Here is a 122440-nt window from a genome sequence, read left to right as displayed (position 1 = left end):
GTAAGAAAGATATTAACACCTACAGCACCCACTCGAGAACAATACCTTTAACTAAATATGCAAAGTTGATGTGATTTTCAAAATGTTAATTTTTCAAAAAATAATGAAACAATAATATTAAAAAGAAACAAAAATATTATTTTAATTTTTTGGGTCCGACAATGATTGACCTTGGTCCTTGGTCCTACGTATTCTCATTCAAATGAGAAATCAGGGTTACGAAGTTGGATATTTAAAAAAAAAACTATTTGGGGAATGATTTAATTTAATGAAAAATTATTTTTGGTATTTTTCATTTTATGTGATTTTTTATAATTTTCAAACCTTTTTGATTTTTTTTTGAAATATTAAAAAGGTGGAAAGAAAGGGTAAAAGTTAAAAACACAAATAAGAGGGTGTAAAAGTGTGAGTAGGGATGGCAATTAGGGCCTGGCCCGCGGGCCAGGCTAGGGTAGTGAGCCCGCATTCTCGCGACCCGCGCGAGCTGGCCCGCAAGCCCGCATAAAATTAAAAAAAAAACTTGTACTTGTGTATATCAATTACTTCTTTTATGGACTCTTGCATTAACATTTCAAATTCTTGTATAACTGGAAAAGACAAGTATTATGTAATTTTTAATGTGCTAAAATTTAAAAAATACATTGTGTATGTCATAATATGAATATGATGAAAATGTTGAATTATCAATTTATCATCTAATTCCCCAAAGTCTTTACTTAATGTTGTGAACTTCTTAAAGTTTCCCAATCTTTAAACATTGAAACTTTTATCATAAAAATTAAAAAAAAAATTAAAAAATTAAAAAAAAAGCGGGCTGGCCCACGGGCCAAGGAGTATGCGGGACGGGCCAGTGTTTTCAGCCCGCATAAAGTATGCGGGACGGGACAGGCCAGCCCGTGTTGTACGGGCCTTATGCGGGCCGGACCTAAACGGGCCAACCCGGCCCGCATTGCCAACCCTACGTGTGAGGTGCATGAAGCAAGTCAGGTGTGTACGGTAAAAATGGGAGTACAACAAATAAAATATAAAACAAATCCAAAAGTAACAATAAAACATGCAGGGGAGTGGAGTCAGTAAACATGGGTGTGCAGGAAGTAATCAAGGAAGAGCAGTGACGTTTGTAAGTGATAAAGTCCAAAACAAGACGTTGGGTGTATGTAGCAACTTGAGGAGTGCGACCAAAAAATATAAAACAAAATCAACAACAATAAGACATGGAGGTGTGCATAAGTAACATGGGGAGTGTACGAAGAAACAGGTGCGCCATGCCCTAAACCCTAACTGCTCAAAGAAACAATAGCAAGCCTTCTCTCTCTCGACACCATCCGTCTGCTTCACACGCCACCACGCAGCTAGCTCGCCGGCGACGTCAACACCCTCCTCGGTGGCTCGACCGCTTCGTTCTCACGCACATATCGAACCAGTCCGCTTCGTTCCCCTCGCGTGGACCTTGTCTCCGCAAGACCAGTTCCCGCTATGCCCTCCGCTGCACCGCCACAGCCAACCAAGACTTGCCGCCATCGCGACCCAGATCGCCTCCGCTGCGCGCCAAGCCTCTCATTCTTCTTCTCGCGCGTATAACCAAGTTTGGGAGCCATGACACCGAGCCCTACCGTTGCGCGACCATCCATGATCGAAGCCGCCGATGATTCTCTTTCTTCTCTGTTTCTGATTTGTGCTTGGGTGTGAATGATTTGGAAACAGATTCATATTTGGGTGTGAATGCAGGGGTTGAAGTTGAAGGTTGATGATAGTGAAAAATGACAGTTGGGAGTGTGTACCGTGATCGAAACGGAGGATATGGATAGTTTTATTAATGGAGAGGGAAGATTGAGAGATGATAAGGTTGTAGAGGATGGAGGTGAGGGCGTGATGCTGATGATGGCAAGAGAGATTGAGGGTGAGGTGGTGGAATGGTGCGTGATTGGGTGATGAAGGTTGCAGTGTCTGGACTCTATTTCTCTGTATTTCCTTTTTTTTTTTCAGGTGCAAGGTACAGGTAGTTATAAACTTTAGTGGCAGAGGTGCTAGGGAGCTGATTCTTGGACGGTTTTATCAGAGAAGAAGAAGGGAGAATGTGAAGCTGGATTTGTAAACTCGTGGTTGGCATTTGAGGTTGAATAATTGGGGTTGAGCGATGGAATGTATAACAAATCCAGCATAACACAACATCTTATTCATTTAAGTAAGAGATAATTTCACGTTCACTTTCATCCAAACATTCATGAATTGGAAGGTTGTGCTTACCTCTTGGAGTCTCTCTATGTTTGGTGGAGGTGTGATTAATGGGCTCTCTTCCCGTTCCAGTTCTTCCTTTCAGTTGGTCCGAGGGTGCTGGGAGCCAAGAAAATTGAGAGTTAATAAGATTTCCCCCTTCCTTTTTGTTCGTGTTTAATGTATGCCCCTTATCTGGGAAGTGGCGGTTGCTTCTCCATTGTTGTGTCTGCCACAGAGTCCATTTTTCCTCTTCAATCAATTCATGCATATTCATGCATATGCAGCCATTTTCCCTCTTCGATCAATTCATGCATATGCAGCTATACTGATTTAATTATCTTTTTTGTGTGATGAGTAGCAGCATGTTCCAGGAGGGAAGGGCTAGCCTAACGTGCGCAGGAAATTGAATGTTCCACAATTTTTTTTTTTTTTACTTCTTTTTTTCAAATCTGTTTTTTTTTTCTTTTCTTTCCCCTTTTTTAATCCATTTTTTCTTCTTTTATCTTATTTTTTTAAATAAATGATAAATAATAAAAGACAAAAAATAAAATAAAATAAAATAAATATAAATAAAATAGAAAACAAAGAAATAAAGAAATAAAAAAAGAAAGATAAAAAGACAAAATAAAATCGAAGTAAAATAAAATAATAATAATAATAATAATAAAGTAACAATAAAATAAATAAGTAAAAAAAATATCAGAGTGTTGATACTTTCAATAACTTGATCTAAAACCTTTTATAATTCAATTATACATCCCTTTTAAAAAAATAAAGTCATAATTTATTTAGTAATCACTTGAAATTAACCCACTAAAATTAGCCTTACGGTGAATAGGCAATAAAGCACTACTTGGAAGTCACTACGTACTGTTGATAGTTACATGTTCAATCACCACCATCTTCAATTGCAATGGCTTTCTAAACAATTGCGCAACACTAATTAATAATTTCTTAAGTTAAAGACAAATTAATTTAAGACACGTTTCGATAATCTTCTCCAAAAAAAAAAAATAGAAAACAATAAATTTAATTTTTTTACAAGTTAAAACCAACACCGTTAACTTAAATATAGTTTTATAAATAAGCCTAAGATGATGTTGTCCACCAAAAACTATGATGATTATCGTCTAATAATTTCAGAGTATCTAATAATTTCTTATTTGCAATGGTTAACGATGTAATGTAGCATTGTCCCACTTGAGTCTCAAAGTGGAAGCCTCAATGTTTCAAAACATACTCCAGTGCATGTCGGCCATATAACTCCTATGTGCTACATATATGTAGCACTACCATTGTTGTCTATTGAGCAAGATATCTGACCACCATAGAAGAGAAGTGAAGAGAGACCAAAATGCTTTCCAAATTGGTAGAGGAGCATCCTTACCTTTGCTGCCACGTTGGTCTCTTGTGTTTTCTTTTATTCTGTCAAAAAGCATGGGCACTTTGGTGCACAAACAACCCCTCTCAGCCCAACATTCCTCCGGGGAATCGAGGATTACCCTTTCTCGGAGAGACACTTCAGTTCATGGCTGCCATCAACAACACCAAAGGAGTCTATGAATTTGTCCAAGCTCGCCGACACCGGTAACAAAAATATCCCATTCTATCTCTTCTTTTTCCGACTTTTCTTATTTCTTAGAATTATTATGTATATATTGTTTGGTTTTTACAGGTACGGAAAATGCTTCAAGACGAAGTTATTCCGGGAAACGCACGTTTTCATATCGGGAACGGAGTCGGCAAAAGTGATTCTGAACAACGAGGAGAAATTCTCGAAGAAGTATATGAAGTCAATCGCTGAGCTTGTTGGACGCGATAGCTTGCTCTGTGCTGCACACCAACATCACAAACTTATTCGCGGTTCTCTGTTTTCTCTGTTCTCGACGCAATCTTTGTCTTCCTTCGTTGAACTCTTCGATTCACTTCTTCTTGAAGCTACAAGTAGCTGGAAATGTGGATCTGTTATCGTTATTCAAGATGAAACAATCAAGGTATTTCAATTGAACGAAAATAGATTAAGCATATTCTTTATGTAAATTATGTAAATAGCTCTTATAACACTATAATTTATATTTCAAGATCACTAATGTTTTAAACTAAAAATAATTATCAAAATAACTAAGTATTTAAATATAACTTCAAGTATCATACCGAATGAAAAAACAAAAAATAAAGTTGAGTGCCGAATAGAAAAAAAAAATATTACCACTAAATTTTAGTAATTTTGTATTGAAAATAATGTCGTAATTTTATAAATAACTCATACTTTAAAAATGATTAATCTCTTTCGTTTATCTCATACAAATTTTATAAGATGCAAAATTAACAAAATTTCTCTCTCTCTATATATATATATAATTAATTAAAAAATGGTTTTATTTTTGGCAAAACCTTTTGAAATAATTTCCTGACTAAAATAATTTAAACATCTTCAAAAAAAAATAGACTCAGCCAACTTGTTGACTTGAAAAATTAGTATATTGATGTGGTATTTGATTCATTCAAACTACAAAACGACTTTCTAAAAATTCGTGAACTGAATGAAATGGAAAAATTGGTCAATAAAAAATATTTTGTGAGAAACAATTTTTTTTTTTATGAAAACGTCTTACTATAATGTCTTTCTTATTTAAACTTTTCATACTTGAAAAATATTATTTTGTATTCTTCAAATTTATTCCTTATTAAATATTTGATTTGATATTCTAAATGTACCTTTAATACTATTTTTCTAAAATACGTATTAATTCCTTTCTAGTATTACTAAGTCATGATACTACATTTTTTAGGAAAAATGTTATAATTTTATTGTTCTATTATTCATTAATTTCGGTTGAATCATTAAATCATTGACATATAATCCAGTCTTAGAACTTTTATTTTAAAGAGATGTTTATTTTTTGGGCAGTTACTTTGATATTATCAATTTTCTCTTACTACCATTTAACACTTCAAAAAAATATTATTTTATTATAATATTTTATATATATTTATTTGTATAATGTTAATAGAATATTTTATTATTAAATTTGGTATCAAATAAGTCAAAACTAAAAACGATGTCAAAATAAAACAAATTTAAATTTAAAGACAAGATAAAACCATATATATACATAACAATTCATGGATTATAATCATGGTAGCTAAGGAAAAGTATTTTTTCATGAAGGTAAAAAAACTTCTCTCAAGTCATGTATAACTTCCCTTTTTTTTCTTTATTCTCGTCTTCATCCGTTTTATTAATTTGTTCTTTGTTTCTTTCTTCTGTCTGAAAAAAATGTTAGTTAGTGAACGAAATGAGGTTGAGGGTATTGTTTTTAATGCAGCTGGCTTGTAAGGCGATGTGCAAGATGCTAATAAGCATCGAAAATGGGTACGAATTAGAGAGCATGCAAAATCAGGTTTCTCGTTTGGGTGAAGCAATGTTAGCCTTACCCGTGAGGTTACCCTGGACCACATTCTACAAAGGCCTTCAGGTAAACATACAAATCCTATTACCTCATCTAATTCAACTCCCGACCCAAAACTACCATAAACATATCTTTATTAATTTTTGGTTTAATTAGTCGGATGATACACACTTTTATTTAGATGTGTCAGTTTGATACCCGCTTTTAAAATGATGTCAATTGACTCCCAACTTTTGAAAATATGTCTCAATTAGATCTTTTTCAGCAAAAAATTATTAACACCGTTAACGGTATTGATATTTAAAATGACTTACAAAAATAAATATTTATATTTATATTAAAATTTAGTGGTAAAAGTCATGAATTAAGTTAAGTGAACCGTTTTAATAATTTTTGTCTGAAAGGAATCTGATTAAGACACTCTTTCAAAAGTTGAAACTAGATTAAAACATTTTTAAAAGCGGGTATCAAACTGAGACAAAAGAAGATACCATCCAACTAATTAAACCTTAATTTTTTTTTAATATTAAGAAGTCAAATTTAAATCTAATTCAAATCTACCAAATCAACCTCTAAAATAAAGTTTATACTCACTTATATACTACAAATTCGTTTTATCTTTAATGGACTTAAAATTTCCGATCACTGAACTGAAAAAAACTGAAGTTCAGACCCAACCTCTTTTAATAACTCAGCACAAGTTCTTTCACATCATATTTTCATTACTAATTATCAAGAAACAAACTTTGAAATGTGAATTTAAGCTTTCGAGTGAAAATGCAGGCTCGAAAAAGGATAATGGACATATTGGAGAAGACTATAAGTGAAAGAAGAAGTGGAATTGCGAGTAACCATGTAGATTTCCTTCAACAACTTTTGGATGATAAATTACACGACGATGGAATCCCAAGGCTAACAGACAGAGAGATCAAAGACAATATCTTAACTATGATAATTGCAGGTAAGGTTTAGTACGAACCATCCAACCCCAATACAGAGAAATTAGTATATAGTTCATGATAATTACATTTTTAATTTACCAATCAAGTTAATAACACGTTATAATGAAATTAAACAGAATGACATAATCTTAAAACTATCGAAATCGCAGGACAGGACACGATAGCAAATGCAATGACATGGATGATAAAATTTGTGGATGAGAATCCGCTAGTTTTTAATACCCTTATGGTGGGTGAATCTTTTCAACTTGGTTTATGTTTACATTATCCAATGTTCTTTCAACACTTTCTTCCTTTTGGGTTAGTAAAAAGTCGTAATTTTTGATAACTAAACAGAAGGAGCAACTTGAGATCGAGAAGAATGGTTCGAGAAATTCATATCTTACAGTAGAGGCCCTCAATGAGATGCCATATGCTTCTAAGGTGTGTGTATGTTTGTACTTTTCTGCAGTGCTGCATCAAATTTACTATTAATTATAGTTTCTGATACAATAATTTATTTTCTCTTCCTTTTTATTTATCTCAATTTTTGTTTTTTTTAAAAAAAGTTGATATTGATGCACTCAAACAGGTTGTAAAGGAAGCATTAAGAAAAGCATCTGTGGTACAGTGGTTGCCCAGAGTAGCACTGGAGGACTGTGTTATTGAAGGTAATTAACACTAAATTTCTCATGCATGCGTATGATGAACTTTGTGTAAACTTAAACGAGAAAAAAAATGAAAGTGGTGAAATGTTATAGGATATAAAATCAAGAAGGGGTGGAACATTAACGTGGATGCTAGATCGATACACCATGATCCAACGGTGCACAATGATCCGGATGTGTTCAATCCTTCAAGATTCCCTGTAAGTCCAAACTACAAGAAAAATGAAAATCTAAATTTGAGAGTTAGAAATGAATTTGGATTCTCCGTTGATTTTTTGTATGTTGTTTCTCTACTGTATTTTCATAATTCAGTATACTACTAATTTTAATATTTTAAAATATATTAAAAATATATTTAAAATAACAGTACAGTATATTTTTAATACCTAATAAAGAACGGCACACAAAAATTAGTAAAAAATTTGGACTCGGAAAAAATAAGAAGATAAAATGTTGGAATACAAAAATATTGCAGGAAGAGTCAAAAGCATACAGTTTCTTAGCTTTTGGGATGGGAGGAAGGGCGTGCCTAGGGAAGAACATGGCCAAAGCCATGATGTTGGTGTTTCTCCACCGTTTCATCACCAATTGCGAGTGGGTATTTTCTATCATTAATTAGCTTAATGCTGGTAATTAACATGGTAGTTATATTCAAGTAATTAAATTGTTTGTATTATTAAGGTGGAAGGTGATTGATTCTGACTCAAGTATTCAGAAAGGTGCACTTTTTACGAAACTTAAGAGTGGATATCCTGTGCGTTTGATCTCGACGAGGAATGACCAAAACATAACCATGTGATGTGACAACATAAACATTTACACTTGCAAGCAATTCGAACGTGGGTTTCAAGATTTTACCCATGGATTCAGGGTTGGCTTTTGAGTAACCAGTATTTAACTCGTACAGTTATCTATTTTCAACGTTAGTTACTCTACTCATGTGATCAACAAATTACTTTTGTTGTCGAATTGTTAAGAATATATGATGTAAATATAAATGTTAAATGGATATGAATGTGTTATTTCATAGGAAATGGTTAGGAATCAAGTGTAAATATAAATTTTATATTGGTTAGAAATAAAAAATTAGAATATTATATAAGAATAAAAGCTCATAAATTCAGTATTTTAAAGTGTTGAGTTGAGAATGGTGTCAACAATATCTTATTTCATTAAAAAGAACGGTCATACATAAAAGACGGAAAAAGAATACTCGTGCTCACATAAAGATATAATCGAAATTGATGCATCAAATATCAGTTGATCAAAATTTTATCACACTCCCACAGTCAATATAGGAGATGAGTAATAATTCCATATATGAAAGTTACAAACAATTCCAGAACATCTAAAACCAAACAAAAAATATGCAGTTCACAGTTGTTTTCTGTCGGTAATGAATTCTCAGGTTTAGTTTTGGAAAAATGAGATTTTATGTATTTACTGCTAAAATTATGTTCTCAAGATATTCAAAATTTAAATAATTGTCATTCACAATCATCTCCTCTCATACTACTTATGGGTTTTTTCAAGAGAATCAAGATCAAACACAAAACCAATGAAAATCTTAGTCCACTTCATTAATGGATTGATATTAATTTTAATCCAAAATTTTAAAATAATAGATTTATGAATATTTTTCTCTTGTAGATATTAATTAACATATTCACACTTAAATTTCTAAGTTTTAGACAAAGATCACATTGTTTCAAAGTTAAAAACTAAATTTAATTTTAACATTTTTTTTATGATGAGCAAGAGTTATGTTTTTATACGAAAAAAAATTGAAAAAAAGCTATTTAATCAAAATGATATAATGTATGAAGGTTTAGAATTTCTAAAATAAATTAGAATTAGGTACGACTAAGATTACTTTAATTTAGAAAATATATTTAATTTGATGATTTCAATGATCAAATTATTAAAATAAAAGAATGATAAAATTGGAGAGAGTGTTTGAAAGGAAGAGAAATATAAATAATTGTTAATCCAAAATTTAATATATTTTTTTCAATATAGTCATTCTAATTCTAATTCTATTACATTAAATTAAATTAAATTAAATTGTGTTAACGTATTTAATATTTTATAGATGGACATTTAAACAATTTATAATATTTTACACATTTCAACTTAAAATGTCATTTGAAATGTCGTTTAACCAATAAAAAAATTATTGTTGTTAGATTAAAAATACTATATTTATTTATTTATAAATTTTAAATATTAAAATATATTAAAGTTTGAAACAAAGATAAATTTCAAATTCATATATATATATATATATATATATATATATATATATATAAAAGTTTTTATGACAAAAAAAATTAACCTTTGAAAAATAAAAATATATTTTAATGATGAAGAACAATGTACTCTTAAAAGCACTTTACTAAAATAATAAAAACAACTAGATTCCCAAATTAAGTCACTTATTAATAATCCGATATTTTTTTTTTTACAACTAAATTACTACCCATATGATATTCAAGTGGAGGGGGAAAGAGTTTCAATAGGTATGCAGAGTAGTATTTTTGGTGATTTTGGTTGTGGTTTTATTATAGTTTTTCCTTCAAGTTGAAGTGGTGTGAGAAAAAAAAAAAATTAAGAAGGTGTCTCCGTCGAGCCAATTGGCAGAGTAATCCAAAGGAATAAGACCATTTATAGACGAATGCTGCACTTATCGTCACTAACCAAACGTTAATCATGTCTCTTTCATTCATTTCTCGCTGCTTTTTCTTATTTTATTTTCACTTTTTAATTCATTTTACTTGGAATAATTAAAATGCTCCTTCTCATATATTTTTTCCTCTTCAACAATGTCTTCCTAACTAGGGACATCATCATAGTCAGCATATAAGTAATTATATTTATACACAGAACTTTGTAGAGGTGAAATGTCTGTATGTTTATTATATATGATATTTTAGTAAATGTATTTTGTATATTTTATTTTATCTTTTCTAGTGTTATTGTGAACTTTTTTCACAGTTCTATTATTTTTCATTTAGTCTTTTTTTCTTATTACTTTACTTGTTTGCTAATTACGTAAAAAATAATTGTTACAAACGGACAACATAAATCATATGAGCAAATAGATACTTGAAAAACATGAAGCATCAACAATCGGGACAAACCTTGTCTTAGTGAACAATTTTGCTGTAATTTAAATGTAGGTTTTGTTTATTAGAAGTCTTAGATATATTACTCAAGGAGTAAATAATAAAGAGATTATACATTAATGATGGTTTAAAAATTCTCATAAATCGGTAATTCAATGACATGATCTCAAGTTTAAAAGCTGAATATGCTATTTGTGTTGTATTCTCAAGTTCAAAATGACATCTATTATATTCTAATTTAACACGAGGTTTCAAGTTTTAATATTGGGTAAGCAACTAAATTAAATATTTTATCTAAGTAGTCTTATTTTACTCAAACTAGTGAAAGATATTTGTGTTCTTTAAGAGAATGTAGATAGTCTATAAAAGAAAAAGTATGATAGAATAGTCAAAAAGAAAATAAGTTTCTTCAATTCTTATCCAAATGGCGTTTAGATATAATATTTTTTCTGAAACAGTGTAACAAGAATACAAATCAATTCATTGTTATGGCGTTGGAAGCGTAACAAGAGAAGAAAGAACATAAATAAAGAGTGAAAAATGTTAGGTTTACACATAAGGCACACCATTCTCAATCCAAAACCTTAAGACAGTGAATTTATGGGTCTTTAATCTTATATTTATTTTTTCAATTCTAACCAACGTAGAACTTAGACTCACATTTGAATTTTTTTTTTTAAAACATCTGAAATTTGATGATGGAGCAGTTGCCTATGATTTGCTGAAGAAAACTTCAAAGTTCAAAGGGTGTTTCAGCAACTATAAAATAGGTTGTGACCCACTTGGAGAAAACAAAACAAAAAAAAATGGTGTACAAGTTGGATATATAATGAGTATATCACAATTATAATGCAGTAGAAGGAGACAACAACACAAAATCAATGTACTGAGCAATGATTTATCACTACAACACAAAGACAACAAGAATAGTTGTCATTATAAATTTTAAAAAAGGAAAACTAATGCTTTCATAATTATATACTTTTTCATTAGTTTGATTTTGCTTTCCCCACATAATATATAAAATTGAAAATTCATAAACTTGTTTTTTCTTCACATACTGCGATTAATAATATGCAATTGGAATGAGTGAGGTCACAAGATTCTGCTCCATCTGAAATTTGAGATGAAAAAGCATCCACAACTTAAAACTCAAGTAATCGCATAAACAAACAAAACTCCTCTGATAACAAAAAAAGTTCTGAGGAAGTTCATTATAAAATATACGTATAATTAATAACTCTGAAACTAAGTCACGGGAATATCAAAAAGCTGCATGCAGTAGTAACATGAATGGTTTTGGATGGTTTAAGAAACAAGAATGAATAGTATAGGAAAAAGAAATTAACTTGTTTGAGACAGAAAATATGTATGGAATTTGATTTTCGATTTCTGTGCCGAAGTTTTGGAATATGGTGTTGTAGGGTTGGGAGGGGCTAAGCAACGAAAATAATGGATAAAGAATGTTTATTTTACGAGGTATTTTACAAGCTTAGAAGGTTGGTTCCCTTGCGACAGACAGCACCAAAGAAAATATGTTGGTTGCTGATAAACAATAACATATTTTTTCACTTCTTTAGGATAATTCTGATCTACTTCGTTATAAACAATCTCGTTTATTCAGCACTCTATTATTTTGTTATTTTGTTGTTCCAATTCCAACCACTATGCCATAAACTTCTCTATTTTTTTTTTTTTTTTTTTCTTTAAATGGGTCCATTCCAGCACTGACCAAAATATCTAAATAAATTGAAACAACTGAGAGAAGACACTTTAATACTCTGTTATCAAGTGGAGTGTGTAAGAAACTTTTCTCACATAGCAACAACATAGTTTTCACCACGAGTCCCCACTTTTTTTTTTTTATTAAATAAATGTTGCTTTTCTCTATTAAACACTCACTAAATTAAGTGAATAAAGCAGAAGTAAACCAACAATAGCTACACAACACACTAGTATTATAGTATGTTTGGCATAAATAAATAAAGAGGGAGGAATAATCTATAAAAAAAAGAAGGAAAAGTATTATAGTATGTTTGGCAAATTTAAAATTCCTTCACTAGTAAAGTATGACAATTAGCAAAGCATTCTATCATTGAAAATTTTGAAGTAAAAACTTCAGGGAAATATAAATATCATTGCATCAATCAAATAAAATTAGTGCATAAAAAGAATTAGAATGATTCATTCCCTATGGTTTTTCAGAAACCCGTGCGCATTTTATTTCAACTTTGTTTGTTTTCACAACTGCCAATACAAAATATTTCCAAATTTATAGGAATTTCTGTGTTGAGGAAACGTATTAATTGAGCTATGATCCATGATCATTGGTGGTATATGCATGGAACCTTCCCATTAATCTTGGTCATAATTTAATCTGCAAAAAGTTAGTTTTTCAAGTTACAAATGACCACTAAACTACAAAGGAATCTCCTGCCATGTTTTGAAGCATCTAGTGCTTCAAAATGAAGTTTTCTAACATAAAAAAAAATGTAGTGACACCAGATTTACTAAATCTTCTACTATTGAAAATTTCAGATTTTTAAGAAAAATAATCCACAGATATAATCCGTAATCATGCATCGTTTTTATAGACAAATTTAGCATTTATAAACCGTTCTGATATTTGAACATAAAAATCTGTGTATTATATGTAATAAATAGAACATTTCCTACAAAAAAAAATTATTGTATTTAAATTATTAATGTAAAAAATATGACTTGTTAAGTAATCACATGATCATCAACCTGTAATCATAATCATCTGTGCATAATTATATCCAAATGAAAACAACCATGTGACATCTTTATTTTTTTTAATACACACAGTTTCATGTTTTGAAATTGAAAGAGAAAACTTTTTTTAGCTCTCTAGAACTACGATTACTATTCACTGAAAAAAATCGTTCTTAAATAAAAGTGTAAAATGAATTGTTCTGAAAATATTATGAAAGGCAATTACATTTGCGAATGATATAGTAATTACATTGTTTTAATTTAACTTGCATCTGGCGCCAAACCATGGTAAAACCGACACTACAAAGTGATTGGATAAGATAAAATATAATATATTAAAATAGAAACAAATCCCTCAGAAATTGGATAAATTACTGTACAACAGTGGATGAAAAAGGAAAAATAAATTACATCCTTCTCTTAATTTTTTTAATTTGATGGAGAGCATGCCAAATTCTGTGTTAGTTGTTCCTCCCACTGCATTCTCTTATGCAAAGCGATGAATTCCTCAACCGCACGATTGAATTCCTCTTCACTCAACTCTTCCACGCACCGCAATTCACTCTCAAACGGCCTCCTCAATCGCACCGTCTCCCATCTCTTCAACTCTCCCCGGGCAGCCGCCACCACCATCCGCCGCTCGTAACTCTCCGACTGAACTCTCCGGTAGGGCTTCTTCTCCGACACCGAAACCGCCTCCGTCACCGTCGCCACTGTTGTGCAACTGCTCGCCGCCGTGGTCTCGGTAACCGCCGTGACAGTTTCCACGAATTCTTTCTCTGCGGTACGAGGTTGTTCCTGTTGCGCTGTTACGACGAGGCGAGACTCGCTGTGGTTGAGGATTTCGTCGTAGTCGTCGGTGCAGACACCAACGTTGTTGTCGTTGTTGTTATTTTCTTTGTTTTTGTTATTGGAGAGTGCGAAGAGGAAGAGGATAATGGCGTTTAGGAAAAGAAAAGCGTAGAAAGAATTATGGAAGAGTGAAATGAACGTGTGGTGGAGATGAGAAAGTGTTTGGAGGGTGATGGGGAAGGAAAAGGAGTGTGAGAAGAACAAAATTGCGGCACCAACGTTGAACAAGTGAAAGATGTTTTCGAGGTTTAGTTTTCTTTGGATTCTTCTCATGGCATTGGCTTTGTCGTTTAGCAAGGAAGCCATTGAAAGAGGATTTAGAGTTAACAATGTTGAAGGAAACGAAAGGACCAGGTTGCTGCGACATTAAAATTCTAAGTCCTTTATATAGACAACGACACAGCACACGGTGATATATAGTTGTGAACTTCCCCTTTTTTTTTAAACTAGAAATTAGAAAGAGATCACTCCCACTATGAGCACGTAAAAAAAAGGTTTGTATAAATAGAGAACGATAATTAAATTTTTTTTTTTTTTTAACTTTAGCTTTGTTATTACAACAAGTTCTTTCTATTTTTGTGTTTAACATTTCTTTTGTCAGCTTGTGCTGAACAATTTATAGAAGTGTTTCATACTTATAATTATTTCAATCATTTATAAAAAATTAATGGTAGATAGTAATGTTGTGGATAAGTACATCATTCGACTTCTTGATTTTTGTTGTCCAAGTAATGTTACGTATATTATTATCTTCGAAAGTAAAGTGAGTGCACTTTAGTTAAACGAAACTTTATTTATTTATATGATAAATATTTTTATTTATTTATTTTTTAACAATAAGTTATGATTCTGTCAAGTGAAAATAAATTTCTAACTGTCTGAAAGAAAAATATAATTCTGACTAAGATTGTATTAGATTCGAGTTGTGTTGTGAATGAAGAAAAAAATTAATTGAAAGTAAAAAACATTCTACGAAACATGTCAGATAATTTTCTTGAGAGATTAATGGTTGATCAACATATTAAACTAATATTTTACTTTTAATCAATTAGTGGATATATATTTGAATTGAATTTGATCAATCTTTTTTAATCATTATTAAAGATTTTTTTTTCTTCAATAACTTATTTCATTGTGGTATATTATAAAAATTATTTTATATAGTATTATTGATAAGTAATCATATATTTTTAAAAGAAGATAAATATACACTATTCATAAAAAATAATAAATATGTTAGTTAATTGACTTATATACTTAAAATAACTCAATTATATTAATGATTTTATTATTATTTTTATTGATTTTTTGTTATTTAAAAGCTAATTTTTTATAATTCAGCATATAAACTAAAAAATATTGTTTGAATCTTGTATTGTTATTTAAGATGGAAGAACAAGTTTGTTTTTTATGATTTATGCATGTTCATATTTCCAAGGTTGTGAGGAAAGAGGTATCTAGTCCAAGCGAAGAGATTCGGCTAGAAACACAAGTCATTACAGTGTAAATTACTTATTTAGCCTTTGATTTTAACAAGACACGATGATTACATGTTTTGGTCTCAAAAATATGAAAGGAAATAATTGATTCTCCTCTCTTTAATAATTGATTCTTCCATTTTTGGTAATATAACTTTAATAATGTAAGTAAGAAATCGATTATCCATATATATATATATATATATGATTTTCATTTTGTTATTTTATGTTTTTGATATAACCATTATAAAAAAATAAATAATGATAATATATTTATAAAACACGTTACATCACCCACAAAAAACTTTCCTAAAATTTCATTTCAAATTCTTTTATTTCACATCATTTTTTTTCTTAGTTTAAACAATTTCATTTTTACTTATTTTTTTATCAAATTTACTTTTTTTAAATTGATATTCAAATGCAAATAAGTTTCAAATCTGGCACCGTACTAAAATCATTTATTACTATTTGTAGTGATAAAAATGCTTTTAAATTCTGTGGTAAATATTTACTCAATATTCAATTAAAATATTTAATAAATCCTAATAATTAAAGCCCGTCCTTTTATATATCTTCGTTGATGTTTTTGATTATAACGGTAAAAAACTGTAAAATATATTTTTTAAAAAGCCTCTAACCAAACTCTGATATTATGTTAAAAATAGACTTTAAGTTTAACTCAATCTCACAAAATCGGCTAGTAAAGTGAGGTTTGCATCTCACTTATATACTATAAAATTGTCTTATCTCTAATCGAGGTGGGACTTCCAATAATAAAGGACAACACCCAAAAATTCAGTAAAAAATATGGACTCTGGGCACAGACTAGATAAGATGCATACGTGCAATGACTTAAAATAATGTGATTATGTATATGGATATTTTGAATTGTATCATGACATATTAGATTGTAGTATTAAATACAAAATTCATTAGAGAAATAATATATTTATGTATGTTGAGAAGTTAAAGTTTCAAATTGTACATAAAAACATTATATCTAAATTTCATAAACATACATAATTTTTTAAGCCTACACTTACGCTACCAATACATTTATCGTGATTATTTTTTTTGTGTTTGCTTTATTGTGATTTCTTTGTGCCGTGCCCTGTGTAGGAAGCAAATGCATTGATATCGAATAAACTGTTGAGAGAAAAAAAGAAAGATTCCTGAGAAGGAAGAAACAAAGTCTCAACCAAATCCAATGGAAGCATATAGAAAGAGAGTGATTAATTATTAAAGTCATGAAAAGAAGAAGCCAAAAGGCTAAAAGTAAAAGGAATATGTGAAATTATGTACATTGAAGGGCTGGGATTGGTTTGCACGAGAAAGATGAAAGGGAAAGTGTGAAAGAAGGATCGTTGATGAAGAACGTAACTAACCACTCACGGAACCAGGAAGAAAACATTCATGCATGAAACCCATGAACAATTCATTCACCAAATTAATTTCAGAAAAGAGAAAAAAAGCATCACTTTCCCATGCAATGCAACACTGGTAACCATGTATTATTATATTTAATATTAAATACATTTTTATCCCTTTATCATAAAATTAAAATTCATTCGTGTTTCACATTTTAATATATATTTTTTTCAAATTTTAAAAATAAATGAATATAATCTTTTTAAATTAATAATATTAATTTTGTTAGACTTGTTAAACGATGTTTTAATTTGATATTTGAAATGAAACTTGTTAAAACGATGTAAAATAATCTAATTGTCATTCTAAAACACATGTTAAAACTCAACTGGATTAGGAGAACTATATTTAAACAATAATCTTTTTATATTTATTGCAAATTTTGATAAGTTCACATCTTATTAATACATATATGCTATTATCGGAGAACTTGTTACAATTGTAAATTTCTCTAACTCGTTTTAAACCGTCTGATCTTATGATATTGTATATTACATATTAGTATATATTTTATGTAAGGTTTCTACTTATGCATATATTTACCTTGTCGTTTTATTGTGTTTGTTTCATAAAGTCACTTTATTTTTCCAGTACTCCATCATTCTGGATTTTATTTTTAAATACACTAAATCAATTTTGGGAATTATTTTTTGGAAGATAATCACTACTCACTCTTATTATAGAAATTTTTTTCGAAAGCTTTGAAAGGGTGCAGGGAGAAATTCGATAGGTGCAAAAAGCCCAATATGAACTTTTAACTTATTCCAATCCGCTAAGGACCACCTCTCATTTGTTCTAGAAAGGGTTTAGAGGGTGGATATCTTTTTTCCTACACCTCCATATTTTTCTTCTATAGTTGCATTAATATGAAAATTTTCACATTGTCTTTCACAGATTATAAAGTAAAAATTTATTTTAAAAAATTTATTTTTAGATTACACAATTTCAAAGTTACTTTTTTACTTGAAAAAATAAATAAATTTTAGATTATATAAATCAGAAGTTGAAAATAACTTTTTTGATTGTAAAATCAATAAACCACGTGGTCTTGTTTTTCTCCAACTTCTCTCTCTTGACTCCTTCAAAGAAAATTACATGACTTTCGAATTGTATAATTTAAAAATAAAAAATAACTTTCATATTGTCTAATTTGAAAACTTCTTTTAAATACAATAGAATTTTCTTATTCTATACTTTTAAATTATACGATCTAAAATATATATTTGACTTTCATATTTATGGGAGTGAAGAAAAAGAGTACCGAGAAGCAGGAAAAAAGAATACCCTTTTAGAAATAATATTTTACATTTCAAAAAGCCCATTACAAAATAGATAATAAGAGGTGGACAAAAAATTAAAGAAGTGCGAAAAGAAAATTCTCTGAAGATGCTGGACCTACACTAGTCTTGCTTAGCTACGAAGCCCATTAACTGACTGTCCAAACCTTAAACTATATGGACCCTCCCAAAAAGAAAAAACACGAGAACAGCAACGTACAATAAAACAAACAATATGATTATGAATCGTGATTAATAAATAATTTGATTAAAATGAATAAATTTATATATTTTAAAAAATTAAAGTTTAAATTAGTTCAAAATTTTAAAATGAACTAATTTTAAAATTTACTAAAAATTAAGAAGCAAGTACATAACCAAAAGTAATTGTTCCGTAACTCTATTTACTTGTTACATGTTTATTTTGGACCTTAAAGAAAACAAAAGACGTGATCACTTTTGTTTTTGAAACTGGACAGTGCCTTTAATAGTCTCCCTATGTTATGATAGTTATAATAATGTACCTGTACCCCATTGGCTATCTAATATATACATATCAATCAAATAATAACTCTTTATCATCTTAAATGTATAAGTATAATTGACGTTTGAAGGTTAATTATGATTTGACATGGTGATTTATTATTCACAAAAATAGTATATTATGCATATGATTGAATATTTTTATTTTGCATTAAATATGTAAATTTTGATATGAATTTTAAATTTGGTTCTTGTTTAAATTTTAATATATTTTGATTTTTAAATTTTAAAAGTTATTTTTTTTATTATTAGTTGTGTCTGAAAGTGATATATGAATTATTTATACAATTTAATATATTTATGTTTTATTAATTAGAAAAGTCGTCCAAAAAAAGTAATAATATTAACATCATTATATTAAAACTAGTGTAAACATATGTAGTATCGCGTATATATACGCATTTTTTAAATATGCATGATATTATATTAGTAGATGATAATATTATAATGTTATAAAATTAATATATAAAATAAAATTATATTTATTAAAAATAAAGTAAAATATATCAGAACTTATGAAAGAATAATCATTGATAAATAAAAAGAAGAAAAGAAATAAAGATAGACGATTTTATAAAAAGCTTGTAAAAGTAATGGTCAATTTTAAAAAAATTTAATAAATTATTATATTTAAAGGGTAAAATTGGTATATTGAAATGTGAACACACAAAAAAAAATCATTTTATATATTATCATAATAGATAATTACATCGTTATTTTAAAATTTGAAAATCAAAATATATTAAAATTTAAAAAATAACTTTCGTCATCCAAGTTTTGGGTTCAATCCTTTAATTTTTCTTTAATGGGTTTTACGCCAAATAGTTTCATTTTGAATTGGGTGATCTTAACATTTATCGAATATAGAATTTAGATGAGGAACACATAAAACAATGATTTAGTTTGATAGGTTTTATTTAGTTGCAAAAATATAATGCAAGAAAATGACATTGAATTGTGGACGAGGAATGAAGATACTAGACAAACAAAACCAAAGTGGGTCTTAGGTTGACACATTATGCAGAACAACTGTGACATGTTTTACTCACCTCACTCTGCACTTCACACATTCAAATTTCACAGTACCACTGAGTGTGATAACCCTCCCACATGCTTGTGCTGCTTTTTTATTTTCATCACTCATTATTTTCTTGACCTTTTAAAAAGTAGCAACCATTTCATTCTCACTAACATTTGAGTAAATATTTTTGTATAAAGTTTTTTTATACTAAGATTTTTATAGGAATTGTCAATGTATAATAATAAATTATATTTTTTAGGTTGTTTAAACTATTTCATTATTGTTATTTCCCCGAGAGTCGTTGAATAGTGAGGTGCGTGGTTATCGCAATCAAACTCGGAGGAAAGTGTTTTGATTTATTGCAATAAATAAAAGGTCATCACCACCTCTTTAAAGATCTCCACGTTATGCATTTTTTATTTATTTTATTTCACAATAATTAAAATTAACACCAATTCTGGTTGTTCTGATTCAATCCATTATAAACTTAGCTTTATTCAGGGAAATCCATTTTTTAATTCATGATTAAAACATTTTTTATCCGTGAATAATGCGACGAATATTTAATTAGAGTAACATTTTTCTGTTATTAATATATTTAAACTTGTTTAATAATGTATAAATATACATATGAAGAAATTCAGTACCAGAAAAGTATCAAAGGTAAATTTTGTAAGTAAGCAACAATAAGTTTTGCAGAAGAGAATAATATTGTGTTTACTTGAAAAAAAAAATCATCGGAATAATCATACTTCACATTTATCTGTTGCTTAGTACAGCTATATTATTCTCGTTGAAAAATACAGCAATATTATTCTACGTTGAAAAATACAGCAACATTAGTCTTAATTTTGAAATATATTATTAATGCGAATACTAAATATTAAAAAGTAAAACTAAAACAGTGATAATCGCAACATACCATGCATACAAATAATTATTTAAATATTTAAAAAATAATAATTCGTGTTAACAATTACTTGTCAATTAATATAACATTTTAACGTTTCCAATTGACGAGTGGTTTTATTATAGATAATTAATAATACACCAATAAAAAACAATGGCTTAAAATTATTTTTGACTGCTATTATTTCATATAATATGTGACTTTAATTCTTATAAAATTTTAATCATAGTTTTACTTTAAAAATTTTATAAAGTTAAATAATTTTGGTTAAATATCGAAGTATAAATAATCGTTAAAAGCCATTACCATATTAATCCGACTCTGGTTATTCAAAATACTGGACAATAGAGAGAAGATAAAGAAAGAAACAACATTGAGAATTAAGAAGCAGGAGTTAATTTAATAACTAAATAAGTCAGGGTTTACGTTTTCGATTTTGATGCAAGTTAAATAAAGTTTAAAAAAGAAACACGTAACAATGGTGGGAACTAGGAAGTGTCAGTGTTAGGGAGCAAGTCAGAAAAACTAGCAAGGAAGTGCTGAGTCATTGACAGAAGGACTTCGCAGGTTTCTCGTGAGTCCTCACAGTAGAATCTGCCCCTTAGTTGCCGATTAAAGTCACTGTGTTCAACTTCATCGCTTTCTTCTCCATTGCCACATTTCTCTCTAACTTCTATTTTCTGCCCTCCCAGGCCCCACCTTCGTTTTCCTTCAACCAACTCTCTCAATTGGAAAAGTGGGTTCTCTAAAAAATCTGATTTTTTTGGGGCCCTTTTTCACTTGAATCTCCGCAGTTTTTGATTCCTCAACTTATGGTGCAAATTGTCTGAAAAGTTTGGTGCTTTATCAAAGTGATTTAGCTCCTCTGTTCCTTCCCTCGCACAAACAGTGTAGTCCAATTTTCATTGAGCAGAAAGGTACTACCAATCACCAAATCCAGAAAGGTTTCTGTTTCCGTCGTTCAATGGAGTCAAGTCGTGCAACCCTGGGTGGCATTCTGGCTAAAGTTAGTGAGGGAACTGGAAGAAACAGGAGAAGTGGGTTCTGGGGTGAGAGTACAAGGGGAAGTGGGAACACAAGGTTTTTGAGTGTTCAATCATGCAAAACTTCACGAACCAGTAAGAATCTTAGAAACTCCAAGCCTCGTGGAGTTGCACGTGCTGTTCTCACATCAGACATCAACGAAGATTCCGTGGTAAATCAACAAATGCACACACATCATGTATTGAAAGAAAAATTTTATTCACTTTGGTGTGTCTCTGATTGTTTTAATAAGCATTCAGTTTCAACGCTTAACCGCAGTTCTTCCTTTTAGGCATATCAGAGGGTGCCCACTTTTGAGACCCCCGAAGTGAACCCAAAAAGCGTGGCTTCTATAATTTTGGGTGGAGGTGCAGGAACTCGTCTCTTTCCTCTTACTGGCAGAAGAGCCAAACCAGCGGTATAATGTGATTTTCAGTTGGAATTTTGTTGGTAACGGTTGCTTTGCTATGATTGCAAATCCTTTATGCAAAGTTTCTTGGTTTGAATGAGATTCTCAGGTTCCAATTGGTGGGTGTTATAGACTCATAGATATCCCCATGAGCAACTGCATCAATAGTGGCATCAGAAAAATATTCATTTTGACGCAGTTTAACTCTTTTTCTCTCAACCGCCACCTGTCCCGGACATACAGCTTTGGAAATGGCATGAATTTTGGAGACGGTTTTGTGGAGGTAGGTTGCTGTTATGTTTGAAAAGAAGTTTTGATTTCAGAACTTAGTAGATGTTGTATGAGAAACTGATTGCTGGGTGGTATGAAATTGTTTGAGAAAATGGTTTTTAGAACCAGAAAGTGGTAACAGAACCAAACAAGATCCTTATTTTTCTTCTGGAAAGTGTTTTTTTTTTTTTTTTTTTGCGATAAGTTTTGTTAAGAATTGATTTGTAATTATATGTGAACAGGTCTTGGCTGCTACTCAGACGCCTGGAGAGGCAGGGAAGAAATGGTTCCAGGGAACAGCTGATGCTGTTAGGCAATTTATTTGGGTTTTTGAGGTAAAAACATATGATATGATGTTGTGTATTTTCTAAAAATCCTATTTTGATATATGGAGTAGTGAATATGGTTCTGCATGATTTTGCAGGATGCCAAGAACAAGAATGTGGAGCATATATTGATACTTTCTGGGGATCATCTTTACCGGATGGACTATATGGACTTTGTACAGGTATAAATGGTATAAAGTTTGATCTAACATTACAAATGATAACATTTATAGTTTTCTGAAACTAATAATGATTTTGATGGGACTATGATTGCAGAGACACGTTGACACGAATGCTGATATCACAGTTTCATGTGTTCCCATGGATGACAGGTATCTCTACGTGAAAATCTGCATGATTTGATTTCTTACAATAAAGGAACTTCACCTTATTCACAAGAACTAAACATTCACTGAAAAAAATGATATCAGTTTTTTTATCTTGAGTTGAGTTTGAAGTTGATCAGCGTTAATTCTCTTGTAGCCGGGCATCAGATTATGGACTGATGAAAATTGATAAAACCGGACGAATTGTACAGTTTGCAGAAAAGCCAAAGGGATCAGATCTAAAGGCTATGGTACACCGATAGTATCTTGATTCCAAAGTCTTAAACACATACCTTTTATTTGAGTAATTGAGATTTTGATTTAGTTATTAATAAATTGTCAATAACTGCAGCGTGTTGACACTACTCTTCTAGGGTTATCGCCACAAGAAGCAGAAAAACATCCTTATATTGCATCCATGGGTGTCTACGTGTTTAGAACTGAAACTCTGCTGCAACTATTAAGATGGAAATGTTCTTCATTCAATGACTTTGGATCTGAAATTATCCCATCTGCTGTGAGCGAGCACAATGTCCAGGTGAGAGGGAATTTCTCGTTGTTGTTCTTTTTTTAAAATCTTTGAATGCTAACAAAGTAATCTCTTCTGGTTTAGCAGTAACCAGCCAATTTTCTCTTTCTTTTTTGCATCTCAGGCATATTTGTTCAATGACTACTGGGAAGATATTGGAACTATAAAGTCCTTCTTTGATGCAAACCTTGCCCTAACAGAACAGGTTACTTCAAATAGCCCATAATTTTTTTAATGGCTATACACTTTTGGTAACTTTTCACAATTTAGAAGCATTAATTGTTTATTCTTTAGAATCTTGCTGATATAATAGAAGACTTGATTATAGTTTTGATAAAATGTGATTTTTACTATTGAATAAGTTTTCATTGAAAAGGGAAAGTGTAGTAATCCAATAATTAGTTATTTATGGTATTACTTGCAGCCTCCTAAATTTGAGTTTTATGATCCAAAGACACCTTTCTTCACTTCCCCAAGATTCCTCCCCCCCACTAAAGTAGAAAAATGCAAGGTATGACAGTCAACTATTACTAAGTTGCTTTGTGAGATTGGACTCTGCTGAACATGACTCTGTTGATTTAATGGGTTGGTTTCATAGATTGTGGATGCAATTATTTCTCACGGTTGCTTCTTGAGGGAGTGTAGCGTTCAGCACTCTATTGTGGGAGTGCGCTCACGTTTAGAATCTGGTGTGGAGCTTCAGGTAAACAATAATCTGTACTGCATTTTCACTCTAAGTCGTAGGAATCAATTTTTAACATCCCTAACACAATTCCACCTTTTTATCTTCTGTTTTGGATCATCAGTGATAAATGCTTTATACCTTGGATTTTGTTGTCCAGGATACCATGATGATGGGTGCTGATTACTATCAGACCGAGTCAGAAATTGCATCTTTGCTGGCAGAAGGAAAGGTTCCAATCGGTGTTGGGGAAAATACAAAAATCAGGTGCGTTTGATTGAGTCTCGTGAAGAGTTTCCTCTTATCTGTATTCTACAACATTCAAACCATAATAGTGTTTCTTTTTAAGGAATTGCATAATCGACAAGAATGCCAAGATAGGAAGAAATGTGATCATTGCAAATGCAGATGTGAGTAGTGTTTGAACACGTTGCTTTCAGAAATTTCTGCAATAGACTTACGTACTGATATAAATCCATTGATTTCTCAGGGTGTTGAAGAAGCTGATAGGGCCAAGGAAGGATTCTACATAAGGTCTGGCATCACGATTACACTGAAAAATGCAACCATTAAAGATGGAACAGTTATATGAAGCATTCAACAGGCCTCTTTGTAATAGTAGTCTAGAAATAAATACATTCACTCGAGGACATACCCCTTGATGAAACGCATGCTTGTACATTACTAAGTTTCTTTCCATATATCTCAATAAATGATAGTCATGCCCATAACACTTGTAGGACACATCTCTTGTAATACTTTAACGAAAATTACTAGCCACTCTGCACTCTACAATTATTAGGACACTCCATCCTCACACAATTAAGTTACAAAGTTGCTAACTTTCTCTCTTTCTCTATATTATATATAGATTTTTGTGGTTAAGACATATAACTTAGTTTCCACCGTTAGCACCAACATGCCATTGGGAGCCTCTGATTTCCTTAGCTCTGTTCCACTTCTCAATGTTTCTGAGTCTGGCGTACATCTTGCGAATGTGGTTTAGTTTTTGAGACTGTTGAGCGATCAAAGTAGCCGTTGAGGGGCTTTCATCTAAGACAACCTCGTAACCATCTCGAAAAGAATCCATTCCTTGAGCTAGAAGCTGCCAAAACAAGCCACCAACAGCAGCACCACCACTACTCGCGGATGAGTATATTGCTGAATAAACCGTGTTGAATAACCGATCCCTTGGCGCTGAGTTGCCACCGAAGCTCTTTGTGGAAATGCCGAACTCCGCAAAGATAACTGGCTTGTGAAGAGTGTTCTGCGCATCTTGGATGTGCTCATCCACCCACCGCTCTAAGAATGAGATTTGCTCTTCATAACCTGAACTCGATAGCCTGCAAAGTAAACACAACCCATTCAACTTCATCATCGACAAATGTTAATCGTTAGAACTTTTTCACTGTATTCCTTGAGCCTCGTAACCTGAGTTCATAATCCCTATCACCATCTGTTCCGAACTTTTTCACTGTGCTAACCTTATTTTAGAATTTGTCATATAACAATTTTGTTGATCGAAATGTTCTCAAAAGTGAGGAATTGAAGTAAAAAGTCTAACCATTGGTCTGGGTAGGAGTGCACTGTTGCGAAATCAATGCCGGGGATTTGGTTGTTTGCAATGAAATCGGTTCCAACATTGAAGTTTGGATTGGACTGAGTCTTTGACTGGCCGTAGAAACCCTCCAAACCAGCTTCCAGCAAGTGGTTTCCATCAATGGATTTCAGGTAAGATGCCATCTCAGAAATCCAACCCTGTCAAAATGAATAGTTCTTAAAAATTAAAATTACGTAAAAGATGATTTAACATATATTCCATTTCTCCAAGTAAATGATATGTAAATTTATAAATTTTGAAGCAATACACTACACATGTGCTAAAATAAACAAGAATATTAACATGCAATCCATGTTCAAGAACTTCACTAGATGGAATTATGCATTTACCTGAACTGTTTTTCCTGATTGATCAGAAGGGCACCTAATCTCATTCATAAGTTCCCAAGCCATTATAGTTGGGTCGTCTTTGTATGCAATTCCAGTGATGCTATTACGTCTTGTAAGTACAGCCTGTAAAACACTCACATAAAATAAACTCTAATGTTACATCTCTTTTTTCACTAGTGTAACCAATTCTATACACAAGTCATTCATTCTACACGTTAAGCGCAATTTTAGGAATGAAGAATATTAAAAATAACCCTCACTTTCCAACACAAATAAGAAAACTTTAATGCTTTTATTTATAAACATTTTTTTTAAATTATAAAAAGGTAAATAATGGAAGACTTTTTTTTTAGGTGAAGGTGTAACTTGCGAGCATGAATTCTCGGTAAGATTTTTTATTGCTATGAACTAAACCCATTAAAAAAATTTACAACAAAATCAATAGTGTTGGACTCAGTTGTCCAAATATGCGGTTGAGATTAAACGTAGAATCTTTAGGACAACAATACGTCGTTTAACGACAATAATTTGTCTTTAACTCTTTCAAAATCAAGGAAAAAAACATGATTGATAACACTTTAAAGAAAACACAACAAACCACATATTTCACAATCTTCGTTTTTTTTTGTTCCCCTGTGTAGATGACAAATTATTCTCAGTCATTACTTTCTATCTCGATCTACACAGCACCCATCCTATTTTGTTGAAGCTTGTTCTATCAACAAGGATAACATTAACGAAAAAAAAGGAATAAAAAAATAATTTACCTTGATGTGGTTTTTGTAGAATCCCTTGGCCACAGGATTTGTGAAAAAATCATCTTCAGAATTTATGGACTGTCCCTGACTCCTTGCCCATTCTACGTACTGTTTCTTGCCACCCATGTTCTCATAGTTGTTCACCAAACTCAGAACCAGCTTGATCCCGTATTTTCTTGCTTCCGCTATTGCGAAATCCAATCCCTTTCATTTTCAATCCAAGAAAAACAGAGTCAACAAATGAGAAATATCACAACATGTATACATACATGGATGAAGTCTTGTCTGGTAGAATATGATTAATATTCATTGAAAAGTGAGAGACTAACCTGGAAAACTTGTTCATCGTAGGATCCAGGAGAGTATTGCAAGGGCTTGTAGCCACCATCACTGAAAGCCCAAGTTCTGGCCATGTTGAGTCCATGATTTGAAGCCTGTTGAAAGGCTGAAGAGACTTTGTTTCTCTGAGAAGGATCAGAGGCAATGTACATAAGCCAATAAGCATTGAAGCCATTAGCATAGAAGGGGCTTCCGTTCAGTATAAGTTGCACTCCTCTTGTTTTCACAAACCCACCACCACCATCATCTGCTTCTACATGGAGCACCTTACTCTGCTCCACGCTAACACACACAACAAAGAAAACCAGAAGCAACCCACGCAGCACCGCCATTCTCTCAACTTCACTCACTCTCGCTTTTCCCTGCCTTCTCGATGTGGGCTTTTAAATGCCTAGATTCCGTCCTTGTTTGTGGGGTAAGTTAGGGAAGTTATTAAAATAAAAATAAGTAGTGTGATTTTGTTAATCTCAAAAAGTGTGGAACACTGGATGGGGATTGACATGCCATAAAAGCACAGAGTGATGGTGGTAACGTGGTGGTTGAAGTCGAACAAGACGAGACTGAAGAAGGAGTGGGCCTGGTGAGTGTGGAAGTGGAAGAAGAAGCACCACAAACCTTACGTGTCAGCGTCACTGTGGGTCCATCACCACAACCGTTGAAAAAGGACAAGATGTGTGGTTAAAATTACTTGCATGTGAAAACGTTGTTTTTTGTTTAGTTATTAAATAACTCATAGTTAAATCAATTAGGTAATAGATTTATTAATTTTACTGTAATTAAATTCAAGGTTATGTTATTCTTTCTTGTTAGTAAATTCCGTAGTTTAATTCTACTAGTAGTTGTTTTGGTGATATCGTGTTTCGACAAAAAGTAGAAAAATGAGAGGCGCAATTTACGGCGTAAATTGGAGTTGCAGTTGGAGTTGGTTGCCTTCTCCTCCTTGGCTAGCTTTCATTTTCGCACCGAAAGAAAAAACATTTTATGACATTGTCGTGTTCAGTAGTCGTTAAATTTAATGAGGCTAAATTACTTTTTCTTGTTTTATACAGAAATTGATATCTTTAATAAAAAGTTTCAATTTCCAACAAGTAATTTTTTGAAGAAAAAGTAAACTTATTTAACCTAATTTAATTCGATTTTATAAGCCATTGATTACGATAAATCCATTCCCAGAATATCTATTAATGGCGAAATATCAGGGCATGATTTCCTCACTGATGGATTGACCCGGAGTGCAAACAAGGAAAATATTCGAAAGTGCAATGAATGTAAGACCAAGTAAGTAACGCAAGGAATAAAGTAGCCAACAAAAAAAAACGATTATAGTAAAGAATATCATAAAATAAAATCCTAATGCTCTCTTTGTCGACACGAATCAGTTTCATAGTTCTTCACAGTAACACAATTAAATTAAAAGATTATAATTTAATATCAGGTATAAATATTGATTCCATGAATGTGATATGCATACCTCGTGGCATGTTTCTGTTTTGGGCCCACCTGATGAGTCCAGAAACTTTCCTTGCTTATTTTTTTTCTTAATTTTAATTTTAATTGTTATATATATAAAAGAAAGAAAAAAAAAAAAAACACCGACGCGCTTCAGAGATTGAGTAAGGTTAGGTCGTGTTTCCACAAATAGTGGTCAATGGATTTATAGCGTAACTTTATATTGATTGTTAGGTAAACAAATTTCGATTTCACTTGCTATTCTTTTCCTTTGGATTTGTACTTCTTATATATTTTATCAGTTCGTTTAATTTTAATAGAATCATCACGTGTCATGAAAATAACCTTACAAATTAAATAAGATCTTAATTTTTTAATTTTTAGCCTTTTTACTCACTCTCAATCTTCTTAAAAGTTTAGGGGATCAGAAAAATACGTGAAAATTGCTAATAATATGGTAAATTTATATTTATTATTCAAATACTAATAAAATGAAATTATACTGAATGGTTGATGTTTTTTCTAGGGTGTACGAAATGAATGTTTTATTGTGGTTGTGGATTTATGGTTTTGGAAAAGTAAAATAAATAAAAAACATAGATTATTCGTAGGATAACAGAACCCCACAAAGGTTTTCTAGGATTCGGTGTCTCCTTTTAAGTGTGCAAACTTTCTCCTACTGTTCCCTTTTCTTTTATGACTTTTCTCTTTCAAGTTACATCTTACTCAATTTTATAAATTAAAATTTGTTACATCCTATAATTTTATTATATTTCTAGATAAATCTCTCATATCCATTTCATATTGAATTTGGAATTTTTTTTATTACATTCTTTAAATATACTGATATATAATGAGTTTGATATTTCAAAATATTTTTTATATATTAAGAGTTATATATTTTAAAATTATAGTAAAAAGAAAGCACAGAAAAACTAAAAATTGAAAAAAAAAACAAACAAACCGATTTTTATCCTATTTCACAAATTATCATCCTCCTTTAACTATTTATGTCGGTGTCATTCTTTATATTCTATTTGAGAAGTTAGAATTTATTAGGAAATTCATTTTCTTAAAAAATCGTTTATCCACCTTCTGAATGTGTAATTTGTAAAAGAAATTAAAATATTTTAAAAATATTGTTTATTTTCACAATTGTCAATATTTTTTACATCAAGCAGAAAAAACAAATCACTAACAGTATAATCGTGTGAATATTGTTAGAGTTTCATCAACTTATCTATAAAGTAAACACTTGTGACTTTGTATCCTTTTGACAATAGCATCTATCGATGATTAAATTCCTAATGTGTGAGTTAGCGTAAGTTTAATTTTTAAGAGAATAAACAAATAATTTAATTCTCAAATGTGTAAAGAATTAAAAATGTTTATAATATTATATTTACTCTTTGAGTTATCATTGAATTAGTTTTTAAAATTACATAAAAATACATGTGAATTGAATTGGGTAAAGATCCAAAAAACTTATCCCTATAGTTCACTAAAATAAATTAAAATTTAATTAGGTCATATTTTATACCTTTTTACTAGACTTAGTCTATCTCTAATATTAAGTTAACTCAATCGGTCATAAATTTTTATATTTTGTATTAAATTTTATAATTTTTGAACATATTTAATAATTTTTTAATTATATATTTAATGTCTGAAAAATGAAATGATTTAATATTTTAAAAATAAATAGTTAATTAATAACACAATAAAGTAAATTAAATAATAATAATTATATTATTATTATTATTATATAATAACTAGCATATGATTTTTTAAATATTTGTGATATTATATTAGTAGGTGATAATATTATAATGTTATTAAGTTAATATATAAATTAAAATTATATTTATTAAAAATAAAGTGAAATATCTGATAACAGATCAAAGAATACCCATTGATAAATAAAGATGAAGAGAAGAAGCAGAGACATCCGATTTTATAAAAAACTTGTGAAAGTAACGGTCAATTTTAAAAAAATTAATAAATTATTATATTTAAAGGGTAAAATTAGTATTTTGAAATGTGAACACAAAAAGGAAAATCTCCTTTATATATTGTTATAGATAAAGTGAAATCAGAACATATGAAAGAATAATCATTGATAAATAAAGAATAAGAGAATAAGCAAAGACATCTGATTTTATAAAAAACTTGTCAAAGTAACGGTCAATTTTTAAAAATTTAATAAATTATTATATTTAAAGGGTAAAATTGGTATTTTGAAATGTGGACAAAAATAAAATTCTCTTTATATATTGTTATAGATTTAGTTATATTAGTTTCGGGTTTAACACACATTCTATAATTGAAACAGTGAAAAAAAAAAAGGCTAAATTAATTGATTTGAGTTTAACTCGCTGGCAAATAAAATTTAACTTAATTAAATTTAACCGGATTAAGTTGTCGTGTATTCAAGTTAGGGATGTAAAAAAAATTCGTACCCGCAGGTATTTGTGGATAAAACCCGCAACGGGTAAAAAACGGATATTAAAAATGGATACCTGCTACCCGCGGTACAATTATTTTTTATACCCACATTTTAATGGGGCGGGTACGCACTGGCGGAACTATGACGTGACAAGGGGGAGCCACGGCTCCACCATTTTTTTTTTGAATTTTTTTATATATATTTATATATTTTTTAAAATTATATTATATATTATGGAAAATTATAATAAAAGATAAAATAAAAAATTTTAATAGAGACATTAATTTATAAAAGAGATTAGGGTTTTTTGTTGACTATAAGACCTTTCCATCATGTAAATTATCATGAAAGTCTGTGGAGATAAATACAAAGGTTGGGAAATAGAGATTGGAAACACATAGATTGAGATTCATGTATACATTCTTGCATGATCTATCACAAATCAAGGTTAGTATCTTATTATGATTTATGTATGTTAGTTTATGATTCTTTTTAGGATATTTCTTCCAAATTAAGTTTATCCCAAATTAATATAACCCCTAATTATGATTTTAGGGATTCTTTTATGAAATTGGTATGAACCCTAATTATAATTTTTCCTAAATTATTATAATCCTTAATTATGAAATTTAGGGATTTTGTGTTTTTCGCTACCTATGGTATTTTTTTTTTAAGTTTTGAATTTATACAGTATTGCTTATTTAATTAAAGTAGTATGAGTTTTGTTATGTTTTGCATTGTGATAATTGTGATTTGTGAATATAAATTTTATTTTTTCTAAATAGGTAAGAGGTGATAAATTTATATTAGAAAGATTATGATAAAAAGTAAAAAAATTGATTCCTTTTTTTCAAAGAGAAAGGTTTGTGATGAAGATGAAAAAGAAATGTATTTACGTTAACTAAGCTTGAGAAATTTAATAAGAACCAAGAATTTAAGACAATATAAAACAAATCTCTAAAGTTATCAGAGTTACATATAATGAATTTAACAATTCAATAGAACGTGATATGGAAAAAATGACATCAAATTTGACAATACCACCAAATCAAATTGATGAGATACGAATGTCTTATCTAAAATGGTATTCATGAATTGGTATCATGATATAATAGCGAATGATAGTAATATTTTTTTGAATTCTACTATTATATGTGTTTGTTATAAGGTTTTTCTTCTAAAAGAAATTATATATAACAAATCTAATTTGCCCCCCCCTACAATTTTAGTCCAAGTTTCGCCACTGCGGGTACGGGTATCATAGTATTCGTACCCGTGGATATCCGTACCCGCTAAACTTACACATCTTGACATTCTCCTCTTTCCTTTCTTTGAGATTAGGCATATACATCAAACTTTATATAGACAATGACATTTATGATATGCTTGTTGTCAAATGATGGAATTAAAATAAAAATACTTGGCATGTGGCAATTGAGGTTTATTATTTGCTTATTTTGTTTATTTTTCAGGAACCAATATAAGAAAGTGATTTTGTTGATCAAAACACTAATTAAAGAATTTCCATTGTGTTAAACGTCATTTTATATTTACTTTTACAATTATTTGGACTTGTATCAACTTGAGTTTATTTGAACTTTATTTAAAATTTATGACAATGATGGATTTTATTTTATTTTATTTGAATTTTTTATAATTAAATATTTATTTTTTAAATATTTTTGCAAATATCTGCGGGTACCCGTGGATGTGAAAAAAATAGATGGATACCTGCACAATGGATACCCGACGAATATGGATACAGGTACGGGACATATATTTATCCAGCGGGTAGGATACGGGGGAGCTACTACCCGTACCCTACCCGCCCCGTTGACATCGCTAATTCAGGTTAGGTTATTTTATGTAATGGTTATTCATTGCAATAAACACTTATAATTTTAATAACAAAATAATATAATATACATAAATATATAATGACAAAACTTTTACATATTTAATGATTAAAATAATTAATCTCATTCAAAAAGTGAACTAAAACATTAACAGATTAATTTCCTCACTTGTATCTAATAATATTGTTACCATCAACGAGTTGGTACTTTTTCTGCTTTTTAGGTCCACGATTACATTACGAAGACAACGATGCTGAAGATATATTTTTACTCTGTTAAGGATTAAACCTGAACTAGGCTTCATTGAATTAAGAAAATGGAAAACAAAATTTAAAAATAATAAAATCACGTTTAGCAGTCCAAATTCCTTAATTAAGTCTTCAAACCTAAATTGTAAATGGGATGGCAAAGATGTTATGGTGGTTAAGGAAGGACTAATGTCCCACAATAAGGACACCGACTAATTGTATTCTTAAGGAGGGGCTAACACGGAAGAAGCATTATTAAATACAAATATTTTCATAATTCCCTACATATACTATAAAAGATTTTTAGGTCCACCACATCACATGCCTCAATTTGGAGCCTCTAATACAATATCGTGAGATATTTTTCTTTTGGTAAAAAAAAATGTTTGAGATTAAATAGGGTTAAATTCCAAGTTGGCATATCCTAGGACTCTATTAAGCCCAAAATCATGCCTGTGTTTTAGAAGGGGGTTTCTCCCTCCACCTCCAATGATTTCTCCTGTACCCCCAAAACTTATCTTAATTCCGTCTTTGCCCATGGTTAAAAAATGAGTTATTATTTTTTACTGCACTGCACCCCCAAATACCCCGTGACTCACCGCACTGCACCCCCAAAAGCAGATTCCCTGCTCTGCACCCTGCCCTTGCCCTTGGAATCTTTGACCTAGGTTTTTTTTAATGTGCAGAGGCCTCCATCCTCCACACCTCTTCTCCCTGTTCTGTCTCTTCTCCCACACACACAACACAGTACCCACACGTCCTCCCTCTTCTCCCCCTTCTCTCTCTTCTCCCACACACACAACACAGCACCCACCCACGTCCTCCCTCTTGTCCCCGACGCCATCTTTTTCTCTTCTCCACACACCATTCTTGTCCCCAGACAACCGCGTTTCATCTGTTCCCGCCGCTTTTACATTTTTGACGGTAGTTTCTCCATTTTTGACGGTACGTTTCTCCATTTTTTCACGTATTTTGATTTTAATTGATTTTAGTTGTAGGTTTGAATGTGTACATCTTCGCTTTTTTGTGTTAAACCTGCTTCAGAAATAGTTTGGAAGGTGTGTTGTGTTGATGTCTGAGTATTTGAGACATGGTTTATGAGTTTTTTTTTTCTTTGTTTTGGGAAACGGATTATGGAACCCGTTTCCCCTATTTTTTTTTTTTTTTTACAAAACGGATTGTGGAATCCGTTTGGGATTTCTTTATTTTTTTTAGGAAACGGATTGTGTAATCCGTTTCCTTTTATTTTTTTTTAAAAGCGGATTGTGAAATTTGGTTTTTTTTTTTTTTTGAAAACGGATTGTGTAATTCGTTTCCTTTTTTTATTTTTTTTTAAAAAACGGATTGTGAAATCCGTTTGGTGTTTTTTTTTATTTTTTTTTTGGAAATGGATTGTGTAATCCGTTTCCTATTTTTTTTTTTTAAAAAACGGATTGTGAAATCCGTTTGGTGTTTTTTATTTTTTATTTTGGAAACGGAATGTGTAATTCGTTTGTTATTTTTTTTTATTTTTTTTTAAAAACGGATTCTGAAATCCGTTTGGTTTTTAATTTTTTTTTTTAAAAAAAAATGGATTGTGAAATCCGTTTGGTTTTTTTTTTTTTTAGAAACGGATTATGTAATCCGTTCCTTTTTTTTTTCACTTTGAGCTTATATGTTTCAATTATGGTGTGTGTAACCATGTCCACCAGTGGCATTGTTCTGGTAGGGTGGAAAAGGCCAGTCTTGATATGGTCTTGACTCTTGAGTCAATTCGTTTTCTAACCAAGTTGATTAAGAGTCAAATTGGATAAACTTAAAACGCCTATAGAAGAAGAAAATAAATTTAGTTAAGGAGGTAAAATGAATCAAACTTTTCTCGTAAGTTAAAATTGCAGTAATACATCTCTACTTTTTTAGAAGCCTCCTCATTTAGTTTCTTCATTAGTTGGGATACATCAATTGATTTTTACTAAAAAGAGAAGTTTGATTCATTTTACATTCCTGGTACTTTCTTTTTATTTCTTTCTTTTAAGTGTTTGTTGAGAATATTATCCAAATGAGCTTTTTATGTAAGTTGCACGCCACGTCCGACTTTTAGAAGCTGAATGAATTATGCCTTCTGCAGGTATTGAATCAGTGTACCAGTGGGAGGGAAAGGTATAGCTTCAATATCTCCATTGACATTGAATGCAGTTTGATGAGTACTAATTTTTTTAATCGGTGTTTGAATACTAAATTACTTACAGTAACATAAACTTGTTTAAAATGTTTTCATCTTAACATTAGAAGTTTTTATTTTCTAGCATGCATTAAAGCTCACCTGAACTTGTTTAAAAAAATTTATTTGAAGGTATTGTTGTAAATTGATTATTTTAGAGTTGTCTTGCAATCTCTAAAGCATGCACTTTGACCCAGACGTGATCACTTCACTATGGTTAATGTGTAAAATATAGGACACTGTTGCTGCATACACAGGTAGAAAGGGGATTGAGAGGGAGAGAAACCCAAATGAAATGAAATATGAGTTGTAAAAGAAGATATTAAACGATAATATTTGTATATTCAACTTTTTCCTGTGATAATGAGTCTCACAAAATGTTAAGAGACGTTCTTTTGCAATGAATCTCACAAAGAAAAGTGAAATTATTCTAAGAAACGTATACACCTTCTAAATGACTTGCTAAGTTTTACATGTTTTTCTATGATAACAAACCTCTCAAAAATAATAGAGGCGCTACTTTCAATATTTTATATTATATTTCAGGATGACTTTTGTAGAAGTAAAACTTCAATATTAATGATAACATGTCTCCATTCATATTAAGGTGTTGACTCAAGTTTTTGAGTTGCATGGAGATGTCAGTTCAAGTGTGAAAGAGTTGGCACTTTTTTTAATTAGATACTCATGGTTTGTTCTGTTGGGTGGGGAAAAGAATGGAGAGGAAATGAAACACAGATAATGATTTTCTTTCTTCTATTTGGTTGACAAGAAAGTAGAAAGAAAAGGAGATTTGCAAATTTTTTTATGAAACGGATTACATAATCCGTTTTACAATTTTTTTAGGAAACGGATTACAGAATCCGTTTCACAGTGTATGAAACGGATTATGTACTCCGTTTCCAGTAAATTATGATTTTTTTGGTCAAATGGATTTTCTAGTTTATGAAAGGGAAAACACAAGCAAACAGAAACTCCTAACAAGCTGGTAAGATGGTAAGAAGGCTAACCTGGAACGCACAACCAACTTCTTTCAAAGAACCACTGATACAACCTTCAATAACACAATGCAATGCAAAAGTAAAGATATGAAGAAAATAAACATCATTCCTTAAAAAAAAAGTGATACAAACCAGAGGGACCACCACCACAAGGAACGAATGGACCACGGAATGAATGAAGGACAGAAAAGGACCACGGAGAAGAGAATGAGAGCAACTGGAATGAAGAACGAACGCGAAAAGAGAAAAATACTAAGAGAGTCAACTTTTGGGGGTGCAGGAGGTTGGTGACCCAGTAAATGAAATTTACTGCGTCCCAACGAATTTCACCCACTCTTATAAATGAGGGTATAACGGTCTTTTTTGGGGGTACAGAAGAAGTCTTGGAGGTGCAGGGAGAAGGCGCCGTTTTAGAAATGGATCGTCCCATTTGAACCAGGCCCATTGGAACCAGCCTGCTATAGGGTCCAATTAACGAGAGATAACAGATTATCGGATAAATTTGATTTTTTTAATTGATTTTTTTCACTATTGTTATTCAAATTTTGTATATTTTTTTATTTCTCTAGTCTTTATTTATATATATATATATATATATATATATATATATTTAATTGAGTAGGAATGTAAAATGTAAAGTGATTTGTCATTCTTACGTGTATTAATAGTGATAACATGTAGATTTTTTTGGACACTCTAGGTAATAATAGTAAGGTGGATGTTACTGGAAGCATGACGATATTGATAATAGTGTTTTATCCTTTACATTAAAGTTGTTTATGACAACTATCTCTTAGTCATTATATGTGATATTGTAAAAATTATTTGAAGTATGATGTTATTGTTATACAATTCATTTTCATTCAAAATCAATAAAATTTATTCATTGCTTTATATCAATCATGATATGATTTTATATTAACTACAAAATTTTAATTTTTTAACGTGTAAGGATGAGTACATAATATAACTAAATAGTATAAAAATTATATCATTCAATAAAAAAATATAAATACTCAAATGTCAAAATCTACTATTTTTCAATGATGTAGTAATTAATTAGATTATATAATTATCACTTGGGTGAGTGATATGTTGTCCTATTATCCCATCACCTTAGGTATAGTTATCGTCACATAGTTTTACATATTAATCGACAAAGCTTAAAAGTAATGAATTTAATTTAAAAATATAATTTTATGAAGTATTCAATAAATTATAAAAATTTATTACGGACAGAAAGATTTTAAATTAATTAATGAATAAAAACTTCTAAATTTGTACTTATCCATATTAGAATATTGAACGATTTTACTTTCAAATTAACTTATAATTTTTTATTAAATAATTCATCCCAATTTTATTATTAATATATATATATATATATATATATATATGGTTTTAACAATGACAAAATAAATATACTTTAATTTTTGGATTTTATTATTAAAAAAATTATTTTAGAATTTTATTTTTTATTTTATCATTGCTAATAAATGGAACAATAATTTGTTGAAGGTTTAAGACAAAAGTATGTAAAATTAAATATAAAGATAAAATATAATTAGACAATATTATCACTGCGGCTAATAGAAGAAAACTCTTTGATAAAATTTTCATATAGATTCAATAAAATTTTTATAAATTCTACTCCTATTTACTCAGAAGAAAAAAAAGTAAAAAACAAAAATAATTGTTACAAAAAAAACCTTAATATACATTTATTTTGTAAAAACTCTAACTTTTGTAAAAATTCAAACTTTTAACTTATGCATGCATTAGTTTTATTTTACATTTTTTTTATTAATTATCTATGTTAAAAGTACCTAAGGAGAAGACTATTAAATCAGAATTATTTGAACTTGTTTTATTATACTGGTAAATAGCAAGGTGATATGAAAAAAAAAAAAAAACACATAGAGGGAGGAACTTTTTATAATTACCCAGTATATAAAGGCAAAGGAAAAGAATGTCCAGTGTGTGTAAGTAAAGAGTGTGTAATTGGTAGGCCTAGGAAGTATCAGAAAATGGCTGTGATCCCGTGTCACTGTTACCGTATCGTCGCATCAGACAAACCCTACCTCTCCGGTCACAATCTCCGCCGTCGCTCTCCTTTCCCCTCCTCCATTTCATTCCGCCGTCGAATATCGTGCGTCGCCTCTCCCGCAGTCACTCGTAAGTCCACTCTACTCTTCTTTTTCCATTTCCGATTTTAATCTCTTTCACATTCTCACTCAATCTTCACTTTTCAACCTCCACACCATATAATTCTCATTTCACATTCAATTTGCATCGAATTAGGGTTTAAGAAATGTTGATGCCTTGCATGTCATTTATAAGAACATATTGATGGTTGACACTGATTTTCAACTTTTGTTTGTGGTTTTGAGGAGTTGCTAGCAGGTTACTGGCTTCTCACTTTGGTTCTTCTGTTTTGCAGAGAAAGTTGCGTTGAAAGATTTTCTTCACATAGATGATTTTGATAAGGACACTATTTTGAAGATGCTGGATCGGGCCATTGAGGTAAAGGCGTTGCTGAAATCAGGGGACAGGTCCTTTCGACCTTTCGAGGGGAAAACCATGTCGATGATATTTACAAAGCCGTCCATGAGAACGAGGGTTTCGTTCGAGACTGGCTTTTCATTGCTAGGCGGGCATGCCATATACTTAGGACCTAATGATATCCAAATGGGCAAGCGAGAGGAGACTCGTGACATTGCTCGTGTTCTGTGTCGCTACAATGACATCATTATGGCTCGTGTTTTTGCCCATCAGGTATGCTTGTGACTTGTAAGTGTGAGTTACTTATAGTTGATTTTGTTATTGAGCTGCGGTTAATCCTGTTTGTGGTTAGTTTTCCCCATTTTCTGAATTAACAAATTAAATATTCAACGGGACCTGCATGAAGTGGTAGAATGAAAGTGATTTGTCTTTCTTAGGGATGGGGCGTGTGTGGTCGCAATGTTCCTCTGATTTCAAAACCAACATTGAGGAATTCAATAAACTTGATTTGGATGAATTATGTTAATTTCAATTCATAAATAGGTGAAGAAAAAGGAGAAGCTATACCTTGTACTGAGATGTTGTTAGTTGCATTAATAGAGCAATTTATGCCGACTTTTGGGATAGAGAGTAATTCACCCGGTGTTTTTGATGATGTTATTAATTCTTGAGCTCCACTGGGATTTGTTGTATTGCATAAAATTGCAAAGAAAAAGCGTGATTACAAATCCCTGCCAGGATCATTGCCATTGCTTGTGGTAGACAAGAATTCCTAGTAAATTTTTCCACCAGTTCAATAACTCGAACGAGGAAATGAGTGATGGAAGCTATGATACTTGTATGATGCTTACTGAAGAATGATATCTGCCTCTACTATGTGTTCCGTGCCATTGGTAATTTGTAGTGATGGATTACACGTAATGCTAACAGAAGATCTTGAGATGAATTAACAGTATCTAACAGGAGTATTTTTCACTAGTTTTCATGTCTCTTACCAATTTAGCAAGCTTAGTTCACAACGAAAGAACCTGCTTTGCGATTGTGGGCATTGTGATGTTGTTGGGCTGGGAAGAATTTTTATCTGCTACGAAGATTGTGATCAATCATTCTGTTTTTGTAAAAAAAATTGTAGGACATACTTGATCTTGCAAAATATGCAACTGTGCCAGTCATCAATGGGTTGACGGACTACAACCATCCCTGCCAGATAATGGCTGATGCCCTTACTATGATTGAACACATTGGTCGGTTTGAAGGTACCAAGGTCAGGTTATGTTACTTGTTTTTGAAGAATTTGCTTCTTCCAAATTATTGGTGGCATTATCAAGGGATTAGGTGTCTGACCATATTCTGCAATGCACATGTCAGGTTGTCTACGTTGGAGATGGAAATAATATTGTTCACTCATGGCTGTTGATGGCATCTGTGATTCCATTTCACTTTGTTTGTGCCTGTCCGAAAGGATTTGAACCTGATGCAAAAACAGTTGAGAAGGCAAGGAAGGCTGGAATCAGCAAAATCGAGATAACTAATGACCCCAAAGAAGCTGTTAAAGGAGCTGATGTTGTGTATTCAGATGTCTGGGCCAGCATGGGGCAAAAGGAAGAAGCTGAACATCGGCGCCAAGTGTTTAAAGAATTTCAGGTACTTCACATGATATTTCCTGCATTATTTTCTTTCAGCCACCTAATCAAATGGTTAGGGCAGAAACCATAGGTCACATTAAAAATAAAGATTTTATTATTTGACAGCGGTATGTCGTGTTGGAATGTTGTCAGAATTGGACTTAGACCAGCTGGTCAGACTGGAAACTGGACCAAACCAGTCCAGTATAATTTTGAAAACCGGTCTCGTATAGAACCTTTGTAAAACTGTGGTTAAAGCTGTTCATAATTGGGTAAACCCGGGCGTAACTGGTTCACTTTCGTTTGTAGGAAAAATCAATATTACGATGATCGACAGTTTCATTAATTATATTATTTGTTTCTATTTTTATTTTTGTTTAACGTTGTTTAACATTTTACATTAACAATTATAATGTTTGATTATTACCAGTTCAAAACTATAGATAAAGCCTTGAATCTCGAATTAATCCCTTCACTGGTTCAATTTTAAAAACTTGATGTATAAAATGTGCTGTATTGTTATGGCTTTACTTTGGTTTTGTTACTTTTGACTTGATATGGCAATTGTGTTGTGCAGGTAAACAAAGATCTGATGGAAATTGCTGGTTCAAAGGCATTTTTCATGCATTGCTTACCAGCAGAAAGAGGGGTGGAGGTGACTGACGAAGTTATTGAAGCTCCAAATTCAATAGTCTTCCCACAAGCTGAGAACCGAATGCATGCACAAAATGCCATAATGCTTCATGTACTCGGCAAGTAGAAAAATTAGCTAGCGAACACCTACTGCAACAGTTAGTTTTGGTTTTCAGCAGTATGTTCGGTCTATTATTAACTTCGGAATTTTGACTTGCTTCGGTATTATCTACTAGCACTTTAAAAACTGGTAAATCGTAATAAAATGGTAACAGTATCGAGTTTATTTTTCTCTTATGCTCTAAATATCGTTCTTTTTTGAGATTTAATTCCTTTGAAGTTAAAAGAGTGCGCTAGGTCCGGTACAAGTTTAGTTATCGATTACAAATAGAACTTTGAAAATTTATTCTGTATTACAAAATAAAAATTATAATTTTCACATTAAAATTCTTTTTTTACAGTCATATTGAGGTTCTTTTACCCATTTTAATTAAATATTTTAATATTTTCTTTTAATCCAACATTTTATACACTGCTTTTGCATTTAATAAAAAATCTTTCTCAATCATTTTATTATTTTCTTTTGTCTTTATTTATATAAGCGGTTTTTTTTACTTTTTATCTCATTGTCTTTATGTATGAAAATAAATTGTTACCAGTTAGAAACGATAAAAGTGATTGTGAATTATTTATAAATGTTTTGTTATAATTTAACCGTGGTATTGTTTTAAAATATTCATTGTCTATTTGGTTTAGGGAACCACCATTGGTATTTTATTAAAAGTTTTATTTATATAAATACTTGTTTTACATAGTTACAGCTAAAATTTAATTTGATAAAGTAAATTATTAACTTTTTTAATCATACGTTATTACTTTTGAACAAATGAATTAAATATTTGATTTGAGAAAAGACTAGCCTCAATTATAAATTAAATTTTTATCTTGAACACTTTATTATATATTAAAATGAATCATGTTAAAAAGTCGATTTGTTCCAATTTTATTTATTATTCAGTTTAAAATACATTCAATAAAACAGCCAGGGGATTTTAAATTGAATGGAGAGAAACTCGTATATTAACCCTTCCCAAGAACAGTGCGCCAGGCTATTGGCTTCATAAAAGCCCCAAAGTAAACCTCCTGTTAAATGTACAGTAACAACGGTTGACAAACATAAAGTGTTAATATTAGAGAAGGAGAGAGTTTCAGAAAGAACTCAGAAAGTTAATTAATCATGTCTTAAAGTGTTAATATTAGAGTAGGAGAGAGTATCATAATTACTCCCAGCTCAAGTACATTGAAGACTCAAACCAGATTGAAATTTCCTAAAAAATATATAGCTTCCATAACTCGTGTGGCGGTCAGTAAATGAATAATAAAAGACAATAAAAAGAGAAAAGAAAAAATCGGTAAAATATAACCACGGCAACATGAATAAAGGGGGGCAAAGTTAGCCACTATATTCATTTGCATACATCTGTGTAGGCGTGGGAAGACCCTTGATCTGCATCTGCTTGTACATCCATTGCCAATTCTCCAATGTCACTTCACCACCAAGTGACCGGATAACAGATCCACCACTGCATGCGCCTACGTTGCAGCATTCTTCTAGTGACAGACCCTTGATCACTCCATACAGAAATCCACTTGCAAAAAGGTCCCCTGCTCCTGTAGCATCGGTTGCCTTTGTTTCCCCAATGGCTGGGACTCGTATCATCTGACATGTAAAACCTTAGTTTGTGCAGTTTTCAACACCTATTCTAGAACCCTAGCAGGCACAAAGACCAAACAACAAGAAAGCAAAAGCTACTCAACTTATCCCTAACGGTTTTTAACCACAATGTGCTTAATGCTTGTACTGTTTGTAAACCTTTATTACCTCCCATCCTCTTTTACATATAAAACTTTCAGTAACAAATTCGTACAAAGTAATAAACTACGCAAATGTCTAGCTAATTATGGTGTCTTGAGGCAAATAACAAAAGGTTCATGGTGGGAAAGGAAACAGAGAGAATTGAGAAAGGAGCCTAGCAGAAAATATCAGATAATGACAGGAACAAAAAATTAACATACCTCCTTTCCATGTTTAGCAATGCACCCATTAGAGCCCAATGTCACCACAGCCCATTGGCAGTATTTGGAAAGAAATTCCACAGCAGCTATAGAATCAGCATTCTGTTCACCCCTGTAATCCATCGTAAAGTAAATTGATATAACTTATTTACAAGACAAAATTACATTATACATAATTAATGAAAACAAGTTCTTCATTAACTAAGAAACTGAAGATAAATTCTATTTTCAATAGTGCTGGGTGAAATGCAAATAACAGCCACCTTAAAAGTTCAGCTGCTTCATCCTCATTGGCAAAGCAAAGGTCTATGTTCCCAGATTCCAGTAGCTTTAGAAGAGGTAGTTTAAAGTTCCTGACCATCTTGGCAAAATAAAAAGGTCATGAATGAGAAATATAATATTTAAATAAACTATGCAGAAGTCTTCTTAAAAATTACACCTTTGTAATCGAATTTATAATGGTAGTCATCATCTGAACTTTCATACATTAATAGTTGAGATTATGCAGAAAAGAATACAAAGTCTAATACGTATAGCAAAAACAAAAACAAATCTAATATGTTTAGTTATAATTTCTGTAGACTAACCGACTAAGAGTTATAAGACTTAGAAGCACTTCATAAAAACTCGGTTTTATCAAAACAACCTTTTTGAGTTTATATGTTGGAAATGAAAACTCTAATCACAAACTTCCCAGGCTCAAGCAAGAGGAAGTTTTTAAATACCTCAAAACTGGCCAAATCCAAGGAAATAAGAAGGCCTTCCTGTTTGGCTAAATGAATTGCTGCTTGAATAACTTCCAAGTTGAGTATTGCATATCTCAACACCAACCACTGAAACGTAAGTATATAAAAAACCAAGTCAACAGAGAACCTTTAGGTGAAAAAGCGATTTGGCCCCTAAAATCTTATATAAAATAAATCCCAGTCAACACATGACAATTAGAAAAACATAATTAATAAAATATAAAAATATCCAGAATAGGGTATCAACAAAAAGTCCAAAGAAATCAACCTTGGATCCCATGAAATCCTCTTTAATCAACTCTTGAGCCTTGCAAAAAGGAAAAACAGAGCATATATCAGTCAAAAAACCTTCATAAAAGACACCCTAACCCACCCTCCAAGAATCAAGAAAGGGTGTTTGAATTACCTGAACTTTGACAGCATTTGAGAGACAAGGTCGCATTGTGCGGTTGCCCAAGTCATCAACCAAGCAAACACACTAGAACACAAAAAACCCATTGTTATGCTTTATGACAGAGTAAATTACATCTTGAGGTTACCTTCAATTCCTCGGATACCCTTTCTTTTTTACACCTATACCAATACAAATATTATACTACTTTCATCAATTGTTTGAATACATTATTTTGAAACAAATTCTTTAAAAAAAGCATAGAGTTATGCATAATTACAGAGACAAAAGTTAGATATTGTATCTTTCAAATGTTGTTTGAACATTTGTATGACTTTTCCATCAAAATTAAAATAGTATGCACCCTAAGGGAAGTTTGTACGTATGAGGTGAGGAAATAGGAAACCTGTGCCGTGTGTCCTTGCTTCTTGCGGAGTCTTGATAGGTTGACGCCATTGGAGGTCATGTTATTAACAAAAAGCTGGCCTTGTTCATCGTCCCCGTAGGCTCCAATAATTCCGCTTGAAATTCCAAAACCGCTACTGAGCCCGCGAATTGTGTTGGCAACGCTGCCACCGGCGAGAGTTTTCATGGGAGAATGAGCGTCGCGGGAGTGGGCTTTAACCTCGCCCAGTATGCCATTCAGTTCTTCAATTCCAACCTACAATGAACGTTGATAGGGAATTAATTAAGTTAGTTAACCGCGTTCATGGAGACGATTGAGTTGGATTAGAAAGCGCACGAACCGGAACGGAGCCACCGCGCTCGCCGGGAATTTGACGGAGAAGGGACCAATCGACGGTGGCGACATTGTCGACGAGGGCGAAGGGTTGGAGACCGAGAACCAAGGGCGCGTGGCGGGAGTTGTGATTATGGTTTTGGTTTTGGATTTGGGATTGGGAAAAGGGCTCGGCACCCATTGATTAGTGTGTATGAAGTGTTAATTGTAAAAGTGCGTATGGGAGTTAGTGTAGTTTGTGTTTTATGGATCTATGTTTGTGAATTTGCATGAACGCGCCGCGAGATATGCGTCATTCGCCTCTCTCTCCCTCTCTGTCTATGCAAACCCTTCTCTTTCTTTCCTTCTTAGCCAACTCCTCTCCTACACTGTAATTGGAACCCACACAATTACTTTCTTTAATTCAAGAATAAAAATCTTTATCAAATAGTTTATACATTATTTTTCTAAAATTCTTATACACTTTAAATCTACTGTAAAATAATCGTCTTATAACTATACACGGTAGATATTTAATTAAAATATGTAAAAAATTTAAATATTAAATATACGAAGAAAAGTTGATCGACAATCTTAAAAATATATAAATTTATAAGGAATTTAAAACTTAATTAACTTTTTACTATCAAATTGTTTACATTATGAAAATTTTGTTTCCAAAATTTCATTCCGAAAATTTTGTTCAAAAAAACTTGGTCCGAATGTTTTTTTGAATATATAACTCGAAAGTGACATTTATGGAAGGTAAAATGTAATTTTGAAAACTTGAGAGGGAACATGAAGAAATGGTAGGGGTGCAGGAAGTAGAAGTCAAAATTTTCACACCCAAATCAAGAAGCTGAAAAAGCTCAACCCAGCTAGTTATGGGCCAAGCCCATTTTTGTCATAGTGATGGAAACCCGAAAATGCCCTCTCCGTGAAACATGGATACTCTACACTTCCATTTTTCTTTGGGAGTGGAAGCGAAAGCAGTGAGCAGTAGCGGAAATGGGAACCCTTGGGAGAGCGATCTACAGCGTTGGTTTCTGGATTCGGGAGACTGGACAGGCCATTGATCGTCTCGGTTCCCGCCTTCAGGGCGGTTACTTCTTCCAAGAGCAGCGTCTGTCTCTTTCCCTTTTTCATTTCCTTCATTTCCATGCCCTAATTTATGCCATATTATAATCACGTTACAATCTGCGATCACTTTTCGTGATTCCGGAGTTATTTTTTTCTTTTCCACTTAGATTCGACGAGGCAGTGACCAATTAATTGTCTTCCCTGTTGTGTTCAGTGTCTAGGCATCGAACTCTGATGAACATATTTGATAAGGCTCCTGTTGTTGATAAGGATGTATTTGTTGCGCCAAGTGCCTCCGTCATTGGAGACGTTCAAGTTGGAAGAGGATCGTCCATTTGGTATGGATGTGTCTTGAGAGGTAAGGTATCCCATTGGATCAATTAGGTGTGCCAACATTTCAAGGATATTTTTTTCTTCTCTGCCATTTCTGAACATATTTCATGTTCTGTGATCTTTTATTGTAAATTCAACGTGACATGTTTTTCTTTTTCTTGGCTGTTGATATATGTGTTAATCATGTGCCAAATTCATTTTATGAATAGGTGATGTTAACAGCATCAGAGTTGGAAGTGGAACTAACATACAGGACAACTCCCTGGTGCATGTTGCAAAGTCAAATTTAAGTGGGAAGGTTTTGCCTACAGTTATTGGGGACAATGTCACTGTGGGTGAGGAACATTTTTGTAACGATAAAGAACGGTGCAGTATTCTGTTCTTAATGGGAATTTATGTTTTTTTCTGAACAGGTCATAGTGCTGTTTTACACGGTTGTACCGTTGAGGACGAGGCTTTTGTTGGTATGGGTGCCGTATTACTTGATGGAGTAGTTGTTGAGAAAAATGCCATGGTTGCTGCTGGAGCCCTTGTGAGGCAGAATACAAGGATACCTTCTGGCGAGGTATGTCTGTATGTGTTTACTGTTTGGCTACACCCATTCAAATAACGAGTATTAGGATAGTTTTTTTGGTCATGTTAGTCTACATTTTCTCAGGGATTCATTCCATTGTTGAGTATTAGGTTTCGTGAAGTAATAATATTCTTGCATGTTCAACAAAATTTCTATTTTCTTTTCATGCTGAAGTGTATGGGCACAAGTAGATTAATGCACTAGGTCAGAGAAAGAAATGTTTGTTGACATTATCACGTCTAAGAAAATTAATGAAAAAAAGACAAATTTTATTTAATAATGGAGATAGTGGAACTTGATCCATAAGTTGTAACCTTAGATCATTTGCAAGGTAATGATGATATGAAGAATTTTAGAAGTTGACATGGAGGAGAATAAATAACTATCGCCAGAAATGTAGTTAGAAACTCCCGAATAAAATATCCATGGATTTTGACTATTAGTTGATTGAGAAACACATATAGTCGAGGCTTTAGTAGCACAGGCTTGTTAGTGGCCTTCAATTTAAGACGTTCTTGTATTCTGCTTCTTACATTCTTGCTTATCCTAACAATAGAGAGATAATTCTAACCCACCTGTACGTGAACAGCGTGCATCTGATAGTTGTACACAATGCCAGTGAGAATGAAACTGCCGTTATATCAGGTTGTAAAATCTTGCTGTAATGCTCGAGTGAAAAGGCAATAAACAGCATCTATATTTATATACATCTCAAAGCTATTGTCTTGCCATCCTTGTGTAACCAACCACTACCATTAATGTGAACGGAAGTGATATTAAACATTAACCAACAGATCCTAACATAATTTGTTCACCTGAGATCATTTGGTAGTGTAAGAAAGGAACTCTACCCATCGCTTAATTAAAACCTTGGTTTAATTACTTGTCAAATTAAAAACCTTGGGATAATTGATAAAATTGTGAGCTGTTGCTTAATTAAAGCAAGAACCTTGGTGTATATTAAATTGTATGCTGTTGCTTATGGAAACAAGAATCTGACAAGTTTAAGAATTCGAAGGTACCAAAAAATTAAATTTTAACGGTCTTTTCTGATGCAAAATTATCTGTATCTTGATTTCACTTGAAGAATAATGTATTGTATATACATGTACAATCATGAATATTATTACGTAAATGAAGGAAGTGAGAATGAGAGCAAATTCTTATGAATTTTGAATCAAATCTGCAAGTTATTACACCTGATAAAATTTAAAACAAATCCTAACCTAATCTGATGTGCAAATAATAGTGAAAATGCTTGGTCACTGTGATCATGTTATGAAATTCTGATGTTCCCAAAAGCTTTGATACAAGTCCATTTGATGCCATTTTTATCTTAGCTTTGTGGCTTTGTTGACTGATCAACAAAGTTTGTGAATCCTTCGTAGGAACACCTGTATTGCATCAACCAACCCTATCACTATGACACCTATTAGTTATGACCATAACAGAAGCCAAATATCTTTTATGGGGAATACTTTTGGTTCTTAACTCTCTCCTTATGAACAAGCCCCAACCCAGTACCATATACCACTTTTCTTGAACTATTACTTGTTACTCTTGTCATGATTCTTACATTGCCTCTTGAATAGGGATAACAATTGAACTTGTCCCCTTCAGATATTGCCTGAACCGGTTCTGATTTTAGAATCCCTGTATTCATCGGGTATGAATATGAGTATGGATGATATCTGATTTTTTAAATTGGATATGGGAATACCGTCCTAATACTCATCCTTGTTCTTATACCAGTTTCTATTTTAAATTACTAAAATACATTTAATTTATTAGTTAATTTAAAACCCTTATATTTAAATGCGTGATCTTGTATACTGTACTATGAGTTTTATCATAAGGTTCAAATTATCTACATTTTCATTTCTTAGTGAAAAAAATATAATTCTAGTGTTGGCTAGGCTGATTTTTTATGCATGTTATGAGTCATTCATGATCTGCAAGCGCAAACTTGGATATTTTACAGGTATGGGCAGGCAATCCTGCAAAGTTCCTCAGAAAGCTAAGTAACGAGGAGATAACATTCATCTCCCAGTCAGCCGTCAATTATACTAACCTTGCACAGGTCCATGCTGCTGAAAATTCGAAATCCTATGATGAAATTGAGTTTGAGAAGGTGTTGCGAAAGAAGTATGCTCGTAAAGATGAGGAGTATGACTCTATGTTAGGTGTTGTTCGCGAGATCCCACCAGAGCTTATTCTTCCAGATAGTGTCTTACCTGATAAAGCAGAAAAGTCTCTTAAAAAATGAGGTATTTTATTGCAGTGTCTTCAATTCTAATATTGAAATGACATCATGGCACTTTTTTGCTTTTACAAATTTGTGGAAGAGGAATTTTTTTTTTCATTCCCAATAATACCAGACATTTTCTGCGCTAGAATCACGTTTTTCCTTAATATTTTGAACTCTGTTCTCTAATTTGGTTAAGGCAATAGTGCCATGTAGAATCACGTTTGTTGTATCCAGTGCAAGTAATTTCACATTTTTTTATCTTGAGCTGTATGTTGGAAGGCATTATTTGTCAACTTGGTTCATAAGTTCTCGTTGACATCTTTATTAATGAGGACACCTATGTCTGTGTTTGTCTCAGTATGGTTACGGTTGGGATAATGATTATTTCATGGCGGGTGAAAAGTGCCAATAATGTAGTTTACAGAAAGAACGTTGAGTGTCTGAGAAAGAGCATTTTGATTGTTTTCTCCTTTTCCGTCTATATTTGTCCAATGCAATGGGAAGGGCTTTAAGAACATGAAGCATGTGTTATAAAAGTACTTATTTACGGTAGATGTTAGCTCAATATGACACGTTTTACAGAATGACTTTCGTTTGCACACTTACTCTTTAACTTCCAACCAGAAATATATTGTTACAAATTAAAATGGAATATTTCATCTTGTCGGAGAGGGCAATTTAGGATTTCCATTGTTCAAAACACAATAATAGTACTTATTACTTGCGTTTAAGGGTCCGTTGGTAGCTATATCACAAAAAAGAAAAATCTAATTAAATAAAATAGTTGTACTGCGTGCTATATTTTAAATTGGAATAATTGTACATTGAAGAAGAAAAGTTCAATTATAATACGAAAAATAATGATTAGTTTTAGTATTATTCATTAATATATTTTAATATACGATAATGCATCAGACAATATTCAATTTTGATCAAATAGGTCTATCTATTTTAAATTGAAGTTGTACAGCAATTTATATCTTATTTATTATTAGTATTTTTCTATTAGTAAATGTGTATAAATCAATAAAATATAAATTAGAAAAGTTCAACAAGATGGTCAGTGCTATCATAAATTAGACAACCTACTGGATAAGTGGGTTTCACATGCTCAATTTGCTTTTCCTGTCCTAGAACTAGTCCAGGCAGCTTTTTTCCGCTCCTTCATAAATATCTTCCTGCACTCCCATATAATGAATTCCAATTTTGACTTTTTTATTCTAAAATTTAAAATTAAATATGAATTTTTGAATTGGGATTATGCAATCTGAAAATTAAATGACTTTCGGTTTATGTAATGTAAAAATGAAAAATGATTTCAAATTAGAAAAACAAAATGAGAAGTCTCTTTATATGAGAGTGCAAGAACAAATACATAGAGGTGCAGTAAGAAACCACCGCTAGTCCAAGATTAACTGGCTTGTCTTATTACCCAATTTATGGGATTTGACAATTTCTTATTATCATAATGAAACATTGGTGGCTCCGATTAGGGTTTAGGGATGACGAACTCAGATATTCACGGATAATTTGTGACAAATATTAAATAAATATATCCCAAACCCACAGATACATATTATTCTTTAATAATATTAATTTATTTTATTTAAATTTATTTTCAAATTGAAGTAAAAAAAATAAAATTATTAAAAAACATTAATTATAGAATAGTTATTTAAAACTTAACTTCATATGTATTTTTTTCTTTACATCTATAAAATTGAAATTATTTTGTAAGAAAATTAATTTTTTAAAGTTACATTTTGATGTAATTTTCAAATTTATTTCTTAAAAAGATTAAATGATTTATATTAATATTTTATTTTGATTTGATTTTTTAAAAAAATTATTTTTATTTGAATTTATATTTTTAAAATTTATTTTTAAATAATTTAATTTAAAATTGAAAAATCCTTGCCTCAGTATAATGCACATACATTGATGCGGTAATTTTGAAACATAGTATAATCTGACACTTTAATTTAATCAATTCACCAAAAATAAGATCTTAAATATCTTTTACTTTCAGCCGTGATGTAATATCCTTAGTTGATAATTTTGGATCACCTATAACCCCGTAATCTGTTTCATATTGAAAGTGTTCATTCGCTCATACCAATATAAACATCAACAGTAAATAAGCACTTCTGTAATACATGCTTCTTCGTGTGGAACAATTTTATAAAACTCTTTTCAGTACATCGAAAGTAACTACACTTTTTAAGACGAAATCTAGACGGAAAAGGAATAAACAATCAAAAAGTTCCTTTTCAGATACCCAACTTCTATTCTTTCTGCAAACTGCATTATTATTGAAACCTTTCACCCACCATGAAATAATCATTATCCCAACCGTACCATACTGAAAATTGTCTTCAACAGACAGATCAAGATAAATAAGATAAAAAAATGTGAAACCACTTGCACTGGATACAACAAACACTAAGATCGGCATACATGATTCTACATGGCATTTGCCTTTACCAAATTAGTGAACAGAATTCAAAACATTATGGAATAACTGCTTCCTGGATCGTAAGGAGGCAAGATTGATTCTAGCGCAGACAATGTCTGGTATTATTGGGAATGAAAAAAAAATCCCTCTTCCATGAATTTGTAAATGCAAAAAAGTCCCCATTATGTCATTCAATATTAGAATTGAAGACAATGCTTTAAAATACCTCATTTTGTAAGAGCCTTTTCTGCTTTATCAGGTAAGACATTATCGGGAAGAATAAGCTCTGGTGGGATCTCACGAACAACACCAAGCATAGAGTCATATTCCTCATCTTTACGAGCATATTTCTTTCGCAACACCTTCTCAAACTCAATTTCATCATAGGACTTCGAATTCTCAGCAGCATGGACCTGTGCAAGGTTAGTATAATTGGTGGCTGACTGGGAGATGAATGATATCTCCTCACTACTCAGCTTTCTGAGGAACTTTGCAGGGTTGCCAGCCCATACCTGTAAAATATCCAAGTTTGCGCTTGCAGATCATGAATGACACATATAACATGCATAGAAAAAAACAGACTGACCAACACTGGAATTATACTTTTTTCATTAATGAAAATTTAAATAATTTGAACCTTATGATAAAACTCCTAGTACGGTATACAAGATCACGCAGTTCAAGAGCCAATGCAAGAATCATGACAAAAGTAGTAAGTAACAGTTCAAGAAAGCGGTATATGGTACTGGGTTGGGGCTAGTTGATATTAAGAACCAAAAGCATTCCCCATAAAAGAAATTAGGTTTTTGTTAATGTCATCACTCATAGGTGCCATTGATGCAATGCAGGAGTTCCTACAAAGGATTCACAAACTTTGTTGATCAGTCAACAAAGCCAGCTAAGATAAAAAAAAAGGCATCAAATGGACTTGTATCAGAGCTTTGGGAACATCGGAATTTCAATTCATGATCACAGTGATCGAGCATTTGCATTATTGTCTGCACAACAGATTCCGTTGGGATTTGTTTAAAATTTTATTAGGAGTTATGAGTTGCAGATTTGATTCAAATTTCACAAGAAATGCTCTTATACTTACGTCTCTCATTTACTTAGTGTAATATTCATGATTGTACATGTATATACAATATATAATTCTTCCTGTGAAATCAACTGATAGAGAATTTTCCAACAGAAAAGACCGATAGATTTAATTTTCCTTGGTTCTTTCGTATTCAACCGCATAATTCCATCTAGTGACAGTGTTAATTATACATCTTCTATACTAAAATTCTTGTCTCTATAAGCACCAGCATACCAAGTTTCTTGCTTTAATTAAGCAACGGGTCACAATTCTGTCAATTCCTTGTAGTTATACCAATCTTCTTAATTTGACACGTAATAGGTTGTGGTTTGATAAATAACAAATTTTTTTATTAAACAATGGGTAGAGTTTCTTGCTTTCACTAGCAAATTTGTTTTGAAATATCTCAGGTAAGCATATCAAGTTAGTCTGTTTGTTGATATCTAATATCAGTTCGGTTTAAATTAATGGTAGTGGAGACACAAAATAGCAAGACAATAGCTTTGAGGAAAAACAGGTGAGAAACGACTTTGAGGAAAATGTTAGAAGTAGTTTCTGCGTTAGAGTTTAATGTCCAGTTTAGATGAATAACGAACACACAGAGACTCTGCTATTTGAGTGTTACACCACTTATTACTCTTAATAGTAATTAATAGAAATTTTGTGACATATAAATATTGATATTGGCATAAGAGCAGTGTCATTCACACTCTGCCTATCTCCTCTTGTGGCCAAGTTGCTGGCATTGTCTATCTAGTAAACTGCATTTTTATTACTCGTATCGTGATTGTAAACAGCATGCTTTCTGCATCATCTCTCGATGATGAAGTTTCTTATTCTATTCCCCCCATCAAATGTATTTTTCTAGAATATTCTAGGCTCTAGGACAAGGAATATTGTATGAAGATAAGTGAAGCAACCACATTGCTGACTATTGTGATGCAGAATGGGTAGAATATCCATTTGATAAGGTATTCTACTACAAGGTGTATCTACCAGTTGGAATATTGTTTCTTGGAAAAGTAAGAAGCAGATGTTGAGACAAGGTTCTATCCAGGTCAAAAGGAGTGTTACAAACGGTTTCGTGTTGGAAATTAATGCTAGATTAGATGAATAGATAGAGACTATGCAGATAAATAGACATAAACTTCACTCATCATTGCAATTTACTTATATATCACAGAATATATGGATTAAATGAAAAAGAAAACTAAAAAAAATAAAGAAGAGAGTAAATAGTACATACGCTGATAAGATTTTTACCATGTAGATACTTATAAGTTATATATCACAGAACCATTGGATTAAATTGAAAAGCAAAAATAAGATAGTAAACAGTATATATACACTGATAATATTTTTACACTCTCATCCAGTCATAAACCATCATATATGGTAAGTATGTTAATTTTAAAAAATAACCACTCAAATCATACCAAAGATGATTACTATCAGCTGATAAAGTAACATTTTCTACATGACAGGGCTTAGAAATTTAACTCAAACCCTAGAAACTCCAAAAAAAAAAATCTAACACAATGGTAAGTAAAACAAACACCAAATTGTAATTGACCCTCCTTGCCCCAGACTGGCGGTACAAGTCTACTAACTCAACAATGGAATCAATCCCAAAAAGAATTTAGTCTAACATGACCAAAAACTAACCTAATACTCGTTTTCTGAATGGGAGTAGCCAAAAGTAAACAGGCACAGACATACCTCGCCAGAAGGTATCCTTGTATTCTGCCTCACAAGGGCTCCAGCAGCAACCATGGCATTTTTCTCAACAACTACTCCATCAAGTAATACGGCACCCATACCAACAAAAGCCTCGTCCTCAACGGTACAACCGTGTAAAACAGCACTATGACCTGTTCAGAAAAAAAAAAACATAAATTCCCATTAAGAACAGAACACTGCACCGTTCTTTATCGTTACAAAAATGTTCCTCACCCACAGTGACATTGTCCCCAATAACTGTAGGCAAAACCTTCCCACTTAAATTTGACTTTGCAACATGCACCAGGGAGTTGTCCTGTATGTTAGTTCCACTTCCAACTCTGATGCTGTTAACATCACCTATTCATAAAATGAATTTGGCACATGATTAACACATATATCAACAGCCAAGAAAAAGAAAAACATGTCACGTTGAATTTACAATAAAAGATCACAGAACATGAAATATGTTCAGAAATGGCAGAGAAGAAAAAAATATCCTTGAAATGTTGGCACACCTAATTGATCCAATGGGATACCTTACCTCTCAAGACACATCCATACCAAATGGACGATCCTCTTCCAACTTGAACGTCTCCAATGACGGAGGCACTTGGCGCAACAAATACATCCTTATCAACAACAGGAGCCTTATCAAATATGTTCATCAGAGTTCGATGCCTAGACACTGAACACAACAGGGAAGACAATTAATTGGTCACTGCCTCGTCGAATCTAAGCGGAAAAGAAAAAAATAACTCTGGAATCACGAAAAGTGATGGCAGATTGTAACGTGATTATAATATGGCATAAATTAGGGCATGAAAATGAAGAAAATGAAAAAGGGAAAGAGACAAACGCTGCTCTTGGAAGAAGTAACCGCCCTGAAGGCGGGAACCAAGACGATCAATGGCCTGTCCAGTCTCGCGAATCCAGAAACCAACGCTGTAGATCGCTCTCCCAAGGGTTCCCATTTCCGCTACTGCTCGCTGCTTTGTGCTTCCACTCTCAACCAAAATGGAGGAGTAGAATATCCCTGTGTCGTGGAGAGGGCATTTTGGGGTTTCCATCACCATAACAAATGCAACTGGCCCATGACTAACTGGGCTAGGCTATTTCCAGCTCGGGAGCTTCTCCCTACACTTTCAAGTGGGTTTCTCCCTGCACCCCCAAAAATTGTTCTCCCTGCACCCCCAAAAATTGTTCTGTATCCAAAAATTACGGTTTTAATCCTAATGGTCGAAAGAAAATTGTGAAACGAATTTCGACATCCATTTCATTATTTTTTTTTGTTTTTTTAAAATGGATGTCGAGATCCGTTTCACATTTTCTGAAATGGATCTCGACATTTGTTACAGATTTTTTTTATTTTTTTGTGAAACGGATGTCAATATCCGTTTCATATTTTTCTGAAACAGATCTCGACATCCGTTTTATTATTTTTTGAAGAATGCTAACCAGTTAAGGACACTGGTTAAGGAATAATAAATGTGCTTTGATATCATCATTTTTACATTGAAAGCTGAAATAATTAAATACAGTAATTAAAATAGTATAAATGCACATAATCAATTTTATAAAGACAAAAATACCATTTTAAATGTGTAGACAATAACTTATTGTTACAAAACAAGATTTTGAAATTTTTAAGGTCTCTACTAAAAAGAACAAAAAATCAATTAAGTCTTAAATTGACACTATTTTTTTGTTGATTTTTCTGTTAATTTATACTTTCTTATGTTATTTTTTGTTAAGTTTTAGATGTTTAACACTATTTTTTTGTTGGTTTTTTGTTAATTTAAACTTTCTTATATCTAATTTTTAGCAACATTAAAATATAGTTATTTTATTATTTAATTAGTTTTTAAATTTTATTTGTGAACATTAAATAAAATATTAAATACACATGTACAATATTTATGGGCATTTTTGTCTTTTAAAAAAAATAAAGTTATATTAATGGTTATTAGGTCAGGTTTTATTTAATATTACACTTATCCATGTACTTTTGTAAGATTCAATGTATATTAAATATCTTTAACCAGTGCCCTTAAGGCACTGGTTAGCAAAACCCTTATTTTTTTTTTGTTTTTTGTGAAATGGATGTCGAGTTTTGTTTCACATTTTTCTGAAATTGATTTCGACATCCATTTCATTATTTTTTTGTTGTTTTTTTGCATTTTAACTCTTTCAACCATCGAGATAGGTAAAAAGAAATTAGGGTCAAAAATGTAATTTTTGGGGGTACAAAAGAATATTTAGGGGTGCAGGGAGAAGTCCCCCCACCTCCAAAGAAGATTTCTACTGCACTCCAAAAGATTTAAATTTTCTATAGTATCTCTTTGAACCCTTTGATCATTCAATGGTAAAAGTTAACAAAATAAGAGATTCTTTGTGTCAATGTTGTGAAATCACGAGTTCTTTGATTGACCTCACACCCCAACACTTTTTAATGTGTCTCCTACACTTTCTTTTTATTGAAGAGAAGTTCTTCACTCACACTATGAAATCCGCAACTCATTCCCAATTTAAAATCTGCTACGGCTAGGAGGCCCTTTGCATTGGCACCCACACCCACGTAGAAGGTAGGTTGTGCCCGTGCTGCACCGACGAAATCTACATCCACACTCGCAAAAGGTAGTCCCTCCAAATATGTTGCACTCACGAAATCTGCAAGGAGGCAACAAATTTTTTGTTTTTTCTCATAAGTGGCATCTATGGTATGCAATATTCTTCTATTTACTTTGTGTTGTGGTACACCCAATAAATCTCACATCGTTTAGGAGTTGAAGTCAAACGAAGTTCAAATACTTCTACTTCCATCCATTCTCTGGTGCATTTTTTAAGGACAAAATAGATTTATCACATTTAGAAAGGACCTACAGACAAAGTCAGGAACCTCCTCCGAAGTATGTACTTTTACCTAGTGGCGGATCTTGTCCAATAATATTGGGGGAGCCAAAAAATGTACTCAAAATTTATATTTTTAATTATTGTCATTATACAATAAAAAATAATTCATAATTTAATATAACCGTAACTACAAAACAAATCACACATAACTAAAGTATTGTTTTTTCAAATTCTTGAACTCATCAATAATTAAATAAAAACTAAAATTTTCAACTATTTCTTTTAATATAAATATGAAAACCTTTCTAAATAATTAATAGGAAATTTCTCATGTAACTCGTTGAACTTTAAGGAAAGGATATTCTAATTGAACAATATGATCATTAGTATTATGTTTCAGAATATGTAAAAAATTAAATTAGTCTTGTTTTCATCTTCACATGTAGTTTTCCTTTTATCTATTATCTTATTCTTCATTAATATTTATCACAACCTAATAAAAGATTGAGAGTTCCTAAAAATGATTAAAATAAAAAAATAAGTTATTACAATCTAACAAAAAAATGATAATTCCTAAAAAAATCTATGATAATAAAGTCACAGTTCAAAATCGGTTATGAAAAAACACATCATACATTACTTTTACTTTTATATTCATAAAAAATAAATATAAGACTCATGAGATAAAAGATAATGCTAACTATTAAACAAATATTTCAGGATGAAGTAAGACATGGAAATTTTCTTTTTTTCTTCAATAATAAAAGAGAAAAAATGAAATTAAAAGAAAAAATAATAAGTTTGTATCCAACTTTTTATTTTTTAAAAGCGAAAAAAAAAATCATGTAAGAATAAAAGATAAATCTAATATGTAAAAAAATTCAAAAAGATAATAAAAAAGGATGTATCTTAATAAATATTTTTAATTTTTATTATATTTGATTTTATGTTTTATCATTTATTATTATTAAATGTTATACTTTATAAAAAATTAAAAGAATACCTAATTTAATAATCATATTTTTTTAATATAAACTACATATAATTTAAACTTTTTAAAAAACATTAAAATTTTCTAAACTGCATATAATATAAAAAAATTAAAAATATTTGGGAGGGGGGCATGGCCCGTGCCTGCCCCTCAAAACATCCGCCACTTTTACCTATTATTTTGAATGAAAGTAGTTCAGATATATTAGTTTATTGAAAAATTTCTCATTTGTTAGTTCTCAATTTGACATAATATTAGATTTTCTTTTTGGTAATTATTTATTTTCAATCTTCTCAAAGAAAACATAGCAATGTATGTCTTTGATTTTATTTAGAACTACACAGTAAAGTATAATGACTTTTCAATCGGTTTCGACGAGGATATGAAGCATCTATTTATGCAGAATATGCACTGCAGTTTTTATGTCATTTTTAAACTATTAGACTTTGTGTTGCAGCATGAGCTACATTATGGACTATGTAACTCTCGCAATTATTATTTTAAAAATTTTGCATTTATTGACTTCTGCTTCCTTTTTTAAAGAATTATAGAAGCTTCTAACGGTATTGAGAAGGGCGTTCCAACGTTCAAGGTCGAAGAATCCAGGTTATATAGATCTCAGTAGTTCTAGTCTACGTTTTCAACTGGAGACGGAAAGGTTGAAAAAGGAAAATATTGCTAATAAGATTAAACAGTAAATTAATGGATACAAGATAAATATAAAAATTTATTCAGCACTGTATCGTAGTTTTTTAAAGATATTTAATCCTCAAAATTATGATAATTTAGAAGTAGGAAAGTAATGATGAAGGAGAAGGAGTGAAAATATTGTGAGAAGTGGACAATGGTAGATGACTAGAATCGGTGTGCCAATTGTACCAACGCTGATATATTCTATAACCAGACAGATCAATTGCTGTAATAATAACAACAACCATCCAACAACCGCGAAACCAAATCACTAGTTTAGTTGTTAAAACTTGACTAAGTTTATGCTAATAATAAAAATTCAATCACATTGAGTTTGCATTATTCTGATACCTATTTGGTTTAAACATGGCCAGCTAATTTCACGAAGGCACAACACAACCATCGTATTCAACGCCTATCCTCTTCTCCCTCACACCCAAAACTTCTTTCTTTTTACTTAAGAGCTGCATGAAATTGGTCTACTTTTCCCAAACAAATGGGTGAAAGAACTCTCGTTCCAATTTTCGTCTTCTGGACTTTCCTTACAATAATAACTCCCACACTCATTCTTTTGTCAGAGAATTCAAAGGCAGACCTCGATTTAAATGGTCAAGACCCTTTAAGTAAGTGCTTTTTTCCCCTCACTTCTCAAATTAAGTACTTTTCTCGTGATTTCGTTGTTCTCATGTTCTTCACTGTGTATGTTAAATTTACAGGAAATATAACTGAGGGAGTGAAACAAGGAAGAATGATTCGGCACACACACAGAGAAAATTACATCATAAAAACAGCACCAAAGGATACCAAGTTTGAAGAGGAATCAGCACCAGCCCCAGAACCATTACCAACTACTGCTACAGTTACTCCAACTGTGTCACTCTCACATCAGAATCGTACTCTTAAACACAATACAACCCATGCCAGAATAGAACACCTCAAAGTCAAACAAACAAATATCAGATAAACAACTACTCGGTTCTGGTTTGCAGGATTTGGATCTCAGATTGTTGTTGTGTCCTCAAACCTTGTGGAAGAAGAACAATTGAAGTTGGTGAGAAACATAATTAATTCATTACATTGTAAATATCTACATATGTTCATACCATGATTCTGAATTGATATAATTTGGTTGGGGTTGGATCATACTATACCATCATGAGCAATAGCATTTTATAAAAATAAAAAGGGTAATCGACAAACTCTGTTCTTGCACCGATTAATGCAGCTAATTTCATTAAAAAAATTATTATCCTGTTTCTTAATCAAATGTTTGTACTTTGATCACAATTGAGCACACCATGACACGTTTTGGTTGCCGAATTTATGGTTCCTTCCGGCGCCAAAAAAGAAATACGGTTTCAGTACATAATTGTAAAAGTTTGTTAAACTGCAGCGTAATACTCAAGCTTGCGTGCTCATCGATGAAACTTTCACTTTCTGTTCAAGCATCCTTGTCATGATTCTTGATAATTTGAAAGAAAAAAAAAACACCATAACTCATGTTTGATAGCATTTGCCTTAAAAGGACCAGAACAAACAAGGCCCTGTCTGGTACTCTAATGACAGGGTATGGTCATGTACTCAATTTCTTTGCACAAATCACATTCACAAGTTTAATTTAATTTTCACCACTATGATAAATTTCGTATCACAAATCACATTCGGCAAGTATCAAATAATTCCACACCGTTAATTACTCTCAATTCATAATAAATTAAATGATTCACTACCTGACTACCCTCTCTTCTGTAAACCCTAATATCTTTAGAATTTATTGACTTAAAAAACACGTTTGTCTGTGACGTCTGCTTGAAGCCATAATTAGTAGCTTCGCATAACAGGTATATTTTGACATGATTTTCTCCAGAATTCATTTTCAAACGCATGCTAGTTCAAAATTCATGCACCAGTTTAGGGAAGGACCACCAGAGTGCTTCTTATGGGCCATGGGAATTTTTCCACGACCATGTTATGTGATTGGTGCATTAATGAATGAATTGACAAAAACTACATAATCTGCAATTTATGACACTGATGATTCATTGAATGAGCTTATTCACTTTGGCAAGGCAACCAGAAGATTTTCATTTAGATTTCGCGAGTGAATTAAATTCAACGATAAGTACAGTAATACTAATATCTTTTTATGTATATTTCTAATTTTAATGCTTATCATAATACAAAATAAAAAATAAGAGGATTACTAAGAGAATATTATAAAAGGATTTATAATTATTCAAATTAATTTAAAAAAATGAAACTATTGCTGCTCCTCATAGGTCTATTGGGAAAAAAGAAAAATAAATCGTGTTTCAAAAAATACAGCTTTTGCTTTACAAAAATAAATTAAAATTTATGTTTAACAGACACCACTTTCAGTTTTTACATGTTATCCTGCTCCCTTATAATAACCTGCAAGAAATGCTATCAACGAAATAAAGTGATATACGAAAGTTCACAAAAATAGGTTTAAAGCAAGACATTGTGATTGTGTGGAATAATAAAATTACTTTTGTTACAAAAATAGAGTCAATACTTGACCTTAAACAGCAAGGCATTTGATTAGTTTTAACATTCCATCCTTGAGATAATATCTGAAAATTCTCAAAAATGTTTCTTCTATTTTGCAGGAGAGATATTTCTATTACAAAAAGAGTAAAAAAAAGAAAAATCCTCATATCAAGAGAGAGATTGAAATTTTTCTTTCTCTTAATAACGATATTTATAATCTTAACACGAGAGTTTTCACTTATCTATATTAGTTATGCACTATTATACTGTTACTGTTAGCCACCAGAAAGAGCAAAAGCAGAGGCAGAAAGACAGTAGTTAGCGCATGCATCTCGTAAGTATTTATTATTTTTGAGCTACTGAAGTAGTAGTTATTAAAAAGTATGAAAAGCATTTGACATAAAACACAATCTTCCACTCTTCTCCCTCTTTTTAGATTTGGGGATAATACATCATCAACAGGTTTACAAAGCAAAATAGCAGCAACAAATAGCAGAGGCCAGAGGTAAAACTCCAAATCAACAACTAAGTGCATCTTTCTTGTTTTAATTCTCAAGCGAACTGGCTAAGGAATTCTTCCACGGTGGTGTACTTGACATCGGGGTACAACTCAGAAGCCTCAACCCCAAAAGAGGGTTCAATCTCAAAGTTGGTGTGGTCACCCTTCACAAATGCAGAGTGGTTGATTGATAATATCACATTGATTGGAATAGGAGACTCTGCAACAAAAAGGGAATATCAATATATGAAAACCACAGATCAAGATTCAAATTTTTGTGCATTTATATTTAACAAACCTTCAATGTCCTTGAGAAGCTTCTCCTCTGGCACATAAATCTTTTCGACGGTCTTCCCAATCTTCTTCTCCCACAAGGCCACAAGCTCGTTGAACGAGTAAATGTTCTGAGGGGGCCTGAGGTAGAGAATCTTGTTCAATGTCCTGGGGTCATCCACGGCTCTGATGGTGTAGGTTCCGATGTCCTCTTCCTTGTTGAAAATTGCTGAGAGTGTTCAAGAAAAACATACAAGTCAATTAACAAATTAACAACTAATGACATTCGATATGTGCTGATGATGATACTATAATTTGTTTACATAAGTTACCTTTAGGATTTCCATCGCCGAGGATAATGACTTTGTCTTTAGGTGGAGGTGGAGCGAAGACTCCTGGTTGAGCTAACGTTGGCAGAAAGTAGCCGGCGAAGTAGTTGGTGGCAACGTACGTATAGGGGATTCCTTCTGCTTCAATGCTACGCCGAATTTGGGCTTTGGTTGCGAAAGCAGATTTTGCTGGTTCCACTGCATGCACACGATCCACGTCCACCCCAAATTCAGAAGGGAAAAACCTCTGCCAATTCAAAAACCATAACTTGGTAAACAAAAATCAACCTTCAAAACCACTCTACACGATCACAGATTATCCACCAATAATTCCTTCTATTTTTGTTCAACATATTAGCGAGGTATTTTGCTGCTGTGGTTTTATTTTCCTAATCGGCGTTTATTAATTATAACATCAGAGATTCAGATGCTAAGGATGAAATTCTACAAGAACGTATATTCGAATCAAAGTCCAGATAAACAAACCGGACGTAGAGGATTGGAGTGAGGAGAAAAAAAAAAAACCTTAACGTTGCCGGCCTTCTTAATGGCAGCGATGATCTTGACCTGATCGGCAAGTTGCTGGTGACCCACGGTGGATATGACCACATCTACCTGCTTTATGGCTTTCACCAAGTTTTCATGATCATACAGATCCCCCTGCCATTGTCATATCAAACGGTGGTTAATTAATCAAATAAGATACTCACTCTACATCTGCATCCACCGGAGTTAAATGGAGAATGAGAGATGAAATCTTACATGGACCAGATTAACACCCAAATCCTTAAAATGGTTGATGAGTTCAGCCTTGTCGGAGACGGTTGATTCCCTCACCAGAGCAAAAGTTGGATGGCCAGCCTTTGCGCTTGCTTCCACAACATGTTTACCGATGTAGCCGGTGCCTCCGATGATCAGAATCTTGCTTTTCTCAGCCATTAAACCACTTCTAACTCTCACTCTACACCTTTACTTTTCTACTTTGCTTTGCAGCTTGTCTTGGTCTTATGCTCGCTCACCCTTTGTTTAATAGCAAACCAATACCCATCAAATTACCTTGTTACCCTTCTCTTTCCAAATACAAGTCATACTTCAAAAAATCGCTTTTTCCACTGCTTTGCACCTATCTATGAAAAGTCAAGTATTTTCATAATTAAATATAAATTATGATTTTTCAGTTCATAAAATAAATATTTTTGCAAGAAAAAAAAGACAACCTGGTCCCTGTGAAATAAATATTTTGATTTTAATCATAGTTATTTTTTGTTTTTTTTCTTTCAAAACAGTTAAATATAATTACTGGTTAAAAATCTGAAATTGGGGAGAAAAACTGTTCAAACACGCTGCACATGGAGTGAAGTAGGATGTCAAATTCGTTTTAGATTATACCAGTCTTTTCTACATTTATTCATAGTACATTACAAGTCAATGGGACTTAAGATTATGCATTATTTTCTTATTTCTAAATGAAGGTAGCAAGATAATTGGACAGAAGATGAGAAAAATATTATTCAAGGGTTATGATTCTCGAACATTCCATTTTCTTACAAAACAATCTTTCAACAAATCAATAGAATAATACTTTTTATAATAAATCAATTAGATTAATAAAAGTATTATATTTTTGTTCAGCATCGGAAGAGTATAAAGAAAATATACATATAAAAGTTTTCTTATTTAATTGCATTAAGAATAAAAAAATGATAAAATTTAATAAAAAAAAAAGTCTTCTCATTGAGAAAAAAATTACTATAGCGAGTAATTTAATATAAAAATGGTTTATAAATTTCTTGACATCTAGAAGTATTGCTATATCTGTCTCCCATATTAATAACAATTGGGGGAAAATCTCTTGTTTTCTCATGTTCATATCCATTTTCCTCCTCGTGGAAAGAAAGTGTTAGAGTATCTTTTTCATTGATCTAATGATGATTAAACTAGTTTTGGTTTTCATAAACCAGTTGGTGATCATCCATGAAATCTTGATTTCAAAGCAGAAGGAGTTGGTGGGTTTTGGTCCTCACTTGCGGTTGGTGGAATGCCACTACCCATTTCAATAGTCCTAACCACTTTCGGTCTTAACACCTTCCGAATATAATATAATATATACACTATAATGCAGGAAAAAAAAGTATATACTTTTATAATAATGAATTTTTGTTTTTGTGTCCTACCCAATAGTCTCGTCTTAAAAATTGAGCTATGGTTTAAATATTAATTTATTTTTCTATTTGTTTAACAATAATGAAGTTTTACATTTCAAAACATTTTAAAATACATAATAACCGACAACAATTCTATCATAAACCTATAATCAAAATGTTAATATTATTATTAGATCAATACTTATTTTTTCTTTGATTCTCTCGAGCGTTTGTTAACACAAAAGACAAAACCGTGACAAACAGTATCTTCAAAATCAGTGCTCAAAACTGCAAGTTTAAACTCGTATAAAAGAACAAGAACAAAAATAACGTGTAAATGCTACACAGCAACCTACCAGGCAGAGTAGACAATATTTGACAACTTGCAGAAGAGGGTTATTCCAAGCCTTCATTGACTATAAATTTTTTATATATGGATAATGATATTTTAATTATTAAATTTTAATAATTATATTTTATAATATAATATGAAATATTATTTTTTAAATGATTTTAGAATATTAAATATGGGAAATGAAAAATTGAAAATTATTTAAAAAATAATATTTAAAATTATAAAAAAAAGTTATCAAAATTTAATAATTTTTTTTAATATTTAATTCAAAGAAATTTAATAGGGTGTCGGACTTGGTAAGAGAACTGAAGTGGTTAAAATATTACAGGATAATTTGAAAATAATTCTAACGATGTCTATTTTAAACCAAAAGTTAATATATCTTAATTGAATTTTTCATATTTTCTAATTCTCAACCTTCCAAAATCTTTGTAAAACAAAGGGTTTAAAATTAGAGATATACAAAAATCATACCCAAAGGTTTTCGTAAACAATTTAGTCTTTGAAATGAATTACACATGAATATAAAATATAGAATCGAACTAAATAGATTATTTTTATAAGGTTTTTAAATTGTTTGAGACAGCCCGTTTTACCAAATGATTCACTTCAATTCATGTTATAAAGTCATTTGATTTAATTTATACTTGTCAGTACCAGTTTTCTTTTGGTAATAATTTAAAGAACTACTTCATTTTTTTTTTAAATTTTCATCTGAATAAACCACCAATAATTTAAAGAAAAATATGATATTTTCTATCTTAAATAGTAATTAAAGCAAACAAATCACATAAATTATTTATATGCACTTGTTAATTTAAGGAATTTTCAAGATAAATGACAGTAGTTGAAGAAGAAAATAATGGTTTGTTGTTAGTGCAAATGGATGATAAAGAATGAGGATTGTAAAAAATAGAATGAAGATAATAATGGTTTTTAATTTGAATAAAAAAAGTTTTAAAAGTCTAAACAACCAAGTTTTGAAAATATTTAATTTTTAGTGGTTAACTTTCGTTTCAACTTCCAATTGGAGTTTGTTTCTTGGATTGGATGGTCCACTATCTTCTAGAAGGACAACAGGGTTTCTTAGATTCAATGTATGTGGACAGTTTTGAGAATCAAAGGAAAATGTGTTTTGTTAAGGATCAGAATGTGACACAACATAACTGGCCATGATATATCAAATCTTTTATCATCTTTGCCACAAGGATAAAGAGAAAGAGGAAGCAAAGGGGAAATCAAAGGAAAAAACAATTTAAAAAAATATGTGAAATAAATATATTTAGATTATAAAGAAAGAAAGACACTTCTAATATTTTGATTTAAATATTATTTTAGTCCCTGTTTTAGTTCATTTTTTTTTCATTTAATTTGGTTATTGATTTATTAAGTTATATTTGTTTTTTTTCATGTATCGTTTAAATAAATAATGTTAAAGTATACATGTTGGTATTGTTTACATTATGTAACATGGTTTATCTTATGATTGGTTATGTTTTATTTAAATAAGTTTTATTTTAGTCAAATTTGTTCAATTTAATTTCTATTTTAATTAAATTTATTCAATTTAGTATCATTTTTTATTTCATCATTCTTCACCGCTGTCATTACCCACTACCTTATCGATGGCTTCTTTTGTATTATCGGACATGAACAGTTTTGTTGCAAAATTTATAGTATTATTAGGAATAATTACCAATCAAAAATATCTTCTCATCACAAAAATACTCATAACTTTTGTAACTGCAACTGGAATGATATTAACTCCTATTTATTTATTATCTATCTTACCTCGAATGTTCTATGGATACAAACTTTTTACTACACAAAATTCTTATTTATTGATTCCATTCGGGATCACAAGAATTATTTATTTCAATTTCTATCCTTATATCTATAATAAGTATTGACATTTATTCAGATTGATTTTATTTTTTCATTTTTTGTTGACAAGGTTGAAGGTATTCTCTCTCATTTTTTATAGATAGTTTTGGGAATAAATGACCACTAACATTACCACCATATTTTAGTTATACTTTCTCTTTTTTTTTTTGTTGTTTTTTCTACAAAACTAAATTAAGACAAAAAAATTTAAAAACATATCATCTGAAAACAGACACATTAAAAATTGGCAAACCAATTAGATGATAAATTAAAAAAAAAATAGAGTAAATGCAATTTTTATTTTGAGTGCATCTAATCCAGTTAATGAAAACCCTATTGTTAACATTAATGTGCTTACTTTAATTACCAAATTCCTAAGGATTGTGTTTTGTTAAGATTTATTTAGTGAAGTAGATATAGAGCTTTTTTTCCTGTACCTCCTTTTTTTCCTCGTTTTACCCTGCACCTCTATCTTTATTTTTTCCAATCTCCTTCTCGCATCCACACTGCTGCACTTTATCTTCATTTTATTTTTCAATCAGATTCGTACTCACACTGTTGCATCTCCAATATCTTTCATTTTTTCTCTACATTCATTTCTGCACAAATTTTTATTAGAGAAGAAGATGAAGGTGCAGAGATCTCGCTAGTACAGAGGTAAAATGGGGAATAAAAATTTTATGGTGGTGCAAAAAGAAAAAAGGGAGATGCACGAAGAAGTTACCCAGATCCAATTTAGACTAAGGTATTGTGTTGACTACATAATATTGGGCCTGTATTACCAAATCTGCAGGTTTATTGGACCATTTATTTGCTGATTTGGATTTGTATGAACATAATGAGATATTTTCCCTGTACCTCCAACCTTTTTTTTTTCTGGATGCCAACACTTTGCATCGATTACCATAATGTCCTTATTTAGTGATTATTAGTAAAGTAGGTGACGGTAATTAATATAATTACTGAGCTTTTTTCACTCCTGTATTTCATTGAGTTTTTTATTTTTTATTTTTTTATTTCTAGGTATCCAAGTATGTTGTGTTGTTGTGTTATATCGGTTGTATATGGTTTTATTCTTGTGTTATGTTGGTTTTTTAATGGGTTTATTGGCTTTCCGACGGAATGGAAAAAATTCACCGGTCAACGGATCTCCAAATCTGATTTGTAATATCATCGGATTTCGACATCTAATTTTGTGAAGTACCCGACTAAGACATTTTGTAGAATAAATCAACATATTACATTTTAAATATTAGTTACATTGAATTAAGTACCATTATAATAATAAAGTTAATATTAATAATATCATAAATAACAAAAATATTATTATTATTAGTGATATTTGTTAATTTTATAATAATAATTATTATTATAAACAGTACTATCATAAGAAAATTGAAACTATACGAAGATATAATTAATTTATTACATAATACATTATAAAATTATTGAAATTGCATGCAATTCTTTATATTATTTGAGTTTTATTATAACAATATTAGTTATATTAGTTGAGTAAATATTATAATAACTAGTTGAGTCCGATATATGAGAATATATTATTCCCGTATGGTATATATCCGGCACCAAAGAAAGAAGCCAGTTTTTCCTTAACCACAAAGTAAAACGAAATTGTTTTTCAAACAAACCATATATATACAATTCTTACGACAAAACAGACGGCATTACTCATATTCAATACACAGGTAATTAACATTAACAATTAACAAATATCCATGTCACGCTCTAACTCCATTTGTGGTATTAGTTTTCGATGATCCCAACTTAGCCACATCAAACTGTGAAACATAGTTGTTGGAAGAACCTTCCATCAATGGTGGTTCATTTAGAAATGCCCACCTGCTCTTAGTCCACCTGCACTCACATAATCTAAATTAAAGGGATCCATATAATACTAATTTAAGATACTTCTTTAATTTCATTCAACCTGTTAATGTAATTCTTTTCTAAGATGCAATTTAATTTACCAGCAACTTTTGTTCATAAGCTGCTCCAAACTGTTTTTGTCAACATTCTGAGGATGATCTGAATCGTTGAATGCGTGGGCCTGTCCATTATTCATTACAAACATCAAACTAAATTAAGCTCTTTTTTTTTTATATATATTTAAATCTCTGACATTTATAAAAATGAATGTTAATTTAGAAGTGAAACCTGAATAGTCTGAGATAATTTGGAAATAGCTTTGAGGTGTTCTAACTCTGTCTCCTTCTTCGCTGTCCAGAAAGCATTAATTTCTTCTTTGGTGAGCGATCGATTCCTCTCTATTAATGCTGAAACAGTTAAAAATAAGAACCCTAGTTAGCAAGCACGTGCTTTAATCATCATCTCACGTGCATAACATAGTACTAGGATGTATCTATATATAGTACTTATTCTTAGTACCTGATTGAGGATCCAAGGTTGGAGAGTCCCATCCTGCCATAAGAGAACCCATTGTTGTAGCTGAATTTCTTAACAAAATCTTAAGTTTCGAAATGGATATGAAGAAAGTTGTATAAGGTATGTTATATATATATAAGTGGTGGTTTAGTGTAAGTGACAAAGCTCCTACTTGTTTATCTTATCTATTGCCAGGTTTTTTATTTGTGATGACTATTGCCAATGTGTCATCCAAGAGTGTTGGTTAAGTGATAACGATTATGAAAACCAGCTTCTTCCGTATGAACACAAAAATCACACACGCTTATAATTTTAACGTAAATTAAAATATTCACACTAGTTTCGGACAGCACACAGACTATACAAAACAAAGCCGCCGCAGTTTTTTGTTTTTCAAAATATTAGTTGCTTCTGATTTCTGTAGTTAGATATTCTGAGTTAATTTACCTCACCATGGTTCAAGTTATTCGATTGAAAAATTATTAACTTTTATTATCAGCAAAGGAGTTGGGCTCACTTAAATCATAAATTATGTGGATTTTGGGTTATGTTCACTTAACTCAACCTGTAATTCACTTATCTTTAAAAAAAAATATTTTTTATCTTTAAATCGAAAAAAATAATCTTAATTTTATTGTATTTATTTATATTTCTTACTAGATAAATACGTGAATCCTGAAAATTTTAATATTAAAAAAAATTGTTTTCACAAATTTTAATAATTAAAACTTTTTTTTTTCTAGTTTTATATGTAATTAGTCGCTTTGACAATATTTATTTCTTCGATCTTACAAATAAATAAATATATATATATATATATATATATATATATATTTCAAATTTTATTAAATTTATTTGATTAAAAAAATTAAATTTGTACATTCTAAAATTATAATTAAATTAGATAAAAAATTTGAAAAAGACTCATCTCAACAAAAAAACATGTTTAACTCTTGGTCTTTTAAAATGATTTTTTTTTTCAGATAAATAAGTATACCGATTTTTTTTTATATGAAAAAGGTATGACAAATTTATTAACTTTTTTTTTTCAAAAAATTGTTTTAAAATTCTATAAAAAAAATTAAAAATTACATTTATCTTGTATAATGTTTTTTGGGTTAATTATGTTTTTGGTCCCTCAAGTTTCAGTGAATTTTGGAATTAGTCCCTCATCAAAACTTTATATCAATTTAGTCCTTCATCTTTCAAAATGCGTGAATTTAGTCCTTTTAACAAAATTTTTGTTAAGTTTATCTAACATTTCAAGCACATTTCATGATAGTATTTAAGTTAACATTGAAGCAAAAATGTGTCAAATAGTGTAAATAATTTAAATACTATCATGAAATGTGCTTGAAACGTCAGATAAACTTAAACAAAAGTTGATTAAAAGGACTAAATTCACGCATTTTGAAAGATGAATGACTAAATTGGTCAAAAGTTTTGATCAGGGACTAATTCCAAATTTTGCTGAAACTTGAGGGACCAAAAACATATTTAACCCTAAATTTAATTCAAATAGGAATTGAATTGAATAAATTTGACTAAAATATAAACTTATTTAAATAAAACATAACCAGTCATGAGATAAACCATGTTACATCATGTAAATCGTGCCAAGATGTACACTCTAACATTATCTATCTAAACGGCACAATAAAAAAACGAAATTGAATATAATTTAATAAATCAATAACCAAATTAAACGAAAAAAAAAACAAATTAAATAAAAATGAACTAAAAGAGGGACTAAAATAATATTTAAATCAAAATATTAAAAGTGTCTTTCTTTCTTTATAATCTAAATTTGGTTAAAATGACTAAATTCACGTATTTTGAAAGATGAAGGACTAAATTGATCAAAAGTTTTAATGAGGGACTAATTCCAAATTTCGCTGAAACTTGAGGGACCAAAACATATTTTACCCATATTTTTTTAATGACCTTCAAACTCAATTTATCTTTTAAATAGATCCTATTTTCTTTCTATTTTAAATAAAGTGTCATTCAATCTCTTATTTATTTGACACGTTAACAAAAAGTCAACTAAAATAAATTTGCAAGGATTAAAGCTAAATTTTGATAATACAATTTAAACATATTTTTATAAGCAAGCAAATTAAAGAATTTAATTATTATATTTTAACATATATAAAAAGTTATACTTTCATAACTTATCATATAAAAATATAAATAATTTAAGTTTTGTGTGAATGTTGTTTAATACAAAAAATGAAATATATTCATACATTTATCTATGATTATATTTACACATTTTAATATAAATGTAGATTTAAATAAAACAATTACTATAAGTGTTATTATTTTAATAAAAACATTATTTTCAAAGTAGAAAAAGGTTTTAATCAATTTTTCACATTAAATTTACGAAAGAAGATGCTAACCATTATTCTGATTAATGAATAATAAATATGTTTTGGTATCATCATTTTTACATTGAAAGATGAAATAATTAAATACAGTAATTAAAATAGTATAAATACACATAATAAATTTTATAAAGACAAAAATACTCTTTTAAATTTTTAAATTTTTAAACAATAATATACTCTTACAAAACAAGAACTTTAAAATTTTTAAGGTTTCTATTAAAAAGGAAAAAGATTCAATTAAATCTCAAATTGACACTTTAATTGTTTTTTTTGTAACATTTTTAGATGTTTAAAACTAATTTTTGTTATTGATTTTTCTGTTAATTTATACTTTCTTATTTTATTTTATTTTTTAATTTTTAAATGTTTAACACTATATTTGTTGTTAATTTTTCTGTTAATTTAACTTTTTTTATATTTAATTATATTTAATTTTTAATAATATTAAAATATAATTATTTTATTATTTAATTAGTTTTTAAATTTTTATTTGTAAATATTAAATAAAATATTAAATATATATATATATATATATATATATATAAGATTTATAAGTATTTTTGTCTTTTAAAAATAATAAAATTATATTAAAAATTATTAAGTCAGATTTTATTTAATATTATATTTATCAATATACTTTTATCGAATGATCTTGTATATTAGTGTTCCAAAAAGTTTGGTGAGCAAGCCGTTAAGAAAATCATAAAGGAGTTAATCATTTTAAGCAAGATGAAAAGGTACACAAATAAACTCTCAAACACACTTAACCAGAAAGTGAAACCATTTAAATATTCTCTTTCAGATAAACCAAAACACAGTTCTTATGGAAAATTATAAGTGTGACAAAACAGATACACATGTGTAGACACCAACTATATGTACATCATAACTGAAGCAAGATCATGAAGCACTAATTTCATTTCCGGTTTTAAATTTTGTTGATCTCACGTTAGCTACGTGAAACTGTGAAGCATAGTTGTTGGAAGAAGCTTCAATCACTGGCGGTTCATTCAGAAATGCCGAGCTGCTCTTGGTCCACCTGCACGCACACCACCCATTTGAAAAATGGTATTACTTTCCACACAATTAATATAACTTATAATTCACCAATTGGGCAATTACCACAGGTAACATAATATACCAGCAATTTTTCTTCACAAACTTCTTCAAACTTTTCTCATCAACATCCATGTTCAAGGGCTTCTTTATGCGGTTCAAGGCCACGGTACTTGACATACCAGAATTCTCTGAATCATCGAATTTGTGGGTCTGTGCAGTATCCATTGGTAAACAAAGAAATATATTAGTAGTTTTTTTGTTGTTGTTACATTCAATTTGTGACACGTGTAGAAAAGGGAAAATTGGAGTGGTGAATTTAAAAGTCAAACCTGAATAGTTCCAGATAATTCAGAAATAGCCCGAATGTGTTCTGACTCGGTCTTCTCTTTTGTTTTCCAGTAAGCATCAATTTGTTCTTTTGTGAGTGATCGATTCCTCTCAATTGAAGCTGCAATGGTAGAAAATATAAGCCTCTTTAAAAATCACAAGGCACAAAAAGGTAATGCTAAAGTGCATAACTTGGTAGGTATTAGTATAGTATTGATTAATTATCGGTACCTGATTCAGGATCTAAGGTTGGAGAGTTCCATCCTGCCATAAGAGAACCCATTGTTGTTGCTGAATTTCTTTCTTTATTGTAATAAACACGAAGCTCTATAATCTATATATATAAGTGCTGATAATGAGGAAACTCCAGCTTGTTTCTCTGTTTTGTAGTTATCTCTGGGCAAGTTTTTATTTGTGATAATGCCTACAAATGAGACAGTGTGAGAATGATAATGATGAGTATGATCTTACTAAGGACAAACATTACCGCTTGTAGTTTGGACATGAAAAATAAAAAATGAATATACTAGGTCTTAGTTTCGTGCAGCACACAGACTTTTGAAAGGCGGCGAGTGTTTTTTCACTCCTAGATTTTCAGCACAGGCTTTAGATACCTCATTATCAATTTCTTTGGACATGTTTTTCTCTTTTTAATTTCCAGTGATTAAAAGCACACTTTCTGCAGTTTGGCAGGATAATCTATTGACAATTTGAAAGATTTTTCAATCAAACGACACATTCATTGTGTTTTCTTACTGGAGCTGAATATTTTTATTGACAATTAACACAAAAACAAATTGTTAACGGCTCAATGAACGGTCATTGCGAGTTACCCCAATAAACAAATATACAATTAAAAATCACAGCACAAATAACGCGTGTTATAGACACGAAATTCCAACACAAAAATCTTGGAACGGTACCACGTAAACAAGACTCTGTTTTTTCTTATCCCATTGCAGAGTCCTTATCATTTGAATTGTCCCCACATCTAAACTTACAACCATGGCGGCGAGGTTTGTGAGGGTTATCAGGTTCGGAGTCACTCGGTTCAAGAAAAAGTCCCCTCAGACATCTTCTTCGAACCACGGGCCTGTAAGGGACCCTCTCAACCCGGTTTATGCTCATTTCGGCCTTGGGTTTTTCCAAGCACGGTTCTTTCACATCAGGGAGAATAACACGAACACCAGGGTCTCTTCCAGTGATGGTGCCATGGGACATGATCGAATTGTTGATGCTCTGAATGTTACTGTTAACGTATGTCTTACCCGCTTCGTCTTTCTCCGTGGATGTGCTCTTCTTCCCTTCGGGATTGGGCCTAGTTGAGTGAGAACCCGCCACGTGCATTGTCACTCCTCTGTTGTCACCGGCCAGAGTTACCACACTCACCGTTTTGTCGTCCACGTTCAGTGTCGGGTTGAGAGCTGAAATGTCATCATCATCACCATCATCCTTGGCGGGATTTTCCTCGTCGGATAATGATATAGTTGAAACGTTCCTGCTCGTTGGATTTGCTGATGTTGAAGCTGATGCCACGAGCTTCGTGTCTTTCGCGCTAGGAGTCGAGGTGGAAAACATCATCTTTCTCTCTATGGGGTTGGCGTTGGATTTAGGGTGGTGGGGTTCGGTTGGTATTTCCAAAGGGGCGTTGAAATTCTGAGTAGGAGTAGTATCCAACTCAAATTCCTTCGCATTTGGGTTCGAAGGTGTTGGAGTTGATGGTGGCGAATCAATGGTGACAGAAGGTGCTGGTGAGTGTGATGATGGAAGAGAATCCGAGACTTGTTGAGGTTTAGTTTTTGGAGGAGGCCGTGATTGGGTAGAGGCTATTCCAGGAGGACGAAACGGTGGTCGAGATTTTGATTTTCGTTTTGGAGGAGAATGAGATTCAGTGGAAGGACCTGTGATCCAAGGGATCCTAAAACCACATTGCTGGTTTTTTCCTGTCATGGATGTTGGTATGGTTAATATCTGATGGAAGAACAGAATGAGTTTTTTCGTTTCTTTTCACCGGAAATACACACAACTTGTTATATTTTGGCTGATCTTAGAATCGAAAGATTGTTCTAGCTGTGTATATATACTGAACAAGGAATTTATACCTTGGATGCATTGGAGGACTTTTGTTAGAATTTTGGTTTGACTAACCCACTTTTCATTCCCAAACTTTTTCTTACTGATTTCCTTGGAAACTTCTTCATTTGTGCTTTGCTTGAACTCAGAGATTTACGTTTTAATCAAACACATGCAAACCATTCTTATCTTAGTTTGTGCTTTACGTATGCCTCTCACGAAAGAAATCCCAAGCATATTCTTGGCCTCTCAAGCTTCCATTATCATAAACGTGTTAATAAATTGATTTCATTGAGTTTGATCTGGAATATATGGAACTAAGCTTAAAATAATCATCCACGAGTCTGTAAAGTTGGACAAAAGAATGAGAAAAACGTGATCCAATGGGGTTGGCAATTCCACGTTTAAGCAACTACAAAGTTCCTTTCTTCGTATTCTCCTTTAAGAAAAGAATTCAAAATGCAAGATACAAGAAACTGTTGTGGTTATATGAAATACCAGAGATGATAATAGCTCCGTATACATTAGCCAGAACTAACTTTTGTTTTGATTGAACAGAAGTAAACAACAAATGCTGGGGGTGTGTAGGATACTGCGACTTCGCCAAAATCCTCTTAGGGGCGCAATATTTCAACAATTTCAAGGAAATGCAATCTCTAACCTAAACAAAAAAAGTTCAAATTTTGGATGTGTTACGTCCTCTCCACGCACACAACAGAAGGGATTGGAGAATGTAACAGTGTCAGAGGTTCTAATGACAAAAGGTGAAGAGAATATCGGTTCCTGGCTTTGGTGTCGAACCGATGATGCTGTCATTAATGCAATGAAAAACGTAAGATAGTTCAATTTGCTCAATAAAGATTCACTCTAATTACTTTCATAAGAATGCTTCTTCACTAACATTGTACAAGGATTCAGATGGCTGATAATAACATTGGATCATTGGTTGTACTAAAGCCACAGGGGCAGCACATAGCAGGGATTGTCACAGAAAGAGGTACATGATGTTCCTTCCAACACCTTTTAATACCCTTTTGTTTGTATAGAAAATTCATTACCATTTCAAACAAAAATTAGAACTTTTGTTACTATGAGCTAAATTGAACCGTTTTGTTGAATGCATGCATGAACAACAAGACTGCTTGAAGAAAATAGTTGCACAAGGAAGATCTCCATTATACACACAAGTTGGTCAAATAATGACTGATGAGGTTATTCTATGCTCTCTCATTTTCAATGCATTTGATATCATATTCTTGCATTTTTTCTTGTGAATGATGACGAGGGTACTCGTGAACAGAATAACCTGATAACTGTGACTTCTGGCACCAACATTCTTCAAGCAATGAAAATTATGACAGGTAAGTGTTCCTTCTTCTGATATTTGTCAGAGAGATTAAGGGATAAAAGGTAAATATTTTTAGGAATCCAACGGTAGTAAAAAATAGAAAGTAGAGCATTATATAAGAATAAAGATTCATATATTTATTGTTTTAAGGTTTTGGATTGAGAGTGATGTCAATATCTTATATGATGATTAGGCTTATGTGTCATTGATGTTGTATGTCTTCGATAATAGAACTGCTATCTCGTCCTAACAAATATTTGCTTGCAGAGAATCGCATTCGGCATGTTCCAGTTATAGATGGGAAAATAGTTGGTATGATTTCCATTGTAGATGTGGTGCGAGCGGTGATGGAGCAGCAAAGTGGAGAATTGAAGCGACTCAATGACTACATCAGAGGAGAATACTATTAGCAGAAGAATTCAACCATGTATACCAAATTCATGCATCAAAATGTAATACACCTTTATATTTCATAATGAATGGAGTTTGATTTCTTTACCACTTTGTAGAACATCACTGTACCAAATCCAGATTAACGCCTGGTTATTTCCAGATTTGGAAACTTAAGAAATGAAGAAACAGAAAGAAAATTCAAAAAAAAACACAACATTCCTATGTTGAAAAGAACATTAGCAAGTTCTTTGATTCGTACAGAATAGTTTTTTCTAGTAAAGAAGGAAAAAGTAGTTTCAAAGTTTGATATAATAAAAATAATAAATAATAAGATGACTAATATATAATTATAAAAATTGATTAACTTATTACTTTCTCGTAGAAAACAGAAAATTCCAAAGTTTTTTTTTTAATTCTATGTTGTTTACTTTTGCTTTCCGGGTTCTACCAGAAAACAAGTGAGAATTAAATTACAATAACAGGAGGCGAAAATAAATAAAATCTTTGAAAAGATATATTCTGTGTTGTACTGAAGAATATAAATATAGATAAAGATTCTAAAACTAGAAGCGTCTAAAAGATGAAGACTTGAGATGGCCTTTGAGCATGGGGCAGTATCCCCCAAACTGCAGGACTCATTCCCAAAAGGAAACACTGGGAATCCACAGATTCTCTGAGTGAGCCACACTATTCATGCATTACATACTTTTTTTTTTTTTTTTTTTAAATAGTTATTACTATAGACAATGGCTGAAGTATGAAGGGACAGGGAGCCGCGGCTCCCCAACCATTTTTATTTTATTTTATTTACTATATATTTAAAAAATAATATTTATAAATTATTATTTTATTTATATTATTTTATTTTATTTTATTTTATTTTATATATATTTTTAAAAATATATTTATATATTACTACTTTATTTATATATTATTACTTTATTTATATATTATTATTTTATTTAAATTAATTTAGTTTGAAATTTTTTTAAAAATTTAAAAATCACGTTTTTTTTTATTATAATTTCTTATACTTTTTTATTTGGTTTCTCTCTTATGTGCCTTCATCTTTTTCTCCCGTTTTATTTTCCTCTCAATTTTTACCATCAATTCCTTATTATTTTCAAAATCAAATTGCACTACCACAAAATTGAAGAGTTAAGAAATATTTTGGACTGAACAATTTCTTCTTTTGAGTACATTCATCTTTTCCTTTTTATTTTTGAAGCAATATGTTTCTCTCTTGTATGTGACTTTTCTACGCTCTAAGCATGTATGTGTTAGAGGTCATAAAATCATGCTTTAATTGTTGATCAAACTCTTCTTTGTGTAGATAGAACTATTTTAAGCTTTGAAATTGTGTAAGGGGAGAACAAGATTAGGAATTACTCTAAGGTAAGGGAAATTAATCATTTAGAAGTTATTAGTTTTCTTAAAATATTGAGTCTTGCTTTTAAGATTTAATTTGAAGTATTTATAACTTTATCTTTTTATAAATAGGTGAGAGGTGAAAAATTTATATTAGAAAAATTATGATAAGAGTAAAAGAATTGATTCTTTTTTCAAGAGGAAGGCTTGTGATGAAAATGAAAAAAATGCATCTACCTCATCCAAAATTGAGAAACTTCACGAGAATCTAAATATTGAAGAATTGATCAACAATGCAAGAGTTATGTACATGTTTGGCAACAACAAAAAAGTCTGAAGTTTACTACTTGATAAATATATTACTTTGTCTTATCATGACTCTTCCAGTTTCTACAACTACAACTGAAAGATCTTTTTCTGCAATGAAAATAATCAAGAACAAGTTGAGAAATAAGATGGAGGTTGAATTTTTAGCAAGCACTTGTTAGAATTAATTGACGAATTAATTCTATTAGTGACTCATTTGAAATATTATGATGGGCCCAATTGTGAATTAATAAAATATAAAGACTTATTGGTTATTATTATGGGAAGTGATAATAAAATAAAGATAAAGATAAAATAAAAACCAACTTGATGGACGTTGGTTTATAAAAGGAATTGGGGTTCTGTCTCTGGCCATAAGGTTCTTTTCACTGTAACCCATCAAGTACGTGTGAGAAGAGAAAGAAAGGCAAAGAGATAGATTGGGAAACGGTGGTTGAAGAGCACACAAGATTATAAATTGAAGAACGCATATTCACAGGATCTCTCATGGATCAAGGTTAGTGCTCTATTATGATTTATCGTGTGAGAATTATAAATCTTAAAGATCCTTAATTAAGTTTTACATGTGGTATCAGAGCATATGTTGTAGGATTTATGATTCTCCTTTTATGATGTTCGTTTCCAATTTTTATGAACCCTAATTAAAGTTTGAAGGGTTATTTAAGTTTTCCGCTGCTTTACAATTGAATGTGAATGGCATGGTTGGAAACGAGAATTGATTCTCGCTTGGAATTTACTGTAATGGTGTTTTGTTTTTAATTGGCAATTGAATGGATGTGTAAAAATAAAACAAAACCGTTCCTGTGCACGTAAACGCAAATGGCATTGAATGCAAGTTAAAACAAAATTGTTACTGTGTGAACATTGAACATGGCATTGAAAGTTTTTTTAAAAAAAAAAAAAAACGTACCTGTAAACGTGAGTTTGAAATGGGGTAGTGAATGGAATAAAAACTGCCCATATCTGAAACGTGCGTAGGGAAAATAGGTATGTTTTGAGTGGTTTACGTTACAAATAAATTAATATTAATTATTTATAAAAATAAAATAATTAATATTTATAAGACATTATTTATGTAATATAAAGTTTAATTTGTAATAATATTTATGTTTGTTATTGTTAAATTAAAATTAATGAAGATGCTATATAAAGTTTATAGCAATTAAATGTTTATTTATTTATTTATTTGAAATCAAGTATGATAAATTTTGTTAGTCACCAAAGTGGCCAAAATTTTAAAGTTTATATAATTTCAAATTATTAATGTTTTTTATTTTAATTACCCATAGTATGGATGCTAAATTATGAATAATTAAATTTATGGGTTAATTAAAATTCATTAATTATAAGAAATTTAAGGATCGCCCAAAGGTTGATTAATTGTTCTCATAATTAATGAACATGATTGTAGATAATTTTGTATGCGTCACTAGTTTTATTTATATACCCAAAGGTAGTAGGTGATTCTAGTTGATGCATATTTTAATTATCAATAATGTTATAATGTGATTAGCATCATTATGTTTATGTTTGTGTATTAGTGGATCTCCCAAAGGAGAACATTAGTATGCATAGAATGATTGTTTATATCTGAATCTGTTTTTACGTTTAGTTTTATGACTCAAAGCATTAATGTTAGGCATGTGTTAATTGCAGTCTCTGTTCCGGTATCTTTACACGCGCTTGCTTCGTCTGTTCCAGTCTTTAATGGGTTGAATTTCCCTGACTGGAGTGAGCAAGTCCAATTTCACTTAGGTGTGTTGGATCTTGATCTAGCTCTTCTAGTTGAAAAGCCGGCTGCTATCACGGATGCTAGTAGCAATGAAGAGAAAGCCCATTACAAAGCCTGGGTAAGATCAAACAGACTTAGCTTAATGTTTATGAGAATGAGCATAGCAAGTAATATAAAGTCAGCTCTTCCCAAAACTGATGACGCAAAAGAATTTATGAAATTTGTGGAAGAGCGCTCCCAAACTGCTGATAAGTCTCTCGCTGGGACACTGATGAGTACGTTGACCACTATGAAGTTTGACAGTTCGCGTACTATGCATGAGCATGTGATCGAGATGACAAATATCGCAGCAAGACTTAAGTCTTTAGGAATGGCAGTGGATGAAGGTTTTCTCGTGCAGTTCATTCTGAACTCATTACCGTCTGAGTATGGTCCGTTCCAGATGAACTACAACACCATGAATGACAAGTGGAATGTGCATGAATTGCACAGTATGCTAGTTCAGGAGGAGACCCGACTGAAGAACTTAGGAAGCCACTCTATTCAATATGTGAAGAATCAAGGAGCTGTTGGAAAGAAAGTTGCTAAGAAACATGGAAAGGGTAAAGGACCACTAAAGATTGACGAGTCCTCAACTAAAATCCAGAAGAAAAATGACAAATGTCATTTCTGCGGGAAGTCTGGACATTTCCAGAAGGACTGCATAAAGCGTAAGGCTTGGTTCGAAAAGAAAGGTGAGCATAATGCTTATGTATGTTTTGAATCAAACTTAACTGAAGTTCCCCATAATACGTGGTGGATTGATTCTGGATGTACGACTCATGTTTCTAATGTGATGCAGGGATTTCTTACAACCCGAACCATAAACCCAAATGAGAAGTTTGTCTTCATGGGCAATAAAGAGAAAGTTCCAGTGGAAGCGGTCGGGACTTATCGTCTAATCCTCGACACTGGATATCACTTAGACCTTATGGATACTTTTTATGTACCTAGTATCACTAGGAATTTAATTTCTTTGTCTAAGCTTGATATTGCTGGATATTCTTTTAAGTTTGGGAATGGTTGTTTCAGTTTGTTTAAGCGTACTTTTATGATTGGATCTAGTACACTTTATGATGGTTTATATAAATTGAATTTGGATAATTTATATGTTGAAACTCTTATGACTTTGCATCACAATGTTGGCACTAAACGTAGTTTAGTGGATGAACGATCTGCTTTCTTGTGGCATAAACGTTTGGGACATATTTCCAAAGAAAGAATGCAAAGATTAGTAAAGAATGAAATTCTTCCGGATTTAGATTTTACTGATCTGAATGTGTGTGTGGATTGTATTAAAGGCAAACAAACTAAACACACAAAGAAAGGAGCCACGAGAAGCACTCAGCTTCTTGAAATCATACACACCGATATATGTGGTCCGTTTGATGTAAATTCTTTCAATAAAGAGAAGTATTTCATCACCTTTATTGATGATTTTTCGCGTTATGGACATGTCTATTTACTGCATGAGAAATCTCAGTCAGTAAATGCCTTGGAAGTTTATATAAATGAAGTGGAAAGGCAATTAGACAGAAAGGTGAAAATCGTAAGGTCTGATAGAGGTGGTGAGTATTATGAAAGATATGATGAAAGTGGACAACACCCTGGTCCGTTTGCTAAGTTCCTTGAGAAACGTGGTATTTGTGCTCAATACACAATGCCAGGCACACCACAACAAAATGGTGTATCAGAAAGGCGTAATCGAACCTTAATGGATATGGTTAGGAGTATGTTAAGTAATTCATGTTTACCCGTATCATTGTGGATGTATGCTTTAAAGACTGCCATGTATTTGTTGAACAGGGTTCCTAGTAAAGCTGTTCAAAAGACTCCTTTTGAGTTATGGACGAATAGGAAACCCAGTTTGAGACACCTGCATGTTTGGGGTTGTCAAGCAGAAGTAAGAATATACAATCCGCAAGAAAAGAAACTGGATGAAAGAACAATCAGTGGATTTTTCATTGGTTATCCAGAAAAATCAAAGGGGTATATGTTTTACTGTCCTACCCATAGTACAAGAATCGTTGAAACTGGAAATGCTCGGTTCATTGAAAATGGCGAAACCAGTGGGAGTGAAGCTTCACGAAATGTAGATTAAGGAAGTTAGAGTACAAATTCCTATAACTAGTACTTCTTTATCAAGAGTTGTTGTTCCACATGTTGTAGAAACTCACAACAATCAAGAAGAACAACAAATTAATGATCCCGAGGTTAATAATGAACCGATAGTAGAACAACCACAAGAAATAATATTAAGAAGATCTCACAGAGATAGAAAGTCTGCTATTTCGAATGACTATGTGGTTTATCTACAAGAGTCAGAAAATGACTTAGGTATTGATAATGATCCAATTTCTTTTTCAGAAGCCATTAATGGTGATAATTCTGATAAGTGGTTAGATGCCATGAAAGATGAGCTTAAATCAATGACACATAATGACGTATGGGACCTTGTGGAATTGCCAGAAGGATGCAAGAGAGTTGGGTGTAAATGGGTCTTTAAGACTAAGCGTGACTCTCAAGACAATATTGAACGTTACAAGGCCCGTCTTGTTGCCAAAGGTTTTACTCAAAAAGATGACATTGACTATAAGGAAACATTTTCGCCTGTTTCTAAGAAAGACTCTTTTAGAATTATCATGGCATTAGTAGCTCATTATGATCTTGAGTTGCATCAAATGGATGTTAAAACTGCTTTTCTGAATGGGGATTTAGAAGAGGATGTTTATATGGACCAACCGGTGGGGTTCGCTGAAGAAGGAAAGGAGCACATGGTGTGTAAACTTAAGAGATCGATATATGGACTTAAACAAGCTTCTCGGCAATGGTATCTTAAGTTCAATGATATTATTGTGTCCTTTGGATTTAAGGAAAACACCGTTGATCGGTGTATATATCTGAAGGTCAGTGGGATTAAGTTTATATTTCTGATTCTGTATGTTGATGATATCTTGCTTGCGACGAATGATCTTGGTCTATTAAGTGAGACTAAGAGGTTTCTCTCTAATAACTTTGAAATGAAAGATATGGGTGAGGCATACTATGTGATAAGAATAGAAATATTCCGTGACAGATCACAAGGATTGTTAGGTTTGTCTCAGAATGCATATATTAATAAAGTTTTAGAGAGATTCAGAATGGATAAATGTTCAGCATCTCCTGTTCCAATACAGAAAGGAGACATGTTTAGTCTCATGCAATGTCCAAAGAATGATTTGGAACGGAAACAGATGGAAAATATCCCTTATGCATCTGTTGTTGGGAGTTTGATGTATGCTCAAACCTGTACGAGGCCAGATATTAGCTTTGCAGTTGGTATGCTTGGTAGATACCAAAGTAATCCAGGTCTGGAGCATTGGAAAGCTGCAAAGAAAGTTTTAAGATACCTACAAGGAACAAAGAATCACATGCTTACTTATAGAAAATCTGATCACCTTGAGGTGATAGGTTATACAGATTCAGACTTTGCCGGCTGTGTGGATACAAGAAAGTCTACATTTGGTTATGTGTATCTTTTAGCCGGAGGAGCGATTTCATGGAAAAGTGTGAAGCAGTCTGTCATTGCTGCATCCACCATGGAAGCTGAATTTGTGGCATGCTTTGAGGCCACAGTTCAAGCTAATTGGTTGCGGAACTTTATTTCAGGACTTGGAGTAGTCGACAGTATTTCCAAGCCGCTGAAAATTTATTGTGATAATTCCGCAGCAGTCTTCTTTTCTAAAAACGACAAGTATTCTAAAGGTGCTAAACATATGGAATTGAAATACTTTGCCGTTAAAGAAGAAGTTCAGAAACGTAAAGTGTCAATAGAACATATTAGCACAGATCTTATGATTGCTGACCCTTTAACAAAAGGGTTACCGCCCAAATTGTATGCTGGTCATGTAAAGAATATGGGCATTATGTCTACTAGTGAATGTTAATGTTTTGAATGTTTATGTGACACTTTGAGCTCCCTAATGTATAAATTTCTGAAATCTGTGTTTTCTTCTTTATGTTTATGCATGCAAATTATGATGAAAAAAAAAATTATGTTATGTTACTGTTTTGTAAAATGACATTATGTTTGAACCCATTATGGACTTCTCGTTTTTAAGGTCATATTAAGGAGAAAGGGATGATATAGTAGTACATGGAAGGGATCATGTCGATCAAATGATGTGTGACCGCCATGACTCTTATTATGTCTGTATCTTTAATTATGAATAATGATGGAACCAATTTATGCAAAGTCTTTTATTGCGCATTATGTTTATGTATTAAATCACATAATGTTATGACATCATATGAGTCAAGTGGGAGAATGTTAGAATTAATTGACGAATTAATTCTATTAGTGACTCATTTGAAATATTATGATGGGCCCAATTGTGATTTAATAAAATATAAAGACTTATTGGTTATTATTATGGGAAGTGATAATAAAATAAAGATAAAGATCAAATAAAAACCAACTTGATGGATGTTGGTTTATAAAAGGAATTGGGGTTCTGTCTCTGGCCATAAGGTTCTTTTCACTGTAACCCATCAAGTACGTGTGAGAAGAGAAAGAAAGGCAAAGAGATAGATTGGGAAACGGTGGTTGAAGAGCACACAAGATTATAAATTGAAGAACGCATATTCACAGGATCTCTCATGGATCAAGGTTAGTGCTCTATTATGATTTATCGTGTGAGAATTATAAATCTTAAAGATCCTTAATTAAGTTTTACAGCACTATGATAATCTATATTGAAAGGGATATTGCAACTAGTTTCAGCTCTGATTCAATTATTGAAGATTTTAAGTCATTGAAAGAGCGTAAAGGAACCCTCTGAATAAAGGTAACTTTTGTTTTTTTTATATATTATTATTGATGATAAACTTTATGTTACTCTTTCATATATATTATTGTTATATTGTTTAGATTATATTGTCATGAGTGTTTATTTTGAATAAAAAAATGATGTAAAGAAATTAACTTTTTTAATTAAAAAAATAATTTATATATAACAAATATAATTTAACCCCTTAGAATTTTTGGTCAAGTTTCGCCACTGATTATATACAACTGTCTTCAATTAAATAGATATAAATTTTTAAATCAGCAATGCCTTAAATTAGTTTCATCCTAACAGCATGATAATAAGGGTACGAAATGTGATCAGAAGAAATGAGTTGAAAATTGAATCCGTTGCATTAAGAAAAAGAAAGTGAGAAATGACGAAATTAAAAAAATGTTGTCAGTAATTTCATCTATTTGATAAAATGAACAAAAAAATGTAGGTTAAATTATAAATTTAAAAATAAGCAATTTTTTTATTAAAATAAAATGTCATACTTTTTCAATACACTCTAGTCTGTTAATTTTCTTCATAAATTGTTTATCAAATAATTTAAATTATGTGGACTACGGTTTTGTTTTTGCATTTCTGCACTGTGATCCAATCTCAAAAATACAAACAAATTCATTATCTCTCTTTCTCCTTCTATTGTATAAGTGAGTGAAAAAAATTAGATAGAAGAAACAATAAAGTCAACTCTAATATTTTATTTATTTTTTACTTTTGGAAGAATTAATTTTCATGCTAGTTTTTTAATAAGTGATAACGTTTTGAGTTATTGCCTGATAAATTGATTAATTAATAGTGAAAAATCAAGTTTAGTATGCACGAATTGTATTTAAGAAGTCCAAAACTAACTATATTTAACTTCATGCAAAATTTTCAGTTTTCCATTGCTAACAAAATTTATGATCACCCCTAGTATTAGATAAAATGAGACTTTTCCCGAGATATTTGAATTCATATTTTTTTGTTTTTAAAGATAAAAAAAATCAATACATGTTTTAAGTTGGTAAAAACGACTTTGAAAATCCTACATAAGTGAAAAAAAAAAGAAATAAAAGTTAAGACGTTTTCAATATATTTTTTTTATAATGAGAAAAATGTAGAGAATTCATTTTACTAAAAATGTTTTTTTTAAAAAATTCTAAAATTCGAATATCTTCTCCCAACTAGGGCCATTGACTTGTCGTTTATGGGCCTTTGATTTCTCATTACTCATGATGGCTCCACCATCTGACTAACATGTAGCCGAACACTCTTTTTTCCAACAACAGATTTTTTTTTATTAATTTTAAATTTTTGAATAACTTTAAATAGTGGATTAAAAAAAGCAAATAGTAAGAGAGCAATTTCATCAAGTTTTAAATATAACAAAAAAGTGTTGGGCCACGTGATCTTACCCCTAATACAAAGTTTTATTTTAAAATAAAAAGTTTAGCCGAGGTTTAATTTTTTTTAGTAGGTGTAACGTTAACTTGGTTTAAAATATTTCTGTTCCCTCTTTTTTAACTTTTTGTATCTTTTTTTTCATCTAAAAAGTGTTTCGGTATTTTATTTCTCAAATTTCAATTATTGTTAATTTTCGAATACTAATTGATTTTATTTTAGAGTACGATTTTGAATTATTTTTTATTGATTCAAGATCTGTATTTTTTTCCCCATTAAATATACCTATATACAAAACTGTGAAACCTAGCTCAAACAAAAAAAAAAAAAAAATCAAAGAAGACCACATAAAAACTGAAAAAAGAAAAATTCAAACCTTAAGCATATTACAAGAATTTGTATAAACTAGAATCAGTAGTGTTAATTGCCACATGATGTGGCTACGAACCCATTTTTTTTTGCAAAGAAAACTTACATATTTACGTAAAAAATACTATTTGCATCAGCTAATTACTACTCAATTACAACGGAAAATGTAATATAATCAATTACAGATAAATAAATATCTTAAAATATACAATTATAATCTCTTAAAATATTTTATCTCTTTTATTACAATAATAAATAATTAAAATAATGATATAAAAAGAGATAAATTATTAATTTAGAATCATAAATATTGACTTTGTACAATAAAAAATCACAATTTTAACAAAAAAAACTAAATTTAGTTAATTTTATTTAAACTCAGCTAATAGTTAAAATAAATGAATACATACTTAATATTTAAAAATGAAATGTATTAATATTTTTTATACTAAACTAATTATTTATTTTCCAAAAAATAATAAATAAAAATATTAATAATCAACTATATTGAATCTGTTTCTGTTTCTACTCATGGTTACAATTTGCATAGTGAAATTCTGGCACCGAACCAATGACTCCACATACAACACAAGTAAGGGTGAGAACAGAAAGGAGCACATGTTCTGGAACTGGAAAACAGAGCAATATAAATAAATCCCAGTAATGGCATTGACAGAGCCAAACGCAAATCACTGTCCAAAACTGAGCAATCTTTCACCTCTCAGGCACGCAAACTTCATCCAACAAGTAATCACCGACTGCAGAAAAAGTAACCCTAGTTAAACCCACAGAATCAACAAGTAAGTTTCCATTCCAATTCTTTTATCTAATGGTAGTTATGTGAAGTAATTGATGAGGCTCTGAAGCAATGCAATGGTGATTTGAAATGAAAAATATATTAATGGGTGATGGAGAAAGTATATTACCCGTCACAAGTTGCAAAATAAGTGACAGGATTATTATTCTGTATCCATCTTAGAAAGAAGAAGAAGAATATCTTAGCCTTACATATTGTTAGGGAATATATATATCTGTATTGCAGTGGGAATTGGTATCTAATCCCACCGCCACCACCACCAGCCTGTAAAAATCTGAACAAATGAGATTACAATACTGAGTCCAACATCAAATGAAAAGGTCACGTACATAGACTCATATCATAGGTTTATAACCCTTAAGGGATCAAATCCAAATGAAATGGACTTGGGAAAGGGTACCTGACCCCGCTTCACATACCCTTCTCAAGGGAATCATATCTTGTTGAATCCCTAAAAAGTATTCGCCAACTTGCACATCACTTCATTCACTCTCCCTTATTTAACCACCCACTCCAACACACTCACCTACACACACTCTTGCTATCTTCTGATAACTCTTTTTCTGTTCTCTTCTTGCTTCACTCTCTGTAACACATTCAGATACACGGTACTCGATTCATGGGTTGGACACGAGAAGAGAATAGACGTTTTGAGGATGCTCTTGCTGTTCATGGCCCTGACGACCCAAATCGGTGGCAACATGTGGCCAACGCTGTCGGGGGAAAATCCGTAGAAGAGGTGAAAATGCACTATGAGATTCTCCAGGAAGATGTCATTCGAATTGAGCGTGACCAGATTCCACTACCCAGGTACAGAGGTGCCGGCATCAATGGAAGACAAATTGACAATGAACAAAGGTAACAATGTCTTGTATTTCACTTCTTTTCTTAAGAAGATTTCATAGTAGTACGTGTTTGCAAACTTTATCTTACAATACCACTCTCGTTAGAATGTGCGTTATGTTATTTCTTTCATTTTTTGTGTTATCCTCTATTATTCCTCACTTGTATTAGAGGAGGAAATAACTCTTGTTGCAAATACCAAAAATCGTTGAGAGGTTTGAGGAAATTTCATGAGGAGGAAATCACCCTTTGCATCTGCATTGCCAATTTCGTTAGTCTTTCTGTTTCAAAATAGTTCTCACATCTCATGTTTTGGAGCTTCTGATTACAATGATCAGAATGTCCTGAGAAATTGTAACAGCAACCCAAGAAACGGTGATTTTTTATAATATTGTTAAAAGCAGAGAGCACGTGAAATTTGATCCATCAAGTTTCATGTCACATGCACCTGAGATCTATTGGTTTGGATAATGTCCTTGGTGAGGCTAGTAATATAATAATTATCAACATGTCGATATGGTATTGGGTAATAATCATTGATTCATGCATCGACGTTTATCTTCACCCTCGGGGATATTAGCACCCTCCTTAAATCACCTGTAATCATTGGGTGTAGTTTTTTGGCACATGCAGTTGTCTACTTATTTATGCAGACCTTAAAAGGCTGAATTTGTTCTTACTCTGAATATAAGCTTATTGTTTTGTTCACCAGGCGAATGAGGAATCTGACTCTCCGATGAAGCAAGCACTTTAGCACTGTGGAGTTGCAAGTTTCCACGAAGGCATGTGCAATTTATGTTGGTGTGCTCACTTGCTGTGTGTTTCTGTTCCCGTCATATTCACCCAATTGTAATTTGTAAGAAATATCATGCGATATGTAACTTTTCTGGATATTAAAAACTGTATGTAGTGACAAGTTTGAATGGCTAGACACCTGTTAATCATTTAATTTTACTCTTTCAGCTACATGTCAAAATCTCAAACATAAACACAATACTAACTGGATACGTCTAGAACAAAGACTAATTTTCTAACGGAGTTGGAATTTAATATGGTTGAAGGTAAAAAGACTGATACGACAGATAGTTTTACAAACAGTAAAATTGCAGTGGAACATTTTATTTAAAACAAGAGACACAGTAATATTAACAATATTTTACTGATACTAATTAAAGCTTGATCTATATCAAGCACACAAGTGAATCAACTCGATTTTGATGTAAATGGTATTCTACGTTAACCGTAACATATGGTTGTTTTGTTTTGACAATTTATATATATAGAGGTAATTTTTAAGTTTTAAGACTATAAAGTACTGTGTTTTAGAAGGATAAAAAATACTTCTATTAAAAATGTTGTACAAACCTATGTAAGGTATTTTATAGTACTGTGTAATGTGAGTATTTTTTATTTATTTTTTTTGTATATGGGTTAGCACATATGCACAGAATACTTACATGCTGTCTGGCTTCTGCCTTAATTAATTTTCACTTTTACCCATATATGTATCTCGATTTATCATCAACGATTACTTGTAAAAGAAAAATATTTTATAAGGAGTCGAGTAGAGAGACCTCATAGACCAATGTGAATGAGACAAAGAAGAAAGGTGTTATATCAATCAGATCTTACGTGAAACATTTTCGTGTTCGAAATTAACTATTGAAAGTACACTAATAAAGCTTATATTAACTGTATATTATTCTTTTAAGGACACATCCACAAGAATTTCCAACTGACAGCCCCAACCTTTATATTTCATTCAACCTATACACGACGATTAAGTACAATATTCCTTGATAGAATATAATTTTTCACAAATGCTAAAAGAAAACACCAAACATATTTAATTTCGAGAATAATGCAAACACGGGTGGGGCATCAATCTTTTTGGCGAGCCCAAATAAAATTTAATATTTGAGCATTAAGGTGGGAAAAAAATCATATACAAAAGCACACACAGTGCATGGTTTGCACACCAATAAGGTTACCGCAGATAGCAAAAGCAATAATAACGCATAAAAAAAATTACTGCGATAATGGGACAATAAAACAGAAGAATAAGTTTATATATATATATAAACTCTCTCCCTCTCTCCCACAATTCTAAGCGAAAGAAAATTTATGAATAATAATACTTTGACACACTTAATATTTATTTGAAAACACATTTTAAAGATAGAAAAATAGTCATAAAAAGTTAGTTTGTATTTGTAAAAAAATAATGAAAGATAATGTCAAATGAATTTAAAAAATGTTTGTGTGTGGAAGTATCATTATTCAAAATTTATCCCCAATAACTATGATAGGAATTATTTTCTATTATCCATTACGTAGCGACATGTTTAAAATTTATATAGGTAATACATATCTTATTAAAATAAATGTTTAAATATGATTAGAGAGCCATACTTATAATATTCATAAGAATGTGGTCCATTTGATGCAGTCACAGAGTGAAGTATATGACACATGTAATTGGGAGAATATATTTGGCTAAGAAATAAAAAAGCTGTCTTTCCAAAATAGAAAAGCTCCTAAGAAAGGACGTGTAACTCAGAATAGGTAAACATATTTGACAAATTATGAAATTCAATATTACGGACAGCGAAGAAAAAAAATAGGACGTGGCTATTCTTAAGAAGAAAAAAAATGGAGAGCGAGGAAAAAGCAGCAGCGAAGGGGTTGTGGCAACAGCAGCGTAGAGAAACTAAAATAAAAGAAAACGGAAAATGAAAATTTCTAAAGATAAGAAACGAGAACGGGAAAATCGGGGTCGTGAGAAAAAGAGCAGGGCTAAAATGGGTTGTGGCAGTGTATATAAAAGAGCGGATTGTAATGAACAAAGTTGCATATCGTTGCCACCCTTGGTTCACTAATTGCCAAGGCGTTTCTGCAATCCTTGACTCCAGGGTAAAGGAATAAGGGGAAAATGGCGAAGATATCATTAGTTTTGGTGTTTTCGGTGGTGTTGGCTCTGCCATTCGTTTTGGGCCAGGAAGATGATTGGAAGAATCTATTGGATCAGGGAGGCCTCTCCCAAGACGCATTGGACCAGGCCCAGCAAGCTATTGGTGGGGGCACCACCCAGGATGCTGTCAGTGATTACTTCGGTTCAGCCCTAAGTGGCGCCTCCTCTGGCTCTGGCTCTGGCTCTTCTTCTTCCTCTTCCTACGATGACGCCGATGAAGGCCAAGGAACATCCTTGGCCGACTTTTTAGACACCGACAGGTAAGAAATCATAATCACTTCAACTTTTTTCATTCTCCAAATTTTCTACCACGAATTTCTTTAGCATTACAAAAATTAAATAATCAGTGAATATATTTTTGAAATTGTGGTTAATTTGAAACTAATTTTGTGCGGTTAACTACTGTTTTGGGGAAAAGTAGTGCAAGTGCAAGCCACGAAACGGAAATTTCACCCGCGGGATCGATGTCAGAAACGGAAATTTCACCCGCGGGATCAATGGCAGAAACGGAAATTTCACCCGCGGGATCAATGGCAGAAACGGACATTTCACCCGCGGGATCAATGGCAGATTCACCAGTTGGAGCACCAGATGCTTTACCTGAAGATGAAGATGAAGACGAGGACGAGGACGATGAAGATGAGGACGAGGATATTTCTCCCGCAGGTGCACCGGAAGGTTCTTTCTCACCTGCAGAGGCACCGGTAGAGTCAGACGATGAAGCATCTACCGAAGCACCAACGACTGCGCCAGCGGAAGCACCAACAAGAACACCCGAATTCGATGATGATTCTGAGGAAGGTGAAGGGGCACCGACAAGTGCACCAACAAGTGCACCTACGGGGGAACCAGACAGTGATGATGAAGAGTTTGAAGATTCAGACTCTTCTTCTTCACCGAGCAATGCTCCCGCACAGGCACCTAAAGGGGAACCATTAGACGAGTGATAAGAAAAGAATGTTATTGAGATGAACAATTATATACATTTCCTTGCCAACTGAGACAGTGTATAGTGGAAGGGTGATATCTGTGTTGAGAATTGATTTGGAGTGTGACATAACAACACCTACGCCCTTCAACGAATGTGCCCACACTTCATCCTCATTGAACATGACTTTTCTTGTTGAGCATATATATATACCTAATTTCTATCAGGTGGAGAACAATATAAAATGAAGTGAATCAAAGTTATTGAATAAATAAATTTCGTATATTCTATCTCTTAACTTATAAATTTTATTATTTTATTTTAAACGATAATATCATACAAACATTACACTTTCTTATTCATTCATTAATATCCTTATAACACTAATTATTCAGTAAGCAAACTCCTTTTTAATATTTGTGTGTATCCGATACAATTATTTAAACTTAGACGTCTTCAATTTAAATTGAAATTTGAATACATCATATGCTAAATTACGAGCTATTACGTTATCATGTTTTTATTCGATAAGTAGGATGAAGATTTTTTTTTTTTAATTTGAATTAAAATTGTAAATCTTTACGCTCCATATAAAATATTATTATTATTATTTCATTCACATTTTGAACATTTTAGTTGTGCAATGAATAAAACCTTTAGATTTTCATTTAAGTGAATTTCGTTCAACAAACAAATAGTTATTTAGCGACTAACCTTCTCAAGTTTCAAAAAGAAAAAAAAAAAGAATTTTGTTCAGTGAACACATTGGTCACTCAATGATTTTATGCCGAAAATTTTAGAAAGAATGAAGTCCAACAATGTTCCAATTCATTTTTTCATATATAATTGAGTACTTCTTTTTAAAAGACTATCTTAAACCAATTTAATTTAGTTTCACATTATATATTTTAACTATCAAATGTAGATCATGTTTCATTAATTCAATTTAACTTAAATGAACAAAAAAATGGATTTACTCAATTTAATTTATTTCCACATTATATATTTTAACTATCAAATGTAGATCATGTTTCATTTAATTCAATTTAACTTAAATGAACACAAAAAAATGGATTTACTCACACATAAAATTTACCGTGACGTAAAATTAACAAGAGTAAAATAAAGGGTGATAAAATGTTTATTAATGAATAAAAAATTTTGTTGGTAGTTGTAGATTACTAAAAATTTGCTAGTAAATATTGTTAGTAATTATTAACCATTTAAATTTGGAAATAATCATTCATCAGCAAATATTCGTCGATAAATATCGTGATTTGATCTTCTTACTCATTCTCTTCTTTTTCTTCTCCTTCTTCCATTTTGCTTTTCTTCTTTCTCCTCTTCTGCCATTGTCGTCCAATCTTGCTTTTCATCATCCTCCTCCTTCTCTTTTTCCTCGTCCTCCTCTTCTTCTTTATTCTATGGCTCCTCAATTCTTGTCATTGTTGTCATGTCATCATTGTACACACTATTTTCATCCCCTCCTTTTGCTCATCTTCCTCTTTCCTTTTTTTCCTTCTTCTTCTTCTCCTCAATCATATTCATTTAATTTATAATACACTCTCCTCAAATTTAGTAAGAAAAATTGACATTCATTTTAAAAAATTTAATTATGAACAAATTTACCTTGTACCTTATTCTTACAAAGAGAACACACTCCTTATACCTTTTTATCCTTACAAAGAAAAGTTGCTAAAACCTTATTCTTACAAAGAGAACACACACCTTATACCTTTTTATCCTTACAAAGAAAAGTTGCTAAATGGACTTTTCTTCATCTAACAAAAAGAACACATACTTTTTACCTCTGTCAATTGGTCAATTGAAAACTGTTGTGAAAAAGTTTTAATAAGACATGTATTTTTTAAGGAGTAATAGAAGCATATCATATTAGCTCCCCTCAAACCTTTGGAATAGCAGTAGACAAAAATTCTAGTAACCTTTTGATTCTACAATCGTCAAAATAGTTCAATTAGGAATATCTTGAAAGAGAGTCACTTGAAGACAAAAATTCTAGTTACCTTTTGATCTAGGATAGTGAAGAGTTCAGTTAGAAATGAGAGTCACTTGAAGAGTATATATGAATTGCAATTCATAAATTCCACTTATAAAAAGATAGAATTCAAACAAAATTAACCTAGACTTAAGAATCAAAGACAAACAAAATGATCCTACACTTTAGAAACAAAGACAGGAAAATGTAACCGAATAGCATACGAAACACATGCAAGGAGAGAAATGCATGTGAAAGATCAGCATAAATCATTTCAAATTTCAAAAATTAAAATCCTAACATCATCATCAACACTCCATCGAATAAGAATTCTCAAAGGCAATATCATAAAAATCTCTTACTCTATAAAAAATGGGTAGTTTTACGTAAAAAGTTTAATTTTTCTATAGAAAATGATTTTTTGACTATTATATTTTTATAACTTTCTTTTACAACCTTATGTGTTATTTTTTAAGTAATTTTTCATTTTTTCATTTTCTCATTCTCAATATTCTAAAACCACTTAAAAGATGACACACTTCATATTGTAAAAGAAAGTTGTCAAAATTTAATAGTTAATATATGATTGTACTTTTTCTAATTATCATAACATTTTTAAAAGGGCAATAATATTTTGACTACTAATTTTTGACAACTTTCTCTTACAACATGATGTGTCATCTTCTAAGTGATCTTGAAATATTGAAAATAAGAAAATGGAGAAATGAAGAACCATTTAGAAGATGATACTTAAAGTTATAAGAGAAAGTTGACAAAATTTAGTAGTCAAAAAATCATTTTCCTTTTTAAAACCATGTTTTTAAGTGGTTGTTTTGAATGTGGAAAAAATCATTTTCCATTTCTTTTTCTTCGTTTGTTATATATACAAGTTTATAGGTCTGGAAGAGTATTTTTATTCCTACATTTATTGATTTATCGATATACAGAGATGAAAATATGCTGACTGAGAATCAACAGTTTTCATATTAGACCCATATTATGCTCCATATCACAGAAGAGATATTAGAGAGCTAGGAGTGTCCATACATGAAAGGGATCTTGTCACGTGACCCTTCTCTTCCCAAGCTTCTTCTCCTACCTTCTGTGCTCTCGTAAAAACAGTAACATCTTTCTCAAATCGCATCTCCATCAGAATCACCATGTCCCCTGCAAGAAGCTTTTCCTTACACCTCCCTCTTTGCAATTTTCCAGAAGTGGTTTTGGGAACACACTCACTCTTAACCAAAACCACCCATCCAATCTCTACCTTCTCCTTCTTCCAAACACATGCCTTAATTCTCTCACAGACCCACTTCAACACAACCACATCCACATCCTTTTCGAACCTCTGCATCTCTGCCACAACCACCGCCGTTGCTGAAACTTTAAACGCTGCAATGCAGCCTCCTCTGAGTAACTTGGGGCAACTGTTGTAAGCTGCTGTCTCTATGTAATGTGGATGAACCTTCTCACCGTTTTGAAGTTCCATAACATCTTGACATCGACCAGTAACAAAGAGGTATCTCTTTTCTCCTTTCACGATGCCTTTGTCCCCAGTTCGAAGAAAGCACTTACTAACCATGTTTCTCAATCTTCCATGAAACACCTCTCTCGTTAAACTAGGGTGGCCAAGGTACCCAGAAGCATTACTTGGTGAAGCAACCCAAATTTCTCCTTCGACGCCATCCTCACTCGGCTCCAAGGTTTCTTCGTTTACGACCATAATCTCCACGTCTTCCTGCTCCACGTTTCCGAGTCTTGCAACCGGTAACAGTTTGTTGTGAGTTGGGAAATCTGGGAAGCTGGAAGAAGCATAAGCACCATCTTTGTCACTGTGACAGTTCCTCCACGCAGTGGACACAAAGGTGCAATTTTCTGCTAACCCGTAGGAAGGAGAGATAGAAGAAGGGCTTAACCCGAATGGTGAAAAAGTATGAACGAATTCTTCCACAGAGTCGCTATAGATAGGTTCGTTGATGATTATAAGGTTCTTCAAAGTTGATAGGTTGATGGGTAAAGTTCTTTGGTGAATCCCTCCACGCTTGATGACCAGTGGCAATGTGAAGGATGGAACGGGAGTGCAAGTGGCCTTGAATTCGGACAAGAGTTCAAGCCAGAGTCTGGGGCGTTTGATGAACGCGTTTGGGGACGTGAGAACACACGTGGCACCGGAGACAATGGTCAGCAACAGAAACATGAGGCCACAATCATGGTACTGTGGCAGCCACGAAACGATGGTGCTGTTTGGATGAAGATCGTAAGCTTTTCTCGCTGTTCTAACGTTGTGAGCAGCTGAACCAGCAGTGACAAGCACGGGTTTTGGGATCCCAGTGGCTCCAGAAGTGTACTGAACCAAATAAACTTCATCAGCTTTGCAACCACTGTACGTTAGGGAATCACGGTTGTTCACAGTACCGTGTTTGACATGGTCAATGGAAATCCAGTGGAGGGTTTGCAGCATGTGAGCAAGCTTGGTGTTGTTGTGGGGGGAGGAGAGGTAGTGTCGAATGCTTGAAATGTAGTGAGAGTGAGCTATGGCAGCTTTGGGTTTGGTCTGAGAAATGGCTCGTACGAGGTGGTGATAGTTTTGTTTGGAGAAAGAAGGGTGGGGAGGGACGATAGGTACGCTCAAGAGACCAGCTCTTTGGCAACCGAAAATGAGTTCAACTAGGTCAAGTCCTGGAGAACAGAGAAGAAGAACAGTGTCTCCTCTTTGCAGTGAACCCTGCAACTGTGAGGAGATGAGATGAACATTGGTGTTGAGTTGTTGGTAGGTGAGGAGAGTGGTGGTGGTGTGGGAGTCTTGAGCCCAAATGAAAGCTGGTTTGGAGTGGAAAGCTGGTAATCTTGCCCAAACAGGGAGGTATAAGTCAACGACAGGTTGGTCGGGGAAGGAGGGGTCATAATTCTCGTATTGGTATGACATATTTTTAGTTTGTCTGTTGTGTTGCATGATGGGTTGCATATTTATAGTAATAGTGTTAAGGTAGGTACGTGTTGAAGCGCATGATCCAGTCTCTGATATTCCAATGGGATGATTATGAAAACTAGAGGGAATAAAGGGATATGCGGTTAGAATATCTCACTGTGCCCTCAGCTGTAATAGCAAAAATCGTCGCTATGTAGTTGTTGGGTCTGTGTATTCGGAATTACATCGCCGTCCTGTAAAAGAAAACGTTTCTATATTGTAGGCGGATTGTCCCCGCAGCTGTCTGCTAGTACATGTTCATGTCTTCGCGTACTTGTTCTCTCCTTATCTTCCTAAATTATTAATTAAACGCACAGAAGAAGCTAATTTTGATCATCTCTTCAATTTGGACAACGCTATCCTGACAGTAACAATATTGTTTTTACGCTTCTTTTAATTTTTTTTTCTGTAGGTTTAAATTTATAAACAAAAATTGGCAATTTTTATGATTCTCGTTTTTAACTTAATAAGTTTCTTTTATATTTTAATGTTGAATATAATGAAATTTATAATTTAAAATTAATTTAAACTAATAAAAAAAAGTCAATAAAATCATATTATAACAAATGATGTTATAATAAACAAATGAGGGCGACTCAAAATTATTAATTATCCCACTACGAGAAGTGGAGAAGAACGTCTTTTATTTACCAGTATACCAGTATATTAATAACAATGTCTGCTATCAAATTAAAAAAAATCCGAAGTGATTAAAAATTTAATGCTCACCGCTATCTTTATCCTATATATAAGATGTAAATAAAATAAAGTGTCCTAACTATAAAAATCATTAGATCAATTTCAAATGCATCAAAATTTAATCTCTTTCCATACTCTTTAATTTATTGAATTATGCAATTAAAAAACTAATTCTAGAATAATAAATAGTATCTTTAAATATAACCAAACCAATTACACTAAATAACCTAACTTATTTTATTAATCTTAATAAATTAACGGGTTACTGATCACCACATGACTAAGCAATAAAAACACAGGGTGCAAACTGCACTATTACGGGCATCTATTAAATTAAAAACCTATTACCAGATATGAGATCTTTCACTTTTTTTACATTAGACGAACGACACATAACGCAAAGGGCTTATCCAGTTAATGACTCCATGCATACATTAATTACATGACATGGTCTGACACTCCAAAAAACCACACTACCATGCAGCAACAAAGGCAATGAAACACTGCCCTCTAATCAGTCTAGTCCTACTATCTGACGACTTAACAACTCAACATAGCCCTCCAACAGCTACAATTACTCAAATAAAAACAAAATTAAGGAGTGGCCTTTATTAGTCTTGCACTGGCTTTATTGAACACAAGGCAAATCATACACTAATGCTTCAATGCTCCCAATGTCCAAGTCTCAGTACTAAGATCTATCATTAAATACATTTCACGTCGTGTCTTTGCAACTTCCCGTGTGAGCGACTGCTAACAAAGCCTCGTATAAATTCCGTTGGGGATCATTGTCCCCAAGCACATGCGGCCCTATAGCACATTTCACAGAACAGAGAGATGAGAAAGGTGTTAAAATTACATCAATTACTATGTTAGATTAGACAACATAAACAATTACATATTTCAAGTTGGAGAGAACAGAAAGAAATGAAGCGAAATGAAAGACGCGTACTGTACCTTCAAATTTTCACTCCTCTCCTTCACAGTAACTGAATTGTGCATATATTGTTATAAACTCTATATCAATCAGATTTTAGGGAAATACATGACAGTTGGCACCACAAAGCACAAGCAAGTACATTACAACAGGACCACAACATACCATAAACTGATAAAACATAGCATTATTGAGTTTACTCCTAAAATTACTATTACATAAAATACACGCCTTCGTAGGAGATATATCAAAACAACCAACGGAAGAAATAACTTCACATCATTTTTTTTGTCTTCATTACGTTAGGCAATGATTCCAACGTCATTAGAAGTTGAGATTTAGCTTCAGAAGCCGGATCACATAAGGAAAACCACTAAATAGACACGTGATTAATAATATAATTACCAGGCTACCAAACTAAACACTAACTATTAACAGGCAGAGAAGCAATTTTCCAAAATATGATGAGAACCCACGAAATTCCAAAAATATAACCACCTTAAAGGTTCAATGATCACTCCAGATCAATGAATGAAAATAGAGATCCATACACTGCTACTACATTAAGTCCAACGACTACCAAAAGGCCACACTGACGTAACAAAGCAAAGTTCTCCTGACGCCCACTAACCACCCGAGGTGTCTTAAGGGGGGATTTGGAAAATTGAAAAATAGTTATCGATTCAAATCACCATCTAGCAACTCGCAATAAATAAACAACATAACAATAGACCTTGAGCATGTCTTATTGCATCAACTCCTCACAAGTTGTAACCACAAGCTATTTTCACTACCTTGACTATTTTAAAAGAAAAAATTAATTTAATGAAACATAAGAACCAGTCCTGCCTTCAAATCAACTCGAAGCCTAAGTATAAAATAATACACTAAAAAATATAAGTTTGACTAATAAATCAGGATCCTCGCATCACTTCTTCCCATGCAAACCATGCAACGGTAGTATATAGTTCAGCCTAGAAGCTTCCAAGCATTGACTTATTAAACTGTACATACCCATTGTCTATTATGTTTAATGGGGAGTGTTGACTTATTCCCTTCAAGATGAACAAGGCAACAATGATCTCCTCTCAACCCTTCTTTTGGTGGGAAGATAGCTAGCTTAATTGACGCAGCAATTCTTTCAATCCCAGCACCACAAATCATATAGAGACCATTCCATGTTTAGGTAATCAAATTTTACTTAATAGTATCACCACTTGAAGTTTTGGTGGTACTAGTTCAATTCTTAAATGTTATACCATACTTTTCTATATAATTCTTGGTTTCATCTTTTTTCACACCCACGTAATAGTAATGCAAGAAAATGCCAACAAGTATTTCTTCCCTCGTACAGCCTATATATGCTATATACAATTTAAGAGATGTCAAACTTTCCCCTCAATTCATACACTGCACAACAAGAGAACCAAAAGGAGTGCATAAGTTAATCACATGCAACATATCTTGTCACCATAGTTGACCAAGACACAAAAGGCACTAGTTTTCTTCCTCGTTAGACAGAGAAAGCTGTGTTTCACATGACATCTCAGCTATCAGGAATTCTACATCGCAATATCTTAAGTATCATCAGACAAAAACACTGACACAAAAAAGTTTTAACTTAATTGTCTTTTCGGTCCCTTTTGTATCACAATTATGTGATTTTAACCCCTGAAGTTTTAATTGTACCAAGCGGATCCCTCTGAAATTACAATTGTTTAATTTTAGTTCCCTGTGTTCTAATTGTGTGGTTTTAGTCTCCCAGATATGTCATAAGTCAATGTTACATCAACTAATTCCAATTAATGAAAGGATTAAACAACAAAATTACAATATCTAGAGGATTCAATTGACACAAATGAAACCTACGAAACTAAAGTCGCACATTTACCATGCTTGAAAACCCAATTACCACAGTTGGAACTCGAGGCAGTAAAATCATACAGTTGTGATATTGGAAGACCAAAAGTGCAACTTAACGAAGTTTTTAATTTAAACAAAAATTTTCATCAACCATTAAGAGCCAAAGGAAAGATAAAGTGTCTTAAGGTATTCCCTTTTTTTTTTCAAATTAGCTTGCAGAAAGAGCGAAAGGAGAAGCAAAAAAATATCCCAGGAAGTTATAAGTTCAACGACCAGTCAACTTAATGGAAATTGAACAAAGATAAAACACGCTAAAATCAAGATATGTAACCATGAGGTGCGAAGGCTTTCCTAATCTGGGAAAAAGAAAGAATTAGCAGCACGTCTTCACAAGACGAAAGTGTATATCTCTACCAGAATAATCACCAGGCGACTGTATAACACTTCATCACAGATATAGATAACAATTGCTCATTACCAGCAGCATTTTCCATATTGAGAAAGCAAGCTTTTGATTACAGATTTTCGTACACAATTCATTTAATTTCAAATCAAACTATCAAAGTAAAAAACGAATTTAATCATAGGTAAAACACATATTCTAAATACGAACACTTTCATTTAATACGAGCAAGATATTTACGAGGGAATCAAATCAACACATAAACCATTAAATCAAGCATATGAAAAGCTGCGGAGCCAGTAATGTCTTACCCGAGATTAAACATACTATTTATGGGGTCCAGAAGCTGCGGCTGTGGAGGATGTTGTTGTTGCTGCGGTTGCTCATGTTGTTGGTGCTGGTGGTGATGCTGCTGCTGCTGCTGCAGGCCAGCACCAGTGGCTACTGCTACGGCACTCGAAGGAGTTCCTTTGGCTTCAACAAATCTCCACATATACCACGAAGCAACAGAACGATAAGGCCTCCACTTCTCGCACAACTGGTCCATCTGCGACGGCCGCGGCAAGTCCTCGAGGTTATAAAGAAGCTGAACCCCTTTCCTCACACCCAAATCATTGATGGGAAGAACATCGGGTCTGTGGAGTGAAAAAATCATGAACATGTGAACAGACCAAGAGCCAATTCCATTGACCATGGTCAGCATAGTGAAGAGTGACTTATCATCCATGTTCACAATGGCCGAATCGGACAGTATCCCGTTCTGATACTTCCTCGCTAAATCGTGAAGGTAACTCGCCTTCCGCCCCGAAACCCCAATTTGGCGAAGCTGTTGGGGAGTCAAAGCGAGAACGGTTTCGGGAACGACACCGTTTTCGCCACCGCAGAGCGCGATGAAGCGCGTGTAGATGGAGGTGCCTGCTTTGTACGCGAGTTGCTGGTACAAGATGCTACGCGTTAGGGCGAGGAAGGGAGTGTGGAAATTGTCGAAGGTTGGGGGTTGGTGAATGTCGATTAGAGGGGAGAGGAGAGGGTCCGCGTTCCTGAGAAATCGGAGCGCGATCTCCACCTCGCCTTCGCACGAGAGTGAACGCGCCACTAAGCGCGGCACCACCGCCATGGCTCGCGAAGGCGCAACGTGCTTGGTGCTCCGGCCACCGCTCTTGCCCGGTTTAGAGGGTTCGGTTAGGGATTCGGATGTGGAAGGGTCCGGTGAGACCTTCCGGATCTTACGGGGACGGAGGGGGATTTTCGAGGCAGGGGAGTTTGCGTGCGGAAGGACATTGTTTAGTTCTGAGTCCGCCTGAGCGCCGTCGGGGCCGGTGGCGGAGGAGGAGGGAGCTGGGTGGGGCTGAGGTTCGATTAGGGATTGTGCTTGACCTAGCGTGTGTTCGCCCATAAGTGTGGAGTTGAATTGGTGATTGAGGAAAGTGAATGAAATCGAATGAGTTTGAAGTTGAATGAATGTAATGTGACGATGTTGATGATGATAATGGTTGAAACTCACTCTCCTTTAATCCAACTGCTTCTAATCATTTGTTTCTTCATTCTCTTTTCAGTTTCGCTGCTTTTCTTGTTCGTCTTGGTCTTCGTCTCGGATCCTACCTTGGTATGGGTTTTCTTATTTCTTTCTCACACGCCATCTCGCAATGCGTGCTACACGTGAACCTTTACATTCGGCCCAAATGACAAGCCCAACATCGCCAAAACAGTCCACGATATATGCCTTTTTTATTTTTCTAAACGCGCCTCTATTATTTTGAATTTTTTTTTGACAAAATTAACCTTGGAGTCCCTTGTATATTTCCTATACAAGTTACTTTCTTTTTTAAAAAAATAACTTTTAATTGAAATTAAATTATTTAATAAATAAATTTTCTTTTCACAGTAATTGAAGTAACATGATACAAATTATAAAAAGTTAGTATACTTATCCTATGTTAGATATACAGTAGAGATCATTATCTTATATAATTGAAAAATAATTATTTTTTAGTAGATAACAAGAAACAACTCAGTCACACATGTTTAATATTTTTATTAATTATTAGCTACTATTTATCTATTATCCATAATTTCATATAACAAAAAAAAAAGTTACTCATGAAAAAAAATATATAAAAATTAGATTACAGAAACATTCACAAAGGAAGTGGACTTTAACTTGTACTCCTTTTTTATTTTTGCCATTTATTCGTATAAAGACTCAGGAATTTCCTTCAATGCATGGACTTTTTCTCTTAAACTCAGTTTATTCCTTTGCCATTTGACACCTTACATTACATCATTGTCATCATCATTACATAAAAGGAAACCCATTATCATCCACAAAACTTCACACGCAGACGATAAAAAATCTTGTAAGAACAATTAATAATTTTTAATAAAATTGGAGGAAACTTTTTTTATTGTTGTTTACGTGTTTGAATTGTCAACGAATTTTTCATGACGTCCAACAATGTGCTTTGAGAAAGAAGGTGGACAATTGCTTCTTGCATTTGATTTTTTCTTTCGGTATCTTCATAGTGTCTGAAATATTGGCTATATCTGATGAAATAAATAAAAATAATGTTTTTAATTTTATAATTTAAGATTGTACGTTTTATAGATATTTCGGAGAATGGAAAATGTTATATTCCGAAATGTATTTTCAAAATTGGAATACATTAATTTAAAATATGAGCTCTCACACATCAATAGAGGTGAAGGAAAAGAATGAGTAAAAAGGATAAGATTGTCATTTCATCACATGCAGCGAGAAAATATAAGAGTGCAGGAAGCAATAGCCGAACAATTTCTCATTACAGATGATGATAAAGCCCAATTGATTCTAAAGGGCCCAAACTTTCTTTGGATGGCTATTTTTCAAGAACTTTAACGAAATTCACGTTTTTGTGAAGAAATAGAAGGAAAAAAAAAGGTCGTGGTTAATGATTGTACCCAATACTACAAGAAAAAGAACAAGAAGCAAGGGGAGAGCATAATGTGAAAGCGACTTGAAAAATCAAAATAACAGCACCCTGGAAATGAAACAATTTTAATGGCTTTATTGGAGAATTAGTTGTAAATTTTATCAATTGCATTTAGCCAAGTCATTTTCTATAAAGGATGACTCTAAAACATGTCTCCTTTCAAGCATATATATGCTCAGGAGATTTTTTGGAACTGATATATTATTTTTTTCTTTTGGGTTGAGTCATTAACCTTGAGAAATGATATTTTTCTAATGATGGGCCATGATCAATTCTGATAGCTATTTAACCAAGCATATTAAAAAATGAGTTAAATATGTTCTTTTTTACCTTAATTTTTAGAAAATTTTGGAATTAGTTCATTTTGAAACTTTAGATCAATTTAGTCATTCATCTTTCGAAATATGTGACTTTAATCATTTTAATCAAATTTTGTTAAATTTATTTGACATTTCAAGCACGTTTCATAATAGTATTTGACTTAACATTAAAACAAACAGTATAAACAACTCAAATACAATCCCAAAACATGTATTAAACATTAATAAACTTAACAAAATTTGATTTAAATGACTAAATTCACGTATTTTGAAAAATCGATGACTAAATTAGTCTAAAGTTTCGAAATGGACTAATTCCAAAATTTACTAAAAGTTAAGAAACCAAAAATATATTTAACCCTTACAAAAATTTTCATCCAGGCATAAAAATTCTTTCAACTAATTTACAGTCTTTGAAAAGTAAGTTCAAAAAATATCACCAATTTATGTTTATTAATTCATCTTTATTATAAGTACAACTAAATTAATTTAGAATAATTGAGTGAGTTTTGTATACTAAATATTTATTTTATCAAATCAATTTAGAATAAAAGAAAAGCATTCATTTCAAATATTTATTTATTTGTCATTTTAAATATATTGATTAATTAATTAAAGATGTTTCATTCCTAAAAACACTATTAAAAAACTCTTATTTTCTACCAATTTTGTTTTAATTTTTTTTTTGTAAAAAATACCTACAATTTTGTTATGAAAAAAATAAATTGCAAAAAATTACTGTAAATGCTTTTATAAAATATTTTATATAAAACATTTTTCACTGTAAATTTTATAAAAAATACTTATAAATTTTATAATTTTATAATAAATAATTATCATTGCATGTCAATTAAAATTCTTATAAAGAATAACAGAAAAATATATTTTTTATAATTTTTTTAATAAATTTATAAAAAAATTATGTAATATAAAAATTTTTGGGAGTGAAATAAATAAAAATTCTTATTATATTTTTTATTTTTTATTTTACATCTGAAGGGTTTTTTTTATTGAATTCATTATTTATGGTGATATTGTAATTTGCTGTTATTATTCATCTTTTATGCAGTTATTTCCCTTCCGAGTCACATTACTCAACTCGTATATAAAAAACATTGACACAGATTCATGAAATTTTTTTCTTTATTGATATATATTAATATTGTTGATATATCGTGACACTTTTTTATATGTACAGAGCACTAATCAATCCTAATCAATCCGAGGTAAGAGGATCATGATCATGATCGTGACACTTTTTTATATGTTACCTATCTTGTCCATTTTTTCCTTAACTTCTTAACAAGTTTAGAATAAAAAAAGTTTATAAACATTTTGATTTTAAACAATATAGAATTTTTTAACGTATACCATAACTATTATTAAATAAGTCAAGCTAATTAGACAATTTTGTTTTAATAATAATTTCTCAAATAAATACTTGTGTATTTTCCTCGTCATAAAATTTCATATTAAATATTGCTTGCTTACAAAAGACCTATTATATCTTCAAGATTAGATAGACCATTTAATGACAACATTATTCACGTTATATTAATAAAATATTAAATTAATCAACTTAAAATCAATTGGCTAACTTATGGTGTTTGAAAATGGGTAGATTGTTATTGTATTATTTTATTTTTTTACATACATGATGTATAAAAACTATTCAAAAATAAATAAATAATTTATGGTTGTTTGATGTAGCTTTTACCGAATTTATTTTGACAATTGCCAGAATAGTTTTTAAAAATATAATGTCAAACTATTAATCTTAAGCCAAACGAATAAACATATATGAAATAAAATGATATCATAGTAATCTTATGGTCATATTTAAAGAAAAATATTTAAATTTTACTACTAAAAAAAATTTATATTTCCTGTAAATTTTATTTTAAAATTTTTTAATGAGAAATATTTACAAATTTTTTTATAAAAAAAATTACAAGAAATTTTTACCAAAATTTTTGTAAAATAGTTTATATAAAATAATTTGCACAAAAAAAAATTATAAAAAAATGTTTACTAACTATAATTTTATAAAGAATAATTATTCATAAAATATTTACTCATTAATTAAAATTCTTACAAAAATGATAAAAAAAACTTGTAAATTTTTGTAATAAATTTTAAAAGAAATCTTGTGTAATATAAAAATTTTTAGTAATATTTTATGAAATAAAAGTTTCCTAAATTGTATATGGACTAAAATGACTAGTTAATTGAATCTTGATTATGTCCCTTTTAATATGAAATAAGTTATGCGCTAAAAGTTTCCTAAATAATATTATATATATATATATATATATATATATATATATATATATTTAAATACAAAATGTAGTATTTATGGGCTATTTTGTTTTAAAAAAATTTAAGAAATTATATACCAAACTAAGCCCCCAAGTGTGAGGAGTTTATGAACTCATAATCTTTGCACCACTTCACTAAGAAGATTTAGCATTCTAAATGTTATTTTCGTTGGTTTCATGTTGTAAGACTTCGTTTTTGTTTATTAATCATCCTTTCTTTTATTTTTCGTTAGTAAGATTCTCTGTTATTCAAAATATATATGGAAAAAGATAAGATAAAATTATAATATACGAGTAAATAGAAATTTTAATTTATAAATTTGTTTTGTGAGCGAATCAAGATTCAAATTCTGAAGTAATATTAAAACTTTAAAAACTCCATAGTTACCTTCTATCTCGGTTCTCATTTGCGACTAAATCATGGAGAGAGAACAAAAGTTGATATCCAATGGCTTTATATATGTTTTACTATTGACTGTTGGCTCCTCTTTGGACACTTTCATCTTTACATTTATGGAAACACAAACACAAAGCACCGATGCTTCACATATATATGGAAAGAAATAAAAAGCAAATAAAATATTTTATAGTACTAATCCAAGCATCCACCATATTACTGCTAAATCAACCTTCAATGCAGACTCAGACCCTTCATCCTGCATTATCATCAACACAATCACACTCAACCAAGAAACAATAATCAAACTCGACAATAATCTTCATAAATGCATACACAGCTACTTCTTGTGTTTGTATAAAACATATAGCAATATATATTATTTCAAGTCAAAGATAAAATTAAATTAGAGTATATACTAAAGTGCAACCTTCATTTTATAAAACAGGATAAAAATGAACTTTAAATCTAACTCAATCTCACAAAATTGACATGTAAGATGAGAATTGCACCCCTCTTATATATTGTGAATTGGTCTTATTTCTAGTCAATATAGGACTTCCAACACATCCCATCACGCCGAGGTATATTCATCTCGTGCGTGAAACTATAAATTTGGGAGTGGTACATTAGCAGCCCGACAGCGGGTGGAACAAAATGTCTAAAAAATTTCGTTAGGATAAGTTCTAATATGGCTCTGATACATAGAAATGAACTTTAAACCTAACTTAATCTCACAAAACTGACTTATAAGGCAAGGATGATCTTGTAAGATTGAATTAGACTTAAAATCTCTTATCGAAATCATGACATAAAGTCCGGATGGAACCATTCATTAATATTACCCGATAACATATATGTAGCTTTGACACAACGGTGCATTGGAGTAGATAAAAACCAGACAATGGTTGAGGAAATAATAACCTGTTTTGTTCATCCATGTAACCGTAACCTCTGATGCTGCTTGCCATGGTTGCAACGCTTCGGTAATTGGGAAGGGGCACGTGGCCTTCCTCGATCTGCTTCACATCTTCCACGAGCTTCTCATAATGCCTTTTGACGTCTTCCACAGTTTTTCCTCCGACGGCTCTGGCCAGGTTGTGCCACCTATCTGGGGTGTCCTTGTCGAAGATGGCAAGGGCATTCTCAAATCTTTTGTTCTGCTTCGGTGTCCAACCCTGGCTTGAGGCCATTGTTAAGCAACACTTACGAGAATAAAGTGTTGTTGTTACAATAGAGCTTTGATGATGGTTTGTGTTTTTTTTTTCAAGGGAAGTAATAACATTGGTGCCCTTTATATACTAGTGGGGGTATAGAAAGTGTGTGAGGTGAGGTTGTGTTGTGTTGTGTACTTGATGCTCATTGCTCATGCTAGCCGTTGCTTTCCGAACAAAACAGTGGGACACATTCTGAAATTCCTAGATACGGACGTGGTTTTCTTTAACTTTTAATTCTGCATCTTCTTTTTTAAATTGACTTAAACTTCAATCAACCTCCATCAAAAAATGTAAGCAAATCTAACGCGGATTTTGCCTTAATCGAGGAAGGTGTGGTGAATTTCACTAATTCTTGTGAATTCCTTGTCATTATTTGTACAGAATTTAACACATAATTAACAACGTTTTAATCTGTTGATGTGATCCTCGTGAAATTTCATGTTCACGCTATCGGTTCTCACACCCCACCCCTGTCCCGGCATGAATATAACGCCTTAAACTACGGATCTAAACTATTAGTTGAGAAAGACGCAAACTGGCACCACCACATTTGGAAAAACAATTATGCAAAGAAAAACTATGTCTAACACGTTTGGAAACGGACCAGGTCACCAGGAACATGATTTTTCACATCCAAATAAACGCTTTATTGTTATAACTTCTTACGTTTTTTTCACATTTGAGACATTATTTGTTGGGTGTGGAAAGTTTGAGCCCTTCACCTCACGAAAGAAATGTCTGTAGATGATTAAACGAGTTTGTTCAACCCAAAATCCTGGAACGTTTGTTCACCTCAAGATTTTCATGGCCGTTACTTGATCTTGTAGTTTGGATATTAGTTACAACGTTAATTTACTATGCCCATTATGGAGTAGGATCCTGGTTTCTGAGGATGATGATCGGAAAAACTTGACTGGGATGAAAAGAAATAAAAATGTTTCAATAGGGTGGAAAGATCTTTGGAAGGAACGTGGAACAGACAACCTTAATAAGTGGTTTGACAGTGAGGTGAATAGAAAAATGGGAAAAGTCCAAACACTATATTTTGGTAAAGGAGTTCGAAAGATTGTATCTTTTCTCAGAACAAATCACTCTACATTACAAATTATAAAGCACTACAGTACAAATCACTCTGCATTACAAAAATTATAAGTTTCTGCTAAAGTGGCTAAAGTGCTTTGGCCCCTTCAAATTTTGTAGCTGTATATAAAAGGTGATGTCACACTACTTATATTCGTTGCTCCTCATCAGGTGTTATGGTTCATACAACTCAAACTATATCAGCATAATGCACTTACAGTATTAACACATCACTTGCATGCTGTCAATAATTTTCTTCAGTTATTTTGTGGTTTATCAATTGAAGAAGCGAAAGAGAAAAAAGATGTTCATGTTGGCGTTATCTTAAAGTTAATCTTGTTGCAGGGAAAATGAGTAAATAAAGGTTAGAAATCAGAAGGGTAGGGAAAGTGAAGCTCAGAGATTAGACATATGACACTTTCCATCTGTTTTACATTAACAAATATAATGCAATCTCAAATCTAATCTTACAAGGTGAACAACCAAAAGTGCCTCCGTAATAAATGGTTTGTTTTACACTGAATGAAAGCGACATGACAGAAAAAAAAGGAACGATGGATATGCTTTTTTGAAGTTCTCCTGGAACAAAATATATATGTAACTTGAATCGGTGGCTGAATTTGAACCTTGAAGGCAATGTTTATTATTGAAGATTAATGTCAAGATTAGTTGTTTATTGAAATGGTATATATGATGAATGACATAGGTTGTTCAAAATAAGGAAAATAGAAGAGAGCTCCACCAAGAAACATTTCTACTTTATTTGATCCATAGCAAAGGGTGAGGTGATGCTGGTGCTGATGCTGATGCTGATACATTCAGAATTCTTATCATCCACGCATATCCCTGACCCGAATTTATCTCTCAAGAGCTTCCCTTTCTGTTTCAGAAGCTTTATGATCACTCCACTACCGATTCAAGTTGCCATTGGGGGCCACTGCATTCATTTCTAACCAACCACAGATTGGTATCCATGCTCAGATTCCAAAACCTAGATGCTTTGAAAGCTTTGGTCAAAGGAACTCACCCTTGAATTCTCAGCTAGGGTACTTCTTCTGCATAGACAATGGATCTAATTCTCAGACAGCAAAAAACAAGTATTATTATTGTTTAGTCAAACTACACTAATTAAACTACCTTAATTTTGTCCTATCATCTACTGCTAAAAGCATTTTACAGACATAATCAGCGCCAAGATAAGCAAGATTATTAACTAGAATCTAAAAGTTTCCACGGTACATATTACCTTCTATCTCTTATGCTAAAACACAGTGTGCATTATTCCACTCCTCTCATTAGTCCACATCAAGAAGTGGACTTCAAAGTTTTACACATTGTCTCTATTTGATGTAAGATTTTCAACACACTCTCTTTACACTAAAACATATATATCTGGAGTGTGGGATATGATCCAATAAACTCAATAGCGAGTGGAACAATAAATCCAAAACTTATTTAGGATAGACTCTAAATCTTGGTCGTGTTACCATGTCAAGAAGTGACTTTGAGTCTAGTTTAATCTTTCAAAGTCGACTTATAAGGTGAGATTTGCATTCACGTATATATTATAAATTAACTTTATTCATAGTCGATGTAGGATTCTAATTGTCTGTGACAACTAAGAATATAGTGTTTTCAACTCATGTAAGCAGACAAAGAAGAGAGCACATATAATTAGGAAAAAAAAGTATTTTGACATCACCCTTTTATTATATACAAGTCCTTTAATAGTAAAATATAAAATTAGAATTGAGAAAATAGTGTAGCGATGGAAGAGAGTGTTGTCTGCTATCTTGAATTCATAGGCTTCACATTTCAATATTCCTTTTTGCAGTAGTGATGATTTGTTGAAACAGACCCTTAAAATTGGAGTGAGAGGAAGAGGAGGAAGAAGAGGATATATCCTGAGAGATATCGTTTGAATAAACTCGGAATCCTTATCAACCATGCATGTTTGTTTCCACTATAAGCAAATCAATGGGGCATTCAATTGTTCTTTCTTTACAACTAGTGCTGTATTTTCTTGGTGAGGTCCCTTCTTCACAACTTGAACGTGTATATATATTCTGGATATATACTCTTGGTCGTCTTATTGTAGATGTTACACCAGCATTGCTACTCCAAACAAGTTTCAATCAATTCCTTTCGCAGTCACCAAGTTTTTGGAGGAATAAATTATTGATCGACAAGAGAAGCCATAAAGTGAAAAACACAAAAGAAAAATTCCACACTCACCCATTAACTCTCTCATAACGTTAACGTTTGCACCAAGCTGGATTTAATTTCATTTGCTTAACTTCACATTATGTTTATATCAACCTTTATGTTTCCAAAGTCTTTCCATTTAAAATAAGCAACAGAGACCTTCGATCAACTCACGTAAATAGTGCATATGTTTCATATTACATGGTTGACTTGAGAGCTAAGATAATGGATAAGATGTTACATCGATGACCTATGTAGCATACACAAATACTAAACAGGACACGAACACTCTTCGACATGTATAGTCAATATAAGATACTGAAATACCCATCTATATATTAAATCATTACGGAAACCAATATTCATATACTCAAAATATGTAACACACAAATGAATCTAATCGTTTTATTTAATATGTAACATTGATGAAATAGGTTTTATTCGAGATGTAAATAAACTGAAAACGTGAGGAACAACCAAATTGAATAATCTCCGACAAAAGGAAAATAAGCAGAAAAGCGTATAAATGTTCGGCAGCAAGCAGAGAAGCTTTCAGATATCTTTATACCCATAGATAATTGTGATGGTAGTGGGAACGTTATTGGTTAATTGCGATAGAATGTCTTCATAATAGAATATGCCTTGGATTGGAGCTATCGCTGAACTTTGCTTTGTTGCTTAAATAATTTTCTTAACTCTGTTTTTTTTTTTTTCTTCTTTCTGCAAAGAGGATCTAAGAACCTTTTTGTAAGTTCAAATCACATAAGGTATTAGCAGAGACACATGCATGGGGTCCAATTCTCCAGCCTGTTATATTCTGGTCTGAGATGATAGTTTGACATCAGAGATTTGTTGATAAAAGATTCAGTTATAAGAGATGAGATAAGTTCTATTATTCCACCACCTTTTTTATTGTTGGATGTCTCTTTTCTTATATATTCCCATCAAATGACAAGTCATGCAATGTTTTTGTTTTTGTTCCATCTCATTATGTAATCCAATGATATTTTTATTAACTTCCTCTGTTGTAACATGTCACGAGTACGTGTGCAGGAATTTGCCCCATCAAAATAATAAAAGGAAATCAAATTGATAAGATATAGATGAAAAAAAAGCCACGCATCAATTTTTTTATATTATCTTACTAAAATATTCTAAAGTAACGATACATAGATATTGTTTTTCTTTGGCCAATGGGAAGGGATCCATTCCAGCACATGTTCATAGAGCTGTTAATCTTCCCTTCGCACTCAGTCAAATAATTCTAATTACAAAGGATGTCTTTAGGAAAATGGAAAGTGAAAACAGCTTTTCAAAAATTAAATTATTTAAAATCAAATAGTTAAATTCTTTGACGTATACAGAAAGAACCCTTCTCTCTCTCAGTATGAGTTCACATTGTCAACTGCACAAGAGTCTCTCCATAGATTATTTTAAGAAATATAAGAAAACGTGTTATAAAGTATCATTTTGAATAGGGTTAAAAAACAAAAATTCAATACTAAAATTGGACATAAACATATGATTTATTACCATAATTGGAAATTTATTTAACATAGATTTTTTCAATTAAGTCCTAATTGAGAGAGAACAGAGCTGATAGTGATTTAAGGTTATAGCTTGACCGAGATATTTTGATATGAAAAGTCATAACTTTACTTTTTATACTCTTTACTAGGGCCTAAAATATCCAAAGAAATTTAGAAATCTTATTTATAATGAGTGTGTGAGTGATCGGTGGCATAATTACACCAATAAATTTATTTTGCAAAATTTACAATAAATTAAACTCTCTCAACTTTGTGCCCTCACAGATTTTGAGTAGTTTGAACACAAAGGTTCAAATAGAAATAACTGGAGATCTAAATATTTTAAAAATGAATATAAGATATAAGTGCACTCTAAAATTACGTTTAACAACTTAATATATGAATCCAAAATTACTCTGACTCGATACAAAATAAATGATGATATCAACACCTTAGAAAGTATAGTCTCGTCATTAGGTAACCTAAACAATTTTGATGGATGGAGTGTATTGAGTTATTTTAAAATAAGTAGAACCAAATTGAATCCTCCAAAAAGAGCGAGGGAAAATTGAAAAAGCTTTAATAATAAAACAATAAATTATTATGCCAGAATTTAATTACTCATTTAATCTCCATACTTATAGAAACTTTGCTTTTATGTATAAAAGACTAAAGTAAAATATGCCCAGTCATAAAAATTAAATATTTTTATGTATATTAAAGGATGAAACTCCATTCATAACAAAATGACGAAACTCAATCCAGCGAAAAAAAAATCGATGAAACTTTTTTTCAAGGCCCACAACAGAAGGCCCAACTAAAAATTGGCATATGCCAAAAATTGATGAAACTAAATTAGTGTAAATGTGTAAATTCCATCTGCGTAGAGGTACCACTTACTTTTTGTTGAGAGGCTGAGGAAACAAATATACAATGCTAAAATATGGTATTTTCTTTATCCCCGTGTAGTATAAGTTTAAAATATTATGTAGCACTTTGAATTGCTAACCAGAGCTATGACCAATGAAACAGAAGGGAGATGAGAACCGGAATATTGAACTCAAACTACCCCAAATTCCTGGACTTCAGTGTCTGGTGACTCGTAAGCCACAATGCCAAATTCATGCTGCATGAAATCTTCACTAGGTCTGTAATACTTGTCTGGAGAGTACAAGCCCAGGTTAGATACTTGACTAGTATACAGGCAAGCAAATCTCTCAACCTGCACCACGCAAGTTCATAGGAAGAATCCTCATTCAGTGAGGTCATACGACTATCTTGATTTATGAAGAAAAATCAAACCATCGAAGAAAGTCACACTTTACCTGATGAGCAAAGCGAGAATTCTGATAACCAGTTTTCATAAGCTGACCCCATGGCTCGTGAAACTGCAATCATTTAATGCAAATTACCAACATTGTATAATGCGTAAATTGGATATATTGCAATTGTTCCGGACAGACTAATAAAAAAAAGGGAACTAAGAGATAATAAAAAACACTACAGGAGAACTTCCTACCCTTTGATGTAATTTTCTTTGAGCTTCTTGATGCCTTAATCTCACTCTCTCTCTTTCAAGCTGCCAATAAAATAAAATAAAAAAGTCTCTTATCAAATATGTGAAATTGGGGTTCCATTCATGGAATGGGAATGGTTGTAAGGCTCAAACCTCCAATGTATCAAGTTCTGAAGATAACCTCTGCTTGGAATCAGCATCTGGATTCTTGAATCTGAAAAATAGTGCACCACTCTCTAAGAAAATAAACCAACAATAAGGAGAGACCTATATGAGATATCTAGAGTTATACTTACTTGAGAGACCACTTCAAATGATGTATTTCATCCTCGATGCGGTCACGCTCACTCCTCAAGAATTGAAGTTCCTGCGAAAAGTACGCAAATGCAATCCTTGTTTATAATGCCAAAAGTCCAATCAAATTCATTTATACATCACTTACAATAATTTTCTCTAATTTTAATTTTTATGCATTAAAGCATCGACATAAAAGTAAAATTAATCCCAAAGACAACAATAATAATAAGCACCTTGCGGGTATCCCTAGAATCCCAGAGGAGTTTAACTTCCTTCTCAAGTTCTGGGACTACTAGCATTGTTCTCCATCCTGCTCATTAAACACATCGCATCAAAATCAAATTTAAGTAACTTAAAGTAAGATCCACAAATAAAAGAGAATATCATAAGGAGGACTAAACATTGGGTATCTACACATAAACAAACAAACATCAATGTCCCCTTCTCAATTACATTACCAGTTATTATTATTTCCCCTCCTACAATCATAACCACATTTATCTCCAAAATTTTAGGTAGATCGATTAAAAATGGAAAATCTTTATAACAGAATAGTTAAAAGGATTGATGGATATACCAAGAACCTTTTTGCTGCGTAATATATCTCCATAAATATGATCCCCAACGTAGAGAACCTGCATATAAAGCATTTAATTTTTTACAGGAAGCTTCAGTTAGTGACAATCATCAAGTACCTGCCTGAATCATAAATCAACATCTGCTTTAAAATAACCAGCTACTTAAACCAGAAAACCATGATGCAACTTACCACCATTTGTGTGTGTTAAAAATGTGTGTAGGCATAACCAAAAAATTATTACCTGCGAACTAGATTCAATGGAAAGCAGTTTATGAAGATGAGCAACATTGCCTCCCTACAACAGATATTTACAATCAGTACATGATTCTGAAATTCTGATCGTCAAAACATTTATTAGATAAAGACCCGACCACTAGAAACAACTTTAACTTAAATTGTTTACATAAACATATAAACAAATGATCGTTTATCTTTTATTTTAGGCACGATAACGATTATACCTGAAAAACTGGACAGGCATGATTCCTTGCTTCTGTGAACAACCTTGCTGAGGTATTACCCACCTTTGAGTAAAAAGATATAAAGGGGTTTACACATGATCTGACAAAAGAATAAAATGCTATTCAATTGTGCTAACCTGGGGCATGGGAGAGCCATTATCTGTATTGAGAAGCATTCCCGTCTCAGGCACAACCTCAAATAGGTTGGCACGGTTTTCTTCATGAAAAAAACCCGGCTTTGCACTGTAGGATTATGAACTTGAATAGGTTAGCACAGAAATCTAAAAATTTCAATATATTTGGTTGCTGTAAGGCACCGAAAAGTTAACTTTTCATATTGAAAACATTGTAAAAGTGAAACACTGTTTAAAAATGAATATTTAGCCAGTTCATAAAATGAGTAATGCATATAGTTCACCAAAAGAGAGGAAGACATGTAGTGTAGTTTGGTGAAAACAAATTCCAAATGCTATTCAATTAACAGCACCAGGACAAAAGTAAAATCAGCAAGGTCCCTGGTTCCCCCAAACATTATTTGTGCAGTACGCAAATCAAAGGACTATAATATATGGGGAAATTCACGTCAGTGCGAAATAATAAAGCCAAACATATATAAACAAAGTACATGTCATAGGAGAAGAACATGACCTGCCAGTTATTACAACATCAAAGTATTGAAGCCAGAAAAAATTGTTGCTGACATCTTCCATGCTGGATCCACAAAGGAAATTCATGACAATGTTTGTATAGTCCCATAAACTGCAAATCACACGTGAAAGTGAAAAATCTTAGATAAAATTTCCATATAGATGGAAACCAACTAGTGTTTTTTTTAAAAACCCTTTTAAAGTATTTTCTATTAAATTCTTTTACTATATTTTAGAACACTTTTCAACCCATATATATAGTATAATCTTGCAACACATACCAATTACTAGTGTCACTGCATATGACTTTCCCACATGGCACCATGCGTTAGTTTACAGAAAAACAATGCTACAATATCTTCAGACATAAATTAATTGTTGCATCAATCATTAATAAACAAAGAATAGTTTGATTACCTATTTGTCACTAAAAATGTTGCACGACCAGAGTCTCTGAGCATTTCAAGCATGGGCACTATTGAGGAGTCTTCATTAATATACCTGATGGATAAAATTTAACAGAAAAATGAAAAAGTAAAGAATTTTATTAACAATTCATTCGTAGTACATGAATTTAAGAACACGACTTCAGAAACAAACAGGTAGTGCAGCAAAAGTCTAGTATCTCATTGCTAGCATAATAATTCTTTGTCTATTTCTCACTTTGACAGGTTAGCAACTTTATATTCATACCTTTTCGGTTCTTTAGCAACCATTTGCTTCAATGTTCCATCACGGTGACACAAATCAACTGCAGCTCGAACATCTCTGTACATGCGAGCATAGCTGGAAGAACAACAAATATGATATATGTATCATGATGTACTCACAAGTAGCTATTTACTGGCTGGCTGATGGTTTCTAAACACATAGATAGAATGATCATCCATTACTCCATTAATAAACCCAATTATAATAAATTTTCAAAAAAAAAGGACTCAAATTTAAGAAAGCTCCTCACTTTGCAAAAATATGGGAGAGACTTACTCTGGCTCACATAAAGAGATTGGCTTTGAGTTTGAAACTATCACCACTCGGTCACCAAGATACAACTTTATTTTTGCACCAAGGCTCAACCTCAAATATGAATTTCCAATATTTGAAGGGAAAAATAGACGTTAATGGCCTTATACCGATTATAGCACTACTCTTACTTCACCTGCCTACTAGGTAATGGTAAGGTTAGATTATTGTTCAAATTGCAGCGGGCTACTTTAAGCTTTTATGCCTCTGTAGGACTCAACTGATGTCAAATGTAACGGTGTTGTTTTCTAAGTATGTCCACACCACACACATAAAGAAGCCTAGTATAGTATCAATCATAAATGATAACATACTAAGTTCCTTTTAAAAAACTATAAAAAAATTGCCTCGTGTTTGAATGAACAAAAATTGCCTTAAGTCCTTGTATTTCGTTGGTATAAGAAAGCATTTAAAAATCTCAAAAATAAGACTTACTCAACACCCTCTTGAATCTTGCCAGGATTGCAATCCTTGAAATCAACCAATTGAGCAAACAAGTAGGCCTCCGCAAGTGAAAAGAGAGTATCAATTAGAGCATAATCCGGTTCATCAAAGGAATCACGTATTAAAGTATTTCCATAGGTTCCAACTTTATCTTCTTTTGACAACTCTCTAAATCCATGATAGGCTACTTTCACATACTTGTGGCGATCCATCTGAATACATTCATCCAACAATCAAACAGAAAAAATGTCAAAAAGAAAGAAGTCAAGGCAATCTGTTAATATACTATTTGAACGGGGGAATTGGTGAGAAAACATTTCTCTAGTCTATACCTTCAATATGTTGCCTCTTTTTTTGTCAAGAACCAAGCCTCTGACCATGTACTTCCAGTTAAAACACCAATTTAGTAACTGCAAAATATAAAAAAAAAAAAAATTAGTCAAATATAACAGAATGGGTAAGTGTCATCATACCAGCAAAGATTACTCTTTAACAATGTCAAGTTGGACGAAGTTAGTAAACTACATAAAAAACACCTATCACACCAACCCTTAACGTCATGATTTTTTTTCTTATCAGCAAAGGCCCTTATATCATGATTAATGCATGAAAAAAAACAAACAGATTACCTCACGAGGGTATCCCAAATCATAAACCAACTTTTTAATTGTGCCTTGATAAGCAAGAGACTCAAAAGTTTCAGGCTTGTACTGTGCCAGAGTATAATCCATGTCAAATCCCACAGCAACGATGTTCTTCATATTCAGTGATCGATTACAGAATATATGCTTGCTTATTTCAGTTTTAAATCCATGTTCAGGAGATGACCATACACGTGGCTGTTTTCTGCCATCACTGCCAGGCGAACCCACCAATCCTGAATCATGTACACCAATTTCATGGTTTCCATCCATTGAATATTGAGCATGCAACGGATTAACTCCTGGTAGATTTAAGACAGCACAGAGAACAATAGAATGAAAATGATCAGGAAACACTTTAAGTAAACTCAAAAACCCAAGCGATTAATAATAATAAACCTATAGCGTTGCCTATTTTCAGAAGAAATAGCTTGGTAGAATGAGTTCCAATATTTTCTAAATACATTTGTTTAAAAACTAATTGAACGAAGCGTGGAAAAGAACTATAATCCCTTCCCTGAAAAACAACTCAAACATCTTACCTTGAATGTGATTTGTGAAAGAATTATAGCGTAGGTACAATGCACGAGGCTATGTTCCAACTCTAGGAATTCCCCAAGCTAGGCTCCGAGAAACACCTATAAATTTAACTTCCGAATTAACAAGAGTAATCCTCTAAGATGCTAGATGCTAGTAGTATCGAATATTCCCCTCCAATCCATATTTCACACCTAATGCTGTAGCTACTACCTCTATGATTCACAACAAACGAACTGCTTAACCATGTATGCAAGTCAACAGCACAGGAGAATTGAAAAGGACAATTAAAACCATAGTTTTGGTGTCGTTAATCAAGGTTTACAATAAATGTCAACAAATTGCACGTCCATTTCAATTCAGTCAGGAAACAATACGAAACGAGTTCTACCTAAGTTTTGTAGAATTAAAAAAAAACTTAGAGCACAAGAAAGAAAAACAAAACAGAAGAAAAGGGAAAAAAAAAAAAAAGGAAGGAAGCAACGAACCTGGTGAAGTGGCGTTGGCGACGGAGTGAGGGCGTTGGGCGCAGATTCCAGAAGCGAAGCGAAGGCGAGGAGACAAAAGAGGTGCGAGTTGAGGAGAGAAATTGGAGAGAGAAAAGGTGAGGTGCCTCTTGGGAATTGGCATCGTGCAGCGATTAAATAGGCGTGGACATGGTGGAGAGAGCGAATGGGAGAGAATCAGATGCTGCGGGCACTGCAGAGTTAGCGTTTGAGGCGCAAACGCGAATGCAACAACAAGTTCGAAATTGGAATGGAAATGCAGTTCCACCAGCATTTACCGCTTTTGCCAAATTAGCATGCCTCCCAAACCTATTATTCCCCACCCTGAAATTTGGATTAGAAAACAGTAATAATCAATTGATGTTGGGGAAGGAACCAATTCCCCTATCCTAGTGCCACCTATTTTATCACAATCTTTCTTTCTTTCTATCTATCTCCTTTTTCTCTGACGAATAATAGCAACAGAAGCCATAGACGAAACGAAATTTGGATTGGGAAATGCGAGATGTGTAATGGTGTATGTTAGTGGAAGTAAAATAAACGAGGGAGAGAGAGAATTGAGACGATGGATGGTGGCGTGCCACGTGGAGGAAAAGGGAGGGAACGTGCTGGTGCTGGGAGTTGTTTGGTTTTGTAAATTTCTTCTGATTTCTGGCTCTGGCGTGGATAAGTAGCGCCGGGCCACAATTTTTTTTGGGTTGGTTTCCAATTCCCATACTCAATAGTTAGTCAATACTCAGAAAGAAAGGATCAGAATCAGATGATGATGATGATGGTGCCATCCTATTTTTTCTCAACCTTTCTTTCTTTTTCTCACATTTCCCCTCTTCCATTCGTTTACTTAACACCACAAACTTTATCCCCACGTGAATGCCACGGAATCTATCAATTTCATAACTTCTTATTACTTCTCATGTATTCTCCAGTAATCACTCATCAACAAAATTCTTCATTCTCTAACTAAGTAAAGCTACTAATTAGTATTCTTTTTAAATGGGATATGTTTTATATTACTTTTTATTATTTTATTTAATAATTTTTTTGTGTTTCAAGATAAAATTGTTGTTTGAGAGATATAAAAAATTAATTATATCACAACCGTTTAAACTTAAAATATAAAAATATTGTATGAAAAATAAATTACAAGAGTCTAAATAAATTGTAACTTTTTTGTTTATAAAAGTATAATAATATTAATAGTAAATTATTAAAGATGACAACCAGAGCTGAATTATCTGGATCGGTTCGTTAGTCCATCATCTAACTCGAAGAAGTATAGGAAGTCTTTTAACTTTTTGGTTCATGTGAGTTTATCTTGCATACAGATGCGAATAATACGACAGATTAGTTCATATCAACCGTAAAAAAAAAAAATATATATATATATATATATATTCTTTTTTAATCACTAAATCAGACAATATTTTCTTATTATCTTTTGTTTTATCATTCTTTTACTTCATCCATAAATCCCTATACCTTATTTCCTTTATTTTGTCATTCTTCTATTTCACTCTTTAATGTCTAAGCTAGTTCTTATGTTTGTTTTTGACATTGATTCTCGTATCTTTATTAAGTGTATAAATGATTTTTTGCTTGAAAGTGTGAAAATTAATTATTTGTACTTGTTGTTAAAAGGGTGAATTTTTTTAAAACTAATTAAATATTTTTAATTGATTATATTTTTATTTTAAATTCATTTATTGTCATTGTTTAAATTAATACAACATATGATGAGAAAGATTATAGTTATGTGTGAGATGAAAAGGTATTTCAAGCATCTATTGAAACTAGATTAACAATGCTTTTACGGTCAATGCAAAATGATGGTTAACTTCTATAAATTTGTAGTAATTTAGACAATTTTTCATATGTTTAATCTTCATATATTTATTTGATGTAGTTTTCAACAAACCTAATATAATTGTTATAAAATAAACCTACCAATAAAGAATAGAAGAAAATAAATAAACGAAAATGAATAACAACTTTTTTATATGTATCATAGAAAAAGTTATATTTATAGATACAAAATATAAGATATAAAAATATAAATATTTAAACTTCACAAAGTAAAATATGCATATTGCTACTACAACTCAGTGAACAATGAAGGTATATGTCTTGCGTGACTTACTCGTGACCATG

General features: G+C 32.0%; 20 protein-coding genes across 23 annotated transcripts; 8 read left to right on the top strand and 12 right to left on the bottom strand.

Moving 5' to 3' along the window:
• Positions 1 to 3506: 3506 nt before the first annotated feature.
• Positions 3507 to 8287, top strand: LOC114162390 (abscisic acid 8'-hydroxylase 3). Its single transcript, XM_028046258.1, has 10 exons — positions 3507 to 3804; positions 3893 to 4211; positions 5547 to 5696; positions 6414 to 6591; positions 6742 to 6821; positions 6929 to 7015; positions 7164 to 7242; positions 7333 to 7439; positions 7715 to 7833; positions 7921 to 8287. Exons 1-10 carry the CDS (start codon positions 3572 to 3574, stop codon positions 8036 to 8038), a joined length of 1470 nt encoding a protein of 489 aa, XP_027902059.1. The 5' UTR covers positions 3507 to 3571; the 3' UTR covers positions 8039 to 8287.
• Positions 8288 to 13529: 5242 nt separating this feature from the next.
• LOC114163731 lies at positions 13530 to 14258 on the bottom strand. Its single transcript, XM_028048026.1, has one exon. The coding sequence runs from the start codon at positions 14256 to 14258 to the stop codon at positions 13530 to 13532; it is 729 nt and encodes a 242-aa protein (XP_027903827.1).
• A 6825-nt stretch (positions 14259 to 21083) lies between these two features.
• Positions 21084 to 24908, top strand: LOC114163013 (glucose-1-phosphate adenylyltransferase large subunit 1). The gene is made up of 14 exons (XM_028047056.1): positions 21084 to 21807; positions 21928 to 22053; positions 22154 to 22327; positions 22557 to 22649; positions 22739 to 22822; positions 22917 to 22972; positions 23124 to 23217; positions 23319 to 23504; positions 23620 to 23700; positions 23920 to 24006; positions 24094 to 24198; positions 24338 to 24444; positions 24527 to 24587; positions 24668 to 24908. The coding sequence occupies exons 1-14, from the start codon at positions 21577 to 21579 to the stop codon at positions 24767 to 24769; spliced, it is 1587 nt and encodes a 528-aa protein (XP_027902857.1). The 5' UTR covers positions 21084 to 21576; the 3' UTR covers positions 24770 to 24908.
• LOC114163014 (mannan endo-1,4-beta-mannosidase 7-like) lies at positions 24836 to 27788 on the bottom strand. Its single transcript, XM_028047057.1, has 5 exons — positions 27215 to 27788; positions 26895 to 27089; positions 26128 to 26250; positions 25742 to 25935; positions 24836 to 25520 (listed from the first exon to the last, which is right to left on the bottom strand). The coding sequence occupies exons 1-5, from the start codon at positions 27554 to 27556 to the stop codon at positions 25073 to 25075; spliced, it is 1302 nt and encodes a 433-aa protein (XP_027902858.1). The 5' UTR covers positions 27557 to 27788; the 3' UTR covers positions 24836 to 25072.
• Positions 27789 to 38379: 10591 nt separating this feature from the next.
• On the top strand, positions 38380 to 41481 carry LOC114195980 (ornithine carbamoyltransferase, chloroplastic). Its single transcript, XM_028086439.1, has 5 exons — positions 38380 to 38599; positions 38865 to 39199; positions 40059 to 40190; positions 40295 to 40570; positions 41129 to 41481. The coding sequence occupies exons 1-5, from the start codon at positions 38452 to 38454 to the stop codon at positions 41309 to 41311; spliced, it is 1074 nt and encodes a 357-aa protein (XP_027942240.1). The 5' UTR covers positions 38380 to 38451; the 3' UTR covers positions 41312 to 41481.
• Positions 41482 to 42411: 930 nt separating this feature from the next.
• On the bottom strand, positions 42412 to 45507 carry LOC114196118 (uncharacterized sugar kinase slr0537-like). The gene is made up of 8 exons (XM_028086649.1): positions 45144 to 45507; positions 44804 to 45058; positions 44413 to 44484; positions 44275 to 44313; positions 43986 to 44093; positions 43524 to 43621; positions 43261 to 43372; positions 42412 to 42904 (listed from the first exon to the last, which is right to left on the bottom strand). The coding sequence occupies exons 1-8, from the start codon at positions 45315 to 45317 to the stop codon at positions 42638 to 42640; spliced, it is 1125 nt and encodes a 374-aa protein (XP_027942450.1). The 5' UTR covers positions 45318 to 45507; the 3' UTR covers positions 42412 to 42637.
• A 483-nt stretch (positions 45508 to 45990) lies between these two features.
• On the top strand, positions 45991 to 49792 carry LOC114163931 (gamma carbonic anhydrase 1, mitochondrial-like). Its single transcript, XM_028048325.1, has 5 exons — positions 45991 to 46238; positions 46410 to 46553; positions 46738 to 46863; positions 46942 to 47093; positions 49084 to 49792. The coding sequence occupies exons 1-5, from the start codon at positions 46124 to 46126 to the stop codon at positions 49366 to 49368; spliced, it is 822 nt and encodes a 273-aa protein (XP_027904126.1). The 5' UTR covers positions 45991 to 46123; the 3' UTR covers positions 49369 to 49792.
• Positions 49793 to 51617: 1825 nt separating this feature from the next.
• Positions 51618 to 55674, bottom strand: LOC114195878 (gamma carbonic anhydrase 1, mitochondrial-like). The gene is made up of 5 exons (XM_028086305.1): positions 55465 to 55674; positions 55150 to 55293; positions 54840 to 54965; positions 54606 to 54757; positions 51618 to 52317 (listed from the first exon to the last, which is right to left on the bottom strand). The coding sequence occupies exons 1-5, from the start codon at positions 55577 to 55579 to the stop codon at positions 52033 to 52035; spliced, it is 822 nt and encodes a 273-aa protein (XP_027942106.1). The 5' UTR covers positions 55580 to 55674; the 3' UTR covers positions 51618 to 52032.
• Positions 55675 to 59453: 3779 nt separating this feature from the next.
• Positions 59454 to 60287, top strand: LOC114195877. Its single transcript, XM_028086304.1, has 2 exons — positions 59454 to 59762; positions 59856 to 60287. The coding sequence occupies exons 1-2, from the start codon at positions 59636 to 59638 to the stop codon at positions 60101 to 60103; spliced, it is 375 nt and encodes a 124-aa protein (XP_027942105.1). The 5' UTR covers positions 59454 to 59635; the 3' UTR covers positions 60104 to 60287.
• Positions 60288 to 61968: 1681 nt separating this feature from the next.
• Positions 61969 to 63763, bottom strand: LOC114195876 (isoflavone reductase-like protein). The gene is made up of 5 exons (XM_028086303.1): positions 63514 to 63763; positions 63277 to 63411; positions 62755 to 62998; positions 62448 to 62651; positions 61969 to 62369 (listed from the first exon to the last, which is right to left on the bottom strand). The coding sequence occupies exons 1-5, from the start codon at positions 63688 to 63690 to the stop codon at positions 62203 to 62205; spliced, it is 927 nt and encodes a 308-aa protein (XP_027942104.1). The 5' UTR covers positions 63691 to 63763; the 3' UTR covers positions 61969 to 62202.
• Positions 63764 to 68681: 4918 nt separating this feature from the next.
• Positions 68682 to 69698, bottom strand: LOC114162578. The gene is made up of 4 exons (XM_028046510.1): positions 69541 to 69698; positions 69310 to 69428; positions 69123 to 69202; positions 68682 to 69009 (listed from the first exon to the last, which is right to left on the bottom strand). The coding sequence occupies exons 1-4, from the start codon at positions 69590 to 69592 to the stop codon at positions 68874 to 68876; spliced, it is 387 nt and encodes a 128-aa protein (XP_027902311.1). The 5' UTR covers positions 69593 to 69698; the 3' UTR covers positions 68682 to 68873.
• A 2985-nt stretch (positions 69699 to 72683) lies between these two features.
• Positions 72684 to 73693, bottom strand: LOC114162577. 2 transcript variants are annotated; one of them, XM_028046509.1, is made up of 4 exons: positions 73548 to 73693; positions 73319 to 73437; positions 73053 to 73199; positions 72684 to 72969 (listed from the first exon to the last, which is right to left on the bottom strand). In XM_028046509.1, exons 1-4 carry the CDS (start codon positions 73597 to 73599, stop codon positions 72937 to 72939), a joined length of 351 nt encoding a protein of 116 aa, XP_027902310.1. In that variant the 5' UTR covers positions 73600 to 73693; the 3' UTR covers positions 72684 to 72936. The 2 variants fall into 2 exon arrangements, with proteins under 2 accessions (XP_027902310.1, XP_027902309.1); XM_028046508.1 differs by having other exon boundaries at positions 73072 to 73199; positions 73548 to 73684.
• Positions 73694 to 74105: 412 nt separating this feature from the next.
• LOC114196210 (proline-rich receptor-like protein kinase PERK10) lies at positions 74106 to 76026 on the bottom strand. Its single transcript, XM_028086776.1, has 2 exons — positions 75948 to 76026; positions 74106 to 75274 (listed from the first exon to the last, which is right to left on the bottom strand). Exon 2 carries the CDS (start codon positions 75264 to 75266, stop codon positions 74265 to 74267), a length of 1002 nt encoding a protein of 333 aa, XP_027942577.1. The 5' UTR covers positions 75267 to 75274; positions 75948 to 76026; the 3' UTR covers positions 74106 to 74264.
• LOC114196209 (CBS domain-containing protein CBSX3, mitochondrial) lies at positions 75138 to 77238 on the top strand. The gene is made up of 6 exons (XM_028086775.1): positions 75138 to 75274; positions 75948 to 76221; positions 76308 to 76386; positions 76527 to 76600; positions 76690 to 76750; positions 77005 to 77238. Exons 2-6 carry the CDS (start codon positions 75961 to 75963, stop codon positions 77145 to 77147), a joined length of 618 nt encoding a protein of 205 aa, XP_027942576.1. The 5' UTR covers positions 75138 to 75274; positions 75948 to 75960; the 3' UTR covers positions 77148 to 77238.
• An 11360-nt stretch (positions 77239 to 88598) lies between these two features.
• Positions 88599 to 89741, top strand: LOC114196065 (protein RADIALIS-like 1). Its single transcript, XM_028086568.1, has 2 exons — positions 88599 to 88855; positions 89553 to 89741. Exons 1-2 carry the CDS (start codon positions 88617 to 88619, stop codon positions 89578 to 89580), a joined length of 267 nt encoding a protein of 88 aa, XP_027942369.1. The 5' UTR covers positions 88599 to 88616; the 3' UTR covers positions 89581 to 89741.
• A 1486-nt stretch (positions 89742 to 91227) lies between these two features.
• LOC114196064 (skin secretory protein xP2-like) lies at positions 91228 to 92890 on the top strand. Of its 2 annotated transcripts, none has more exons than XM_028086565.1 (2): positions 91228 to 92071; positions 92230 to 92890. In XM_028086565.1, the coding sequence occupies exons 1-2, from the start codon at positions 91773 to 91775 to the stop codon at positions 92756 to 92758; spliced, it is 828 nt and encodes a 275-aa protein (XP_027942366.1). In that variant the 5' UTR covers positions 91228 to 91772; the 3' UTR covers positions 92759 to 92890. The 2 variants fall into 2 exon arrangements, with proteins under 2 accessions (XP_027942366.1, XP_027942368.1); XM_028086567.1 differs by having other exon boundaries at positions 91243 to 92071; positions 92233 to 92890.
• Positions 92891 to 95744: 2854 nt separating this feature from the next.
• Positions 95745 to 97661, bottom strand: LOC114163730 (long-chain-fatty-acid--AMP ligase FadD26-like). The gene has a single exon (XM_028048025.1). It carries the CDS (start codon positions 97659 to 97661, stop codon positions 95745 to 95747), a length of 1917 nt encoding a protein of 638 aa, XP_027903826.1.
• Positions 97662 to 98703: 1042 nt separating this feature from the next.
• On the bottom strand, positions 98704 to 103210 carry LOC114163040 (DNA-3-methyladenine glycosylase 1). Its single transcript, XM_028047087.1, has 2 exons — positions 101917 to 103210; positions 98704 to 99212 (listed from the first exon to the last, which is right to left on the bottom strand). The coding sequence occupies exons 1-2, from the start codon at positions 102999 to 103001 to the stop codon at positions 99188 to 99190; spliced, it is 1110 nt and encodes a 369-aa protein (XP_027902888.1). The 5' UTR covers positions 103002 to 103210; the 3' UTR covers positions 98704 to 99187.
• A 4457-nt stretch (positions 103211 to 107667) lies between these two features.
• Positions 107668 to 108860, bottom strand: LOC114163041 (protein RADIALIS-like 3). Its single transcript, XM_028047088.1, has 2 exons — positions 108534 to 108860; positions 107668 to 107868 (listed from the first exon to the last, which is right to left on the bottom strand). Exons 1-2 carry the CDS (start codon positions 108800 to 108802, stop codon positions 107844 to 107846), a joined length of 294 nt encoding a protein of 97 aa, XP_027902889.1. The 5' UTR covers positions 108803 to 108860; the 3' UTR covers positions 107668 to 107843.
• Positions 108861 to 114406: 5546 nt separating this feature from the next.
• LOC114164304 (5'-nucleotidase domain-containing protein 4) lies at positions 114407 to 121138 on the bottom strand. Of its 2 annotated transcripts, XM_028048916.1 has the most exons (18): positions 120275 to 120475; positions 119792 to 119887; positions 119238 to 119551; positions 118941 to 119018; positions 118600 to 118820; positions 117835 to 117927; positions 117559 to 117642; positions 117143 to 117253; positions 116632 to 116737; positions 116495 to 116557; positions 116275 to 116328; positions 116031 to 116088; positions 115687 to 115763; positions 115453 to 115523; positions 115310 to 115370; positions 115160 to 115219; positions 114966 to 115028; positions 114407 to 114862 (listed from the first exon to the last, which is right to left on the bottom strand). In XM_028048916.1, the coding sequence occupies exons 3-18, from the start codon at positions 119520 to 119522 to the stop codon at positions 114701 to 114703; spliced, it is 1647 nt and encodes a 548-aa protein (XP_027904717.1). In that variant the 5' UTR covers positions 119523 to 119551; positions 119792 to 119887; positions 120275 to 120475; the 3' UTR covers positions 114407 to 114700. The 2 variants fall into 2 exon arrangements, with proteins under 2 accessions (XP_027904717.1, XP_027904716.1); XM_028048915.1 differs by lacking the exon at positions 119792 to 119887 and having other exon boundaries at positions 120275 to 121138.
• Positions 121139 to 122440: the final 1302 nt, after the last annotated feature.

The sequence above is a fragment of the Vigna unguiculata genome, chromosome 9, assembly GCF_004118075.2.
Source record: "Vigna unguiculata cultivar IT97K-499-35 chromosome 9, ASM411807v1, whole genome shotgun sequence".
Lineage (NCBI taxonomy): Eukaryota > Viridiplantae > Streptophyta > Magnoliopsida > Fabales > Fabaceae > Vigna > Vigna unguiculata.
Note: the sequence above shows the minus strand (reverse complement) of the source record. Positions and strands in the feature narration are given on the sequence as shown.

What these genes read in the sequence shown, in the direction of transcription:
- LOC114196064 (XM_028086565.1), top strand. Translation starts at nt 91,773, where the DNA reads ATGGCGAAGATATCATTAGTTTTGGTGTTTTCGGTGGTGTTGGCTCTG. An exon ending in GACTTTTTAGACACCGACAG is followed by an intron (nt 92,072 to 92,229) that starts GTAAGAAATCAT and finishes TTTGGGGAAAAG; the next exon opens with TAGTGCAAGTGCAAGCCACG.
- LOC114195876 (XM_028086303.1), bottom strand. Translation starts at nt 63,690, where the DNA reads ATGGCTGAGAAAAGCAAGATTCTGATCATCGGAGGCACCGGCTACATC. An exon ending in AGAAGGCCGGCAACGTTAAG is followed by an intron (nt 62,999 to 63,276) that starts GTTTTTTTTTTT and finishes TTGAATTGGCAG; the next exon opens with AGGTTTTTCCCTTCTGAATT. An exon ending in CGGCGATGGAAATCCTAAAG is followed by an intron (nt 62,652 to 62,754) that starts GTAACTTATGTA and finishes GAACACTCTCAG; the next exon opens with CAATTTTCAACAAGGAAGAG.
- LOC114163931 (XM_028048325.1), top strand. Translation starts at nt 46,124, where the DNA reads ATGGGAACCCTTGGGAGAGCGATCTACAGCGTTGGTTTCTGGATTCGG. An exon ending in TTACTTCTTCCAAGAGCAGC is followed by an intron (nt 46,239 to 46,409) that starts GTCTGTCTCTTT and finishes TGTTGTGTTCAG; the next exon opens with TGTCTAGGCATCGAACTCTG. An exon ending in CAAGGATACCTTCTGGCGAG is followed by an intron (nt 47,094 to 49,083) that starts GTATGTCTGTAT and finishes GATATTTTACAG; the next exon opens with GTATGGGCAGGCAATCCTGC.
- LOC114162577 (XM_028046508.1), bottom strand. Translation starts at nt 73,599, where the DNA reads ATGGGTTCTCTTATGGCAGGATGGAACTCTCCAACCTTAGATCCTGAA. An exon ending in AATTATCTGGAACTATTCAG is followed by an intron (nt 73,200 to 73,318) that starts GTTTGACTTTTA and finishes GATACTGCACAG; the next exon opens with ACCCACAAATTCGATGATTC. An exon ending in TTTGTGAAGAAAAATTGCTG is followed by an intron (nt 72,970 to 73,071) that starts GTATATTATGTT and finishes GTGTGCGTGCAG; the next exon opens with GTGGACCAAGAGCAGCTCGG.
- LOC114162578 (XM_028046510.1), bottom strand. Translation starts at nt 69,592, where the DNA reads ATGGGTTCTCTTATGGCAGGATGGGACTCTCCAACCTTGGATCCTCAA. An exon ending in AACCTTGGATCCTCAATCAG is followed by an intron (nt 69,429 to 69,540) that starts GTACTAAGAATA and finishes TAACTGTTTCAG; the next exon opens with CATTAATAGAGAGGAATCGA. An exon ending in AATTATCTCAGACTATTCAG is followed by an intron (nt 69,203 to 69,309) that starts GTTTCACTTCTA and finishes AATAATGGACAG; the next exon opens with GCCCACGCATTCAACGATTC.
- LOC114162390 (XM_028046258.1), top strand. Translation starts at nt 3,572, where the DNA reads ATGCTTTCCAAATTGGTAGAGGAGCATCCTTACCTTTGCTGCCACGTT. An exon ending in CATTCTACAAAGGCCTTCAG is followed by an intron (nt 5,697 to 6,413) that starts GTAAACATACAA and finishes GTGAAAATGCAG; the next exon opens with GCTCGAAAAAGGATAATGGA. An exon ending in GGAGGACTGTGTTATTGAAG is followed by an intron (nt 7,243 to 7,332) that starts GTAATTAACACT and finishes GAAATGTTATAG; the next exon opens with GATATAAAATCAAGAAGGGG.
- LOC114163014 (XM_028047057.1), bottom strand. Translation starts at nt 27,556, where the DNA reads ATGGCGGTGCTGCGTGGGTTGCTTCTGGTTTTCTTTGTTGTGTGTGTT. An exon ending in TCTACAAAAACCACATCAAG is followed by an intron (nt 26,251 to 26,894) that starts GTAAATTATTTT and finishes AGTGTTTTACAG; the next exon opens with GCTGTACTTACAAGACGTAA. An exon ending in CACTCCTACCCAGACCAATG is followed by an intron (nt 25,521 to 25,741) that starts GTTAGACTTTTT and finishes TTTACTTTGCAG; the next exon opens with GCTATCGAGTTCAGGTTATG.
- LOC114195878 (XM_028086305.1), bottom strand. Translation starts at nt 55,579, where the DNA reads ATGGGAACCCTTGGGAGAGCGATCTACAGCGTTGGTTTCTGGATTCGC. An exon ending in TGGGGACAATGTCACTGTGG is followed by an intron (nt 54,758 to 54,839) that starts GTGAGGAACATT and finishes TTTTCTGAACAG; the next exon opens with GTCATAGTGCTGTTTTACAC. An exon ending in CAAGGATACCTTCTGGCGAG is followed by an intron (nt 52,318 to 54,605) that starts GTATGTCTGTGC and finishes GATATTTTACAG; the next exon opens with GTATGGGCTGGCAACCCTGC.
- LOC114163730 (XM_028048025.1), bottom strand. Translation starts at nt 97,661, where the DNA reads ATGTCATACCAATACGAGAATTATGACCCCTCCTTCCCCGACCAACCT.
- LOC114195877 (XM_028086304.1), top strand. Translation starts at nt 59,636, where the DNA reads ATGGGTGAAAGAACTCTCGTTCCAATTTTCGTCTTCTGGACTTTCCTT. An exon ending in AAATGGTCAAGACCCTTTAA is followed by an intron (nt 59,763 to 59,855) that starts GTAAGTGCTTTT and finishes TTAAATTTACAG; the next exon opens with GAAATATAACTGAGGGAGTG.
- LOC114163040 (XM_028047087.1), bottom strand. Translation starts at nt 103,001, where the DNA reads ATGGGCGAACACACGCTAGGTCAAGCACAATCCCTAATCGAACCTCAG. An exon ending in AATAGTATGTTTAATCTCGG is followed by an intron (nt 99,213 to 101,916) that starts GTAAGACATTAC and finishes AATGTGCTATAG; the next exon opens with GGCCGCATGTGCTTGGGGAC.
- LOC114164304 (XM_028048915.1), bottom strand. Translation starts at nt 120,566, where the DNA reads ATGCTGGTGGAACTGCATTTCCATTCCAATTTCGAACTTGTTGTTGCA. An exon ending in AAGATTCAAGAGGGTGTTGA is followed by an intron (nt 117,928 to 118,599) that starts GTAAGTCTTATT and finishes TTGTTCTTCCAG; the next exon opens with CTATGCTCGCATGTACAGAG. An exon ending in GTTGCTAAAGAACCGAAAAG is followed by an intron (nt 117,643 to 117,834) that starts GTATGAATATAA and finishes TTTATCCATCAG; the next exon opens with GTATATTAATGAAGACTCCT.
- LOC114196209 (XM_028086775.1), top strand. Translation starts at nt 75,961, where the DNA reads ATGCTGGGGGTGTGTAGGATACTGCGACTTCGCCAAAATCCTCTTAGG. An exon ending in AGGGATTGTCACAGAAAGAG is followed by an intron (nt 76,387 to 76,526) that starts GTACATGATGTT and finishes ATGAACAACAAG; the next exon opens with ACTGCTTGAAGAAAATAGTT. An exon ending in AGCAATGAAAATTATGACAG is followed by an intron (nt 76,751 to 77,004) that starts GTAAGTGTTCCT and finishes ATTTGCTTGCAG; the next exon opens with AGAATCGCATTCGGCATGTT.
- LOC114196210 (XM_028086776.1), bottom strand. Translation starts at nt 75,266, where the DNA reads ATGACAGGAAAAAACCAGCAATGTGGTTTTAGGATCCCTTGGATCACA.
- LOC114163013 (XM_028047056.1), top strand. Translation starts at nt 21,577, where the DNA reads ATGGAGTCAAGTCGTGCAACCCTGGGTGGCATTCTGGCTAAAGTTAGT. An exon ending in TGAGCGAGCACAATGTCCAG is followed by an intron (nt 23,505 to 23,619) that starts GTGAGAGGGAAT and finishes TTTGCATCTCAG; the next exon opens with GCATATTTGTTCAATGACTA. An exon ending in GGGGAAAATACAAAAATCAG is followed by an intron (nt 24,445 to 24,526) that starts GTGCGTTTGATT and finishes TTTCTTTTTAAG; the next exon opens with GAATTGCATAATCGACAAGA.
- LOC114163731 (XM_028048026.1), bottom strand. Translation starts at nt 14,258, where the DNA reads ATGGCTTCCTTGCTAAACGACAAAGCCAATGCCATGAGAAGAATCCAA.
- LOC114163041 (XM_028047088.1), bottom strand. Translation starts at nt 108,802, where the DNA reads ATGGCCTCAAGCCAGGGTTGGACACCGAAGCAGAACAAAAGATTTGAG. An exon ending in TACATGGATGAACAAAACAG is followed by an intron (nt 107,869 to 108,533) that starts GTTATTATTTCC and finishes ATGATAATGCAG; the next exon opens with GATGAAGGGTCTGAGTCTGC.
- LOC114196065 (XM_028086568.1), top strand. Translation starts at nt 88,617, where the DNA reads ATGGGTTGGACACGAGAAGAGAATAGACGTTTTGAGGATGCTCTTGCT. An exon ending in CAAATTGACAATGAACAAAG is followed by an intron (nt 88,856 to 89,552) that starts GTAACAATGTCT and finishes TTTGTTCACCAG; the next exon opens with GCGAATGAGGAATCTGACTC.
- LOC114195980 (XM_028086439.1), top strand. Translation starts at nt 38,452, where the DNA reads ATGGCTGTGATCCCGTGTCACTGTTACCGTATCGTCGCATCAGACAAA. An exon ending in CGCCTCTCCCGCAGTCACTC is followed by an intron (nt 38,600 to 38,864) that starts GTAAGTCCACTC and finishes TCTGTTTTGCAG; the next exon opens with AGAAAGTTGCGTTGAAAGAT. An exon ending in CTCGTGTTTTTGCCCATCAG is followed by an intron (nt 39,200 to 40,058) that starts GTATGCTTGTGA and finishes AAAAAATTGTAG; the next exon opens with GACATACTTGATCTTGCAAA.
- LOC114196118 (XM_028086649.1), bottom strand. Translation starts at nt 45,317, where the DNA reads ATGGGTGCCGAGCCCTTTTCCCAATCCCAAATCCAAAACCAAAACCAT. An exon ending in AGCAAGGACACACGGCACAG is followed by an intron (nt 44,485 to 44,803) that starts GTTTCCTATTTC and finishes TTTGTGTTCTAG; the next exon opens with TGTGTTTGCTTGGTTGATGA. An exon ending in TGGATTTGGCCAGTTTTGAG is followed by an intron (nt 43,622 to 43,985) that starts GTATTTAAAAAC and finishes TATTTTGCCAAG; the next exon opens with ATGGTCAGGAACTTTAAACT.